This window comes from Dunckerocampus dactyliophorus, chromosome 5 (genome assembly GCF_027744805.1).
Source record: "Dunckerocampus dactyliophorus isolate RoL2022-P2 chromosome 5, RoL_Ddac_1.1, whole genome shotgun sequence".
Lineage (NCBI taxonomy): Eukaryota > Metazoa > Chordata > Actinopteri > Syngnathiformes > Syngnathidae > Dunckerocampus > Dunckerocampus dactyliophorus.
Genome location: NC_072823.1, coordinates 8,936,135 through 9,080,313, shown reverse-complemented (window position 1 = coordinate 9,080,313; position 144,179 = coordinate 8,936,135). Strand labels below are relative to the sequence as shown.

The following is a 144,179-nucleotide window of genomic DNA, read 5'->3' as shown; positions in this document are numbered from 1 at the left end:
GAATTATTTACCTGCTAGATGACACATCATGAGCCCTGGTTGAGAATCTACAGCCCTCAATTCACCATTAACTTACTGTACTTAAAAAAGGCAGGCGGATGGATCTTTGGAATGCCAAACATCAGAAACAGATACTATCAAAAGCGACGAGGTGTCTCGCAGACTTGAGGCTCGTTACCATGTGTAGCTTATTTGACATGCTGCACATTTTTTTCAAGGTCATCTAAAGTGATTTCAGCAACACATTTTTATTAAAGCATATCATCTCAAGAGAGTACCATAGAAATGAAACTTGAATATGCTTTATAATAGTTGGATTACAGCTTGTACAGCGGTACAATCTATGGAAAATGAGTTAACACACAGCCATTATAACATGATAACATTATAACGTGATAACAATCTCCTTCTCAATACAGATAAGACTAAAGAGATGATCATCGACCCAAGAACAAGGGAAAAGGAGCCGCATAGACCCCTGTTTATTGATGAGACTGAGGTGGAGAGGGTGAAAACCTTCAAGTTCCTTGGCACACACATCAGTGAGGACCTCACCTGGTCTCACAACACCCAACAAATTCTGAAGAAGTCCCAAAGGAGACTGTACTTCCTGAGAAGACTGAGGAAATTTGGCATGTCCACCACAATCCTGAGTTGCTTCTACAGATGCACCATCGAAAGTGTCCTTACCGCCTCCATCACTGTTTGGTACGGTAACTGTACAACACGTGATAGGAAGGCACTCCAGCGGGTGATCAAGACCTCACAGAACATTGTTGGGGCAGCCCTCCCCTCACTGCAAGACATTTATACATCTAGAGTCCTACGCAGAACACACAACCTCATCAAGGACAGCACACATCCACAACACTCATTATTCACACTCCTACCGTCAGGCAGACGCTACAGGAGTTTGAAGTCCAGGACCACAAGGCTGGCAAACAGCTTTTACCCACAGGCCATCAGGCTTCTCAATGAAGCACTCAGACACGCCACACGCAACACACACTCATAGCACTTTATTTATTTATTTATTTATTTGTATTATTTACTTGTATTAATGTCTCTTCTGTTGTTGTTGCTTAATTTCTTGGTATTTATGTATATGTGTTTATGTTTCTTATGTTCTTATTCTTTCTTGTGTTTTTCTTTCTTTTCTTGGGAGAATGAACAGAATAAGATTTTCATTGCATGGTATAACTGCTGTTTTACCATGCACATGACAATAAAACTCTCTTGAATCTCTTGAATCTTGAATTATTGTCTAAATACAGTAGCTGGCGACACAACAGTGTCGTGCTGACAGTCAAGTGGCAGAATCATGGTCTGGGACATCATGACACCCTCCCTGTGGAAACTGGACCTCATGGCAGTTTTTACAGTACGATAACCTCAAACACACCTTCACAATGACAACTTCCTGCAGCAGAAGGTGAAGGTGATGGAGCGGCAAAGTATGTGTCCTCCAAACCTGAACCCAGTTGGGCACCTGTGCTGAAGGTGGAGGGGCGCAAGTTGTCTGTGGAACAGGATTTCAGCAACAAGCGATTCAGCTTTGCTGAATTCCATGCCTAAGAGAATTAAGGCAGTGTTCGACAGTGGCAGAGCCAGACATTTTTCATTGGGGTGGCCAAGGTGAGACCATTACTCACATAGGGGTGGCAATAAGTTGAAATGTCTCCATGTAGCTACTGGTGGGGTGGCCGGAGAGTGACCAATGGCGGCCACGGCCACCACTGCCCACCACGTAGCTCCTCCACTGGTGCTCGATAATAATAATAATGCTCACACAAAGTGTTGACACTTTGGCCACGTTTTTTTTTTTTTTACTGTGTACGGTTCTCACTTACATTGCCAGCTATTTAGCCAATGATGGCTGTGTGTTGAGTTGTTTTCAGAGGACAGTCAATGTATACCACTTTCCAAGCTGTACACTGACTGCTAAGTTATAACAAAGTTTCGATAGTATTGCCCCTTGAGAAGATACAATAAAATCTGAGGGGTGTACTCACTTTTGTGAGATGCTGTTTGGTCTGAGAAAAATAATATGAAATGCAAATAACAGAATGTATATGTTGATGGAGGGACTTCACTTTCTTTGACAGCTTTTTATATTTTTGTAACTAAGACACTACAAGAAATATGTTGCGTGTAAGCATGAGAAAACACATTAAAACTGCTTCCACTTAAGCCTCTGTTGAAATCTTGCCTGGCTACAGTCCTATTGCCAAAGAAATATGCGGAAACAGACGTTTTTTTGGAGAAGTAAATTGTTGTTAGGGTTTCAATTGAAATACCTCTTTTAGATTGAATCTCTGAAGCAAAGGAGTCTTGGATGGGCACCAGTTGGCTGAACCTTTACTCACACAATCTAACAAACTGACCTCTTGACTTTGTGTCTTGACAAGACATGAAATATTTCTGGTCTACAGAAAACTTTTGGGATCCACTTGGGATGGTTATGATTCCAAGTGAATAGTCAAACATCACCTGGTAAATTGTCATCCCAATGCATCTGGCGTGACAATGAAACCTTTTAAAGGCTTTTTCATTATGCTCTACATTCATTTGTTGAAAGGCCATTTGGGAGGATCGTTGTTGCCGGACGTGATATTTAAAATGTCTTACTCTGCATAAAACCTCCTTCATTTAACTGTGCACTTTTAAAGTACTCATGACACCAAAGCACATGTTCATCTTGTTATTTCTGCCGTGAAAAATAACATTGAAAAAAAAAAAACATTGGAGGAGCAAGTGACGTCTAAACCGGATTGTCCCACCCTGAAGCTCTGCTTCACTAATACACATTCTCTGTTATTACGCACCCGTTCTCGGGGAATTCCTGTTGTTCGTTCTATATTTTTTATATTATGCCCACTCGTTGGGTTGAAGGCTTTTGCTGTAACACTCGAGGAGACGGAGTAAGCTTGTTCACATTTCTAAAAGACACCATTCTCTACTTGTCTGTTGATCAGCAAATGTTTCAATACTGCCCCGCAGATGGAAATAAAATGTCAGCAATCCACAAGACGTTTCACCATGGAAAAGCCTGCCAAGGTGGCTGTAAGTCAATTCACATTTCTACAATAAATGATCAGCATTCATTTATAACTTATCAGCTAGGAGTTTAAAGTGCTATCTGTTGAGCGTGCAACAATAAATCCAAAGGGTCATCTTTAATTGCAGCATCACTATGAATCTTAGAATAATAATTGCTAGCAAAACATGAATTGTTGTCACTCATCATTCTTGCCATCTGTCAGTTTCTGTAAGTGAATACATTTTTTTTTACTAGATCTATTTTCTGAATCTTAGAATAATAGTATGGAGTTTCATTCCAGGGCTACATAAGCAGTAGTCACTGGTCTTTTATTTTGCAGTGTGCATAGAACTGTCAGTCAAAAAAACTTACCTGGCCATTTTTTGTTGTGTGTTGTATCATAGTCATCCCAACACAGTATCAGTTCATGTTATTATTTTCTTATTGTTGAGAATATGTCACTTTCTTGGCTTTGCTGTGAGTTCATGGTTGCACGTGTTTGAATCTGGTTCCCGGAATGTATTCTGGTAGTGCTGTCATGGCCAAGATGTCGTCGGTTCGGAAAACACACCACTTCATTTCACTCCTATTTCATAGTTGTGTATTTACCAATGACAGCAGTATGGGAAAAATGTTTTTTTTTAAGTGCGTACTTTCACTTTGTTACTGTTTTTTTCAAACTTTTTTGGTGTCATGAGCACTTTAAGTGTGGCATTAGCTGTTGCTGTAAGATGCACACGCATACACACAAGACATACCTGAGCTCTCCTGGAATGTAGCAAAGAAGCCATCAAAATTCTTGTAACCATCAGACTCAAAAAGAATGTGTAGACTGTTGCCAGAACTCTGAATGGGAGCAGCTCTGTTGTTTCCACACAACCGTGCTATAACACGAGAGTTGATGCTGTTGCCGTCTCTGACCTCCACATAGTCATAGCGACAAGAAGGATGCGACTCCAAACTCAGCATCATAAACCTGTTGGCATGAAAAAGCAGGAAAACAAACAACCCAACAACTTAGCAACTGCAATGATCCTGTTCTCTTGTCTTTTGAAAGCACCTGCGTTATCTGGCAGCACTCCACCAACTGCCATCATGGTTCTGACACTTCAGACCACTCAGAAAGAAAACAGGCCATGAAGAGTAATGAATGACAGTGATTACTATAACAGCTGCTGAGGGTGACTGGCACTGCTAATTTATGGTTTGCTGCTGTGAGTCAGATGTGCGCTGCACTCTTTACATGACACAAAACAATGACAACGGTATTGTAATTGTATTCTATTCTTGTAAGATCATTCATGTGCTTTCTTGTTGGCTTATGATATACAGGATCCTATAGAAAACTGTGGCACTGTGTCTTTAGAAAGTTACAAGAATATGAATCACTAACACATCTTGTGTGCCAATTAAATGAGAATAATGCACTCATAAATACTACTGCAGTTTTGTGATTGACGATAATTACTGCTAATAAACAGCATCTCGGCTCCAGTCTGGATAAACTTCTTAATTACATCTGATCAGTGGCTGTTAAATGTCTATAAAACTTGGACAGTAAATTCCAAATACTATACATTTGCAGACAGTTTGTAAACCAAGCAGTACTTTAATGTGAGTTAAAGCTAACACTCTAGCCAAAACATGTCTGTGATGTGAGCAGGGGTGCTGAACTGGAGAAAACATTTAACCTTGGTTAGCGTCATTAATCAATTCCAGAAGGTCTGACTCTAACCGAAACAGACATGAACCGAATCAATTTTTCCCATAAGAAATATAAGAAATAATGCCAATTCAATGAATCCCTTCCAGAAAGCCAAAAATGATAATACAAAACACAGTTTGTATTAGTTTTACATGCAGAAAACAATTCTAAATGCATATATATATATATATATATATATATATATATACTGTATATATATATATATATATGCATATAAATGATGAATGAAAGGGATAAATGAACATATAAAGAGATAGTTAGAATTTTTTGACATGAAATTGTATGACATCCCCATGAGCAGTGTAGTGCATCACCTGTGACTTACACCCCAATTCGACCCATGAGCCAAGTTCTGGTAGGATTTCGGTGATGATGATTTTTGTGATTTCGCATCACAAAAATACCTCGTCAAAAAAAATCTGACCTCACAATCGCTTGGCATTACTTCCTCTCCCGTCGTATCACTGTCCATTGTTGTCTACGTGTTCCACAGCAGATGCGAGTGTCCCGCAGTGCGCCGGTGCAGTCATAACGTCTTCATCCGCGCATGTAAACACTGTGGAATGCATATCGCAGCGATACGATGGGAGAGAAAGTAACGCCGAGCGATTGTGAGGTCTGATTTTTTCGAGGAGGCATTTTTGTGATGCAAATGTTTTACTCTTTTGAACACATATTGTTTTGAGAAGCCAAACTCTTTACTTAAGTGGCCCCACCAACTACTCGGAATTACGTTTCTCATCACCGAAATCCGACCAGAACTCGGCTTACTGGACGAAGTGAAGGGTAGGTCACCGCTGAGGCACCACACTTCATGTCAAAAAATCCAAACTATCCCATTAAGGTTACTTTTACCTGCCACATCGTGTCTTTGGGAACAGTCACGTCTTAGGTATAAGTAACCTTAAATGTTCATTTATCCTTTTCATTCATCATTTATATGCATTTATGAATGTTTTATGCATGTCAAACTATAATTGCAAAGTTATAAAAATGTGTTTTGTGCTAACATATTTGAGTGAACTGCTGAAGACATCATAGACGGCCGTTAACTGAAAAACACGCTAACCAAGGTTGCGTATTCAAATACGTGTTATAAAAACCGACGTCTTGAATGTTAAGATGAAATACATTTTGCTGTGAAAAGTCATTCGTAAGGTACCATCGAATTAAGACGCAAGAATTAAGCCTGAGATTACCAACACCCACCTTGCAAAAATGCAAAATGGTTCATTCCACCTGGAAAGTTGCTTTGAGGGTTGTGATTTCAGCCTATAGTCATCCCCCGCCACAGTGTGCTTCGAATTTTGTGGCTTCGCGCAGCTTCAAAGCATCTTTGTGGAAACCTGCACTGCAATAAGGATTTGCTGTACCCTGCTTGTAAGTGTTGCTGGGGGTGAACGAGCATTCATCAAGATCAAATGAGTTAAAAGTTATTTGAGGTCAACAGTGAGCCAGGAGAGACCAAACAGTCCTGCACTCCTATCTATCGAAAGCTAACTGGCCAGAAAATTGGACTGTGCAGACCTCACCCATTATTTTGGTGAAAAAAGACCCATCAGGGGGTATTCAAATAGCTTGTTAATGTAAGAACCTGCACTCAGGAAAATCTGTTCTTCTTCTTCACGTTTCATAATCACTATTGAGTAGAATTTTTTTTAGATGTTTATTGTTTATAGATGCATCATACAGTAGATGCAGAGTTGTAACAATGAAACATGTGTACATGTGTTTTGGAAGTAACATCTGACTGACCGGTGAGCAGTGACGTGCGGCGAGGTTTATGCCTGGTGAGGCACTGACTCTTTTGGTAGCCTCGTTTTAGGTTTCTCGCCTCTATTTGATCATGAAATGTGCAAGTTCAGTGATTTTTACTTAAGAAAATGTTAAAAGCGTTTGGAGTCATACAGAAAAGAACATAGCAGGCTTATGTATGGGGACCCAGAATTTGGTGTTAAGCCCCTTTATGCTAATACGCTACACGTCATTCATAACTCAGGGAAATATAAAATAAGCTTATTAATTTGTAGGCAGTGTCTTTTCAAAAGTAGCTTCATTTCATTTTGGTTTAGTACGTGTTGTGCCACAAAAGCCAGAAAAAAACATACTTAAACTGTTTATTAATGATCTCAGACGGCCTTTGAAAATCCCTGCATGCCTCATTTAACATAGTAAAGGTCAACATAGAGGCTTGAGCACATTGTTAAAAGTGCTCTGAATGATGTACCGTATTAACTTTCATCATTCATCAAACCATTCCTCAATTTACATGTAACTGTGTTTAATCCGCCAAAGCCTGCACAAATACTTGACTATGAAAAAACTGGATGTGTAATGGAGAAAATGACAGACTCGGAAGGTTATCGCTGAGCCGGAAAGTCATTACTGAAAAAAAAAGTTTCCAAACTTTGCTGTAGGCTTGCCATCATTAATGACACGCATACTGTTGAACAGACATTTGATCCATCATCAGCCATGAATCACTATTGCAGATGGGCAATGACTATTTCAAGGAAGGGCGTAATACCGCATGAGAAGCACCGTATCAATAGTACCAGGTGGTCGTCGGGTTACGAACGAGTTCCGTTGCTACGGCACTTTGTATGTCGAAATGAAGTGTAACTCAGAACTCAATTAACACCTAAGTCACATATGATTTTACAATAAAGAGATTGTTGACAGACCACCTCCTCGTCCACCTTGCAACGTCCAGCTAGACGTAATACGATCTTTATCCTTAATGATGGTCGTGACAGTCAAGTGTAGAGAGTAGTGGCTCATGGTTTTTGTTTATTTGTCACTGGTGCTCATTGAATGCTCACCGCTAGTTATGTCAGTTGCATCAGTTGCAGCAAACGGAACGTTAGTTTTTCATTGGTGTGTTAGAATGGCTCAAATGTTAATGTCTAGTGATCAAAAGGTCTCTGTGCAAAAACTTGCAGTGCAATCTTACCTGAGTTCTATCGTAAAAGGCTGGTCCACCTGTATTGTCCACTCACAGCGAGCATTGTTGGGGTAGCTCTCCAGCACCAAGTGGCCCTGACGTTTGTGGATCACCCCACCACACTCTGTAGAGCGGAACAGAAAGAAATTATTTGGAAACTTGGGCATCAAGTGATTTGCCTTTTAATTACAGCTTAAGTACTACAGTATGATGGTCTATAGTCTTCTGCTTTGGCTCTCCATGCAACAAACAGTTGTTATACTTAAAAATTCAATTTGTTTTTGTTTCCAATTGTTTAATGGGTATCCAGATTATTGACTGTCTCTCTCTGTCAGCCCTTGATAGAAAGCCCCCTAGGCATGGCATTGGTCCAAGTCGGCATAGTTATCCATGTAGATTGATCCACAGGCAAGGAAAGAGCATTGACTTCATCATACAAAAACGTGTGTGTACAGTAGAAACATACAGTAAAACTTTACTCACTCATGCAATCGCCACCGGACCATCCAGGACGACACTCAGCACAGTATTGGCCCCTGACGAAGAAGTCATCTTTGGGACCCCATGTTCCATTGTTGCACCGCTTACAGTTCTCAAATATGCTGCAACCTGCAATAAAACAACCACAGCATGTATGAAGCGTCGTTTTTACCTGGTGATGACATCAGAAAGTGAGAAAAAACGCTTAGATAGTATGTCAGAGATATTGGCCATTACTTGTCAATGATTTTCTTTCAAGGGACCACTCTCTCCAAATTATTTGTTTTAAACCAAAAAGGTTGCTCATAATAACACGATTAAAGTGTAATTCAAAGGTTCTGTTTCTATTAAGGAGACTAGTGTTATAAAATAAATATATAAGTAGATTTTCAGACACGTGTGGTATCTTTTAACTTGATTTGAACATTCATTTGGACCTAATTTATATAATTGTGTCCTGTCATTTATCATAAAATAAAGTAAAAATGTTCATATTTTAGACATAGTTGTAAATGGTGATTAATCATGATTAATTTATTTGAAAGCTGTGATTCATCTGATTTTTTTTTTAAGTATTTATTATAAGTATTTATATACACAGTACTTAAACAAAAACAGCCTACCTCTCAGATTTCTGTTGCGGGTGACAAATCAAATTATCAGTATCAGTTTCAACATTTTAACTTTTTAAAGTTTTGCTGTTTTTTTCTTTTTAATTGTATTTTCAGATTGTGTCACAAATAAAAAACAATAAGCGGGCCACAAATGGCCCCGGGCTGCACTTTGAACATCCCTCTCGACACCATTCCTTTGAATAAACTCTGCTAAACTCATTACACTCACCTTCCACTGCAACATAATGCTGAAACATTTTGCAACTCCTTTAAATAGAAATGTGGTGAAAGCCCCCTGAAACGGTTTCCTGAGAGGATGGATTTTCACTCAAGTGGCTGTTTGGTCAATTGAGTTGTTTGAGGTTAAAATATCACAAGTATGAATTTAAACAGCAAATGTGGACACCCATGGGGATTTATGGCTGTACACAGCCCTCATGAGCATGTTTGGGAGCTTGACAGTTAAACGCAAAGTACTTGTATCCATCTTAACTCTAAACATCTGTTTTCCCCTATAAAAGCGAGTGCATTCATGCTATGTACAAAAAAAAACAACAAAAAAAAGCATTACATTCTTCTGTAGGAAAACGGTATTTCAGAAAACAACATGAAGAAAAAAACAGGTTTAGCTGCAAGGTGAAACATGTGTGCTGACATGACTGGTATCGTCAGTATTGTTATGCCTGTACTAAAGAACGTGTTTTTCTGTAAGGAAAAACATAAACACCATGGCGACCATTAAACACTCTAAAGATTCACAGGTTAAGCAATGTTATGATGTGAGTTTGGCCTGAAAACAAATTAGATCAGACATAATGAAGTTGTTTTTCAGGTTTTCCATCACACTTATTTGTCTCTCTACGGTGCAGAGGGCAGACAAGGAGGCAGACAGCTCTTGGTGATGTGCCAAGAACATGGCAGGCAGTACTGAAAGACTCACCTCGAGGATGAAACTGACTCAAATCAACATAGCCTCACAGTCTCCTATTTTTGTATATAAAAACATGCCACTCACTCGTCAAACAGCTGGTCATGATACGTTGACTTTTAAGGTTTAGTTGTTTTCAGTATACTGTATGTATCGTCCAGTTGAAGTGTTTCCACTGATGAATAGTTAAAGGAAAACTGCACTTTTTTTGGAATTCCCATCATCCACAATCCTTATGTGAGACATGAACACAGCTGTCTTTCTCTTTTCAGCGCGTTCTAAAGATATAAAATCACACAAAAAGCGACAGCTCAGTAGCGCACGTAATGCGATACACCTATGCCGTCCACCACAGCAATTAAAACACCTCCAACAATGTTTTATGGTTTGATAAAAATAGATTATCCTTGGACTTAAGTAAACCTAATATAATGCTAGTCGGTAATAGCAGAAAGGACACGCACGCGCAAATCACGGTGTGGACATTGAAAGGGTGAATGAAAATACATTTTTGGGCATCGTAATCGATGAAAAAATGAGCCGGAAATCTCACATTAAAAATATACAACATAGGTGGCGAGGAATACTTCAATATTGAATAAAGCAATATGAAAATCACCCCTTACTCTTTACTGATCTCTGGTATTACCATATCTCATTTTTTGTGTGGAGATATTGGGTAATAACTATCAAAGTAATCTTAATTCGCTAAAGGTACTGCAAAATAGATTAGTTATAGGATAATCCATAATTCTGCATACAGAGAACACACAAATCCTTTATTTCTAAAATCACGAATATTAAAATTTGCTGAAATATGATCTGAGGGAAAAACTCAACTGCAGGAGTTGTGCCGTAGTCGTTTCTTTCCACACAGACGTAGGCCTGAGTCACAAATTAGTTGCAACAACAGCACCTCTGCTTGTTGCAGCTAAGCAGTGCACTCAATTTCGCCTCGATTGCTTCAAGACACAAATACTGTACTAAACAAACACTTCTACACAAAACCATCACTTTGTCAATGAACCAATTATAGCCGAGTGCCACTTTTTAAAATGACGTACCAGGATGGATGATGCAGGGGTCGCACTCGTTGATGGCGTTGCGGCAGCAGGGCACGGAATAGCCCACTGAAGTCCCCTGCAGGGGGCATTTGCAGCGGATCACGTCGTACTCACAACAGCCCATACACATAGAGTTCCACTCTGGACCGGGACAATGGTTGTACAAATTCCTGTAATCTAAATGAGATAATACTTGTGATTTTTTTGGACAAAACATATTTACGTAAGAATTGTGTACAGAAATAGAGAGGAAGATAAGCATGGGTGACAGGAGGAAAGATGTGATGTGATATTTGCGTGAGCAGACTTCCTTTAATGTCCGCAGAGGGATACTGTGTTTACTCGTCCTGTGTTTATGTGAGCGGCTGCCTGCTGGTGCTCTGGTTATTTCTACAGCCATATGGCCTGTAGCGTCTCTCACAGCGGGTTACCATCTCTGTGTGTTTGCATTCTGCTGTACATCAAATCCAATTAATCAAGCAACAGGCAGCAATTGGAAAGTCAACACAACAGACACCTGAGTCAAGTGAATGACGCAGCGCTAATGTTTGATTTTCTTTCTGTTTTATTGGGTTGGGGGCGGGGGACACTTTCAAGGTACTTTGAGAATTTTTGTGTGATTATGTATTCGTGAATTTAGGCGCTGAAACTGACAAGTGGAAATTTCCGTGTGGCAAAAGAAGCATGAACAGATGCAGCACTTTAAACTTGGCAGAGGGGCCAGCATTTAGCTCATCATTTCAGCTCTGAAATTACAATCATTTATACAATAAAAACACAGACTTCAAATATTTTAGTCAAAAAAAGGAGACAATCACAAGGGGTTGATCTTTTTGGAATAACTAAATGCAACGCTTTTCAAACGGTGGGGTGCGCTCCCCTGGGATGGTGTCGGGGGTGCTTGCACTATCAGTGCTGTGTTCTGCTCCTGCTGGGTCAGCAGACGGATAAGTTCTCAATAAAGACTTCAGTTGAGTTCCATTTCAGACACTTTACGTTGAAGCATGAGGAAAATGAACATACAGAAATGAAACGTGTCAATTATGACTTACATAGGATACAAATAATGTCTCAGTAACATTCAACATAAATGAAATGTAGCAAAACAATTAGCTTGATGCTAATTCCCACATACGAGCTAGTGATTAGCATTAGCGACTTACATGGTGACTTTGAACACTTCCAAATATGACAAGTAATTACACAATAAATGTACGGCCCACTTAAACAGTGGACAACATACGTTCAGGCATACATTTTCTATGGCTCAACAAGAGACAGGCCTGGCACATTGCATATCCCAATGGCAGTAGCTAGTATATCCCCTAGGGATGGCATGACAGAAAATAACTGAGAACAGCTGACTTCATATATGAGGAGAACTAAAGACATTTCATACTATTTTATATTGTTGTTTTTTTTGCCATTTTCTTAATCATGTTATCACGTAACCTTGTTCAGCTCTTCCTCCTGAGTAATTGAAGGCACAGGTCATTAATCAAACAGAAATTGGGTGCTGTAGTACCAGTAGGTAAACTTCTGTGGAGGTTTTCAAATAGCAGAGTCTGTGCTTTATGCAGCTGCCTTATGCTGTTTTATGTTTTTTCGACATCTGGTGAAGTCATTTATTTGTTTGACAATGTGATGTGGGTTCGGTTGAATTTGTACTTTAACCTTGAAAGCTCCACCAGTCTTTGACACCGTCTGTCTGAGGTCTCAGGAATATATGATTAATGCCTGCCATCATCCACACCAAGCCCTTCGCACTTATTATCCAGGCTGTCACACTAACCAGTAGTTGCAGCTTCTTGTTGTGGCAACAAATATAAACTCACCACTGCATCATTTTTGTTTTTGTGTCCTGGTGTCCTTGTGTTGTCTTGTTATATTTAGGATCGTCTGTCTCCCTTTGACCAAAGAGGCAAACTCATGCATTCTGTCCAGATGGTGATTTTAGGAGGATCTCCACTTGAGAACCACAAACATGCATCGTCTGGGCGGGCAGGGCATGACAAAACTACTGTACAAGTATATGGCGTCCAACACAACGAAATCCTTTTTGACTATTTTAAACCAGAGCAATTCTTCTGATGAATGTTTTCAACCTGGCATGTGACCCTAAACCAGAATAAGTGAAGTATTGTATTGTCAATTCCTATTTTTTCCCCCTTCCTGATTTTTTTTTTTTTTGCATGTGTCACACTTGAATGTTCCAGATCCTAAACAAATTTAAATATTAGTCAATGACAGCACAACTGAACAAAAAATGCAATTATTAAATGAAACTTTTTATTATTAAGGGAGAAAAAAAGTGTTTTTTGTCTTGGAACTCTACCATGCAGGCTGTATGTTGCCAGGTGGAGTCATGAACACTGACCTTAACTGAGGCAAGTGAGGCCTGCAGTTTTTTGGATGTTATTGTGGGGTCTTTTGTGACCTCTTGGATGAGCCGTCGCTGTGCTCTCAGGGTCATTTTGGTTGGCCGGCTGCTCCTGGGAAGGTGCACCACTGTTCCATGTTTTTGACATTTGTAGATAATTCCTCTAACTGTGGTTCGTTGGAGTCCCAAAGCTTTATAAATGGCTTTATAACCATTTCCGGACTGATAGATCTCAATTAATCTCAGTTAAGTTATGCGTCTGTGTAGGCTGTCAGTCGTACAGGAGTTGTCCAACGAGGGAAAGGCTTCTTGAGCTTCGTCAGCAACCTGACGAAGCTCTTCGGATGAGGAGCGAAACGTCCGACACCTTCTTCACAGAAGTACAGATGACGTCTCAAGAAGCCTTTCCCTCGTCAGTTAAGTTATGTTTTAACGGAGGGGCAATCATTTTTTCACACAGGGCCATATAGGTTTGGATTTTTTTTCAAAGATCGGACTTTAACAAATAAAAATCTGATTTGGGCATCACACCGTGCAGTGTAAATGTAGCCTAAAACACTGATCTGCTTTCACAACAATTGCAAAAGAGCTGCTACCAGCTGCACTTCAAACTGATGTCATGTTTGTAATAAGATCCAAATTGTGGATTGAAAGTATCCTCAAGTGTGCAACTGGCCAGTGTCACCATTCACTGTCGACTGTGACCATGAACCAGCAGTAATGAGCAGCAGAATAGCGACAGTTTAAAAGGTGTGATTACCGCCAAGTGAAGACAGCACCTTTTCTCATGGGATTTGCGTCCTCCCTGCTTGCTAAAAGACACTGGTCCAGAAGAATCTAAAAGCTGAATTATGGGACATAAACATGAAGGAAAAAAGACGATTTTTAAGAGCTAGCTTGGTAATGTCATTAGAGGTATGCTGCTGGGTCCTTACGGAGAGATGACCCGAGGCTGCTTTCTGAACCCACATTCAGATGCCCACTAATAAACTCTTGCATTTTCACTTGGTTGTAATACTGACAAAAGATTGGGGTTTGTTTATTAGTAGGACTACACAAAAATGAATTCCCACAAAACAAAACAAAATAAAAATGCAGTGCATCTGTGAGACATCCGGGTCAACACCTGCAGTTAACGACATCCCACAGAGTGACAACGTCATAAGGTATTTTACAGGTGTGGAAGTGCAAATGTGCAAGATTATATCTTTAAGCGAGGGGCCGTTTTTAAATAGTTGTTCATACATGCTAGGGTTTGTCCACATAACTTGAGCTGTGCCCTGTTTTCGAAGACAATGGAAACAAAATGTGGCATTAATGCATGAAGAAAGTTGCCTCGAGAGTAAAATTTCACTTTCTGTTATTGCACTGTGCTCCTTCACATACTGTATGTCATGTAATAGAAAGCAGTGATTATGTGGCATGCCCTAGGCCAGGGGTCGGCAACCCGCAACTCCGGAGCCACACGTGGCTCTTCGGCCTTGTTGTTGTGGCTCCCTTCGAAATCCTGGAATATTTTTTAACACCCGAGCGAGGAAAATGTGCATTTTTGAAAGGAGTTAAAAATATCGGACTTTCTGCCTGCGTTCGTTGAGAACTTCAGACATGACAGAAGCAACATTTTCCCCCACGCTAAGCTAACCATTAATTTATCCCCCCCATCTCAGAAGAAAACAAGAGTTTTTAATTCTGCACGGACAGATTCCTTTGACTTCTCTGTCGACGATGCTGGCTTAGCAGTATGCTTGATATGTGGTGAGAAACAACAAAAAACATATGTTTGTTGTATTCTATTGTAACAGGTAAAATTAAGAAAGATTAAAACTTTTAAAAGTTTATAAGCTATGTTTTGCGGGTCCAGACAATTTTTCTTCAGCGGGTGAGTCAAGGTTGCCGACCCCTGCCCTAGGCCGTTGTGTTGTGCATTCATGTCAAATACGCTGTGGCATTATTATTATATTATTACATTAGTTAGTGCCAGTCAGGAGACATCCTTCAGCAGACATTCACACTGTTTGATATCTACATGTTGTGCTATGTTTTCATGGGTTTTCATTTACGTGATACATGCACGCCTCTCGACACGAGGGCCAGCTTGTGAAGCAGGCCTCCAGCTTGTATGTCACATATTGTAGCTGGTTCACTTCTCAGTTCAACCCACTTCAGGGTATTCCAGATCAAAGGTTGCATAAAAGTACAGTCAGTTCTATGGAAGAGCAGAAAAGTGGTCAGGAAGTTCAGAGTGCAGGATCTCATTGTCACAAGTTAGGGCAAATAGTCGAGATAGAAGTAACGCCTCACTGGTAGTATGCTTGTCTGGGGTATATTTGTTTAATGGTTTGCAGTAAAGCCTTATCCGACTATTTTTGTGTTCTGATTCATTTACTTTGTGACCTGATGGTAGTTGTTCACCTGATGTTTTGTTGGCCTCCTTCCTTTGGATGTTGTGTAGCCATTGTCAACTTCTCATTTTGTGTGTTCATTTTAAAAGATACTGTCAATGCTTTTTTTTAATGCTTATAAATAATACATTGTCTCACCTTTCTTGTGCTCCCTAGCCCCAGTCAGATGGTCCAGTCGTTACTAAAATCAGATATTTCTTATGGTTGTTTCCACTTTGGCTTGGCTGCAGAGTATATGTGTGTTGCTGCGGCTTTTGTAAGTGGTGTTTGCTTTTCCTCTTCCAGATGTTGGAAACACCTAACAAGAATGTGAAAAAGTCATAGAAATAGCACTCATTGTCACTCTCTCCATCGATCCGTGTGCCACACAGCACATGGGTCCAATAAAAAGCAGTCAGTAGCTCAGCTGCACACCTTTGATGTAAATACAGGCAATGACATCATAGCTAAACGTGCCAGGAAGTGGTCATGGAAATTGGCTGCTTTGCTCCATGGCTCATTGCAGATTGACCCACAAGGCATTAAGCGTGGACATGGGGTCGAACAACCTATGAACCCTGACCTTTTTGTGTGGTCAGAAATGTTGTTTCAGTGTTGTTTTTTTCAAGTCTTAAATCTGGTCCAGCTATTAACCAAATTATGCATGCATTGCAGTCAAATGTCTTTTTCTTCACATTTCCTTGATAAGAAATATTCAATAATAGCTATTGTGTATCCAAAAGGTTTTGAATATGTCCTCACAAGCTTGCACCCACTTTAAATCTGTCACTATTTACAAGCTTCCCTCTACTAAGCTAGAAAATTGGCTTTTGCATCAGATGACATTTATAAACAACGACAAAAAAAACAGCCACCGCTAGAGTTACAGACAATTTGCATAAGTGAAGTATGTGCTCCCTGCTGTCTGTGGCATTTGCAGCAGTTATCAAGTTTTTTTCTTTTTTTCTCAATGCTCGGAACATTCTCTGTCTCACTTTGCATGGCGACTGTGTTATTTCACTTATAGTGGACGACAACGACAGCTGCCTGCTACATATTGATATTCAGTGGCATTAATATTATTGGTTTCCAGTAATAGGTAATAAATGAATTAATATCTCAAACGTTACAACGCTGTTACCCTTATAGACAGTCAAATTTGGTGCTTTATTATTGTTGGATCCCAACAGAGTCACATAGTCTGATGCTGTTTTTGAACTTTATTCTGACCTTAACACGTCAACAGCTGTGCTTAGTTCCAACACCGTATATCTCTCGTACACCGTGTCTGCATTCTCTTCTACCAACCACACGAGAGGCGCTTTCACGGAACATCAAAACATTCCAAACATCAAAACAAAACACAAGCAGGTCGTTCAATTGTGCACTGTTATGGTGAGGTCTCATTGGCGCAGACCAGATATTTGGAGGTTTTCAAAAAAGTAATAATTACTTTCCCTGGTAACTAATTACATTTATGAAGGAATAATGCAATAACGTTTTTGGAAAAGTAACTAGTAACTATAGGTATATAGCTATATATCACATTTTCTCTCTCATGGTACTGTATCGGGATACCAACAATCAGATATCAATACTCTATTGTTACTATCTAATGTCCAAGAATGCAGGTATGCACTTGGTGTCAAGAAGTCAGGGAGCCTATCCCTGACTTCGAGCGAGAGGTGGGGTCCACCCTGGACTGGTCACCCGCCAATCATAGGGCACATATAGACAGACAACCATTCATACTCACATGAACAGCTATGGATAATTTAGAGTCTCTAATTAACCTAACATGCATGTCTTTAGAATGTGGGAGGAAGACGTGCAAACGCCACACAGCAATGTTCCAACGGAGATACGAACCAGGATCGCCATTGTGCAGCCAATGACAAAAAAGGGGCAGATATCATGCATCAAAAGCTGGGACTGGTTGTATTGTAGATACTGGCTCGCTTCCTGAACCTCGCCAAGGTGCACTTGGGCAAGGCACCAAATCCAGCCACTTGTGGGTGCGACACCATTTGGCATAGCCCCTCACCCTGAGATCTTTCGTCGTGTGCATTCATTTGGTGACTGATTGATAATTGCTGTAATAGGAGGTAAAGGGAATTTCTCTTTCTTAAAAGACTGCTCTTTTTCTTGTTCTTCGCAAAACTGTGCCTTGCCAAGCAAGTGACATTACACAGTTACATTACACAGTACATATACATAATGAAATGATTTCCGCAAGACAAAAAGGTGCTTATTTTACCCATGACGAATTGTGGAAAAACAGTTTTAATAGGAGCTGGGAGTGTGTAGTGTACCGGGTGTCTTTGCACAGTCTCCACAGCAGCGGCCTGGTATTTTGAGGTCAGAGTGATTTAGCCATCATGGAAAAGGCGAAACTCCCTGGGGACCTCTGTGGGCAGCGCACATCAGAGTGGAGGCTTATCCCACCGTTCATCCTGCAGACTGCCCTCAGTAAACTTCTCCCTTCTAGGAAACCACTAATGAAGTGTAATATCACTCACTCAGTTATGCACGTCGATAAATGACATCTACAGTATGCAAGACATACTGTAAAGAAGTGGAATATTCTGCATGGATCTACTGGAAAACACAATATTTATTCTAAAAGAAGAATTCTCAGTTTGGCCCAATCAGGTAAGGACCCAACATGCAGAGACATGAACAAAAACATTAAAGGACAAAGTAAGAATTTACGCGAAAAGCAAAATAAATAAAAAACATCTATTTGCAGCAACTCCATAGAAAGTATCCATCGCCAGATAATCACACAAGATTATGCAACAAGCCGTCTCCAGAGTGACTCAGCTGACAGCAATGTATGAAAGGGGAACTCTGCTAATCACAGCCAGTCAACTAAGATGCGTTCACTGGCCAGCATGACTTCAGTGTTTATTGGCTGCTTGAGAGTTTCGCAAACAGGAGTAAGAGGGCAGAAAAGTCTTTGGCGCAAACATCATCGCAGTCAGCACGATCGATTCAAACGTCACTCTCCGCTTCCTGTTGACAAGCACGCGGTCGTTTAGAGTAAACGCTATTCCAAGAACTCCTCCACAACACACTTTGACATCCAAAGAGAAATTGCTGAACAAATGAGGATCAGTGCCAAGTCTGAACAGCGCTATTAGGACTCACACTACCTGAAGGAATGTGTGGTCACAGCACTTTTTTTTTTTTTTTTAATCCAAGAGTGGATAAACAGTCTCACCTTTTCATTTTCGCAACATCATGAATGCATCGTTTTATGTAAAGACAATAAAACAGCATCATACCTCACTTCTTCTCTCAGCAAGACACAATATGGAAAGATAACAAAAACATGTCAGTTTCTTTCTTTTACATGTCTTGCAGACTGCTTTTGTACCCTTTGGGGATTAAAAGATTGGATTAAGAGAGAGGGAGAGATGTTGGCCTCTTGAGAACAAAAGAAGCACAACCAGGAGAAAGGGGAGAACTAAACTTCTCTTACTGTAGGGCCAGGATGTCCCTTGAGGTACGAAGATGAAGATGAGAAGGGAAATGAAGAGGAACCAGCCTTCCCTCCCACTGATAATTGCGCTGGTCCAGGGGGTTGCGTGGGAGCCCCCATAGGTTTGCCCCAGCTGTAGTCCTGGATCCGCAAACAGCATGCTGCAGTCTGGAACTCTGTTTACTTTCTGAACTTAGCTGACATCACCATCTCAAACTCCTTCAATGTTTCCCGCCCCCTCCTTCCAATTTTCTCTCTCTCTCTTCCTCACTTCTCCCCTCAGTCTCTCTCCCTTGCTCACTATCTTGGGCTTCAGGTTACAATCCAATCTTCCTAAAAACTCTGCTCACTCCAGCTCCAGTACCACAAGCATTACTCTTGAATGAATGCAGCCTGCAGCCTTTTATGCTAAACTCATTGTGGCTGTCATTCACACACACACTTACACACACAATAACTGTACGTTGCACACTGTGCACCAAATGATGTGATGGAATTCACGTCTGGTGGACTACTTGAGTGTTCTGAAAAATCTTAGTCAGTGTAATTCAATTTCACAGTATTCTGACACTGATAGCAGGTGTTAGAGTACACACTGTTTCAGGACGTTTCTTTATTTTCTCCGAACATAGACAAAAGCCTCTCATTGCCGCTGAGGCTGTACAATTCAGAAATCGACAGAAGTAATGATGAAACAGTATGCGGATTATCAAACGGTCGTGTTTAGAGAGCAACGGAGTTGGCAGTTTGACAGTCCTGACTGCGCAATAAAGGTATGAAAAACAATTCAGATGTGCATGTGTGCTTTGTCATTGATTGCACTCTCTGTACTCTAAAGTCCCACCCAACCTCAGACCACATCCATCATCAAAACATTTGGACTGTTTTCAAGCTCGTCTCCTCCAAGGTTGGTCATGCATGCTTACTTCATGGACTGTCAACTGCTGAGCAACCTGCATTAACATTTTAAAACCCTCCAAAAGAATCAGTGCCACAGCAGCCATGAGCCTCACGGCACGTCACTGCAATGCACATGCACAGTATGTTTTGTGTGCATATGTTGGAGGATGAAAAAAATCAAGGAGTAGTGGGGGGTCCAAGCAAATATTGTAGTTTCACCATGACATCCACCTTTCACCACCTCTCTACTGTTTGTCCAGATGCATAACAGTTTATTATGTAAAACCCAAATCTTTCAGCACTGCAGCTTGTGTAATCTGTCATAAGCGTACATGTTTTCTTAGAAAATGTATATCATGATTGATTTTTCGATTGAGCATAACTACTGTGCCTAATTGTAACCTGGATGTACAGGTAATCATTTGGTGCAATATGTGTTGAAACAAATACAACTTGCATCAAGCCAGCACATTGCTTATTTATATGAGCTGATTGTTCTCCTACTTGCAGTGGATAGAACCTTGAGGAGGCAAACGACGACCACCAAAATACTTCAGCTCATTCCCTGATTGTGTCACAAATGCCTGCTGTTCCAACCTGACCACACTGTTAGTTTGGTCACCTTGCCAGGCAAATACAGATCTGCTAATTCATCCATCATGTTACTGTAGCCGTGGAAGGGAAACAATTTCCCATGACCCACGGATCAGTTTCATCCTGAGCAGCTTGACTGAGTTTGCTGAGCTCTATTGTAGAAACATGTCAGCTGGCACCAAGGTGGCTATGGTTGGTCAAAGAGGACAGGGCCTCTGGCCAAGGCATACAGTAAAATTTCATTACCTCGTAAAAAAAAAAAGTGAATGAGTTATCCAAGCTAAATTACACTACAATGCAGGCAAGTTTAAAGAATTCCACTATACAGTGAAACCTTGGTTATTGTCATGAATTTGTTCCAGAATGACTGACTAACTGAAATGGACGCTAACCGAAAAAATCTTTCCCATAAAAAAATCATGTAAATCCAATTAATCTGTTTCAGAAAGCCATAAATGTTAAAAAAATATATATGTTTTTAGAGTTTTAAATGCAGAAAATCATTTGAAATGCATGTAAATACATATAAATGATGGACGAAAGGGATAAATGAAGGTTTCTTTGACCTTTACTGAAGACGTGATTCTTAACTGTTCCTGTTCCTTCCTGTTTTAGTGTTTCTCGCCTTAATGCTGTAATTCGAAATAGAGCCAAAGAATGTTGCAAGCGCCAGCATTTTGATAAACACTATTGAATTCAAGCAGGAACTCATGACAATACAGGAAGATGGTGTCCGTGTGGCGTCTCGCTGCCATATCGTGTCTTTGGGAACAGTCACATCTTCAGTGAAGGGAAAAGCAACCTTAAATGTACATTTATTTGCATTTCAAATAGTTTAATACATCTAAAACTATAAAAAAAACTGTTTTGTGTTAACATTTTGACAGTCAACTACTGATGACATCATAGACGGGCAGCATAGCTGACTTCTGGTTCCGGTTGCCATTTTGTTAGCAAGCTTTGATGACTAGGACATTGTGAGAAAAAATACATTCAAACCACAGTTTGAATGGACTCATGCAGTGTATTAATAAAACAAGAAGAAGTGTGCTATATTGTACTGTATTGAAAATTTATGCAAACCAAGGCAAAATTTTCTATGTTAAGCAAAAAATATGCTAACCGAGGCGGATGCTAACCGAGGTGCCACTGTATACACTATCCAGAAAAAATAATGATAGATAAGAATTACAGCCTTGGCAATTCAGTCAAACTCTGGCATGAATATCCTACCTAACTAAGGTGAAAACAATCAGGTATTTAGGCAATAAAATAGGCATTCAAACCAATCATGATAGGCCACTGACAAATTTAAGGGTGATGACACATCCACTTATCCTCAGACATGTCCACTTTTTGCCACAAATGTCCGCATTACCTTATGCATTTTAGCTCACGTTTCTCTGTAGACCCTGCCTTATGGCATTGTCTCACTCTACGGTCCTTGGCTAGCATCTCACTCACTGTTCATGCGACCAAGCGAATGTCTTGAAAAATAATCACAGCAACATGTCCTCATTTCTATGGATACACATTGAACAAAGAACAAACAAAGACCTTTTCCCTTGTGTTCTCTCAGCTCAACCTGCTGTCTCCATCAGCTGTAGAGGTGGAAACTGGGCAGTCAGGTGACAGGAAAGACGAAAGCCTGCAGTGAGTTGTTTTTAGCCAGACCGGTGATATCGTTTTCGAGCAGTGGGTCATGACTGGTGGCGCAAAAATGGGGAACAGTGTTTAACCGGATGTTATGAGAAAATGTGCCGTATGAGCTGCACTAAATAGGAGTGCTTCTTAGTTTCGACAACTCACTGACTCACAAACTATTCATAATTTATTTGGTGTATGTTTTTTAGTATGAATATTTGTTAATAGCTTCTTTTCGCTGTAACTGATTGTACTTTTCCTTGCTGTGAAGACAAGGAAGAAAATCAAAATGGCAAAACAGATGTTGGTTTAGTCATCACTAAAGTGAGTATTGTATGACGACAAAACGAAACAAAAATGACTTACAAAAAAATAAGTCCGCTTTTTTCTTCATAGTCATTAATTGTACTTTTATATCTAAAATATGTTTTGTTATTTTTAGCAAGACTGTAGAGAAAAAGACTGTTTTCATTTTGCGCATCACAGTCAATCTAAATCTTCAAAGCATTCTTCTCACTTAAAATGCATATTATGTAAAGGTTACGTCACGTTAAGCCAGAAACATAATATGCAGTTCTGTCTTGTGTATTTAGGAATTCAGAGTGACCCTTTCTGGCTTTGATTTGTTTCGACTGATAAACCAGGTCAAATATGTGGCACACACATAATCAAAGCCCTGGAAACCTTATCATGCTGGAAACATTTTAATGACACGTAACTGTTCGTTTAATGAAACTGCAAGGAAAGTGTCAACACAAAAGATTTGTTTTCAAAATACAGGGTTAAAATGTGTAAAAGTGAGTAAATGAAAACCTACGCCGAAGCCTATTGGTAGGACATAACCAGGGATAAGGTGGGATGCTGTAGTACGCCCGTGAGTACACACACACAAAAGGAGAAAGAGGGGGCAGCGCCACAACCTCAGACACTACGCTCTTGGAGAACAGCAAATTAAATCATTTTTAATACTGTTTATTTAGGTCACAATTCACAAAACCAAAGGAGAAAGACAAGGAAGTAAGTTAACAGACATCATGGGATATAAGGAATTAAAATAATCAAAACGCTTGCTAGGCATGCTACAAAACAAAGGTGGTAAGAAGCCATGCTAATAGGCATCATACACGCAAAGCAGTTAGTGGGACAATAAGCAGACACAGAGGCAAACCAATGTCATTACATAAGACACCCTGCACTCTGCATAATTCTTTATCCCACTCATGCAGCTATAGACCTGTGACATGCGGTCGGGTGAGAAAATATTCCATTTATTGAATCCTACTTCGCGGAAATTCGCTTATCGCGGTCGGGTCTGGAACCAATTAACTGTGATAAACAAGGGATGACTGTACACTTAACATGGAAGTGGCAATGTGCCAGGGAGGATTGGAACCACACATTAAGTGCTTTACACACACAATAATCCTTGCAATCCAACCTGCACTCGGGATTCGCAGCGCCATTCGCTTGCAATGTGTGGCTTTTTTTCCAGTGGAGTTCAACAGCTCCCGCTGTGTTAATGTCCAAGTAGAAGCTGCGGTAATTCTACATTTGATCAAAGTTACCTCATATTTGTCAGATCAAAACATGATCACTGCATATGACTTCACTATCAAAACATGCGATAGTAGTCTAATTCAGATCTAATTCTTGGTACAACACTCTAAGCATCATGGGAACTGCGGTTTGTTCAGCATAAAGCTAATCTACATATCAACATAAATAATTAACAGAAGCAACGACAACTTCCGTCATTATTTTAACTTTTAGAATTTTTTGTTTTTGTTTCAATTTCTGGAAAAAAGTTCAAGAATTAAAAGCATCATGCTTAGTTCATTCATAGTTTTGTGACTCTTGTTTTGTCACAATTTTGCCATTGTGGTTTTCTTAAATGTAATGTTAAAACATTAATTAGCAATAATGTTGTCTAGTCTCGTCCTCGTGAATCCAATATCTTGCATTCTCTCGCCTCATGAGCTGAGTGTATCGTGACACCCATAGCGGTTAGGGATGTGTGCCGAGACTCAATATCATCATGGCACCGGTGCGGATCTAAACGTTTGTAACCAAAAAACTATGTAATGGCTAACTATGAGTCCCTCATTTCGGTGCAAAACGAATGCGGACTCAGCCACCTGCAATTGCTTGAAGGTGATATTGTGCAAGTAATGTATTGTGTAAGTAATACAGTGTCAGTCATGCCACAGACCACAGAGTCTGACATTCTTTTAAAATTGATTGCCGTCATTAAAACACCAACAGCAGTGCTCAATTCCAACACTTCTACAACAACACACAACACGTCTTCATTATCCATCAATCACACTTAGGGCGAGCGAGGTGCATTCACGAATACCGGAATTCTAAACATCAACATGACAACGCAAGCAGACAACTTGTGATCGATTATCAATTTTTGTTTGAACTGTGCGGAATGTATGCATTTAAAGTAATGTAAAACCTTGCACTTGTTTTTTTGCATGTGATATGTGTATATTAATAATGATGATTATATATTTTTTTACATTTCATATTGGGGAACTTATTACTTTGTTGTGATTTTGTTTATATTATTGAAATACTGAAATTGCCATTCTGTTCAACTTGCATGAGGCACAGTTTTTAGACAAAAAATGTACGTTTTCCATTTTTTAAGTACTGGTTTGGCCACTGTTTAAGCACAGGCACCAATTTGGCACCAGATAATATGTAAACGATACCCAACCCTACATGCGGTCCCACTGCCATGACTGCCACTGACTTTAACATATTCTACACCAAATCCATTTCATAGTTCCAATGGAAATCTACAAGTAGAGGAGAAACAAGCTTGCATTGCTTGCCTTTTTAGTACGGGAAGGTTCAGTAAATTGCTCCATGATGTCATTCAGAAATGACCGGCCTTCACAGACATAATCAAGATCTCAGTGGAAAAAAATCTAATAAATTTGTAACAGAGCAGCTGTTTAAGCACACAGGAAGTGTGTATCTTTTTGGCAAAATTGAGTTCATCCCCTGCGGTAAGGTTCCTCCCTTAAAAACAAAATGCATAATGTTTCATCAAGGTCACATTCTCATCTTCTCCACCAAATGAATGATTGTAAATCTTGCGTAAGGCATGTTTATAAGATGACTTTTGGTCCTCTGTGCATCAGCGTTTTATAAGCATAACTACAAATCCTTGGATTGCTGACTAAGCTCCGTGCTAGAAAGACATCAGCACGCTGGAAGAATAAAAAAAAGATGTCACTCTTATAATGGATTTTTCAGACTGAAGGAGAAGTGAATGTCACCAGAGGGAAAATTTCCAACAGATCCGCCCACAGGTTGCAACACAGAGCCAGGAGGTCTCTGATATGAGACACGGGGTTATCCAGACGGCTGCCTGTTGTTTATCACACATTTCCGTCACTGTATCCCTGTTTAGAGTGACTGTTGCTGGGTGATTATGGCAAAGAATAGCTACATGGGTGAGGAACACGGCAACAATCCCACACTGTTGTTTGTGAACCATGACAACCAGCAGTCTGTCATGAGTATCTATTTTTTATCCTCTTCCTCCCTCCACCACCGGGGCATCATTCCCACATTATTATGTTGGAAAGACGTCACTAAGAGTGTTCCTGCAGGGAAAGACAAATGTGCTGCAAGAGAAATGAGCCAATTGATATGACTTTGGACCTAAAGGGGACCTATTAAGCAATTGTAAAGTTGAACCCCCTCCCCACTAAATATCCATTAACAAAATTCAATATTTTACAGCACATAAACCACCCCGTTCCAGTATTCTTCTCCCGTCCAATGAGGGCACCAGAGGGCCGTTTCCTCTCCCAGAGCTCCCTTTGTCATCCACATCAGTGGGTTGTAATTCCTGAGGATTGTCCAGACAGGAGTCGCGATCTCAACAAGCTCTCTGTAATTTAAGAGTTGTGTGAGCAAGACTCGAAAGAAAATAAAAAGCCCTCTTAAATTGAACACAAGACACTTAATGAGGCCTTACATGGAAAACAAACAGGAGAGTGATCGTGCTCTATAAAAGGCATGTCAGCACGCAGGGTGTGGCCCAAGAGCTCTTGTGTGTATTTATAATGCCGTTCATTTTTGTTTTATGGGCGGGTTTTGTTGTTCCCTAGCCACCACAACACTGGAGGTGTCCTTCTGCATGTCTCGATGTAATCAAGTACAGGGCAAACATCAGCCTATTCATGTGTGAACTAAATATACTCACATCGCAAGTACTGTATGTAAAAAACAAAATAAGACAGAAACATGTAGTCGCATCCAAAATGTCATTATGAGACACTAAAATGCACCAGTCTGCCGACATAGGCAGTAAATGTTTCACTTCAATTGCAATTCAGTGTGTGACATTAGATTTCAGCCTATAAGTCTCTTTAAAAACTTATTTAGTATCTGACAAAATACTTTACAATTCAATGTGCATCCTCAATCAATATGGGTTTGTACAACACCTACACTTAGACCATGTGACATATTTTCACTGTGAGCATGACTGTTATCAAGATTTTATTTACTCTGTCAGGTCCTACTGGTGAACAATAATATACACTAATTGGCCACCACAGTAAGTACACCTGCACAATATACATATTCGAATTTCGCGGTTTCATTCTCACGGTTTTTCAAACATATTAGTTAATAAATCATCCTGTTTTAGTAAAAATTAGTAAAAATAATATGCATATTTAAGCAAATATTACTTATTATTACTTATTTTTTGCCAAATGTATGCATTTTAGTATGCAAAGTATGCAAAATACAAATACGAGGCAACAAAAAGATGCATTCAAATTTGAATGTAATATTGTACACTGGCCACTAGGTGTCAGTAATTGTTCGGTGAGAGAAGCACCAGACTTGATTGCCAGAACAACAGGCTTTTATTGCAGGTTTAAATGATCTCACAACAGGCACAATAATAATAACATAACAATTCTAATAAGAAGAAGAATCATCATAATAACACGGGTTACTTTTGCAGCCATAACCCCCACGACAAGCTAAAACTCAACTCTGAACCCCCGACGTCACTTCCTAATCTCTACATATCTGAAACACATTTAATGTTATTCCATAGATGGCTTATTTTCTCTGATTATATCTGCTATATTAGGTGATACCAATATAAAGGCAACTATAGGGGTGTCATTTCATGTTTACAGGGCTCTAATAATGTTAAAAACTGTATTTAGAAGACAGTAGATGGGTTTCTAAAGCCATAACTACAAAAATATTCCATTTAAAAAGAAGGAATCCCACTTTGTGGAAATTCACTGGTCACGGTCGGGTCTGGAGCCAATTCACCGCGATAAACAAGGGATTACTGTCATTTGAGTCAGTACAGAGTTGGTATTATAGACATATAAAAATGCTCAGTTTGTTATTTATTCAACAATATGTTTATTATTGTGATTGCAGTTTGTTGTAAACTGATCTGCATCATACTGAGAGGCATTGCTAACAGCCCGTCTCCCTCATGCTAAGGCTGCCAATACAAAAAGGTCTTGTTCTACACTGCTGCAAACTACAGTAGTGCAGATTTTGTTAAATTAATACCTGTTCGAAAATGTCAAAATGTTGTTTTTGATGGAGTTATAGTTGTAGAGCTGATTATATTGTGCAAGTGCACCAAACATTCAAACACATAATCAGAGTTATTCTGCTCTATGGGCTACGTATTGCACATGTTCTTTGTTATCGTCCTTATCCAACCAGGTCTACATACACATACAGGACTGTACACATAAAAAGAATGAGTATCCGTGCTTCCTACAAGACTCATATGACCATCTGAAGTGTGTCCAGAGCAGACTCTTGTGGCAAAGCATGGAAATGCACACATCTTTGGAAAAGGAAGGACAAAGCCTTGACCTTAGAAAATAAATGTACACAGCAGTGTTGTTTAGAATGAATAATTCAGTATAAGAATATCCAAAATTGGTTGTGTAGATCTACTTGATACATATTTAAGTGTAATGCTTCGGAGAAAAAAAAGCTGCATAACAAATCTTTCAAATAAATGCCATGACATGGAATTGACAGGTCCATGCTACACAATCTTGAATAAATCCTTGACTAACACAACCACATGCTTGACAAAATCATCTACAACCTGATCAAACTGAGATATTTCAAGATGCTGACGATATTTTCCGGAAATAGCACAACGCCCTCGAGAAACTGATAAATACCCCTGATAGCTGATGAAGTGTATTTCTGTCTCTAGTAAATTTGCACTTACAGAACTGTTACATCATGCTTGGCTCACATATAACACGTCGGCATGGGTGATATAGCAGAGAAGTAGTACTTTGACGCTTCCACCTTTAAATGAATATAACGTATAATGCTGCACACCATCACCCTCCCCTCAGAAATAAGTGGCTATTTGTCACAAATGCTGTCTAGGCACAACTATAAAAAGTAGCAGACCGCATGAACGAACAAGTCTTCGTATTCACAGGTAATTAAGCAAATTTAGAAGTATCGATTTTTTGGAATGAATCGACATTCTCACAAAAAGTGGAGAAAGCACAAAAACGCAATTTGGCAACTGAGAGTCGAGCTACTCTTAATTAAAGGTCACGTTTAATCTGCATCATGCAGCTGTAAGTTTATACTGTATGCGCAGTCAGATTTTTATGTGGTTTCTCTCTCTCTCCCCCTCTAGAGGGAGTCAGAGCATATAAATCCATAAACTTCAATGGCGCATGAGCTGAATCCTAAATAGATTTGGACAGTAAGGAATATGGAACAGATGCCTTGACTTCTTCCCTCCCACTCATAAAAATTAGCAGGGATCAAAATGAAAAGGATTTAAACCATCAACAATGTCACGACACTAAGACTAAGAAAACAAGGATGTAAATGTGTGAAATTAACGTAGTGGTCACCGGGCATTAGCATATCTAATCACTTTGAGTTCATTATTTCTATCATATTCCCACATCCTGATCAGTTCTCTCCTCCTCCCTTTTATCAGCAACGAGCCATGCAATGCCGCTACCCACAACATTAAATTATTCAACTGGGTCTGCTTTGGTCTTAATAGGAGTGATCATTCTTGCTTAAACAGCATAATCTATGTTCTGACAGCCAACAGTGAAACAAACCTGTCCCCAGGGGCACAAATCTATCACAAGAGAGATTCTAGGCACCAGTGAAGCATGGCAAAGTAAAATACACGCAACGCCTATGGAAAAGGCAGGTTCCACAAGACCAGCGCCATAAACGATCAAGTACCGCCTACTAACCCCCCCATAGACAACCTTGAGTGAAATAAAGCGGATTCCGAATGACTGCAGTGTCTGAGTGTTCGCATGATTTTAAAATAAGTCTTATGTGGTGGGTTAAGAGTGTGTCGGATTTACTGATATCACAAAGAACGTAGAATGTTAATCATGCAGCTTGGTTCAGAGGAATAAAGCTGAAAAGATAACATATGGGTTTCTGCAAGAGAATGATTTTTTTTTTAATTAAAGTAGCCAGTTGCTTAAATCATGTTATACGACAAGACTGAAAAGATTTATTTGGGTGCTGAAAGGATTTTTCCATATGGCTTGTTTGTTTATGTACCCATCACCCTACCAGGGTTGTGTCAACACAGACCACCTTTTGGGTCAAAACTGCCAAAGGTGGTCACACTTGTGTTCCTTAAATGTGTCCCCTTTCTTTCCTTAACACCTTTGTCACTACAGCAACAAAATGGAAGAAAAAGAAGAACAGAAAAGTTGGGATGCATCCACGACATCTCACAGAAGCGAGGGACGTCCATCCTGGAGCCTATCCCAGCTGACTTTGGTTGAGAGGTATGGTACACCCTGGACTGGTCGCCAGTCAGTTGCAGGGCAAATGCAGACAAACAACCATCCACACTTTTCCAAGGGACAATATAATAATAATATCTAGTACAATATAATAATATCACAATTCAACTTGTATATAACTTAAATTAGTTAGTGTTCAGGTCCATCCATCCATCCATTTTCTATGCCGCTAATCCTCACTAGGGTCGCGGGTATGCTGGAGCCTATCTCAGCTGACTTCGGGCAAGGAGCAGGGTACACCCTGGACTGGTCGCCAGCCAATCGCAGGGCACATATAGACAAACAAACATTCACACTCACATTCATACTTAGGGACAAATTAGAGTGGCCGATTAACCTAACATGCATGTTTTGGAGTGCGGTCGATCAACAATCTCTTTATTGCAAAAACAAAAGAGGCTACCGTCGGCCGAACCACAGCAAAATAAGCAGCCTGTTTTGATCTTGTTGTGTATTTTCATTTTGTAACGGGGCTTTTAGTTGTTTTTGGGTTTTTTTTAGCTAAACCTTAGTATCTTTTCTACAGTTTGTACAGTTTGCACTTTTGTGCTTATTGACACTGGTGCTTTACCTGAGCACGTATAGAAGACTGTTATTGGAATACGCGCTCTCTATCACTGTAACTGAAGTCCAAACCAAAAACAAATCGTTAAAATTGCATCGCTATCGCTCACAGTACAGAATCTATACCCCAGCATCAGATGTTGATGTTTCTGTCCAAAAATGACGGACCTTGGTTTTTAAACAGATTGTCGACAAATGTTTATTTTCACTGCCTCTTATTGATGCTCACAAGTCAAAGTTCAGAGTCGTACGGGCAACTACGAGCGTGATGACATCAGCGCCAGAGTCTGGTGCAACATATAAAATACTTGTGGGACAGTCACATTGCTTTTAACACAGCAGGGTGGCAGAAGGGACTGGTGAGGGTAAAACCTCCTTGTGCTGACATCCTGCTATGCAAAATTTCTCAGACACTACCTCCGAAGGTACAGTAGAATATTGGGGGAACAACTTGACCCTCCCATTATCATAAACAGATCACATTAACAACAGGAATGCAAACATTCATGAAAGTAAACAGATCATTTCCCAATAAAACATGTACATGATGCACACAAACATAAATAATTACTTCATCTTGTTCCATATACAGTATGTATGTAACACTTGGTGTTGTGTCTTCACCAGTGGTGTGCAGTCACGGCCAGCAAAGCCTTCTCTGCTCGCCCAACCATTACCAGAAGCACCGACCTACATTTCAAACTTAAATTGTAGTGTTTGTTCCATTAAATTATATTAATTTAGTCCCAACAGTCTATTAACTTCATTTTGTAGTGTGTTTCTTGGCTGCAGTGCTTCCAGTAGTGTATGTTAAAGATGTTTTTGTCCATTTAGATTTCAGCTTCTGTGTGTTGCCATATCAGTGTAATCCGCCCCACGGCCTTCAGAATCACGCAGATCGTTTTTTACGGTCCGTCAGACTTCTGATTTGCCTCAAAACTCTCTGTGTCTTAATGCCAGGATGGCGCATCCATAGCAAGGCTACCGGGCGACTGTGGTTCGCAACCCTGCCGTGGTACATATTTACGGTCAGTATTGTCGTATTTTTTGATGCGTTAGAAAGATCAAAGTGAACCTCTCCACATCTAAGAAAGATTTAAGGCTTTACTTCCAAAGGCTCCGCACATCAAGCTTTCTGCTTGCACAAATAAATCAATACTTACAACTTACAAACAAATCAATACTTATTCATAACTCAATACGTATGATTCTCCCCGCTTTCCAACGTCATTTTGACATTTTTAAGGGCTGGACGGAAGCACGCAAAGAATCTTGGGATGTGATGTAATGAATGCAGACGTCCATTCAATGGTTTGTTGTCAGTTTTGGACGCCAGATGCAGATCCGGAGGCAAGCATAAAAAAAAAGAGTGCCTATTAATTTAATCTCACAAAAAGCAGGCATGTACAAGTACATATCAAGAACACTGACATAAAAAGGCTAACAATACAAGGTGAGGGACAAAGGCCACAGTGTAGGGAGAAACAATTAGCACTGTGAAGGTAGATAGCTACAAGAAAAAAAACAAGAAAATCTAAGGTAAGTAAGTAACAGCACGAAAGTAAGCATTCCAGTAATAAACTATGACTGAGCAGGTGTCGTCCACATACAGTAAGAGTCTGACAAGTAAATTATGCATTATTTATTTTCAAATTTTAAAAAGTAACTTGTTAATTTTGTCACACTTCTCTGTGAAATCCTGCACATGTGATGATCGAGCGACGGAAGTATGTGACACGTTCTCCGAACCAGCTGGCTAAATGGCCGGACAAACCTGATACAGGAAGTGTTACTCTGAGGTTGTGTTGCCGAAGGGACTGTCTGCACTACGCAATACGTACCCGGAACGCAATCGGCTCAACTGGGTTCTACGCATGTGCAGAATGCGTCCTCACATAAAAGCATTTGCTAGGAAGATATGTTTGGACGGATGGTATTTCTTTGTTTAGAAAAAAACCCTCTGTGACGAGTGGAGAGGGGGTTGGGACCCGAGAAGCAGAGGCAGTGAGCTTTAGATGTAGTTCAACACTTTAATGCAAGTGTGCAGGCAAAATTCCAACAGAATAACAGAAAGCGATGGTGCAGAAAAAGGCAGAACGAGGAATCACCATGAAAATAGTCCAAAAACACAATAGAAGGAGCTGGCTGGGTAGCTGGGTAACAGCTGGGCTAGCCTGGTTAAAAGTAGAAGCTAGGCGAAGACTGGTAGCGTGGTAGGAGTCCACGTTGGGGCAGGCAGCGGTTGTCAGAACCAAAGAACCAGCAACGTCCAGCTGTAAGCAGTCAACTTAAATGGATGGCGAGTAATCAGTTACAGGTGTGCCCAGCGTCCCCGCCTCCAGCCCGCTCAAGGTGTGACTGCAAGGGAAAAACACAGGCCAGGAGAAGGCAGGAACTAGAGCGACAGAGAACGAAGACAGACCACTGACGAACGTGACAACCTCCTCTAGATGAATCCATCATTGCACTCTGCTTATGATTGTTTACATTGAAATACTGTATAACTGCATTTTGTGTGTTTTTACTCTATTTATTTATGTATGTTGAGGAAAAGGCTTCTTGAGACGTCATCTGTACTTCTGTGTAGAAGGTGTCGGACGTTTCGCTCCTCATCCGAAGAGCTTCGTCAGCAAACTAATAAGTGCTGGTAGCGTAGGCCTTAAATACAGTAAGAGTGGGCGGAATTGGTGTGCCAACACCCTCCTCCTATTGGTTCGTTACCCTAAGCCTGGGCGGAGCAGTGGTATAATCCTATCCTGTTATTCACACCTACGATAAAAGGGAAGTGTCGCTCCCTGAATTGGGTATGAACGACTCTGATACTGGCTTGTTAGCATCTATTGTTCTGGCTCGGCCCTGCCTTCACCTCATTTGCAAGACTAAGAGCTGTGGGTTTTGGTCTCAGTAACCTGCTGAACACAGGGTCCAAATTGAACCTCAAACCACCATTCCGATTCAATGATGGGTTCTGTTGTTCTGTTGTATGTTATACATGAGAGTCACTCCCAATATATTACATATATGAAATATGTTATTGACCATTTATGTTCATACGTTTGAAAAATAATACCTACCACAGCACGGGATGTCGCAGAAGCTGTCATAAAAATTTGCTAAAGGAGGGAATTATGTTGTTATTATGTTATGCGGCACCATTTGCGTTCTGGGTATGTACTGCGTAGTGACGGGGACCGTAAGGTCGGTTGTGATTTTTATTTTTTTTTAATATAGACAGAAGTAAACATATACAACAAATATGGCATCAATTTCAAGTACGTCTTCAGGATAATATAGTGTCACAACAGGCTGCTGCAAAACAGAAAGTGAAAGTCAAATACGGTAAAGTATACGTCATTAACAAAATAAATGGAAAACCAGAAAAGAAATTAAAAAATGAAATTATAAATTAGGGGTTTTCCACAAGATTCAGATGGTTATTGTATGAGACCCTGGCTTGTTTGGTCTGAGGTTGAGAATAAAGAAAGCTACTGTACATTGTGAAATACGCTTTGCCGTCTGTTTGAACACACACATATACAAAATACTGACAGGATGGAATTTGGACTACCTCAGTTCTCAGGTTTTGAACAGGTGCGATACACATGTGCACATCTGTTGGCGCTCACAGAGGTCCAAGGAATGTTCGAACTCTTGAAAACGTGCAACGCTGATGATGGTGCCGGACAAGACAGGTACGGTAACTAATTTTATTGCATATCCAAAGTTCCTGCACTTCGTCCATACTATCTGTGCAGCAGAAACTGTGTGCATAGTTTGCAAAGAGCACATCAATAATAACTTCCACTGCTAATCATTTTACAGGATGCAATTACAGTTAATATAAGAGCCACTCGCTAAAACCAGGTTAGGTGTTTGTGCCCTTTTTTTCCCCAATAGGATTTGAAAAGACAAGAAAGGAAAAAAAGACCAAACGTTATCCAAGATTCATTTTATTGTGCATATATTATCTATACATTATCTACTATACCTCAATAATGTAGGAATTGCACTCATGAGATTTTCATTTCACCTACGACAAACAATTTCGAAATGGGCATAGAACAGAAGACCCTTGGTAACAACCTCTGCAGGTTTGGAAAATGTATGATATTGCAAGAAGAATCAGCTTTCCCATTGAATAGTCTGCGTGTGTTCATCAGACTTTTAAAAAGTGGTTTTAATGCAATAATTCTTTTTTTTTTTTTTTTTTTTTTTAGAAGTCCACATAAACCTACTTAGCGTAATCTGTGAATGTGGCTGCTTGGTTTCAATTATGCAGAAGAAGGAGTAATAAAAGGACAAGCATAGCACCTTCACTGACACATACCAAAGATTCATTCCAGTGTGATACGATGAGAGAAAAATCCTTCACGCTGCTCGCCCATTAGGCTTCAAGCTGCGAAATTATCGCTGAAATGTTAGGGCGACATGAAACTACCACCTCTAATCCTTACTGACCGGCTGACCCTCGGGGAGCAGTTACATATCGTAGCAATAAGTATGACATGTGAAGTGGTATGAAGTATGTACAATAAATACAAGTCCAATTAAATGTCCTTGAACTCTCCCTGTAGTTATTTAAAGGAAAACATTGTCATTACACACTGAGCACACTTGAGTCAACAAGTCAGTTACCACAAAGGAAAAGTAAAAACAATTCACTGATTTATTTAACAGGGGCTTTGGCATGCAGGTCGGGAGGTGAAATCCACGAGATTGGACACTGATGCTTTAATCAAGTAGCTAGACTACATCCCCTTCCTCTTCTCCTGATGTGTCACGCATAACAGGACCCCCCCTGTGCATCAGAATGTCAATGGACCACTCTTCAACTGGTTAACCCGCCAGCCCTTTTACCGCCACCGCAAGAATACCAAATGGAATGAGTACAGTAGATCGATGGCCAGGCCTTCTGTGCTTCCTCCATGACTGGAGGAGTAATGCGGCATTCAGTGACATCTCCGTTTTCATTAGCCACCATTAATTGATTGGTCATTGAGTATGGGAAAATTGACAATGACAAAGCATTAAAAATGCAGTGAATAGTGGGGGGAAAAAAGGTTGCTTGATGGCTGCATGCCAAGCACAAGTCCCTGCAGAGCAACAGCTCGCTCATCCAGCACCATAGTTTGATTCTTCATGTAGGCTGACTGCCTGACTCTTCTCAGTGCCTCAGAGACTTCAGTTTCTATCTTGACATCATCAGACAGAAGACTGCTCATAAAATGCCAACGTCCTGGAAATACTGGAACGTAAAACTGACTGGCCGGGAGAATTGTGCAGTTACTGCATTTCTATTATGTCTATTTAGAGCAATGTACTAATGAATTAACTAATTAGGATATAGGCTGTACACACCTCTTATTTAAGACGGAAGACCCATTGTTGGATGAGTTTGGTGTAGAACTAGACTGGTCCACGCAGAGTGCTAATTTAAACCCCATCAACACCTTTACGATGAACTAGAACAGAAATTGTGAGCTAGGCCGTCCTGGGAAAGATGCCTGGACTTTGAACTCTTACAGTATATGCTCATCAAAATCACTCTAAAATGTTGGAGGAAGTCTGCCCGGGAGAGTGTAAGCTGTTACAGCTGCAAAAGAGAGGCCAATTCTATTGTTTCTTCAATTTCAATTTCTGTAGGCATGGTAATTGTCCACAGTGCTCCCAGATGAGTGGAAGCTGTTATAGTTGCTGAGAGGAGACTCTTCTTGCTTTCTTCCATCTTTTGATTTATAATGAGCACTTTTGTGGAAATAGTGTCAATGAGTCCACATTACAAGTGGTCCTCGGGTTACGGGCGGGTTTTGTTCCTAGATTGTGATGTAAGTAGAGTTTTGGTGTAAATCCGAACTTATACCTAAAGTATACCTAAATTAACTCGTAAGTCACTCTGGACAAAAAACACGAACACCATTAAAATACATAAAAAAATACAATGACAGAGTGAAACAGTAATTAAAAGAGAACAAGTCCTTACTTTTATCCCTGTGGTTGTCTTGCAGGCCTACCTTCTTACTAGGGATGAGCCGCATACTCGGAGTACGAGCATGAAACGAGTACAGCTCGTCATTATCCGTAATCGTGATGACGGAAAATCCTCATTGTGTATTCACTCTCCACGCTCTGTGATTGACCAGTCACACACAGCAACCGCCCCTTCCTAGACATAAACACAACTGTACAGAAACATAGCATCTCAGCTATCAGCAGTACACTAAACACATTGAAATAGCATGCTAACAATGTAATACATTGGTGGCAATGCTGACCAGGCTAACTTACTTAACTCAGCAGTTACTGCTTAAGGCACACAACACAATACAATATCACGGTGCAAACAGCGTCTAGCACTGAATGAGTGACAAATAACCAGGTTACCCACGTTTGTAGACGCACACTGTTAGTTGAACATCAGAAACAAGGTCCGTGTTACGACAACAACTCTCAAAGCTTCGCTGCTTCCCTGGTGCAGCATTCATGTACCCATCTTGCATCGTAATTGGGAGCTACGTTTAATCACATGGTAACTTAAAGGAACAAAAGAGAATGGGCACTATTAAAAGAGTCTTTTGTACAATTTTTACATGCGTTTTTTTATATAATTGTCATTTCCACTTTACATGTAAGTGTGATTTAAACAAGAATAGCAGCCAAAAATAAAATAGATGCAGCCCGCAGGTAAGTGGTACTATTTGAGCTATCTTTAGAACAGGCTGGCGCGCGACTCATGTGGTCCTGAGTGGCCGCCTGGTGCCCACGGGCGCCGTGTTGGTGACCTGATTTAGACCGAACATACTCGTATAATAAAGACGTTGATGTGATGTTCGGAGTGTTCATGAATGCATCTTGCGGTCTGTATAGTGAGAAGGAGGAAGTGGCGTTAGAGATGTTTATTTAGTTAGTTTAGAGTTGGAAATACATATATGGTGTTTGAATTACACTCCTGCTGATGTGTTCAGGTCAGAATAAAGTTATAAAGGAGCGACAGACTTTGTGGGGAGCTACACTGTGCCGCCGTCTGTCATCATAAACAGAGAGCAGTGGCTTGCCTTTATGCATATGCGTTAAATAGCGAAAGCATTTAACGTAATTAATGAAATAAATTAGTTACCGCTATTTTTGACAGGCCTACGAAAAAGTAAGTCTCACAGATCACTTGCACACATAGACGGTACACATACAGCTGAATAATAAACAATAAATATAGCAATTGCTGATCAATCCTTGCCAATTTCATACTTAAAAATAAGGTACCAATTTTAGCCCCATCCATTTCCGGTTAAACCACACGCACTTTCAGCTTATGCCCCGCCCATTCTGACGACAGATCATTTAGATGGATGAAGAGATACAGATAAAGATACAGATAGTGGTGTACTCGCTCATCCCTATGTCTTACATATTATTGCCCCTATGCTAGTCTGGAGGGATAACCTCCTCTTCTCTTCCCAGATCTCCTTGTAACAGCGCACAGAATCCATAACCCGTCTAGCATTCATTAGCATTCAGTAATCTTTATGCCGCGTGGTGCATATTTTTCTGCAGTGCGCTGTAACTACTTCTTGAGTGAGTGCCATGTTTACAGACCAAAACTGAGCTTTTAGTGAATTCATGGAAGCGCGTGACACGGAATGTCGGAAACTGAGGAACACCTGTAAGTCTGTATATCTATAATGGACTCTTACTGGTATAAGTATGATCACTACTGAATCGTAGCCTGATCTGCTGCCCTGGCTTTTTGATTTTACAATCTCAAGATTTTGAGCATACAGCCAAGCCTAAAAAAGATACAAAACCTGACCCTACTTAAAGTTTTTTTAGAAGTTTTTCTGTTTTTCAACAGATTCAAGACAATGACTTCCTCCCAATAGAGGTCCCCCACCCTGTCCTGAATCCCAACGCATGAGTAATTGTCAGTCCCTGTGAAATAATTGTAGCTTTCAACGCTAATGGAAAACGTGCACATTCATTATTCAGTCCAGAAGACAGAGTGCTGCAAAGTGTCAGGGGAACTATGAGTTATTGCTCAGTGTGAACTAACCTTAGACTATGAAGGAGGCAACAGAGGCCCAGTGCACTTTCTCTTCCTCTGTCCTGATCCCCGATATGTCTCCTTGTTCCCTCGTCTGGCCATCTGCACAGGCAGAGCGGCACCACGGAGAGAACCAGAGACTGTGTCGCAGCTGTGGCGAGCTCAAACGGCGGCTGATGGGTGCATTGCGTCTTTATGGACAGAATGACAGACGGTCTGGGCTCTCTTGTGTCGCTGCTGCACATGACCACAGGCAGCCATGACGGGTGAAGAAAAGCCAGCTCGCCGTTACGGCCCTCTGGGGAGCTCTGTGGGTTTTTATGAGGAAGGAAGGGAGGAGGAATGTGGTTTTGCCGACCTGTAAGATAACACATGGCAAGAAACAGATAGGTTTGATATGTGAACATGCCCACACTTGTGCTGAGGGAAAGCGTCACTAGAGAGTGTTGTTGCTGCTGCACACTGCACCAGTCCATCCATTTATACTCCACTTCAGCCAACACACACCCGACAGAATTCCAGCAATGCACTTAAGCCTTATTTGTTTCCCGTGTCTAGACCCCAGGAGACTGTTGCTGTTATTTAGTCCCACAGTGGAAGTGAAGCAACTCAACCAATGCAAAGCTGGATTCAATAAGCAGACACAATAGAAAACATGCCATTCTCAGGTACAATACACATGAATTCAACTACTACAGTGACCTTGTCCTTGTCGCTTATTCAGAATGTCTTTTTAAAAGCCTCGCTCCCTACTTATCTGGGACATTGACACTTTGCAGAGGCTAATTTGATTTTAACAGCTCTTAACATTAGATTGTAAAAAAAAAAATCTACTTGATGGCTTACGTTTTATGTGAGTTGTGTTAGAAAAGCACAGTCAGGCAAAATAAATAAACATTTTTGGTGGAGATTAGAGGTATTTCTTTTCCCTCTTTAGTGCCAATGTTGCTGCTCTGTGGCATCTCAAACTGAATAGAGTAAAAATACATGATTTATTTGTACAATTAATGTAACTGCTAATGTGGTTTAGGCCAATAAATTAAAAGGGTAAGAAAAATAAACTGTTTCAGGAGAGTGTGACCGAAGAAGTCTAACCAAGGAACAGGAAGTCAGGAAGAGATAAAAGGAGACACACACACACAAAAAAATGTAACAGAGGGAAACCAGGACCGTGACGTGCCACATGCTGAAAAATACAAAAAAATAATGATAACAATATTAATATATGTCCATTGAAGTGTATTTTAAATGTGTTTTCTGTACGCTTCCAACTGTTTTTTTTACATTTTCTTAGGTAAAAGTCACTGAATTTGCACATTTCCTCATGCAATAAAGGGCAGAAACCTAAAATGAGATTGCCGTGAGCGTCTCTTCTCAATTTAGTCCGCAACTACCGTCTGAGTGCACTCTGTGAGTGCACTGAGTTGTCAGCATGTTGCTAGTAACATCATGTTTCAGAAACACTTATTATACACCATGGCTTTCCTCAGTCCATGTGTTGTCTTTACTGTAAGACGTCATTATTCTTGCTAATCAGACAATAAAATACAGGGAAATGTCATACATCCTGGAAGGGTGGGGGCGTGCATGAGCTGGAAGGTGCTTGTCACTGCCGTCTAAGACAGGTAAACGGAAAAGTCCACCAAAACATAGCAAATGAAGGCGTGTATAAAAGTGACTGTTGTTTCAGAAAGATTAGTTCCAGCTCCAACAACAACCTGGATGTCGCTTCAGCTGCCATTGTTCTCTACGCAGGAAGTTAAATAGTTAAGTCAACAAGAGTTGTGGTTGCTCACTCTCAGGACAACAGCTCCCCTAGCGTTTTGGCAGAAAATTGCAATTCATGGACTCATGCCCTGGAAAAGCTGGAAAAGCTATAAGGAACAATACGCCATCAGAATGGCCGGCGTAGTGACTACGCTGTAGCATACAGTCGTTTGTGCTTTGGATTTTACGGCTTTTAATACAGTCAATTATTAGTCAAAACATCCATACTTAAGTAGATTTTAGATATATTTTACCTAAATTAAGCATTCCCAAGCATAAAAATGGATAAATGAACTAGAATACAAAATTAAGGCATTCAGAAGACACAATCAAAGTCGCTGTGAATGATATGTAATCATGTTATGTACTAATGTCACTGTAATGTTCGGTGAGAGACACAAGCACCAGACTTGATCGTGGGAACAACAGCTTTTATTGTAGGTTTGAATTATCTCACAATAGGCACAGTAAAAACATGTGCTACTGTTGCTGCAGTAACCCACGCCAAGCTAAAACTCAACTCAAAACACATGCGTACGAGTCTTATTTATGTCTTAAATGGCTTAATTTCCATTATGTCTACTATATTGGGTAATGTGAGTGTAAAGATGACTATAGGGGTGTTGTTTTATGGCTAGAGGGCTCTAATAATTTAAAAAAACGTATTTAGAAGGTCGTAAACAGGTTGTCTATACTCAAACTTGCATTTATAAATAAGGAATCCTACTTTGCGGAAATTGACTTATTACGGTTGGGCCTGGAGCCAATTAACCGATAAACAAGGGATTGTTGTACTTCAGTCTTGACTGACTGACACACTCAAACTCACACGTTTTTTGTGCAGGTTTTTTTGTATAGGTGTGTAGAAATGTATCATACCAATGGGTCTTTCCTATAATCCTTTGAATAAAAATATACTGAAGATCAGAAGGTCATATATTTTAAGTAGGGATATTTTTTAACCAAAATTTTCTTTTCTTATTATAAGAACAACTTCCAACTGCCTATTCCTCACTGCCCTCTTTCAGAACACACACACACAAACACACACAAGTATGGTGCACTTGCTCCGCTCCTCCCGACGACCCGCCCACCAACCCGGGACAGGAGTCACGTGTCTCACCGCCGAGCTTCACAAATCAAACTCACCCAACACCACCAAGCAGTTGTGTGGAAAGAGAGAGAGCGAGCGAGGAGGATGAGAAGCAGAGATGTGTTCAGGGACAGAGAGCCACTCCATCACCACAGAGTGACGATGAAGAGGGTTCAGTAGAGGACGAATCCAAAATGTCTCCCCAAAGAGGAGGCTGGTGATAAGCATCTGAACAGGAGCCATGAGGGTTCTGACATCCAACTTGTTCGCTCTGCTCTTCCTGGGCGCCTTCGCGGGGGTTTTCTACGTCTGGAGCGCACTGGAGGACCGCTTGGAGCGACACAAACGGGGCTTCGGGGCTTTTTACCCCAAATTGCTAGTGGACCTCACAGCTAAAACTTCCCGGGCTCTGCTTACGGTCCCGGTGGCACAAAGAACCGGATCCGAACTCAAGGCTTACAACCTGAGTGCGGCCTCAGGGGGAAGTCGAGATGACAATGTGAGTGGGAATACGACGACTCGGCGGGGGGTATCGGTCAAGTTGGACTCTCCTTTGGAGGATGGGATATTTTGGAGCGGCTGGCTGGAGGGTCTACTCCCGGTTGGCTTCACGGAGGAATACGCCCGGACTTGGCGAGGCAGGGCGAGGACAGCGCCGGTAGTGAAGCTGGAGCCAGGATGCGGTAGGGTGTCCAATCAGCTCGCTACGTTCGCAGATGGCTCCAAAGCGTGCGTGCGTTACGGCATCAACGCGGACCAGGTGCAAGGTGAAACTTTGACGTATTACCTGGCGTGTTTGCTGGGCATCACAAACCTGCCGCCTTTGGTGCTGTCCCAACTCAACACTTACAATGAACAATGGGCGGCTGTGAGGACGCACGTAGAGGGATTACAATGGAACGAGCGCGCCGTGGTTTCCCTCACCGAGTGGGTCTCCGACCTGAGCGGGGTCGTCACACCTGCTCCGCTCAGGCAGGAGAGCAGCGGGCTGCACCCGCAGCTCCGGAACAAAACGACAGCGGAGCTCTTGGATCTCATGCAGTGGAGCGACCTGATCATATTTGACTATCTGACAGCCAACTTTGACCGGCTGGTGAGCAATCTGTTCAGCCTCCAGTGGGACCCCCGCATCATGGAGAGGGACACCAACAATCTCCTAAAAACACCCCGCGGGGACCTCGTCTTCATCGACAACGAGGCCGGGCTAGTGCACGGCTTCCGGGTGTTGAACATGTGGGAGAAATATCACCAGACGGTGCTGAACTCCGTGTGCGTGTTCAGGAAGAGGACGGCGCAGCGTGTGGCTGAGCTGCACCGGCGCAGGGACGCCAGGAGAAGGCTGCTGGAGCTCTACAGAGACAGCGAGCCTTTGTCCACCAAGTTGGGGTTCCTTTCTGACGAGCACGCCTCCGTGCTTCAGGACAGGATAGGGATAGTGTACACACATATTTCACACTGCAAAGAGAAGTATGGCCAGCTGTGAGCATGTCATGGATTGTGCCGTCTCCAAACATGAGCAACTCCACCGGGACACATTTTGTCTTGATTATCCAACTGAACTACCTCTTAGGGATAAAATGCAATGCGTATTTGATATTACTATTTGTATATGCCTAATTCCCAGCAGATTTGTCTCACATTATGAAGTCCTCTTTGTACAGTGTTGTACATTCACTTTAATGAGGAACACTTGTAAAGAATAGACTACACTAGTGACTGGGGTAACGTCATGTAGCCCCTCATGTTGTATATGCGTTTAAATTGTTGCCTTGTGGTATATAATCTTCAAGATGGACTCCCAAGCCTTAATATTTACAGTCCATTATGAAATAATACTGTCTTTCTGTTAGAATCCGGTCGCTTTTATAGAAAATCCTTTTGCACAATAAGTTGTCATAGGCAGTACGTGCACTCTTGTAATATTCCTTTTTTTATTCAGCCTTAAAAAGGTAGCATATTCATTGTGAATACTGTAATGTTGTAATTATTGTACAGCAACTTGTGTTTAATTGTAACATTCCATAAGATCCCTTTTTCTCTAAAATATACACTAATTTATGTTAACGCTGTGTGCTGTTTTCCTGTCATTACGGTACATCAAACATTTATCCGCGCAAGCCGCTGTGCTTGATGATGACAGTGCTCTCATTGTGTTGTATAAACGCATGGTACTGGCATGAATGTTCCCTCTGAGCCGTTCTGTCAGCCAAAGGCACGCTACAATGGCAAAACGCTAATCCTTTCTAATCTTACCAGGAATTATGAAGGAGGAGACAAGTGACACAATTTGATACATTTTCAAAAGGATTTGCTGCTTCCTAACTAACTTTCCGTCTTCTACCTGCGTCAGGGTCTTTTTGGATAGTTTCAGTTGAGGAAAAAAAATAAACGTATTGGAGACTAAGATGGCGAGAGGCCAATTAATGTCGCTTTCCTCGCAGAGGAGGGCTTTGTTTACAGTTTTTTCAAAGGTTACATTTGCACAGTAAAATGCATTCGCATGAGTGCCTGAAGGTCAGTATTATTTCCTCAGGCTTTCGCTACAACACCACATGAGTTTTTAATTTAGCCCTTTCAGAAAGGCCCGTTTCCTATTAGTTCCATCACAGATTGGACTTCTCTGATCTTCACAGGGGGAAAATATGATTTTGGGAAAGTCAGTATCTTGCAAATGGTTTCTTTTCCTACTTTTTATGTTCAGCCAAGTTTAGGAAACATCACTGCATGCACAGCTCTGTATTCGGATGTAAGGATTAGAGCGTCCTGTTCGAATACCGCCTTATCCTTTATTTCACTGCTTGGGGCATGTGCCAGTGATTTGTGGTTTTGCCTGGTGGGTCACGACAGAGATGCAGTATGCAGGGTTAAGCAGGTATAACCAGACTTTCCCCCCCCAGGCCAACCACCTGCTTCAGCTGCTGGGAGATCAATATGTGCACTGGCTGTGGGGAAAAGGAGGTCATGGTAATGGGCTGGGTGCTGGTTCTACAGTGAGTATGCTGACTTGAATTTCAGTGAGGGGGTTTATGTGGATTCTGTGTGCAGCTGGGCACCGTCTAAGCATGCCTGTTCATGCTGAACCCTGCAGGAGATTTACGACAGGCTGCAGACACCAGGGATTAAACACAATGTTTAACTGAGGTCTGCATGTGTAAACCAGACTCACAGGCTTCCTTCTCTGCCTTTTAAGAATTCCCTCAAATCTTGTCCTTTGTGCTGGTTATACAAGTACTTAAATCAACATTTCTTTGTCCTAAATCTATTTTTTTTTATATCCATGACCACACCAGCTGGAATCTAGTTAATGGTCACTTTATAAATCACACCATTAACTTTTTACCGGGTTACTCACACTTCCTTCTTGGTTTGTTCAAAGCTTTTCAAGTCTGCACTCGATTTATTCTCAAACTTGGCCAACGGAATCGGGTGTAACGCAGTCAAATGAATTAAACTTTTCCTATAGCACATGGCACTGGAGTAGTATGCGGTACTTAATTGCACCCTTCTACATGCCAGCAAGCTGTGGTTCTCTTCACATGTGGTACTTTTGTGTGTACGTACAAAGAACCGCCAGCTCAGATGGTGATGCAGCCTGGGGCCCGCAGCAGGCCCGAGCACAGATCTGCAGGTACTTCAACGGATCTTCCTCTTATGTGTGCACATTGCACACATTCCAGAGGAGCAGAGGGAGGATCATCACCATGGACACACACATGCATGCTGGGATTTCTCTAACAGGAAAATGAAACAGGAACCAGCTGTGTACACAGGCTGTCTTTAATGTTGAAAATTTAACCCGTGATCCCTTTTTCCCCTTGTGTGTTACAGATGCAACTCCCATCAGAATACGCTGACAGCTTTGACAATACAATCATTGTTAATATTGACATATAAACATTGAAATTAATTAGGCATTAACCAGATTGTGGGCATAATACAATTAAAAAGGGATATGTAATTTTATACTGGAGTGTTTAGTCCCACAGCAAATGTGCGTCTCCCACAGCGTGTCTCCTCGTCGCCAGGCTCAACGTATGAGTGGACAGACATAACTGGCATTCTTTCAAGGCTACATAGTGCAGGGGACTTCCTGTGCATGGCTGAATGATTTCATTATAAAACACAGCACATAGGGGGAGAGTCACTTAGTCACAGCTGAGTGAATACCGACCATAAAGGGTCAATCGGGGTGGGGGAGGCTGGGGCAACAACTAGAGGGGCTTTCACGTTGTGGGCTGGACATCCAGGCGCTGGTGTGCTGGGAGAGCTGGCACAAAGCCTGACTGTGTTCAAACCAGGGGCGCGGGCGTAAGGTCAGGGCCTTTGGGTTTTGTTCCTGAAGAAGGAAAAAGTTGTAATCAGGAGAGTGAGCACATTCCTTTGCTGAAACATAAGGAAGAACATTTTCTTTGTGATTGACAAAAGATTTCACTGAATCATTCTTTGGCGTAAGTGTACACATAATGTGTCAAAAGCAAGTGTAGTTAGCGTGAACACTTCATATGAGGAGGATGGAAATGATGAAAGAATGCTGGGTGTCAAGTCAAGCAGGTATACTGTAGTGTAATATGCACACGCGGCCCTGCTTGCAAAATTTCAACCTTTTATTCTTTACCACGGGCATATGTTCCTACATTTTTTTAATCGGTTCGTTTCATTATGAAGGCAAAATTGCCAAATATAAGCAAAAGTAATGGATGTTATGATTGTATATTGACAAATGCCATGTAGCTTGCATTATGTATACACGGATACAATAATCCATTTCACCGTAATCAAAATACGAAGTGTTATAACCTCATTTGAGCTTCCCTCTATTTTCCCTTAATACGATTAGCTTCATGGTAGTCTATGCACACATAAAATAAATCCAGATTAATTTAAACACTTAATTCCATCCTATTTGTTATGCTGCGCCCTTCAAAGTCTGTCTCAACGTGTCATATCCTGCAGAAAGTTGTGAGATTAATATAATTGAGTGTAAACATTTGCATTTCATTACATAAGAAGAATAAGGGCAGAGTGGCATTTGTTGCCGGTAAAATAATTTTGTGTAAATTACATGCTCTGATGTTAAGTCCCTCATACTATACACTCCTGATCAAAATCTGAAGACCAGTTGAAAAATTGCTAGAATTTGCATTTTGCACATTTGGATCTCAATGAGGTTTTAATGTAGAGCTACAATGTGCAAAAAGAAGAAGAGGGAGTGACACAAAAAGCATTTTGAAAAAGTAATTTATTGAAAACAACAATTAAACTGAAATAGGTTGTTTATCAGCTGATCAAAGGTTTAAGAGCGCAGGCTATAAAAGCCAAAATCTGCTCAAAATGTTCATTTTCTGTCAGGCATTCACACTGTCATGCCCTCCTGATGGCTAAAGCTAAGAAACTTTCTGCTTTATGCAAGCTTTATGCATAAGCAAGGCCTCTCGCAGCGTGCCATTGCTGCTGAGATTGGTCGCAGTAAATCAGTCATTCTACATTTTTTGAAAGATCCTGAGCTCGCGGGTTGCTGCCTGGATAGCGACCAGGCGAGGCGTACGGTCGTGTTCAGTGGACAAATTGCGTGCCTGTCGGTCGCTCTCCGGGAGGTGAGGGCACTGATATGATAATACTTTTTTTTCAAAATGTTCTCGCGATCGACCGGCAAAGATCGACTAGTAGCTCACGATCGACGGGTTGGCGAAGCCTGGTCTATAGTGTCCCAACTCTAAAAGAACCACTATCCATTCTTCACAACGACTGAGTCACCAGTGCATGGATGCTTTATTTGGGCACTCGAGTAGTTGAGACAATGACTAGTTTGTTAGGTGCAATGTTTCACCATGCCATAACCGTGACTGCACAAAAACCGAGACATATTTTTGGCAATACTCTTTGTCAATAACTGAATGTTACGCAAAACAGAGTTTTTACTGTTGTGGAAAAAAAATCATTCACACTGACACATGGTGGCTATGCAATGGACATGCAGCACTGATAATGCCAAGATTTTGCTACAAAAACACTGTGGTTTTAATATAATTTAGTTAGGTTATTTCATTACAATGAATTGCTTTTGCAAAAATCTCTTCTATATATATTTTTGGGTCTGTTTGTTTAAGTAGTGTGAGACAGTTACAGAAAAGTACTTGTTTTGACTTGCCAAGGTTTCTATTTTCTTATTTGGGCTGATATGTCACATGGCATTTGATTGGCACGCCTATCAGGGATTGATATTTCTCTTTTGATGCCTTGCTGCAGCTTGGGTGCTACTTTCTTGAGCATGCTCATTTGCATCAGACTCATCTCTATGTAAATGAGAATTAGTGTGCTTATGGAAATGACTCGAGTTTTCTTTTTTACTCAAGTTTAAAAGAATAGTTGGCCACATACACATTTTACAGCAGAATGTGTCTAAAGACAATGATTCAAAAGTAATAGTGGCATAATAGAATGGTGAAATGTATGGATTAGTTGGCTGGAAACACGATATATAATACGTTTTATATTCCTGAAAAGCGGTTCTACTAGTGTACCATTTTTAGTAACTTAACATACGTTAAAATGGATGCCACAAGCCACACTATAAGAGTCGACATGTATTTATTTCTACCAATCGGCAAAAAAGGATCCTGACAATACTGATACCGTTGCAATTCTGGATAATGACAGAAACGTTTTATACTTTGAGATCATATACTGCATGGATATATGTACTGACATTATTGGAAACGATAAGCATCAAAGTGAGAGTGGATAATAAACACAAAAATGAATGATATGACCACACACACACACACACACACACACACACAAACTCACTAGCCAACTGCTGATAGTGCTTGTTTGACAAAGGAGTATGAAGTTTTGTGATTTGCTTTGTTTGCTGTGACAAAGTCGTAGCGGCTTTGTGCCAGACATGCCTGAAGTGCAGAGAGAATCAATACGCAGAAGGGCAAGAGGACGTGTGATGACAAAATTCTTCGACTCCGCTGAAAAAGCACATTCCCCCAGGCGAGCTTGATCCCTTGCTCTCTCCTTTGCTCTGCTGGCTTCAGAGTCTACCCCATCCAAGGTGGTCATTCATAGTCGTCTTTCTGAATTATAGCATCCACTGACGGTCCCAGAGCTCTTTAATTTGGTCATTTATATGTAAATTGTGCTTTGTGCCACTATGGTAGTGTGTTGTACCACACAAATACTGTCTTACCTTGCTCCATAATACTGTACTTTCACACCGGAATGATTGCGGCAGTGGGAAGATGTCACAAGAGTCAATCAGTTAAGTAGATAGGTGACAAAGAGTAGCGAGAGAAGCAGACGGAACCTCATGAGTGCAGGGCTGAGGAGAGACATAAAAGGTAGTAGTTATTTTGGGTTAGATCCAGGTGCTATCGTCTCTTTCCTGCAGTGTCAGTTGGATGAGGCAACAGCTCGCCAGAGGCAAACATCGGGGGGCTTATGGCTGACTCTGTAGTTTCATTGTCATTCCAACAAGATTTGACATGCCTTGCTCATGGTGAGATGAGACCACGGAGTACAGGGGATAGAAGACTGCGGGCAATCTGGCCTAATTGTCACATGAGGCTTAATGAAACTGATGTGAGTGGATGAATAGTCTGCTTTGGCATGGGTGTAAAAACAGACCATAAACCAATGTGGATGTCGCCTTCTAGTCTGGAGGCGAAAACAACAGAGACGCTTTGTTTCTAAAGGTCAACGCACTGGCGAGAAAAATCACCCTAGTTCTGATGTGATTCATTACCTTAGTAAATATCAAGGTTAAAATGTCCCTCCTAAAAAGGATGGTCCCATTTTGAGTCACAGACAAAATAAAACACTGGGTGTTGTCTGTCGCTATCCTAGAAGTTTGAACAACTACTTTTTTTAACTTGTCCTTGGGTTCTCCAGCAGATCACTCCTCTCCACCACTTCTGGCACAAAATAAAACAAAGCGGTGACAGCCAAAATACCAAAGTCAAGACTTCAAAGCGAGTCCACAGACCAATGAATAACATCACAGTTGCCGAATCCAATTCTTTCATGCAGTCTCGGGCGACATATTTTGACAAATCACTTCCAATATCATTTGGTGGAATGTCTGGAATTGTCCTAAACAGGTCAGCTTAGTGGATACACGATGACGACAATGAAGTGAAAAAGGTCATAACAACAATAAATAATAGAAGCTATGCACTTAAAAGGATTACACAAAAAGCACAAAGCCAATATTCACTGAACTTTGCGGCAAGGACAAACAAACAAACCTTTCCTAATTAGGTAAGGAATAAAAGTGCACATACAGGATGATAGATAATGGACTGTTTGCAACTGGCTAGCATATGTTACTAATAGTGGTTTCAAAGAACAGACTGAGTAAACAAAATGTCTATATTTTTCACAATTACAAATTAAACTGCATTAAAATGATCGGACACTTCAAATACGATGACCGGGGTTCATTCCTGTCACTCTCTTAGACGAGACGTCCACACGTGCACATGTACAAAAGCAGTCTTAAAAAAGCGACCAACAATTTGTAGTCATGTTGCTGTCACGGAGTCCAACAGCATGAAAACAGTTTTATTGTACTGTAGCGGCCGTAGTGTTGTAGTCATGTGATCTGGGACACAATTGTCCCTCTGTGGGGCCTGTTTCCAAACACAAGGCAGTCTTGTGATTTCTTCCACTCTTCAGTAAAGACAGGGAGACTAAGAATCATCTTGTGAGCTCAGACTCAGTGAGAGAAAGAGGAAATTACATTAATAACATATTCTATATGAAATATCTTCTCAAACATGCTGTCCAACACGTTAGCGAACTTATGTCAAACAGGAATAATTGTTATTCAGACCTCTCACGCCAGCAGTCCGAAGGCAAGGCTTTGAGCCCAGCATTTTCCCATAACCTCGAATTACCTGAAAGCAGTGCTTCTCAATTATTTTCTGTTTAATTTTCTGTCATGCCCCCCTAGTGGACAGAAATATTTTTTCATTCAATTATTCATTTTATTATACAGTGGAACCTTGGTTAGCATGTTTTTTGGTTAATGTAAAAAATTGACGCCAAAATTTTGCCCTGGTTTTGCATACATTCTCGGGTTAGCATACATTATGGCGCACATCTGGTGGTGTTATTAATGCACTCTGTGACTCCAACGTTCCTCAATAGTTCTTCATGAGCTCCTCAGTAACTACTCTAAATCTATGTGCCTTAGTCATTAGTTCCTCATTAGTTCTTCATTAGTTCCTCAGTAACTACTGTACACAGTAGCTCATCATTAATTCTTCATTAGTTCCTTAGTAACTACTGTAAATTTATGTGTCTTAGTCATTAGTTCCTCATTAGTTCTTCAGTAAGTACTGTACACAGTAGCTCATCATTAATTCTTCATTAGTTCCTCAGTAACTACTCTAAATTTGTGTCTTAGTCATTAGTTCCTCATTAGTTCTTCAGTAAGTACTGTACACAGTAGCTCATCATTAATTCTTCATTAGTTCCTCAGTAACTACTCTAAATTTGTGTCTTAGTCATTAGTTCCTCATTAGTTCTTCAGTAAGTACTGTACACAGTAGCTCATCATTAATTCTTCATTAGTTCCTCAGTAACTACTCTAAATTTGTGTCTTAGTCATTAGTTCCTCATTAGTTCCTCATGAGTTCCTCAGTAACTACTGTATTTTTGTGTACCTTATTGTAAAGTGAAAGCATGTATTTTTTTTTTTTTTAAATCAGAAAACGTCCTTGCTCTGGGCCCACTGGTGTACGGCACCTACTGCCTGTCTGCCCTTGGGCAGGTGTGGTCTCTTGCCGGTCTCGGGGGCTGGTTGTCCTCCGGCCTGCTGATGCCCTGTTTCTGGTCGGGGTTGCCTCTCTGCGGCCCCTTGGTGGTATCCACGTGGCGGGGGCTTTTTGAGCTGGGTCTTGGGGGGCCGGTCTTGGTTCTGCCCGCCCCTGTGGGGCCGGAGGCTGCCTGTTGATGGGGGCCCGCCCTGGCTGTGTGGGGGGGAGCATACTGCGTGGTAGTAGGCATCTTTCATACATTTGCACTGACAATTTCACGTACACACATGCCAGCAATCCCCCATTTGTCTTCCTTTCCCTTCTTCTCTATCCCCTCCTGCTCCGGTCCAGCCGCTCCAAATTTGGATAACAATAAACATTAAATTAAGAATAAAATAATTCTAAATCCATATAAATACATAGAATGTTGAGTGAAAAGGATAAATGAACATTTAACAGTTACAGTATGTTTACCCTCATTGAAGACAGACAGACTGTTCCCAGGGACACAACACCTGCGTGTTTTGTTTAGAGTTTCTCACCTTCTCTATTAAATGCTGGCACTTGCAGCTTTCTTTAGCTCCATTTTGGGTTATTGAGGTAAGAAGGACTACTGAATTCAAGAAACAACTCATGGCAACTGGAAGGCGGTGTCCGTGTTGATCTCGTTGCCACATTGTGTCTTTGGGAACAGTCACGTCAAGCATCACATCTTCAATGAAGGCAAAAGTAACCTTAAATGTTCATTTATCCCTTTCATTCATTCATATGTATTTATATGGAACGGATTAATGACGCTGACCAAGGTTCCATTTGGTCACATTCGTTACCCCTGAATCAATATTTACATACTTTAAGCATGTGTTGGCCTTATTTGAGGCTTATCATTTTAGTTCCAAGTTCCTAATCCGATTCCTAAAGTTTTGTTGGAAGGCAAATTTGATTTTACAAGTCCCCAGTGTGCTTTTATAATTCAGCGCTTTCTTCCACAGAGGCACTCATTTTGTCTGCCGTCAGTTGTTTCATTCTTTCAGTTTGAAACACCTCACACGGTCGTACCATTTATCTTTTAAAATGGATAAGAGAGAGTTTTATTGAACACCCAGGATTTGAAATATATGTTAAGCTTAATAGCAAAATTCATGGCTACCTGGTGGGAAATGAAAAACCACACATACTGGCGGAGATTTTTGAAGGGAAAAAAAAAAAAAAACAATGCTTCCAAAGTGCAGTGTTGACTTGGAGGATTCTGATGAACACTTCACTTTTCATTTAATTACCAGGAGCTTGTCATCTGCATGGCTTCCTTCCAGACATTTTAAATAAATGTTGTTAGCATTGAATGCCTTTTAGCATATGAATGGTTGGATGCAGCTCTCAGCTAGTCTATTAATTACACAATCAGTGGTTGGCATAGAGCTGACCAGTCCAGAGTGTACCCCGCCTCTCGCCCAAAGATAGCTGGGATAGGCTCAGGCATACCCACGACCATCGTGAGGTCATGTGTTTTAGAAAACGGATAACCTTGAGTATTAATTCTGAATTGTTAATTCAATGCTTGGGGAGCTTGAGGGAGACCCTGCTTTGTTCCAGCATGACTGTACTACTTCAACACAAGCTTGGATGAGTTAGGTATGGAAAAACTCGAAATCATCCAAGAGCAATTCAATATTGTTTTTAATTTTGAGTTTCTGTTTGGACCTTGTGTCCTTATACGTTCACGTATATACAATAACTTATACAGAGCACAGTGGATCCCCTTATATTCACGATTCAGCATTTGCGACCATGCAAATTTGCTGATTTTTGGTCAAAAAATTATTTTATAAGAAGTATTTTTCTCCAAAAATAGTCCGTCCCCCCCCCCCCCGCAGAAAGCATCTCATTCTCCCCAAGTATAAAATGCACAGGATACATACAGCATAAGCTACTAGGGGTGTGACGTCACTGAAAGATGGCGGCGCCCTGCATGTTGCTACAGCAGCACCTAGCTTTGACAGTCAACTTTTTAAAAATCCTTAAAACTTGCAGCAAGGAGAACACAAGTTAATACATGATGGAAGTTGTTACTGGAATTACAACAGGCAAGCAGTGTGGATTATGTAGACGCGGCTTGGAAAAACGCCTTCTACGACAGCTAGCCGGGACGACCGAGTGGCCTGCGAAGCAGTGGAGCCGCATAGCTGTTCTGTCCAGCCACTAGTACGGATAGTATTGTTGATCTAGACGCCCTTACATGCTAAACAGATTTGCTCTGCTTGGGAAAAGCGTAAGATACTCGTCTCCTCTTCTGTGGCATAGTTTGTATTAAACTTTATTTGATGTTATGTTCAGATGTGTATTTGGAAGAGGAGAAAAAGGGAGTGTGGGGGGGTGAACAGAAGCCATGATAGAGAAAGAGACGACAACAACAAAACTACGGGGGTATACTTTAGTGTGTTAGCGTTTAGTGGAGAGTCGGACTTGCTTGTTCCGCTTTTAACGTCGCTGTATCAGCATGGTAACTTAGGCTAAACTTTTCCAGACTGTGCCGCTGTTTCACTGTGTACCTCATTCGGAGAAGTCGTCACCATTTATTGAGAACTCGGTGGACGTGGGAACAAGAATAAACCAGGCAGCACTACTACGGGAGTGGCTATGGCCAGGGAATAGAATTCCCTAAACCCCTGAATTCTCTATAAGAGATAAAGATTTCCAGCCGAGAGAGTTCACTAAATTTGCCCACTTTTTGAACAGAGCACCAGGAATAAAATGCAATATGAAACATTACTAATTAGGCCAATGTTAGCAGACGTATATGTCACACCAGTCCCTGTTGAGTACTCAGCCTGCAACAAAACCGAAAAAGTTGTCACAAAGAAAAGTTGCTGCAATGTCAACACTGCCACCTAGTGGTCATCACCAGGTACAGCGTGTCTCAAGCAGCTAGCACGATGCTAACGATAGCGAGAGCTAATGCTATGTACATTGTCACTGACATAAGCCCCAAATAGCTGTTCTCGGCTATGCCTGCCCGCAACTAGTAGCTCCCTGCCGAAATTTTTGCTAGCAGTTCAATGCAAAAATCCGCCAAGAGGCGGCTCGCATCTAAAAAAAAAAAAAAAAAACACATAAGTTGGGACACTCGGATGCCATATTACCACTGTATAAAATGAAAATTTTAAAAAATACCCGCAGTGCACCAGTAACTTCTCTCTTCTTCCCAGCGACGTACTTCGCGACAACTCCACTCACAGCGACACAAATAACTTTGGTCTTGTCGAGAGAAGCATCTGCCAGGACTGTGAAGCTAAACTTACCATTCAAAATACCCTTTTCTTTGCCCATTTCTGCTCAATATTTTGTTCCCGCTTCTGGCTTCTGGGCCGAGGCTCAATCGCGCGTCAAAAAAAATTTGTACCGTTAAAGAAAACTTCCATTAACACGTTAACCTTGACAGCCCTTGTAAAAATATACAGTACATCTATTATATGTTATTTTACTTTGTGCAGCTAGCACAATCCATTAAGTATATATCCAAAATAATTTACATGATGCTTTTTGTCCTAAATTCTAGCTCAGATAATCAGCTCAGCTATGCAAATTGTCCTAACGTTATTTTCATTTTTTTGAAAAAAAGAGGTGTCCCTTTTGCAGTTAAACTAAGGAAGGGGACAAATGATCAGCTGACCTCCCCACACTGAGTCGTGCTTCTTTTCGAGGGTTTTTCCTGTTAGCGGATACTTTTTCCTCGCCACTTTTGCCACAGTGCCTTCTCATGAGAAATGGTTGGATCCCTTTTAATGTAAAAGGGTGTGGTCCTTAATCTGCTCCATATGAAAAGATACATGTTGCTGGGAGTTGGTGTCACATACAGTACAGTGCAAAAGTGTTAGGCACCGTTATACAATATACGTTTTGCAATGCTGCGATGACTGTAAATAAACGAGAATGTCACTCAGTTGACCGAAAAGTTGAACTGTTAACATTTGACTTTTTCAGTGTGTGTTTGACACACTGTGTTAGTTAGCAGGCTGCTTCCTGGTTCATGGACGATAATGAACTCATGGATGGGGCAATTAGGGTGGTGGATAATTCCATTGATGCCACAATGAGTTGAACATTGAAAATACTCTGCTGTACCTGCACTTTTATTCAGCTCTTCAACAAAACTTAATATGTTCTCCCCTGGATTTTTGTGTATGTTTGTTTCTCAGAACCAATCTTAATCAATATGACATAAAACTGCCTGGTAAAAAAAAAAAGATCACATGCCGATATTTGGTTTGACAGCCTTTATCTTTGATTACGGCAAGCATTCCCACTTCTGCAATGTTACAACATTTATTTCTGTCCAGGGTTACTTTCATTTTTCACCAGGCTCTTGTATTAATAGAAATAGATTCACACCACTGCACAAAGTTTCCACTGTCCTTCCACTTTCGTATAATGTGTTGGACAATTCTTAACCTGATTTTAGTAGTTTCAGCAACCTCCTTAGATGTTTTCTTATGCTTGATGCATGCCAATAATTTGACCCCTCTGAAACAGATTAACCTTCTTTCCACAACCAGAGGATGTGTCTTTCAACAGGGTTGTTTAACAAATGAGAAGCTCCTCACTGCATCAGTTGGGGTTAAATAACTTGTTGCCAGCTGAACCTAATTACCAGTCATTATCCAATGGGAGGCCATTACCTGTTTGCTTAGTTAAATCCACCAGTGACCTTTTTTTTTTTTTTGGTCAGGCAGTGTATTCGCAGCAACAGCCTCGACTTGACAAACTATAGACGATGTTAATTGCTTGCTTAAATTTGTAGCCAGTGTTTCTTAAATCAATTCCACATTGCATCAGAGAATACAAAAACAACAGCGGGGTCATTGTCTTAGTTTTGTGACTATACTTTAGTTTTGTTTAGCTACATACAAACTAGTTGGGCACTCCGCGTGCAATAGATACATCTTCAACACTCTTACCTGTCAGTGTAATGTTCAAAACCAAGTGTACAACACACAAGAGGAATAACCTCGGGCATGTGGTGCACAGACTTCTGCCCTTGGTGCAATGTAATGCAACAGTTCTACAGGGACGGGTGGTTGGGTGACTTTAGGCATGCAGGCTTGATCTTGCTGTGCAGCATTGAAAGAGTCAGGTCAGTCACTGACCCCAGTCATGTTGTGTTTTTATAACCCGCAGGCTTTAAAAACAAACTCCCTCTCCACCGGCCTCAAATTCTCTGCTCTTTTTTTTTTTACCCATATGATGCTCCTGCTTGGCAAGCAGCCGTGCATCACAGGATCAGGCTTGTAATCTATGGTTTTTCCATAATTAAAATTTTAATTAGGAGTCCTAAGATAGTTAACCACTCTAATCCATCATGCTACCAACCAGCCAGCATGTTGCTTTTCATTGGTTTAAGGATGCCCCTCCTTTTTCTCCAACCCTGCCCCCCTACATGCATTCCAGGTGTTCCCATAATTCACTTGGCCCCAAATACCACAAGGGCATTCCTGAACTTCAGAGGCGCACCAGCAGATGAGAGCATGGATTTATGGCGAACAGTGTAGGGAGGGAGTGTTGTATGCAGGGGCCACTTCAAAGAGCAGGAAGCATTTGTTGTTGTTCTCTCCAATACTCGCATAGAAATATCCACAATTCTCTCCCGCTCTGTGCCTTTGACAGCTGCAACGTTCAATCACTGCTTTGCACACATTCAATATAGCTTTAGTTTCACTTTTATCCACCATGACAAGATCAGCTGGCAGCGTGCATGGTGCCACGTTCAAGGCTCGCCTGGCTTATTCTAATGCACGTAATTATTTAAGACAAGATTTAGCCTTTCATTTTCCATGATTTCAAAGGTGACCCTTTGTGGATTGCCTCCTATCCTTCTTTTATTGCACCTGCATAAAATATCACCTTCTTATGCTGCCTTGTGACTTTGGATATAAAATCCAAGGTTACAGGCAAACGTCTATCAAGCCGTATTTGTGCATATGTTCATCGATATGCATTTGCATATCTGTGGAGCATGTTACTTGCTCATGTTATTCTGCAGTGGCCCATCGTCTAGGGGGGTCACAGATGTGTAGGGGGGTGTCTTTTTTCCACAGGCTTACTTTGGAACATTTAGGGAAGCGTTTTCTGAACTAAGGGTCGGTAATAGGTCGAGATTCAGTTTTTATTGGGTGGCCAACTGTTGTAAGCTGTGTTATGGATCATCAAGCAGGAACACAGGTTCTTGACAAAGGGCTATTTGATAAATATATTGTGTTATTTATCATTATTTATATACAATATATGTCAGTCTTATGTCATTGTGTCATGTATTTTAGTAAGATTGTGTCTCAGAGGTGGAACCAAATTTTTAATTGAATCTGAGCTGGAAAAATCGTCAGTCTAGGCTGGTTGGTTTGTAACTAAGTTTGTCATGCCAGTGTGCTGACTGAATGGTAATTACTGAAGGGAAGTGTTTATACCAGTTTTAGGTGCAATTTCCAGGAACTGGGCTCATTCAAAAGGCACTGTTTGATATCATTTTCACTTCTCTCAAGACAATGTGGCCTGCCAACTTAGCCTCATGGAACACTCATGGAAGCAAAAACTACATTTTGTGTCCCCTGCAATGTTGATTTTAAAGGCCGTTTATATTACAATATGTGTATAGTAAATGGGCTTTTACTTGTATCGTGCTTTTCTAACTTCAAGGAACACAGATCTTTGTTACTGTTACTTCATTCGCCGACTGATGACGCAATATCAGGAGCCAGTGGGGCATTATCTTGCACAAGAATACTTCGAGATGGTTGAGGGTGAGATGGTTGAATGAGGATAGAACCAGCAACATAAACCATGCTACCCCACTCATCACTTATAAATATAATTTGGAATTTTTACATTGTATCTGGTCTGAAGCCTTCGTAGAAATATTTTTCTTGATTTTCCTGTTAATTTTTCACATTTCTGTATCGAGACAGACATTGTTGAAGGGCTGCAAAAGCCTGTGCTTTCCCTGAAGTGACACCGTGAGGGTATAAATAGAGCCGTCCCACATATCACTGTACCAGACAGAATGCTGGCATCTGCTGTGCAAAGTATTTGAGAACCTCTAAACTACTCTCCGTTTCGCTTCTCTTCTCATTTCCCTCCCGGTGATCGTCCATTATACTCTGTGATCCCACTCCTCTATCCCATCTCCTCTTCCATTTGTTGCAGTTGTTTTCCGAATATTTCCTTTTCTCTCACCATCTTTTTCCCTTCCGTCGGCCTCTCGCTCTGGCTAATTTCCCCTTTGCCCCCTACCTCCACACTCACACTCACACATCTGTTGCCATGTGTTGAGTGCTGAGTGGAAGGAACCCAATATCTGTCTAGGCAAAGGATCCTATTGCTAAACATACAGCGGGAAGCAAGATAAATAGGAAGGGGAGATGGGAACTAAAATGATGATATCGGGTCTTCCAGTGATTGAAATCCTGATTTCATATTTACATTTGTGAACAAACGTCTCCTCAGGGAGCAACACATGCATGCAAATACAAGTTAATCCCATGGGATTACGTGATGTATTTGCGAGGCAATTTTGAAAAGGATTACAATTCCATAAGAGATAAAAGCAAAGTCATTGTGATTCTCTGCAGGTTATTCCCCAACCAAAGCCAATGCTAATTATTTAGCGATCCAATTCTCTGCTCTCACTCAACCTGTACAAAGGCAGTTTAACCTCTGTGTTTCTACAGTATTTTGTCTCGTAATACTGTCGACATATGCATAACCTATTGCATGTATACATTGCAGCAATACATGCACATGCCATAGAATTGTTCTGGTTTATGGCTTCCTTCGACTTGCTGCATTCATTCAACTACAGTAACAGCTTTTGTTTTTCCCAGAAGCACACCACTTAATCTCATAATCTGCTTTCACTGTGACTAGTGTTGAATTCATTCAGAGGCAGGGACAAACAGTGGCCGACCGCAAAGGCATCTGCACGCGCAGACTGAGTCACGTTGCCAGCCAAACTAATAAGCGGCTTAACAGTCATTAAATTTCATTTTTTAATGATTCTTCCTTCCTTTCTTCTTCATCCCCCTTTCATTTTCATCCGATATGCCTTTCATAGCTTGCACTACCCTCTTTGACAGGTAGTCTTCCATTACTGTTTGCTGACACAGCACTGTGTTTGCCCTCTGGCAGACCAGTCACTGCTTTAAGAGTTGACAGCGGAGAGTCGCAGTAGGATGGTGAGCTAGAGGGAGGGGGGGCACCTTCAGGAAGATGGCATCGTGTCCAACTGTCAATCGAAGAAAAGCTGCAGGTCATCGTTTCATCCTTTGTTTGCTCACAGCAACATTCCCGTCTGTGAAGACAAAATTCAATCTCCATCCTTTAACTCAGTGTTTTCCTATCCCCTCCACCCAACCCTTTTGATAAATCTATTCTCTCCTTCTTCCCCCTGAAACCTGCTCTGCCATTTTTTCCCCTTCTTTTTTGCTCCCACCTCCACCGGTGACTACTGCAGCACATTGCACCGAAGATTCAAATTCTTTTTGTTATCCTTGGGAAAGGTTGTTCGAGCGGAGATTGAATAAATGTCTCTCACCTTTAAATCTGTAATTACCTCAGTGATTGTGCCAAATGCATTTGCAGTCACTCATCTTCCTCCAGCTCCTATTTCCCTCTGCGCCAAGGAGAGAAATAAGGCATGTGTTGCCAACTTTTGACTGGCAGGTACGGCGCTACCTTTAGATCAATGCTAGACTTGAGGCCATGGAAGCAGTTACTTTATCTTCAATGCTAAAATAAAGCGGCTTGTGATTCTAAAGCTTTTGGCATTAAGACAGGTGTGGTTTCTTTGGGGAATGTGTTTCCTATTTCTTTTCCAAGCAAGGAGTGTGTGAAAGCCCTCAAGGAGATCATTTTTAAAGCTTTGATGGGTTAGGTAAGTAGGAACAGGCAAATATACACATACATTCTTAATTGCTCTTTCATGCCTTGCCTATTTCATACCAGTGTTTAAATAGAGTTTTCTTTTATATAGCATTAGTCACAATTAAAATCCCGGTATTGATCCATCCAAAATTTTAACTATTTGGCATCAGCTTGACTCAGCTTGTTTGGAGGCAGAGAAATGCTGAATATGACCCCAAGAACACAATTCCTGCTGTTAACCATGGAAGGGGAAACACCCTGCTTTGGGGCTGTTTCTCTGCTAAGGGTACAGCAATGAGGGGCTAATGAACAGGGCCGTGCTGTAGAATCTTGAATGAGAAGCTCCTGCCTTTTCACTGTACACACACACTCCCAACTTTGTTCTTCCAGATCTTTCTCAAAAGCGTTAATACTTTTCTCTGTGCGTAGTCTTTGGAATGTCCTTTAGAAGAAACACATTAAGATCCCGGAGTCACCTTACTCATCATCAAACCTTAATCCCATTCAAAATCTGTGCAGGGAGTTGATACTTTGGGGTGGCAAGCGACAGCCTCAAATCCTTTAGGATTTGGAGAGTATTGTAAAGAGGAGTGGACCAAAATCCCTCCTGAAATGTGTGCAAACTAAGTGACCTATTACACGGATCATCTGATGTTGGTGTTTGCCAGCAAGGTTTGCTTGACGTTCAAATACTTACCGATGGTCATTTGCTTTGGGTAGTGACCGAAAAGACAAGATCATGGGTACTAGCGGCAGAACTTAGTTTCTTCCATAGGGTGGCTTGGTTTTCCCATCATCCGTGAGGATCTCAGAGTACAGCCACTACTCCTCCACATTGAAAGGAGCCAAATGAGGTGGCTGTGGCGCTGGTCAGGATGCCTTCCAGACGCCTCCCCGGGAAGGTGTTCAAGGCACATCCGACTGGCAGGGGGCTTCAGGGAAGACCCAGGACATGTTGGGGAGTCTGGTCTCTCCAGAAGCTGGACGAAGTAGCCGGAAGTCTTCTTCTCTGCTTTGGCTGCTGCCCCAGTGACCCGACCCTGGATACCCTGGATCCACCCAATCAAATACAAATGATTTAACAAACTTTATTTAAGGTTGTGTGATTTTTTTAATCAATATTATGTTTCTCTCTGTTAAAATACACCTGCATGGAGCGATGTTAAACAAGTAGTTTAGCAATGGTCTGTGGAACACAACTCCCACTTGAAAGTGTTGGTCTTATAACCCGGCCTCCAACTTACCCAGATTTCTGCAAACTGGGCAGTCCAGCTCGCGCCTGCTGCATGTCAACCCCATCAATTTACTTACTTGTCTTGGTGCCAAAAAGCACAACACCCCATCTGGAGGCAATGCCTCAATGGTCTAGAACTATTTCGGCACCATAAGGTTGACCTACACAAATGAACAGGTGGGTATGATGGTGTGTCTTATCTGGACACATTGCGTATCTCGCAAAGTCGACTTGAATTAGACTTGATTTTATTGGAAAATCAGTGCAACACAGACAACCCTCCAACTCCCATCTTTAATCACTTCCACTAATCATGTACAGTCATCCCTCGACACTCCATTTCTGCCTCTCTTTCTCCCTTTCTCAACCATGGATGGTGCAGAAAAACTGCTGGTTGTATAAGGCCGCCCTACAATTAGTGGTGGAAGGGAGCTACCCTGATCACAGAGTGTGTGGAAGAGGCTGATAGCAAGTTAGGATCAAACAAGATAGACAAGGATGGTGTAATCAACGCCAAGACACAGAGGCATACAAAAAATAAAAAGGTTTCAGGCTACAAATCCAACAAATTAATCCAAAATATTTCACTTCATTTAAATCTAAGCATCCAACATTGCCGAGATGTTGGTCTACTCTGGCTCAATACTCACTAAGGTAGGAATGTGTATTTAATGAGGCAACTTTCAGAGTGTTATATGTATAAGTAACGAGAGTTGGGAGGGCTTGAGAGATTAGTCTAGAGATCTCTTTGGCAGCAGACAGTAATGAGTGTGTGATTTGCATGATACATATAAAAACACCCTTGGTTGTGTTGACTCAGTGTGACAGATTGCGAAATAGAGCAAATAGGATAACAAATTTGAAATGGATAGTTTTCCACACAGACAAGCTTTTACATAAGTTAGAAAATAATTTGAACTTTTCAACTCTTTTAATCTGCTCGAAAAAAATGAATAATGTACAATATCTGAGAACACCATAAGCAAAATGTTTCATGAACTGACAGAAAATATGTTTCATTATTTTTTTTGGAAACCCTCACAGGCATATGAATGGATCTTCATCATCATACTTGGCATCCTTGTAAAACATTGGAGCTAAGTATTTTTTTCAACTGAATTATACATTTCATACCGCTATACAGTATATGGATGAATGGAAAATGAGGAGGGTGAGAAGGAGAAATCTACATGTGACCCTGAGTGACAAGGTAACATTCTTTAATACATCACTTTCCCTCAAGATTCTAGAATTGAGCGTTGTGTCAGTCGTAGGGGTGTTTTAGAACAGTCGACAATTCAATGATTCTATTTGAAGGAGTCTGACTCAACTATCAATTTTGCTGTCAAATCATATAAAAATGTTGTGATCAGGAGTGTACCATTCTGACTACATGGGGGGTGCTGCTGAGCACATATTTTTACAAATAATGTGTTTGTTTTTGTTATGAATAGACTATTTTGATACAACAACAGCCTAATCTGTGTTAATAAAGATTTAAAAATGGCATGTGTGTTAAACGGAAGACCTATCCTACCACATATTAATAAGAATCACCCTCTTCAATGGCACGATCCAGAGGCTCTGAGGTGAGAGCAAGCTTTGAATGCTAGGAAGATGTCAACATTGATGGACTTATTGGCTCATAAAGGCTGCTAAAAAATCATCCAAAGTGTGGAAGTATTTTGAAAAGGTTAAAGATGACTCCAGAAAGCGAAATGCAACTTGTGTCAGCAGCTTCTTACACATGACACAACAACAACCGACAGGATATCATTTAAAACAGGTAAGGCTGTTAGGCCAACTTCATTTTATAACCTGACAGTGAATTTAATGCAAGAAATCAGGTTTCTAACTGAGAGTTTTGGCAAGTTTGTTTTTCAAGCATGTTGTTTGTTGTGTGCGCTTTTCTGACTGTGTTTCGGTTTTGTTTGTCTTGCTTTCTGTGTCACTTAAATAAATTAATGTAATGTTGTTGCACACCTACCATGCTTATTTGTTTATCTGAGTTTTTAGCCTGTTTCTTTGAGGTGGAAAAAGTCACAAATGAGATCTGTTTATTTGTCGGGATCGCCATTAGCTCTGCTCTTTAAAAAAACAAAAAAAACAGTCGTCCATTAATCAATTATGGACAAAATGTAATGTCTCAGATATTTTAGGAACTAGTGTTTTCCTTGTCCTGTCTCACCTGTATCTCATTGTTGATTTCTCATGATAACTATTTTTTTCCTATGCTATCACACCCATGCATGAACATATAGAAAACAAACATTTGTTGGTTTACAGGGGAAATGCTCCACCATATCTCACCAAACCTGGATCACTAATTTATTCAGCTAACTGCACTTGAGAGAACCAAATAAATCTTCCCGTATTCAGATCAGGCAGCAGATTTGACATGTCCGCTTTAAATAGCTTATGCAGCTTGTGGTGAAGAAGTACAGCAATATGAATGTAGATTCATAAATTATCATAATAACTGCAATACATTGACAACTATGGCAAACTCTGAAAAACAATAGAGCTAAAATGTAATGAAAAGGGAAAATGATGATATGATAGATGATTAAGACCGAGGTCTAAAATGATCTAACTCACTCCTGGGTACCAGGAAGGACAAGTAAATTCATCCAAATTCATATTTTTTGTCCACAAATGTTGACAAGTTTATATTTGTCTGTGAAGAACATTGCTAGCGTTTCATCAACATTTAATGTGAAATAAGAAGTCCACAGCCAGTCAGCAACCTTCTGCATTGCAATACCATTGCAAACCTTTTTGAGACCAAGATCCATGGTGTCGGCTGTGAACCTGCACGTGATCTACCAGTACTAGTTTACTTCCGGCCGGGTTTTAGGGACTGGGCACCTTGCTGGGGCTTGCGGGTTGCTGCCTGTATAGCAGCAAGGCACACGGGCGTGGTCAGTGGACAAAATGTGTGCTGTTGGTCGCTCTCCAGGATGTGAGGGCACTGATATGATAATACATTTTTTTCAAAATGTTCTCGCGATCGACCGGCAATGTCCTAAAGATAGACTAGTAGCTCACGATCGACGGGTTGGCGACCCCTGCTGTAGATACTGAAGAGCAGTGACCCCGAAATAGAGCCCTGTAGCCCTCCCGTGGTGTATGCTTTCAGAGGAGATTGTAGCTTTTTCACTCTTCCACGCTGTTATCTCCCACTCAGGGTAATGTGTAATTTGCCAGTTTGTTAAATAGCACATCATGACTAACAATATCAAAAGCCTTGCACATGTCAAGAAAAAGAGCTCCAAGTACCCCCTCCATCGAGGCTTGATTTCATTTCTTCAAGGAAGTAGTAGCATACTGTTTCAGCGGAATATCTCCTCCTGGATCCAAATTGGAAAGGGTTTAGTTGTTAATTTGTGTCGAGATGTTCAGTCAGTTGTTCTCTACACCTTATCAAAGATTGTAGAGATTGCAGGGAGGATACTTATTTATCCAAAGTTACTTTTTAATTATAAGATTATTTGCTGAAGAAAAAATATTTAATAAGGTCTGTGCTGACCTCCGCCAAGCGCCATAGTTCCCCCCATATTGTGATACACACCAAAAATCCTACATGTTTTGAATCAGTCTTTGATATTCTGCAGAAGCTGTTGGAAACTTGTGCTATATTTTTTTTTCCAAGTGCTCTGACCATTTTTTGTGGCTTTATATGCACAAATGCCGAAAACGGTCCTATTTAGCAATGTTAAAGAATCCTTAAAAAAATTCCTTGATCCAGACGGTGATCTGGATCACCGCCAACATTTTAATCAGTTCTTCCATATCCCATTTCTGAAAATCCCTGAAAATGTAATCCAAATCCATTCACAACTTTTCAAGTTAGTCTCAACACCAAACAAACAAACAAACAACGCCAGCAAAAACATAACCTCCGCGCTGTGCTTGGCGCAGGTAATACAAATTGTCGCCGCGAACTGGTGTAAACATGGAGGCTGACTAGAAACACTACAAGTGTGTTCAACCAATCAGCATTCGTCAATACAGCCCAACCCTCAATAGTTCCAGGTACTTCCGAGAAAGTACCTTGTGGCTAAGAGGAACTTTTTCAGCCCTCAAAGGAACTTTTTTACTCAGGTAGTTTTTGATGGAAACACAGGGGGGTATTTCAAACTATCAGGTCAAATAGGAAAGTTCCTGCGGTGGAAAAGGGGCTAATAAGACCACTGTGCTGCTTGGTTATTACTTTCACTTTGTTAGGAGTCAATCCTTTAACATTCTCAAGGATCCTTAATGATGGTCTGAGCCAATATTGGTGGGTGTTTCTCCTCTCTCAGGAGCGTTTAATGATGTTGATTTTCACTTCTGTGCTGATGGCTTTTCTTTTCCTTGGTCTAATTCCACCAGAAGAGCTTGCCTTACACTTGGGGGACATAATGAAGTGCAAAAAGTTAATAAGCGATGTTATCCACTCCTTGTAGTTGCGGAGGAGGCACACACTTTATTCATTACGTTGCATCCTTGCAGTGTGCAGCGGATGAACACGTGCTGTAACTAGTTCTCGAGCGAGTCAAGTGTTAATGGACCAAAATTACGTTTTTAATTAATTTATGGGAGCACGTTCTTAACCATGAAATGCTGTAACCCAAGGGAAGAGTGTTTACATGCAGTGGCCCAGCTTGTAATCATTTTGCGTGCCAGTGATAGTCAATATGTACTGAGCCATGGCCAACACACATAGTAAAACCTTGGTGTTTGTGTTTTTTTTTAGCATCAATGGCCATAAATTGACTCCTATTTGTTGTTGTCTTATCGTGAAAATGCTATGGAAATCTATCTTAGCTTGTTTCAGACTGATCCAGTGCTTTTGACAGGGGATACAGGTGCATGTTTTGAGAATCAGCTTGAGCAGTCTTTTTTAAATGTTGCACGTTGAGTTAAACTTAACTCACTGACTGCCAGCCATGTTCAGAGCCGAGAGCTCCATACTGTCGAAGTTTTTGGACATTTTTGCTGAACTTTCAAGACCCACAGAATATTGAGTTCACATAAACATTGAAACTATCTAAAGAAACTTTAGACTCTCTTCTTTCATCAGAAAAAAAAAAGTTTGTTTCTAGCCTTTTTGGGTCTTTAGATATTGCCAGTAGAACATAGGGTAGTTTCAGCAAAAACACCTGATTTTGACCCAAAAAATTTGAAAATGAGCTTTTTCGGCAGAGAAGCAAATTCAATCAGAGTGACAGTGGGGTCTGCCGGATGTGGGGATGAATCCCTGCTGCTGACCGATCCCGACGGCAGCCACTCGTCAGAAGAATCAGGGTCGGGTTCTGATTCACCCGACTCTGAACTGCTTCCGGTGTCAGGCTCCGGTGTCGCGCCACATGGCTCAGCAACGCTAACCACCAGCTTGTTCGGCTGCCATTGTCAACTGCATTTGTGTCTACACCTACATCACCCATGGCACCTCTATCTTTCGAAATCACGTCTCTACTAAAGACCGATGCACCACCAGACAAGCTCTGTGACAGTGTCAGCTGCCTGTATTTTTTGTTTTATCTCTGCTCGATTTCTGCATGTTTTTCACCATTTTCCTCTCTCAACACACAATCCCGTCTTTTTCATAGACATTCTGCCGCTGCCGGTTGGAGGAAAAGAGAACTGTTGCCCCCTCCTGGGACAGAAATACATTGGCTAGAAGTCAGAAATTGACACACAAGATGAATAAGACTTTGATCTGTAGCTCCCGCGGAAAAAAGCAAAAGACGTCAGTAGACGTTTTTGGCAGTCAACGTTACTTTTTGAAAAGACGTCAATGGACGTCTTTGGCAGTGAAAGAGTTAATTTGGACATTGTTTTAAGTTGTCGCAGATGTTAACTCCGCTTTTCTTAATCTATTTTGATCATGATGTGATTGGATACAGAATGTTGGTGCCAGCAACTCATATAGTGGTTTGTACAAACAAATAAGTAAGTACTATGAAGTTCTCAATAGTATGTCAATTTAGGGGGGTGTGTTGACAAATTTCTGTCCCCTGAGGAGGCATGACAGAAAATAATTGAGAACCACTGACCTAAGTTAAACTTAGTTAACGATCCCACACATTGTAGTTCTAATTGTTTTATAGTGGGTTTACAGGGATTACTGTTAATTACCTTTGCATTCAATGTATTGTGGAATTTTAAAATTAAATCAAGCTCAAGTAGACATTAACCATGTGCTTTGGTGTATTAAGATAAGATCTTGCCCTTATTGAGTTGCAGAAAAAATGTGTGCTCCCAAGGCAAACTGCCACTCTGATAGCTCTGATATCTTATCCGAGCACTGATTAAATGTCCTCTGGAGTATTTCAGTTCATACATTTGTGTGATGCTAGTCCGTGTCTCATGGCCCTGAAGACCTGTTTTTGCAGCACAATATGCAGTGTTTTTGTTGAATCACCATAACACGGCATCAACATATTATGGGGAGCAATCCTCCGAAAACAGCATCAATCCTTGGTAATAACAACACTATTCTCATTTTCAAGTAGTTGGAACATTATCGAGGGATGTTTATGGCAAGGTTTGTAAATGAAAGCAACAAACAACAGTTATTTGCCAAATACCACTCGCGTGAACACCGACTCTGCAGCCTCTTTGGAGCACAACTCAGCACAGCTAGATTGTCTCTTCTCTATGTCAATCCAAACCTCTAATCCTTTTCCATTGTCTCTCTCAGTGCTGGTTTATGATGAGAAGGGAGCAGAAGGCTGAAGCAGATATCATAATGACAAACTTCCAAGAATACCATCATTATCATTCACATTGTGTTTACACATCCAACCAAATATTCCCTGCCTCCCTCGTAGGCTAACTCCTTTCTCGTTGCTATCATTATATACAGTGGTGTGAAAAATTGTTTGCCTCATTCCTGATTTCTTAGGAAGGGGGCAAACACAGTTTCACACCACTGTACATAAATAAAACTGTATATATGGGAAAAAATGATTAGACCACCCTTGTTTCTTCAGTTTATTGATCCATTGTAATGCCTGGTACAACTAAAGGTACATTTGTTTGGACAAATATAAAGATGATAACAAATATAGCTCGTAAGAGTTGAATTTAAGAGCTGATATCTAGCAACGTCCATGGTTTTCTTGATAATAACCAAAATCACTAGAGTTCTTATATGAATAGCTATAGCATTGTACTGCTAAAAAAAATTGAACCCTTATGAGCTATTTTTGTTGTCATTGTTATATTTGTCCAAAAGAGGTACATTTAGTTGTATCAGGCATTAAAATGAAGAGGAAACTGAAGAAACAAGGGTGGTCTAATAATTTTTTCCATGACTGCATAAATATATACAGTGGTGTGAAAAAGTGTTTGCCGCCTTCCCGATTCCTTATTTTTCTGCATGTTTGTCACACTTGAATGTTTCACATCATCAAACAAATTTAACTATTCATCAACTCCTCTCAATTTTGCCAGAAAATGTCTTGATGATCCCCAAGACCTTTGGGAAAATACTCTGTGGTCTGACGAGACAAAAGTTGAGCTTTTTGGAAAGCGTGTGTCCCATTACATCTGGCTTAAAAGTATTGCCGCATTTCAGAATAAGAGTATCAAACCAACAGTGAAATGTGGAGGTGGTAGTGTGATGGTTTGGGGCTGCTTCAGGACCTGGAAGACTTGCTGTGATAAATTGAAGCATGAATTCTGCTGTGTACCAAATCTTGTACAAAAGTCTGAAGGAGAATGTCCGGCCATCTGTTGGTGACCTCAAGCTGAAACCAACTTGGGTTCTGCAGCAGGACAATGATCCAAAACACACCAGCAAGTCCACCTCTGAATGGCTGAAGAAAAACAAAATGAAGACTTTGGAGTGGCCTAGTCAAAGTCCTGACCTGAATCCTATTGAGATGCTGTGGCATGACCTTAAAAAGGGGGTTAATGCTGGAAAAGCCTCCAATGTGGCTGACTTACAGCAATTCTGCAAAGATGAGTGGTCCAAAATTCCTCCACAGCGCTTTAAATGACTCATTGCAAGTTATGGCAAACACTTGATTGCAGTCCATGTAGGTTTGGATTTTTTGTCTCCATTAATAATAAAAAGTTTCATTTAAAAACTGCATTTGTGCTCAGTTGTGTTGTCATTGACTAATATTAAAATTTGTTTGATGATCCAAAAAACTCTCACAAACATGCAAAAAAAAAAGAAATCAGGAAGGGGCAAACACTTTTTCATTCCACGGTGTGACGTGCAGTGACGTCATATTTGGTTAGGATAAATCACAGGTAGTTTGTCTAATCCACCTTTGAGTTTCTTACTTCCTGGTGTGCACACAAATCTTGTCACGTTTTAATCTCTAATAAATATCCTAATGTAGTGGCCGAAAGGACAAGATCGAGTATACAAGCGGCCGAAATGAGTTTTCGTCCATAGGGTGGCTGGGCTCTCCCTGAGCGATACGGTGAGAAGCACTGTCATTCGGGAGAAACTCGGAGTAGAGCCGCTGCTCCTTCGCATTGAGAGGAGCCAGGTGAGGTGGCTCAGGCATCTGGTCAGGATGCCTCCCGGACGACTCCATGGGGAGATGTTCAGGGCACGTCCGACCGGCAGGAGGCCTCGGGGAAGACTATGTCTCTCAAATGGCCTGAGAACGCCTCAGGAGCTTGACGAAGTAGCTAGGGAGAGGGAAGTCTGGGCTTCCCTGCTTAGGCTGCTGCCCCCGCGACCTAACCTTGGATAAGCAGAAGGAGATGGATGGATGGATGGATGGATGGCGAAATATCCAGAAAACAGGCCCTCATCCTCCTGAAACACAGGATTAGATGAGATAATGGTCTTGATGAAAATAATATACCATAATAGTATTTCATCAGAAAATTACTATATGTATTTTTTAATCATTTGCAGTGGACAACGATATCTAGTGCCAAATGAACAATCCTTTCATCCATCATCTTTTCTACATTTTGACTTTTTAAAAATAAAACAAACATGTACCAGCAGCAGGTTTTCAACCTACACTCTGGTATGGGGACAAGTCCTTACAAAGCGAGTTATTGAAAAAACAATAAAAACAATGATAAATAAATTAATTTCAGTTAATATAGGCTTGAGTATTTAAAAAAAAATAACTTACGGCAGGCAGAAGATTCTGTACTAATTGCACAGGCGTTCATGCACCATGTTTAGGCTGGTGTACGATTACAAACCTGTTTATTTCACTGTTACAAGCTTCATTAAGATCATTTGAATAATGGAGCAAATGAAGAGAAGCTATGAGAAACAGTATTCAGCAGCACTTTGAGCCGGCGACTCGAAACAATCAAGTCTGTGGAAGAATAGTCGACAAGCTGGTGAATCGAAATGTAGGGTACACACTGAAACAAGCTGGTGAGAAGTTGAAGAAACCTTTTCAAGATTATAAGCTGCTGAAGGACTGTTGCAGCGGATCAATATCAATAATATCAATAAGTGGTATAATGAGCTCGGCGTACAGCAACAAGGAACTTGTCAAGTTTGTTGCTTGAGGATATGTGCAATGAGTGCAACTGAGGTAAGACTCTTAAAGGAAAACTGCACCTTTTTTGGAAGTCTGTCCATCATCCACAATGCTTATGTGAGACATGAACACACGTCTTTCTCTTTTCTGTGTGTTCTAAAGATATCAAAACAGCTAAAAAGAGGCAGCTATGAATGCATTTAATGGGACGCCTTGGGAAAAAAGCCTTCTGAAAAAACCTCCCAAAACCACTCTGTTGACATAATCCATCCATCCATTTTCTATACCGCTTCTCCTCATTAGGGTCGCGGGTGTTGACATAATGTGACCTGCAAATTAACCAAGCTACAGCGACATTATTGTTATTAACATTGTTATGCTGAAGAACTATGCTACTTGCGTAGTGACACCTTGCCACCCCACATCGGCTAGCTACTTGCCGGGTGGCAACTAGCTTCACCACACACTGGCCCGCAGCACATCAGCGCCACGCTAACAATGCCTCAGGCCACTACCGAAAGGTAAATCTACATATTGGAGCTGCCACTACTGCCGCTGGGTTTTTGAGTTTGGAAAAGTTAATGCTAGGTGTAGCGTTCATTTCTATGTTGCTGTGTGAAATCAACGCGCCCAGGAAGGAAGTTGCGGTAATGCTTAAAATGACCAAAGTATGGCAAAATACTGTAATTATTACATGTTATAATGAATGTGCCTGTTACTACATGATCACTGCATGTATATAGAAGGAATAGGTGGAATAGGTGTGTCCCATTACGTGCATTAATTACCTGCCTCTTTTTAGTTGTTTTTGTATCTTTACAATGCACAGAAAGGAGAAAGACATGTGTTCATGGATTGTGGATGATGGGCAAAATAAATTAAAAAAAGTTCAGTTTTCCATTCAAATATTTACTATTTATATTGTTACATTAGGTAACAGTAGTACAATAACTGGCACGCTATTTCACTAGTTGTTTAGCCAAGTTAACCCAATGCTAATGCTAACGTTCAACAGGCTGATTCTGACGTATTTGTAATGTACTGTACTGTGATTTCCTGCTGAAATGAACCATAAGTCTCGGAGTCTTTTTCTTTTTCAATCTCAGGGCAGCTTTTGAGTTGCCTTGTTTTATCTTACTTGGTTTGTATTTTACTCACGGTACTTCCACTTTATGTACAGAGTCTGACCTAATATCTTCTGTTCAGTTCTATGGCCCGATGTAAAAATGTACCACTACACCATACATCATCACCCTCATGTTAATAAATAACCCTAAATCGTTGGTTGGAAATGCAAGTCACACAGATGAGCAAGAATTCTCTTACCAGTTATTGCTAATAAAAGCTCCTGGAAATGTTGGTGAGAAAGGGACTATTATTCATGCACAAATTTAAACATCTTGTCTATTCATGAATTCACACTTTTATGGCTATTTTATTTATCAAAGATTCGTGAAAAAATTAAATAATGTTGTAAAGCAGTAAAGTAGTCACAAAAAATAAAAGACTTACGGCTTTATATGCAGCTGCGCGTGTGACGTCATACCGGAAGTTACAACAACAAGGAAGTAAACGCCACTTTGCGCTCGGTGTCTCCAAATCTAAAATGAAAATTGATAACTACACAAATCAGTCATAGAATATTAAGGAAGACGAAGTCAGCAACTACCTCAGCTGATTTATTTTACACAAGCCCTTGTTAGAAAAAGCTGAGTTTGGGGCGCGAAGACACCGACTAGTAAGTAACATTAGGTCACCCGCTTTTGGGAATAACTAACTTTTATCATCCAGGTTGCAGAATAAATATGCGTATGCGTAAGAAAGCCGTCATGGGAAAAAATATTAGACCACCCTTGTTTCTTCACTTTATTGATCCATTTTAATACCTGGTACAACTAAAGGTACATTTGTTTGGACAAATATAATGATGATAACAAATATAGCTCATAAGAGTTTAATTTAAGAGCTGATATCGAGCAACCTCCATGGTTTTCTTGATAATAACCAAAATGGCATAAGTTCTTGAATATGAATGAATATGCTAATTAATAGCTATGTATTGTACTGCCAAAAAATGTAATTCTTATGAACTATTTTTGTTGTCATTGTTATATTAGTCCAAACAAAGGTACCTTTAGTTGTATCGATATAAATGAACAAGAAACTGAAGAAATAAGGGTGGTCTAATCATTTTTTCCATTACTATATACAAGTATATGTATATACAGTATATATCAGCCACACAGATAGTTTTGCCCAAGTGTGATTTTATAATTACAGTTAATCATCTGAACTATTATTCAACAACAATAAATGCTAAATGTGGGGCTTTGTTGTGACAGGTGAGGTATAGTCCAAACACTTTCACAGTTTTAAAATTGTGGACTTCTCTACTAAAATGCCAGATTATAAATAAGCAATAATGATGTAGCTGTGATGTCATGGCATTGCTTGCAGATTCAGTGACATTTTTTCTACCATTTGTAATTTCTTGCTCAACAGTTTATTAATGTGGTGTTAGTACCCACATAACTACATTATTTCATATTATATATTGAACTATATTGCGATGGGTGGGTGTTTTGAACAGTTTGCTTACGTTTTATATAACTAAATAAAAAGACAACATATTAGAAGGGAGTAGAAGCTGTTACAAGTTTGTTGCATAGCGGTTCCACACCAGAATACATTCATACCTTAATCAACATTCGCATTATAATCTGTTTCTAATGTTTTAACCAGCAACCAATGTGATGCCTCACTCCTGCTGCTGAGTAGAGGACATGCAGGGTGGTAAAGGAGGTGAGTGAGGGTACAGGCATCAGCCTACAAAGCCAGCACTTATTTTGAGTCAGTAAACAAAGTGAGTGTGTTTGCACACAAATAGTTCCGTGACTGCAGATTAGGTCTTCCTGTTTTTCCTGCCCTTGTAAAGTGATGTGCTCTTGTAAAGCTTGTTTCTGTGTCTGTGGGCTCCTTCCATAAAGTTCATTTTCTGTTTTGGGGATATTATATCTGAGGGAATTAGTTTTGGGTGTGTTGAACTTTCAATTGTGCAAATATGAGAACCACTCCCGAAGGTCACTGTTATTATTACTCTGTCCTCTGTATCATCTCTAAGACGTTCTCTTTTGCCACCCAGATATATTATAAGCCTTCATGGACCACAAAGGAAAACCTTGGGAAGGAGCCATGAGTTTGGAGGAGCTGCCACAAATGGACGGAACATGCGATGCATGCGAGCCTGATGAGGCTCAACTGGCCACGCAAGTATGCAACACCTGCAGCTTTGCCTTCTGCAGTGTGCATGCTGAAATACACGCCTCCAGCAGACATCACCCGCTAACACCGTATAACCATGAGGGGACGCAAGCCACTGGACTTGGCCCCAACAGAGACTCTGGAATTGTAAGTGGAGACAAGGCGGAGATTTTGATGGAGCTGCCGGATGTACAGGATTTGAGTCAAGCAGAACTTGTAGATGAGAGCGGTGATGCTGAGAATAGCCATGGATCCAAGAATGGCCTGCTGCTGGAGACTGAGTTTAGAGCTGAGGGTTCAAAAGAAGGGCAGGAGACCGTCGTTGCTGGAGAGGCAGTGAAGAAGGACACTGTGACAGTAGAAAGGCTACGCTGCATGGAGCATGGACAGGAAGGCTCCCTCTACTGTAAAGCAGATGAAAAGATTATCTGTGTTGTGTGTGCTGTGCAGGGTGAGCACCAGGACCATGAGATTATCACTCTGCATGAGGCTTACATCTGGCAGAAGGTGAGTCATGCAGACTATTTTTCATGCATAGTACATGTATTGTGATGGATGACTTGTACTTAATATCTGCAACATTATGATATGTTGCACACTAGTCATGATGTTTCCTAGTTTAAATTGTTAAATCACATATTGCAGTCTTGAAGTCAACTGCCATGTAAGGGCTATTTAATAAAATTAAGCCCTCTGGGGTTTGAACATTAGTTGCTGATCAACTTCTGATTTGTTGCCATTTTTAAACAATTTTCCCCTTGAGGAGGTAAAAGAAATGGAAATAATACATTTCAGACTGAAACTGTCACCACCATAACGTAACACCTTTATTTGGTATACATTAGTATCAAAATAAGAAAACCACTGCACATACAATAGAACACTCAAGTCTTACTTTTAATGACATGAATGGTCTCCGAACTCTGAAGGTTCTTGCGGCTTTAGAGGCATATTTTCCCGAAATGTTGGTTTATTTTGAATGGTATGACGTCAGGGGCATTCAATGTATATGGATATTATAAAAATATCTTGTGCTCACACCATAGCATTAGTAGATTGGCTTGAAATATACAGCTACAAAATAGCTTTTTTATGAAAGCTGTAAAATGTGAATTTTAATGTCATGAGTCCTGTTTCCATTTGGCTTGGTCCCAATTATCTCTTCACCCTTTGTCCTGTCTCCAGATGGCTTTCAGCACAGCATTACTGCTGGTACTGTACGGCAAGCCAATGTGGTGCCATATTTTGGTATCAATTGCATTATTTCAAGCTCAAAGGGCGTGCACACACTAATTGTTTTTATTCATCTTTCATTCACATAAATGAGCACTGGTGGGGGAAAAAAACATTACATTTTTAACGGCGTTCTTCATTGTGATTTGCATAAAGGGATATTATGAATCAATAATGTATGGCACTAGAAGAGTGATGGTGTTTTTAGGCCCTTCTGTGTTTCAAGGATGCATCGTCATCAAATTATAGGGCAGGACAGTTCAGTATCCAAAATCCTGCAAATCTTGACACAGATTTATTTTTGCTCTTATCAAAGAAACTCAAGCATGTAGTGAATTTTTTATGGTTTATTGTGCCAGAGGGAGACAGAATGTAAAAAAAAACAAACAGGAAAAATTACATTAAAAAAAGAATATAAATAAGAATAGAAAAGAATAATATTAATTAATGAATACAATTTTACAAAAGTCAGAAACTGGACGTTTTAGCTGTAAACAACAGAAAAATAGATTCACTCATAAAATATGCAACAGAGAAGCAGTGACCATTATGGTGTGTTGGCTGTAGAAACACAGTGCCGTCCATCCTCTGCCCTGCAGCTAAGCCTCTGAAAAAGAGAAGTAGAGCACATTGGCTGCAGTGCTTTCTCTTCCATCAGGGCCACATATGGATTGGCGTGAGACAAAGGAGGTCACTCTTAGCCCCAGGCAGTATTGTTAATGTTAAAACTGCTCAAACTTTTGTCCAGCTTCATGTTTCTTTGTGTTCCTATGAAAGAATCACGTGGTATTCTCAGTTGTGAAAGGAAGGATCTTTCCCATCTCTTAAATTTTCAGTCTTTGACCCTTAAACATGTCCACTGTTTACCTTCCCTATCTCATTATGCTGCCAAAACTGTTCTAAAACCCACTGAATAAAGTCATTGTAAGTGAGTTTCACAGGAATAATCCTGGTCCACATGCATTAAGATGTTGTATCTGCTGTTTGTGTGTATGTTGTAGAATAGACAGGGTTACGACCTGTTGGGCTGTACTCGACAAATGGGAGAGAAGATCACAAGCAAGTGGACAAACCCTAAGGTGAGTCCAAAATTCTACATAAACAGAGTGAGTTCAACAAACTCAAATGAAGGTTTTCTCTGCAACACTGGTGTTGCAGTTATCCAAATGCACAATTATTAACTCTTTCAATACCAAAGACGTATTTCTACGTTTTCATAATCCCGACTGCCCGATCCCAACAACGTATTTATACGTCTTTTGCCTTTTTTGCGCGAGAGGCAAAAAGAGGTGACGATGCAACGCCGCACTAATGCATTAGCACTTTTGTTCATGTATCTGACCCGTTTGTCATCGAAAGGCGTGGTTTACCGTGCGAGACTTGGGTAAAGGTACTCATCGAAGCAAAAGCAAAAGTTCCTCTTGTCATTCGAAAATTATTTTTAAAAACTGTCAGTGAAGCGGCTCACGGCAATGTCCCAACCGCTCTTGCCACCCACACGCTCGTCTGAACAGATGTTGCAGCAAGTTCTCCATGAGCTGCCACAGCCACAATTCTTGCCCTTTTTCTTCTTCCTCTCCTATGCAGAATCCTTTGGTTAAGAAAATATTGACTCCCATTGCACAAAATCCTTGAAATTGACACAGTTGCATTAAGGGGCAATCTTCACTTGCGTAAACACACAGAAATGCATGTGACGTTGTGCTTTTGTGCATGCACGTCACTTCCCGGACACTTTATGTTGACATTAACAAGTCACATTTTTTGGGTAACAGCCACATGAAAAATCTGATTTTAACAAAACATTCATCTTGGTCATCATACCTTGCAGTGTGAACGTAGCCATTGTTGGCCATGGCCTTTTGGTGTACAAAAATGATGGTTGAGGTATACCAAACATGGCATTGGTTGGCTATGTTATGGCAATATGAACAATAGAAACATCCATCAATCCATTTTCTATGCCGCTTATCCTCACTAGGGTCGCGGGGGTATGCTGGAGGCTATCCCAGCTAACTTCCGGCAAAAGGCGTGTGGTACACCCTGGACAGGTCGCCAGCCAATCGCAGAACACATGTAGACAAACAACCATTCACACTCACATTCATACCTATGGACAATTTAGAGTCTCCAATTAACCTAACATGCTTGTTTTTGGAATGTGGGAGGAAAGCGGAGTACCTGGAGAACATGCAAACTCCACACAGAGATGTCCAAGATTTGAACCCAAGTCTTCCCGACCTCCTGACTGTGTGGCCAGCATGCTAACCACTCGGCCACTGTGTGAAACAGTTTTGTAGAAGTTATTATTAATGATGGGATATACTGCTTTTAGACGAAAGCTAAACAAAATGCTTAAATAAATCGGCTTTCCCAGCCATCAGGTGTGCAGGTTCTTTCTTTTTTTTTAAATATTAAAGAAAACTTGTATTTGCTATGTTTTTCTTTAAATCAAAGCTATGGTTACGTTTATAGTATTTTTGTTTGGCCTAAATGGAGAATCATTAGAGAGCCATTTTTCATTGTTGATATATTGGTCACAAAGTTGGGCATTGCAGCAGTGGAGATTAGACACTGCAACAGTGGAGACAACAGTAGGAGGAAGTAATCAGGAAGCGATTATGTCATGAAGCTGCTGAGTGCCATCTTTTACCTCAGATTTATATGTTTATCATGCTACGCCCGAACTGGGCTCCTGCAGATGTAATAACAGTAATTGTATTTGAAACTCTGGAGTGATGATATTATCGTGTGATAACTGACTTCGGTCATAGTCAGCCTTCACTTTATGTCATTCTTTTAACTTTCCAGCATGTCTGTGATAAGAGTCATTTTGACATTGTCTTATATAAAAGAAAAAAAAGGGGAGGGAATACTCCAACCAGATTTTCTCTAGCTGTGGCTTAATCCCTTGTGGACCAAAATCAGTTAATTGAATCAAGGATTTAGAGGGTGTGTTAAATGTATTTTATATTGTGTTTAATATGGACAACACATTCTAATGAATAATTCATGGAACCAAACTTTTGATAGAATGTAGTTCCATGCAACACAAGTAACATTCTGAGTAATTGCCACAGGGATGATATCGCCTCTTACTTGTCAGAAGGCAGGTGTATGTTATCTTCCTTTCTTTTGTGTATTCTGTTAGTCTTATCAGACTCACAGACACTTCATATTGATGATGCTTAAACTGTAAGTGTCCCATTTTTACAAATGTAAATATAATGGCAACTGTGAGCGGAGAGATGGCTGCAGGACAGCAACTCATTGCTGCTTTTCAAGATTATTATTATTATTTTTTTTTAACCGTTCATCTGGGTTTCTAAATATGGTGATGAAATCAATATAATACAATAAACTAAGAGTAGAAATTGACAGACACAGAGAGCAATGTTGTTTGATAATGCAGTGTGGTTGGGGTTATCGATTTGTATTCCTTTGCAATTAATCATGCCATAACTGACGCCTATCATTGTTGTTCTGCAGTAAATGTAGGTAAACCAAGAATAGGTTACTCGGATAGTATAAAGGCTTTGTATCAAAAGAAGTTGGCTGTAATGTGCAGCTATCCAAATGTGATTCTCAGCAGTCAGGTATGGCGTGTTGAAAAGGATCAGTGTAACATGCTACTCATAGCTTTATGTTGGATTAACCAAACAATACTGTAGCTGAATGTAGCTGCAGTCCATCAAGTAGTTTCCACAGTGGGTTTTGTCACTGACCGCAAAGCGAGCGTCAAGGACAGGGATGTACAGCTAATGTAGATTCAGGTCGATGTCCATCATTGAAAACAGCCGTCTGCTCTCTCACCCACCTACAGTCATGGAAAAAATGATTAAACCACCCTTGTTTCTTGAGCTTCTTGTTCATTTTAATGCCTGATACAACTAAAGGTACCTTTGTTTGGACAAATATAACGATGACAACAAAAATAGCTCATAAGAGTTACATTTTTTGCCAGTACAGTGCTATAGTTATTCATATAAGGTAAGTGATTTTGGTTATTATCAAGAAAACCATGGAAGTTGCTAGATATCAGCTCTTAAATTCAACTCTTATGAATGTTATCATTATATTTGTCCAAACAAATGTACCTTTAGTTGTACCAGGCATTACAATGGCTCAATAAACTGAAGAAACAATGGTGGTCTAATCATTTTTTCCATCACTGAATATAGTAACTGGGTCTGAACCCAGTGGGGAGAGGACAAAAACACAGCAGCATTGTGAAATACCTGCAGGGATGAGACCTAATTGAGGTGGCATGTTGTAGAAGGTTAATTTGAGTAACTAGCAGCTGACACTGCATTTGACTTTGTGTCTTATCATACTGAGATATCAGTGCTACCCCAAGGACTGCTTGGACATAATCAGTCATCTGCCATTCCACTGTAGGGTTCCAGGGCGCTGGCTAAAACCCACTTACCTGCTTTCCACAGGGCACTGGTAGAGATATTATGTGGATTTGTCAGTGTGTCCTCTCTGCACTCCCAAATGTCAGCTCTTGAATTATTATGCATGGCAGGCGAGCATCAGAGTGATGGCTCTTGGTGAGGAAAGGTCTGTGTGCACTAGAGATAGTGAAAGAGTGAGACAGAAGTTGCATAAGTTAGAACTGTGTTGTATTGATGGCATAAACGGATTGAGACTAGGAGAGAGGTGTGTGAATGGGGTTAAAATCATCATTGACTCTATTAAACATTAACCTTGCTGAAAAGTTTGTCTGAGTAAATAACTTGGCGTATGTCTGTACTGGCTAGAAAAATGAGCCTTGCCAGAAACGTTTGCATGTATGTTTGCATTGGCTGCATCCATTTTCTCCACCCATAAAACCTTCAAGATCAGCAGACTGTCCTCGGGAAGAGAGGCTGAGGAACAAACAGGAAAGGTATAAAATACATTTGACCGGTGTTTTTTGTTTTTTTATATATACGTACATCCGTTGATACTATTTCTTCTCCTCCTCTGCTTCGTCCTGTCCCTGATACTCCCCCTACTTTTCCTCTCTCTAACCCCTTTCTCCCTTTGCGATGTAGGCCTGTAGCCCTGCCTCTGCTCACAGAATTTTAATTGAGTATCATTCCCACAGAAGGTGGCTTGGCTTGTTACTTGGTTTCTCTCTAAACCAGTGAAAAGGTGTTATACAACAAGAACGATTTTGTCCTGTTTCGTCTCCCTGTTTGAATGTGTCCCCTTTGTATCACCGTAAGACTTTTAAAGAACTGGGTGTCCTTGGCCTATTTTCACATATATTTAGAACTACTGCAACTAAATCTTGACTTATCTTGGATTTCTTTCTAAAAAGAAAACAGGAAGAGTCCAGTTGCTTCAATTCAATCTGACCTGGATGACTGAGAGTCTACATAGGTCTCCCTGACCACCTTAGGGCCCCACAGACTGTAGAGGTGTTTAAAAGAGACCTAAAACCCAATAAAAAAACACATATTATGTATAGGTTTAGTTTTACTTTTGATTTTATACTATACTCCTGCTTTGTTTATAAACCTCATTTTTTTACTGTGTAGTACTTTGAAATAACCAAAATGTAATGTGCAATACAAATAAAATGTATTATTATTATTATTAGCCATAAATGAGAGCAAAAAGAATCCCTAAACGCAAGCTGGCTTTTGATAGATGTAAAATTAGCAAAATATGGCATTGATGATCGTTACACCGTCCTTTTCTTTTGGTTGTTGTTTTTTTTACTTTCATAATTCTCTGGAGACATATAGAGCAGGACCTCTTGTGCCTCTAAAAAGAGCAATTAAATTTATTCACTCTGTTCAGTTCATGCTATTACTGAAAGAACTCCTAATAATTGTTTCATTTTACATTTTTTTAATTAGATTTATTCATTTATGTGTGATGGCGAAGAGAGCCAAAGGCAACATGACGTTTTTGCGCTTTTCCCCCTCCGCATTCCCATAGGATTGCATTTTTCATTAGCACTAATGAGTGGCACAACCTTTTATACAGTCATTCACAAAGCACGCTAGTGTGTGAAGTTAAATTCTGTTTGAGTCTATTGCTTTATCTCGATCATGTCTATCGTGTGAATTGTTAACAGGACGTCTGAGACACTTTCCATTTATAGTTGGCTACAGAGTGCAGCTTCCTTTTTCATTTTTTCAGAAATAATCTAAGTATAAATTGTTTTTCTTTTTGGATTGCAACTTTCAATCTTTCACATGGTTAGCATCTTCGACAGTTTGTGCTAATCAGCATTGTAACCGGCAAAGGCCGATAGTTGTCTTTGATTTTCATTCATTACCATCTCTCCAGTGTTTGTCGTGTTACAATAACAGTCCCCCCCGCGCGCACACACACACACACACACACAGTACAGTAACTTGACTGTAGTGTTATTTCTTTTTACCTCTGTGGGTAATTTCTTGCTCATTCCACATTTCTTATTTCCCATCTAACTCTTGTTTCATGAGCAGACTCTCCTGAGGCCTCATTTCATGGCCTCAGCTCACAGCCATGCAAATGAAGATTTGCAAGCTTGACTGCATCTTTCTTGCTAGCTTTACACGTTCTCAGGGAAACTCTGTCCCTAAATAAAACAAAAAAACAAAGAGCAACTGATCTGGCATCAAGGCTCCCATCTGAGCTTCGGGCCAAAGGGACTCGATGAGGGGTCAGAGAGATCAATGTGTGTGCAGGAGGTCTTGGAGATTGGTAGTGGTAGTGAAAGAAGGTGTCAGATCATGACAGATAAGATAATAAACGCTATCAGATTTATGTTACTATTCCTTTTGTGGCTTAGCTAATGGGTAGAGCGGTGTTGTAAGATTTATGCTCGCTGCTTTCTCTCCACTTACATTGAAAGAAAGTGGGAAGGGAGAATGCAAGCGGTTGCAATTGATAGTTGAAAATTTTGTAATTTAGTAATTACAATACTCGAGAGACGGCATTTGTCAGGTATTTTATAAATTTGGCAGTTTACCAGATACACATTTAGGTATTGAATATTTGTTTTGCTTAGTTTACGAATAGTCTAAGTCCTTAGGAAAGGAGATTGAGGACGAAAAGTTAGACAAGCATGTTTGGAAATGCAAATGAACCTTCTTCTGTCGGTCCTTTTTGTGTTTTTTGTCATAAGCAAAACTGTTTGAGTGCTTTTAGCTGCTCACAGCGTCCCCGGCTGCTCGTTGGGAAGAGTGATACGTGCTTTCATGTTTGTGTTCAAGAACGTCGGAAAGAGTCGCTATATTTGTCACAACTCGCTTATTTGAAAACTAGAATCTGAAGGGGTCTGAATACTATCGGATCTCTGATATTGGCATTCCAATACAAGCTGTCGATTCCAGACGCCAGATAAGGAGTAGGAGCGAAGTCGGCCATGTGGCAGTATTTATTTATTTATTTATTTTCAGAAAAGACGCTGCAGCTGAGTGCAAAACTTGTCATGTAAAAGTTTCCCGTGGTGGCACAGAACGGGGAAGTTTAATACAATTAACCTCATGTCGTATTTGGAGCTGCATCACACAGGAAAGTCGTTCGCTGTAACAGAAAAGAACCAGCCCCTGTCGGTGGTGAGAATGTCGGATTGAAACGGTTAATTGAGGACCTCGAACCTCACTATATCAGGGTTTCCGCTACATGTAATTGATCGTGGCGGTGCACCACTACAAAATAAAAGTCGCCACACCTTTAAAATGAGTGTTTTTTTTTAACTTGACAACAATTTTAAGTACTATATTGCATTAATGTATATATATGCTATATAGATCCACATAGATCTTATTATTTACACACATATTGATCACAATTAGTTTGAAAATGATTTAAAATATCACCAAAATGTTTCACTGCGCTTTATTTTGACAAACATGCACCAGAATTGCCGGTCCACCTTGCTGGCACTTGACCAGTGACCAGATAAGCGACACGTCTTGTGTTGACTTTCAGTTTGTTTCCTATTATCAGGGGAATCAGCAATAGCCCGTTAGATATGTAGTCAATTGAGAACTTGTCACATGCTAAGCCTATCTATGCCAGAGAGTGTGATCGCTCACGTTTCAATCTCATTCCACTTTGTGGCATTTTTGTTTACATGCCTGGCTGGCGGCATCTAGCTCGCTCGGCGCTACAAGTGGCTATTACGTTCGTGGGATACATCAGTCATTGATTATCATCACAACTTACTTTTTTGGTGTCACTTAACAATCTTGCCCTCTTGTTATCATTCTAATACTTTTGGCTTGTCTTCAAAGCACTGGTTGTGCGTCCAAGTTGTGCAACAGAAACATGTAGTGTGTACAGCTATGACAGTGACAGCCAGTGACGCTATCACAGGGGTCTCCAACAGGTAGCTCACCAGCTGATGTTGAGGAGTTCACCAAAGAATATTTGCTTCACCTCTTAGTATTTTTATAATGGCTCTTTTCAAACATGACCTGTATTTAATGACAAATGTGCACATTGAGTGGAGATGTGCTTTGTAAATAAAGTGCACTTTAAATGTTGGCAGTTCTCTCAGCAACTTTGCCATTAAATTAACATTTTCTCAGTTCATGTTCTGCTAGTTGTTGAAAAACGTTTTATTTAAAAAATTGCTATTTGTCATTTTTTTTTAACTATTGCTATTTGTCATTAAAAAAAAATTGCAGACACAGCAGCGGCAGGACAAAGCGGCAGCAGTCCGTCCTCCCATATAGCCCACCACAGCTTCAAAAAATCCTAGGGACTATATTATGTCAAGCTGCCACTACGTTGTCGATAAAACTATACCCCAGATGCATAAAGAAGTAAATGAGTAAATTTTTCTCATACCTACTGTGATAGACTATTGTTCTTTGTTTGAGTAATATCACTTGATCAAGCCTTTTCTAACATTCCACACTGCAAAAGAAAAAGTATGTACGATACATGCTGATATTGGTATCGGCCGATATTTAAGGCTGCAATATTGGTATCGTATCGGAAGTGAAAATTTGCATCGGGACACCCCTAAAATTTATGAGGTGTGGTGAGAAGCAGAGTTACTATGCAGAGTTGGAACAACAAGCTCCATTCACAGACAGTCCCATTATAATGTGTTTATGAGGGCGAACAGGTAGGCAAAAATTATTTGTGGCTGTCCAAATTTATTTGTGGTGGACCACCACGAGGCACACCACAAATAAGTGAAAGTATGGTAAACACCAGGGGTGGACTAGGACAAAAATTTGGCCCTGGACTTTTTGGTCCAGGGCTTTTTGGTTGTGTTCAAAGACACCACGTAACTTGAATTCACATCTTTTGAGTGTAAATACATTTTTGGGGATTTTCGAGCATACTGTACTTAAATGTAACAAATGTCCTTCCACAGAAGTGCAAGAGTTACATTAGTAATAAGAATATCCACTTTCTGCTTTTTTTTGTCTTACTTTTTATTTAGACCTGCGATTGGCTGGCGACCAGTCCAGGGTGTACCCCGCCTCTCCCCCATAGGCTCCAGCATACCCCTGCGACCCTAGTGAGGACAAGCGGCATAGAAAATGAATGAATGAATGAATGCTTATTCAGACCACACATACACGCATAATAAAGACCGTGGTGTTCGGAGTTTCCATCAATGCATCTCACGGTGGTCTGGTGACAATGAGGACGTGTCGTTCCGATGACGAAGGGACTAGGGAGAGTTCATGAGTAGGAGATACGTACGTGGTGTTGGCATTGCACCGCCGTTGATGTGTTAAGGTCAGAATAAAGTTATATAAGAGCGGCAGCCTCTGTGTTTGGACACTATTGTGTCTCTGTCTGCTGCCATAACAGGGAGGTGTGGCTTGACATGATGCGCATGTTTTGATTATAAAAAATGTGATATATTAATTAATTAAATTAATTAATATATCAAGTTGTTGTAGTCACTATGTCACTATGTATTCTTTACACTGGATTCTTTACTTGCGTATCTTGCTTGCTGCTGTAACAAGTGAATTTCCCCGCAGTGGGATAAATAAAGTACAAATACAAATAATTTTGGACAGCCCTAGCATTAAAATAAAAAAAACTCCAAAGGAGCCTCACCAGCCATGAACCTCACTTCACATCACTGTAATGATGTCCTTTACGTGCAACATTAGTAATAATATGTATTATTATTAGCAGTAATAGTATTTATAATAATAATAATAACAATAAAATATTCCTCTTGCACTCGGGAGAAAACCCCTGAAGGCAACTAGAATCGAAAGAATGACAGATATGTTTGATATGTTTATATGGAAGAGAATCCGCTGGCTATGAATTATACTGCAAATCATCAGTGTTTCATGTCACTGCATTTGTCTAGGAGGCATCTGGTTATTGAGGGTTTTTTTTTAAGTCGTGAGTCATAGCTAAAGAGATCCAAAATGGGAAACAGAGAGATAGATTAAACAGGTATGGCAGTGAGCAGTTCAATTGCTTTGGAAGCCAAACAGATGGCCTGCTGTGGTAGAAAGAGCCTCTGAGGTCTCCATCTACAGATGGGATGCATGAAGTTTACCTCAAGGGAAGCTGCTTCATGCCATCAATTAGCTCCTGCATTATAAAGACCTTTTGGTGTTCTAAGACAATATTCACTTGTTCTAGTGCTGGCCAGAAGTTGATATTTCACCGAATACACATTCACATTTCAGTTTATTTCTACTCTGTTTACTAAAACGCTGTTGTGCTCGAAAATATTTACTTTTTACTCACCAGCACAGAGTTTTACAACAGCAACACCACGTATTTCAAAGCTTTGTGTACTTACTCCCGTAAATGTCTGCATTATACATACAAATCCATATTTGCAAGATATTTGTAATAAAAGTATTTAATAAGCCATATACGTTTGGTTGTCATAGAGAGGTATACATACTTTATTTATTGTTGCAATTACCAGTACTCCCAGATCAAGAACTCATGATTTAGAGCTGGTGTTTTGATTGTGTATATTGAGATGCTTGTGGATTAATTGGTAAGTAAAAAAGGTAAAGCCAAATTAGACAATTATTACCCTTTCCTTGCTCTGGGAAGTGATTACCTTGCTTCACTGCACTTGTTTGACTTATGGCAAGACGTGGTTATATTATATTATCACATTTGCTTTTCACTTTACTCACTGAAGTCTATGAACTGGTCTGCATGAGGGAGATGCTTGCCTGAGTGCTATTACTGTGTTTGTGTGTATCTGCACAGACTAATTGCAGAGCGGGGAACAAAAGTTCTATTTAGTCCCTTTTAACTCGATTGAAATATGCAGGTGATGTGCACATTTTTCATGCCACTAGGAATTATGTATCACCTCCATCAAGTGCTAAGAATAACATTTGGTGACAAGTTCATGTGTACTATTTTTACTCAAAAACTCCTGAAAAGATTTTCCTCAAAACCTTGAGGATGATTGCTGCATGGGCCAAGAAAGAAGTAGGAGTTTACTGTGTGTCATGAACCATTGTGAAAAATTAAAACAGATTAGTGTCTCCTACAAGACACAGGCTTCGAGCCCTGGTGGTGGTCGGCAGTCTATCTCATACTGAATGTGTGTAGGTTTATTTGTTGTATTATAGCAAAGATCAAAGATTGGGCCACATCAACATTATGGCTGTAACAGTAAGACTACAACAATGTACAGTATTGTACATTCCGGACTACAGAGCGCACCTGAATATAAGCCACACCCACCAAATTTGAAGATTTTTATTATTTTTTTTTACATATGTAGGCCGCACTTGTCTTTGAGCAGCAAGTGTGTAACATAAATTATATGTTGTAACGTGGCATATTTACACATAAAGACACACTATTCACACTATAAACCTTGCAATCTTACCTACACTTGGTGTTCCCAGCGCCACTCGTTAGCTACGATGGGTGAGACGTGCAACACTTTTTTTCCATCGGAGTCCAACAGCTGCCGCAATCCCAGCAGAAGCTGTAGTAATTCTACATTTGATCAATCTTACTTAAAATTTGTGAGATCTGTGAGAATATGCACTCAAAGCGTCATGGGAAGTGTAGTTCTTTTAGCCATAAATTAGCCACACCATTGTTTAAACTGCAAGGTTCAAAGGGTGTGAAAAAATGTACAGTCAAACTTGTCTATAGCGGCCACTATAAGGAGTCTGCAAAAGTGGCCGCTATAGACAGGTGGCCTCTGTAGACAGGTTGGCGTCCAGTTTGAATGTTGACCAGTAGAGGGAAAAAAAGAGAAAAAAGGGGAAAAAATAATAATAATGTTGACCAGTAGAGGGCACTGCGGACTGCGGATAAAAGTTGTACAGCACTACTAGGCTTGTTATTATCATGGTTCATGGTTCATGGTTTTAATCCTGAACATGCATGAGTCAAACAGTAGCACATCACATAGTACAATTCACAATTTTGCATGTCCAAAAAGGAGTAGGAAGAAGCAAAGCTTATTTAATCCTACCCCTCATCAGTTTCACATCAGTTGCAATACATTTATTCACCTCTTGTTCTTCCAAGTGTACTTTGTAGGTCTACATGACAATGTAGTGCAATCATAGCCAAGGTTTTTACTTACTAAAAGGAAGCTAGAGGCTTAACAATAACTGATAGAATATATCCACGACCCACAGAACAAAGCTGTGCTAGTAATGTCTTACGCTTGTTTTTAATATTTTACTTTTTATACGACAGCTTTAGTTCATCAGGAAGTGACGGGAAGTGACGGTGGGCGTCCCGAGCAGGAGAGCTAGGCTCAGTGCTAGCTGTGAGTTTCGAGAGAGTTGGGAAGTGTGTTTATGTTGGCGTGGATGTAAAGTCCTGCAGTGTTCTCCGCTGTTAATAAAGCCATTAAAGTGCATCGGCGATGTGAGTCTCTCCTTCCCCACAACAAGCGGCATTACAGTATTGACCAGTGCACACCAGGAAATAAACGGTGTCATTTCTTACAGGCATTGGCTGGACAGCTATGTAGTGGGGCTTGTTTAACCTTTGCCTTGTGGGCAAGCAGGAAGGAGAGACGATGCTGAGAGATGTGTGTGTGTTCTGAGCTGCTGTCTGGTGGCCGCGTTCAATAAATAAAGTTGGCAGAAGCAACAGGAGAAGTTTCCTTCTTTGCTTCGGAGCTGAATAACACTGACAAGTTAACAGACTAGTAGCGAACGGAAAAGAAGACGGCTTTGTTTGTGTCGAATACAGAAGATGAGGACTTTGATGGATTTGTGGATGAGGATTGATGAAAAATAACGTGAGTACATTCTAAAATACTTCAATTAAGTACAACCGAACTCAGTTTTGCTCCCGCTGCCGCATGCATGCTAGCGTATGTTTTTTTTTTTATTGTAGCGTCGCTGGGAGCACGTCCTGTTCCCAGCCTACTTTGTAATTTGGTAATGTTTTGGTGCAAATGCTCTTAAAGTTACATGTTTGACCAGGAAATAGCAAGCTCAAAAGAAGACGGCTTTTTTATGTGGAACAACTGACAGTTTGTGTGGATCTTGTGAATGATTGTGACTGAGCTAGGACTCAGTAATTAAAGTCTACACGTGACGGCTTCATTGATTGAAAAACGAAACTTTTTCGTGCATGAAGCTTCTACTTGAGTTGGTGAGTTGGTATTTTGGCCGCTATATGCAGTCAGATATTGACCAAGGGAGACAAAATGGGTGGCCGCTGGCCGCGTTGGACAGGTGACTGCTATACACAGAGTCTATAACATGTAAATTTGCTGCGGGGGATTTTTCAGTGGCCGCTAAGACAGGTTTGACTGTATTTTCAAATATTGCCTCTGCACATCCTTTTTTCAACAAATTATGGAATTACTACCTTTTGAAGGCGTAAGTTTGCCACTTTATTATTAATTCACTATACTTGTATGTGCTTCCTACTGTGACGCAGATGTCTGCAGACCAGATGGAGGTGTATGTGAACACCCAGTTTGATGAGCTTCGCAGATTGGTACATCTGGAAGAAAAGAGGACCTTGCACCTTGTAGATCTCAAAGAGGCGGTTTTGACCGCATCTGCTGCAGAAAAGATTGCCGAGATCACTGTCCAAACCAAGCGACTCCAAGAGGAGATGGCCAGCATTACACAGCAGCTTTGTATGCTGGAACAGGCTCAGGTGCCAACAGTAGGTCCTGCCCTGGCAACAGAGGACTTCGCAGAAGCACCAGGACCTGTCCATAGAATAATGGTAATCTTTCCTCCATTCACATTATGCTTCTTATCCTGCTCACACAATCAATGTTGGGGTCTGTCACTGTGGAAAAGGTTAGCAGTATGACACAGATGTTCACTGTGTGCCTCATTGAGCATACCCATAATAATTATCATTACTCGGCTTGTGTGGCCATGGCTGGGAACATTATGCCTGTTGTGGGTAATGTGATTTCTTACAAACCACCGAAAGGAATGTATCAAATGTCCACATGAATCCACGTGGATACATGTTGCTCTGAAAAGGTTGTAGCGACTAAATGCCAGAATTCAACACCAGCACAAAGATGTGCAAATGCATGTGTGCAGCACATGTGAACGCTGCCTGTCCAGTTATGCATGGTAACTACGGGTGTATGATTCAAACGTTACTTTTGTTACTTGCAACAATAAACAAAATAATTAATCACACGATAAATGAAAATGAACTCAATAATTTTGCCGGCCTCCATATATTGCCAGGTGCATGCGTGTGTTTTCCTCTTCTCTCGCCTCCAAACAGGCAGGAAGAAGGTTCACTCTGTGCTTGTTTTCAGCACCTGGGTGCGTTTGCACCGTGTTGCAAAGGCTTCAACGAAGTGAGCCCTCTTGACAGTCATGCAGTCTCTTTGTCTCTGTGAGGGGGCGTTGGGCCGCTGGCATAGCAAAGAAGAGTGATGTGAGCCCATCAACACGTCCAAGCCAGTATGCCAAAAAAGGCAACGCAACAAACTTCCTCACTGAAAACGGAACCACAGACCCATTTTTCCCACGGGGGAAAAACTACACATGTAGATGCAGAGCTGTCTTCACGACAGTCAACACTCACTGAGATGTTATGTAGACAAAGTACTGTAAATACAAACAGAACAGCACAAAGACCTGTTCTATTGGAAATTGATCCTTATATATCTTCTGTTGTGCCCTGGTGCTATATACAGCATATAATTAACTTGACCTTTTAGTGGGCGGCAGGGTGCCCTCCCCAATATAATGTTAGGGGAAACACTGATAAAGTTGTCTGCCTCGTGATGAACCCATGATAACTGGTGTTTTTTGCAGTTTATGTGCCGTTCACAACAATGTCTTGCTTTAGGCTTGGTACTCTTGGTTATTTTTAGTGTTGTTCCTTACATAAATAAAGTCAAACACTGCACAGACAGTAAAGAAACTCATTAAGAACTTGTCTAAGTACTGCAGGCTGAACACACAGTGACTTTTAAAAACAACTACTCTCTACTTTCTTGCACACATGCTGATTTTAGGAAGATGGGATCTTGGTAATCATGGATTGTTTGTCTGAATGAACACGGCATAGCCCTTCGGGACGGTGCCAGCGGCATCACTCTAACAAATCACCAATTTTATGTGCTTAAGTTGGATGACTTCAATTAATCACCAAACTCTTGCTTACCACCATAGTTGTTGACCCAAAATCAATGAGTAACAAGAATGTTATATTACAGTTGAACGTAAATGCCCACAGGTAATGTTAACATATAATAATTACTTTGTTAAAACTAAAAGGTAAACTTGAATTCCACATATTCTTGGCTGTCTTTGGACGAGTCATACAATCAACTGCAAGGTACTGTAATTCTAGTTTTAGGAGTGATTTTCACACATTGGCCTCTCTGTCAAGACTTTAAGCGTTCAGTTAAGTCTTACCTGTATAGACAGGACTTTGATGTAGTTTAGTTGTTATATTTTTGCACAGATATGGTCCTCTGGATTTAAAGGGATTTCTGCAAGTAAGACGTTAATGGAAGTTTTAATCCTTGTCGTCCTTTGTGACATTCATCTTACCCCTGACAATCACTGGATTCAGAGGGTGACTTTGGTATAAAACTGAGCAGCAATGTTGTTTTTTTACAAAATGAACAATAACACAATTGACATCTCCCTGATTGTGCTGAGAAGAAGCAATCATTGCCAGTGACTTCATTTTAATTGCAGATTGCATTTAATGTTTAAACATAGATTTGCTCTATAAATACAAGCATGTCAATAAGCAATCACCAGCTCTGAGGTCGAATCAAAGTAAAGACACGATCGTAGTGAAAAAATCTAATATGGTTCGAACCAAATTCATGTAAAAACAAAACAAACAAATATACCATAATTTGTACAGTGATGCGGCTAATTTATGGATAAAACTATGCTTCCCATAATGCTTAGAGTGCAGCTTCAGGAAATAGTGACGTGGACGAGTGAAGTGGAAGATAATACCATGTTTTGAAGTCTTATGCAGCGATCTCGGACACACATTAAGTAAATTTGATCTGTAGAATAGATTTGTAGAATTACTACAGCGGACTGATTGATCGCCTATGGTCCACTATCACAAACGAAAGGCTGGACAACTGCATGATGCTAACTGCCTCGAGACAAAAGTGACAACGAAAGAGAGAGACAGAGATTGACAAAGTGTGTGACGAAGGAATTATGAGGCTGCTCAATTGTGATGCTGAAGAACACGGCTCTAGTGGTTTTAGTTCCCAGGAGGAGGAGGAGGACGGTGATGAATGACTTTTCTGGTCGGCTAATGTTTAACTAGTCATATTACACGCACTGTTTGGAAAAAAAAACATTTATTTAATCAAAAGGTAAAAAAAATATTTCTGTGGAACACCTTTCTGTTTACTAAATATCCCATGTTACGACGTGGACACCTGCGGCTTATTACACAGGTGTGGCCTACATATGTACAAATCTTTTTTTGCCTTTAATTTCTGTGGGTGCGGCCTACATACCGGTAAATTACGGTAATATAGTATTACTAATACTATATTTACTCTATCACTGGAATGGCCTTTCTACTTGCTAAATTCTCAAGATAAATGACTTCTCCCTTAAACCATACGTGTGTTTGCAATTAAAGATCAATACTTGTGCACTTAAGTTAATTGTCTCAGAGGTCCATAGCATATCTGCATGCTGCCACTCAGTAACAGTTAATACTCTCCCTCATCTCTCATTTGGAAACTGACGAAGAGGCATTCACTGCTCAGTGGCCACAAATTAAAATGTAGGCGTACCAAAGGCTACAATCAGCAAGGGTGTCTGTAGCGTGCTCTTGATGCTGCAAAACGGTTTCGGGTAGGCTGTAGTAATGGTTGTATGTGAATAAAAGTGGGCCAAGTTCATAAAATTAATGCAGACTTTGGCAGCATAAGACAGTTTTATTTTTACATCACCACTCAAATATTGTTGATATGTATGAAAAGATATTCTGAAGCAAACATCCATAACATGGTGATGATATTGTGAAATCACATTGTCAAGCCATACATATCTTAAAAACAAAAGCAGTGGGAATTTTTGTAGAGCTGGTTTATCAATTTTTTTCCCAACCATTGATGGAATAATCCAGCGCTCTGTCTGCCCCCAAAGACAGCACTACCCACCCAATCAGAAGAGGAGCAGGAATGACACACAATTTGAAATTCATTTACCTCTCCACAGTGAATTTAGACATTAAACTACTTGTAGTAACCAGTGTTCTAATGGTTGGCACAAGTGGCTGAAAAATAATGTTGAAATCAGAAGAAAGTGGTTTAGGCAGAAAGCAACTGGTTTATCAATACGATGTGCTCTAAAGAGCTAGCCTGTTTTAGTATGTCGTCATGAATTGGTCCCCGGTCACAACACTGGGCTCCAACACAAAACAGCGTTCATGGTGTTCCAGTTAAACAGCCCCTGTGGTAAATGGGTACTAGTACTAATTGTGTTGGCTGTACACATGCTCTTTTTAATTTGTCTGTTTATTTTGTTTGTTTTTACATCACACACTCTTAGTTGCCACTTATCTTCAAGAAACAAACATTGTTTCACATTACATGACAATATTGAATTCAATTGCACTGACAGTATCCCATTATTCAATTTTACGGCAGAATCACAGAATAACATGTCACTGTGACAGTCACACACGCTGATATACTGTACTGGTGGACGAGTGCTGAAAAGTGGAAAGATAGACAATGAAATCTCAATGACCTCGTTTTAAGTCAACGTTGCAATCAATTTGTCCAACACTTGGACAAACACTCTTAAGGTCAGACGCCTTTCATTAATACAATAGCACAGGAGATATTTACACATTAGTATGATCTTTACTTAACCAATTGGTTACGTATTGTACATATACTGTATTTTATGTAGAGATTTGTTTTCACACAAATTTCTATTAGCAGTGAGTTAAACTGAAACAGCAGAAGTGACAGATCTTGTTTGTAATGAGAAATATGTATGCAGCCAGTAAATGACGACACCTGCTCGTTCCCTTGGATCTTTTCAGAACTACACGATTCTCTGGCTTATAGGAACCCTTAAAATTTGAGGAAGATGAATAATGCATCTTGTCTTATAAAATTATTATTACCATGACAAAAGCAAACACACCAACAGCCCTGTGGTACGTCATTGCTGTTGCTATTGTGAAGTACTACATTTAACATTTAATTTGCAGGGTCTTCATTGCCAGTGTTTACATGAAAATAATCTTAATCAAAATCTCCACTTTGAAATCCATTCACAAGCGGTGGATGGATGGCTCCAAAAAGCTATTATTGTGGCCAAAATGACCCTTTTATTCTTTTTTTTTTTGTTTTGTTTACAGTTTGTTTTCAGATGTCGCCTAAGCAACCCCTCATGGATGTGCATTGGTCTGACCTTTGCCTTGTTTCCTCTATGGAAAGACGATTCTGCTCTTGCTTGCAAATGCTCATGACACCAAAACGCATGTTAATCTTGTTAGTTCTGCTGTGAAAAATAACATTGAAAGACAGATTTCCGGGGTTAGATGTGTGCTCGAATGTGGAATATGTATTATTTTTTAACATTTTTGTCACTTCTTCCGGATCTGGAGGAGGCAGAGCAAGTGAAGTGCAGATGGAAATAAAAAGTAAAAACCCACAAGACTTTCGACCATGGAAAAAGCGTGCTTTTCAAGTCAATCTAAATCTGGTTTGTTCTGATGCGCTAACTAGGGTAATCGTGGTATTTTGCTTATTATAATTTGTTTATTTCCAACATTTTTAAACATACTGTTTGTTACTGTTCAAAGAAGTGAAATGCTGTAATTTTTATGTGTGTATACATGTTGACCAGAAGTATATTGCAAATGACGCTGTGCCCAGTGCACGTGGAAGACACTTGAGTCTTGACTTGCATTGAAGTCACATGAGAGTTGACCTGAATCTGCAGAAAATGACTACTGCACATCTCTGGGGTGGCACATACTGACCTGCACTTTAAGGGTCTTAAGTATATATTTATTGCTAAGAGACACACATGCATTTCTAATTTTCAAGTGCAGCAACACAATTACCACCCATTACTCAGAAATATCTTCCATCCTTGCAAACCTTTGTGAGATCTGTTGTGTGGGAATAATGATTACAACTAAAAGGCAGATTGTAAAGGCAAATTACCCAGTAAGATTATTATGTAAGAGTATACCTGTATATTATTTCAGACAAAATTGCATTTTCACACATTGCAGGGAAAATATATATTGGAAGGGGTCATGTAATTCTACAATATATTTTATTTAGCCTAGATTTATGCCACTGGCACTAGAAATTAATTTGCTAATGGACACACAGTAACACACTGTAGGTGTTGGAAATCATATGTCTGATACCTCCAACCTTAACCGACAATGTATTAGAAGTATTGGATGTTTGCTGTATATCCTACTAGATGATCAAGAAAATGAGTTGGAGCTCAATTAATGGCTTGGAGAACTCAAAGAAACTGGGGAATCAAGCTGAATAAACACACTCCGTAAGTTATTCTCCAATTAAAATTCTTACTCACACACTTTAAAAAGAAAACGTTGCATACATTAAGCAACTAAAAAAGCAGAAGTCTCTTGCAAATGCATTGTCTATTTTAGCCAATAGAGGGCTTCTTTTCGCACATCACCAGTGGACTTTTGAGTGTAATTAATGATTTAACAAGCTCAAGCAAGCAAAACTTCTCTCTATTCAAATGTTTGGAACTAACTATTTGTCAAGATCTGCAGCTCATTAAATTTGAAGCTTGATGAGGCAGACAGCAAGTTGCTGTTTGCTGCCCTCTCGTCATCAGCTCTCTTCCCTCTCGAGTGCCGTGCTGCCAAGAAGTCAGTGCCTGCCAAAGGCTGTGACACTTTTTCATTCTGAGTTTCAAGGTCCAAGGTCCAGCTCTTGATGATGGTGAAAGACACCATCTTATACTCTTAAGTTCATTTTGAAGGTTGCTACAGTGTATCATTTAGCTTTGCAGTGGATATCAATTTTGCTTGCTGGCATCAGGTGTGTTCGGATGGCAAGAAAACAAAACAAATAAAAGTAACATCAAAACAAATATCCAAAATATCCGTTGGAAGGTACATACATCTTTTGCTACCTGTAGTGCTATTTACCTTGTCTGGAATCTATATGGACATAAATCACCAATTTGCAATGCTAGAGATTAGGGATGGGTACATTTGGCATTTGAACCGATACAGTATTGATACCTGATCCCTGCGAATCAATGCAGTTATGCAATGGTACCAATTTTCAGTACTTTTGTGTGTGTTTATGTGGTAATAAACGTTAATTTACTCATTTTATTTGTTTTTTTTATTATTATTATCTCTTGATATTGAAACTTTAATTTTAAAACAAATGAGCAAAAGAGGATGGAGTAAAAATAAACAAAGGTATCATTTTACAAATAGAATTGTATTGTGACACAAACGGCAAATGAAAGCGTAGCAAACTTTTTTTCTTCTTTGCGAACTACATTACTACGAACGCTAGGAGGCGATTGTGGTCATTGAATTGCTTTGCTTTGTGTGTAGAAGAAGACAAAACGACAAGCTATGGCTTTCCTTGCCAAAGCCATCAATCTAACGGATAATATACTGTAGCTTTCTACAGTTCTTTGGTGTTGTTGGTAATGTTTTAATGTGTTGTTCTGCTTTGGTTCGTACGGTTGTGATGGTAACAGATGTCATTAGGGTAGATTAAGTTCACAATACAAGATCTCTGCTGCATAGTGAATTATTTGAAATTGCTGGATTATTAGTCAATGACATCTAAATTGTTGTATATGGACATTCCAGGCTGACTAGGTATACAAAATAAGATATTACTAAAGCTGTTGGCTGTGAATGTTCTTTCTCACATACAGTACTTTTAATACTATGTACCGACCTGTTGTAGTTGTTGCTTACTTATCACTGACGAACGAAACACACACGTATGATTTTCAGTCTCTTTTAATTCATTTGTGAATACAAAAATGAAGTTTTGGTGGTTTGGTTTGGTGAAAATGTGGCTGTTTGGTTGTTTGTACACACCAAGATGCATCCACGTGTTATGTGTTGCATTAAAATTGTCTACTTCCCGAAAATGTATATTTATTAAACAAGTAGGTTTAATTGCATCCGTATACTTAAAAATATGACTCGTTTCATGCTTCTGTAGCTTTAATTTGTCTCCATGTTGGTGTAAACATTTCCCCCTCCCTGTGGCTTTGTCTTCTTCCGTTGTGAATTGAATGGTGTTAGGTGTGGCGCCATGACACTTTGTGGAGACTGCAGAATCGGTGAATCGGTGCTTGGTAGTACCGACGAAAAGCTAGCATGTTAACGTTTTTGCTCTTTTTGGTCTTTTCAAAGGTTTAAACTTATATAGAAAGTGTTTTTATTTTAGGTGTTAGCGTGATAACTGCTAGCATGTTAGCATTGCCATTTTCAAAGGCATAAACTTACATAGAGACTTAATGTTTTCATGTTAGGAGTTAGCATGCTAACAATTAGCATGTTTGCATTGTCCATCCATCCATTTTCTATGCCGATTATCCTCACTAGGGTCACGGGTATGCTGGAGCCTATCCCAGCTGACTTTGGGCAAGAGGCGGGGTACACCTTGGATTGGTCGCCTGTCAATGGCAGGGCACAAATAGACAAACAACCATTCAATCTCACATTCATACCTATGGACAATCTAGAGTTGCCAATTAATCTAATTGTGCAAAAAAAAAAAACTAAACAGGGAGAACATGCAAACTCCACACAGAGATGCCCAACAGAGATTCAAACCCAGATGTTCCCAATCTCCTGACTATGTGGCCAACATGCTAACCACTAGGCCACCGTGCGGCCTGTTGGCATTGTTACTATGCTAATGTTAGCGTGTCAGTATTTAAGCCATTTTCATATGTATGAACTTGCATTAAGACTAAGCGGTGCTTGGTGTTAGCGTGGTGCTTTTCTGTTTTTTACATTCTGTCTGTCTGTGTTACAACAAACTTTCTAAAAGTGATGGAGTGATCATATCTTTTGTAAGGTGGTAGCTGCACAATGCTTACAGAATCAGGGGATCACATACTTATTTTCCCCACTGTATATCTGAATCATCTGGGCTCGAATTTTGGAAATAAGACTTGGAATTGAATAAAAGAGAGGAACATCCCCTCTGATTCCAAAATGAGAGTAAGGATTAATCGGTCAGATTTAGGGCCACACCAGCTGTGGCCCTAGTTAATGTGAATTATGTTGTTTACATTTTTCCTTATTACCCGCGACACCTGCACAATGATTTAAAATGTTTTATCCCCTCTCCTTCTCTCCCTCTCTCTCTCGCTGTGCCCCCCACTTTCTCTCTCACTCTTTTTGCAGCATGACTTTGAAGCCAGACCCAGGTAAGAACAAGTTTGATCTGCGTTTATCTTCTTTACAATGTGACACTTAACGGTAAACTGAGGGCACTTCAAAACTACTTCTCTCTGTTCCCACAACCATCATAAGACTTCTAACTCCCCATCCTGCATCCTAGCATACACACAGTCCAAGTATATCTCAGCGCACAGTTTCACCTTATTTTCAGTACACAACCAAGCTCACCCCCACACATCAAGCACTTCCTATCCTCCAAAGCCATTGTTCACATGTGAGTCACGTTGATTTCCCAGCAAGGCAATTAGTCGCTCTCATCTACGTGTGCCTGCTGGAATCACCACAAGTGACAATCTCTCCGGTCTCGGGCTCAGTATGAGAGACACGCTACAGAGCTGTGTAAATTTGTGTACATTTTTTACGTAGACCGTATACAAGTTTTTCTGTCATAAGTCTGTCATAAGTCAGGCTTTGCTTCATGCACAATCCTGAAACTGATTATTCGGGAGGTGCTGACAGATATTTTATAAAGAGTTGTATCATTTCTGCTCCTGTTGCAGCTGGCTTGTCTTGATTTACGGGTAAAGGACATATTTCAACTCGGTCTGTGTCAGACCATCTCGAAAGGATTTTGAGACCGGACTTATCTCAGACGTATTGATCTGAAGTATTCTTGCCTCAAAGAAGGAGGGCTCTTAGCGCCTCCTGGTTGTCTGCCTGTGCGCTCTCCTCTTCTCAAATTATACCTTCCCTCCTGCCAAAAAAAAAAACAAAACACACGTGTACAGACATTCTCAAAGTTGCACATTTGGCTCAGAGGAAGTTATTGTAAAGTAAAATTCATGCTACATGCTACAAAATATGCACTCCTGATTCATATTTTAAGACCAGTTGAAAAATTCCCCAAATTTACATTTTGCACTGTTGCATCTTAAGGAGATTCTAAGTAGAGCATTAAAATGCAAAAAGATGAAATGGGAGTGAGACAAAACATTTTTTGAGTAAGCAGCTTATTGCAAACAACCAATCAACTGAAATATCCTGTTCATCAGCTATTCAAAAGTTTAAGACCGTAGCTCAAATAAACCCCAAACCCTCCTAAAATAGAAATAAAGTTTTCCAAAAAGCACTTCAGAAATTGGCATGCTCCACAGCAGTGTTTCCAGGAGGCAAGAGGGAAAGTTGCTCCAGCTGGTGAGGATGGCTTCATGGAGGGTATCCACTGTCTGGAAACTGATTTTTGTAAACATCCCTTGCCATCTATCCCCAAATGTTTTCAATTGGATTTCGATCAGGGAAACACGTAGTATTAAAGAGTGCCGTTATTCCTCTGGAAGAAGACTTTTTTTTCAGGCAGGCATTGTGAACTGCAGTATTGTCCTGTTGAAAAACCCAGTCATTACCAAACAGACAAGGGTCTTCAGTCATGAGGGATGCCCCCTGCAATGTCTCCACATTGCCAGTTGACATTTGACACCCCTGCACAACCTGAAGCTCCATTGTTCCATTGAAGGAAAAAACACCCCAGATCATAATGGCGCCCCCTCCACTGTGGAAAACATCTCAGGTGAGATGTCCTTGTCAGCCAGCAACGTCAGAAGCCATCAGGACCATCAAGGTTAAATTTTTTGTCCTCGGAGAATAAAACTTTCTTCCACCTCCCATGTTGGGTGCTCTTGTGCAAATTCCAAATGGGAAATTTTGTGGTGTTAAACAAGACGAGGCCTTTGAAGATGTCTTTTTGTTTTTAAAACTATTCTTTTGCTGATGCTGCCTGATGGACTGCACTTGGCGCCAGTAACAACCTTCATTTGGGCCGAGAATCGTCCCGTGCCTTGACAGACAAATTAAATCCAGATTTTTGCCAATATTTTCTCTTTTATAGTGGTTTTCAACTTTTGATCAGCTGATGAACAGCCTATTAAATAGTTGTTTGCAATAAATTACTCACTCAAAAAATGTTTTGGTTCACTCCCATTTTCTTCTTTTGAAGCTCTACTTAGAACCTCCGTAAGATCCAACAATGCAAAATGTAAATTATTGCCATTTTTCATCTGGTCTTAAAATTTTGATCAGGAGTGTGTTTAGTGGAAAACAAATTTAATTGTAATTTTTTTTTTTGACTTCATGATACAAAAGTGCACCGGGGAAATTTCTCTCTGGTGTGCAATGTGCCTTACTTTTAATGAGCAAGAAAAGCCCATAACCCAAGCTGCCACGCTGTGCCAACATGTAATATGTTATTGATTGTTCAGCCTGTATTATGAGCTCCCAGCTCTGGAGCAGATGGCAACAAGGTTGGACCGAAGGGCGTGATGCAACTGCCCTTGGCAAGGTTAACCACTACATCTTACACACTTCGCGATATAATTACTCTCAAGTTCCCCATATTACACTAAAATGCTGTTGGTGCAGAATCCAATATAGCTGTTATGGAAAATAACTTTGGGAACAAACAATGAGATGAACATAATGAGGGGGATGTTTGGGAAGAACTGTACTGGGCAGCTTGATTAATGTATTCAGGTACCTTGAGGACATTTAGGGAGAACTATCAAGAAAACGTCACATGATCAGGATTTTGTGCAGTGTAATCTAGTCAGCAGATTATAGCGCAGAAACAGAAATCCGCTGTTGGAGCCCTATATCACTGCCATAGAAAGAACATACCCCTGGACCACAGTACGGTCCCCACCCACATCTTTCCTGGAGTTTCTCATCAATACAATGCTTGCCGAGATCCTCTGAGTATAAATCTTGGTTTACTCCCCTCGGCTCATCCACCAGACTGTAACGATAATGAGATGCATTTAAATTTCCTTTCCATTTCTGTACTTTAACCCCCGTGCCTCCCGTGCGTTTCCCTTTGTGTTTTACATATGTTGCATATAAATGTGAATTAATTGCATTTGTGTGACCATGCACCATACAGCCCTTGGACAGATGGGAAAAAAAGTGTTTATAATGATAATTTTACTCATCTACTTTGTTAAACTACATTTATAGCATACATTTACAAAATATAAACTCAACCATACCAGATACTGTCTAAAGGAAATTGCTTTTTTTCTTCAGTTAGTTGCTAAATTTAGCATTGGACCTATTCATACACCTAATTGTCTGCTACTTTGAAGAACTTTAAAGCTTTCATGGTGGGTTTAAATGGTAAATGGTCTTTCACTTGCACTCAAAGCGCTTTGACACTGTTCGCACATTTACCTACTGATGACGCAGCATCAGGAGCAACCGGGGGCCCAAAGATACTTGGACATGATCACAGGAGTACGGAGGATCGACCCTGCAACCTTCAGGTTGGGAGACGATCACTCTACCACCTATTTGATGTCTGAAATAGCTCATACATATTTTTAGCCAGGCAGTTCATGCAGTACATCATGGCTTTAAAGTGCTCATAGGCCCAAAACACAAATTTTTGCTGTGAAAAATAACATTGACAGGCATATTTCCTGTATTAGATGTGTGCTTTTTAAATTTTTTTTACCATTTTTGTCATTTCTTGTTGAGACTGGAGGAGGAGCAAGTGACATTTAAAACAGTTCCTACCCTGAAGTTATCGTTCACTCCAATGCTTTTTCAGTTGTTATGGTCCAGTTCTGGATGAATTTCTGTAGCCCGCTCATTGTGTTGAAAGTTTTGCTGGAACACTCAAGGAGACAGAGTAAGCTTGTTCACATTTTTAAAAGACGGCATTCGTCATGTCAGATGCTTCGGCATTTTGGCAGACAGCAATTGTTTTGATATGCCCCCGTAAAAAGTGCACCGAGGTGGCAGTAAGTCAATGCACATTTTTTTACTAATGTTCTTTATAGTAGCCAACCTGATGTAGTGCTAATGAAGTGTTGATTTATAACTGGCTTGGTTATGACGCATTAGGCAGCTAATGTGGTATCTGTTGTAAGGGTTGTCTTTGAATGCAGCGTCACTACCGACACCCATAGGATGATAATATGGCTTTTGATGTCAAATTGCTCAAACAACAATCGCTGCCACTCAGTTTGTTTCAGTATGTAAATCCATATTTCTTTTCCTAGATCTATTTTTTGAATCTTAGAATAATAGTATGGGGTTTCATGCCAGGGCTAGATGATCAGTGATCTGCCGCTCACTGGACTTGTATTTTGCAGCTGTCAGTGTCACTTACTGACGGTCAAAAATATATAATTGTGGCCAATTTTTTGTGTGTGTTATGTCATAGTCATCACTACACAATGTAAGTGAATGTTAATATTGTGTTATTGTTGTGAATATGTCACTTTCTCGGCTTTGCTGGGAGTTCACGGTTGCACGTGTTTGAATCTGGTTCCCGAGATGGCGTCAATTCAAATCACTTGCTGAGGGGGCGTGTCACAATCACCACTTCATTTCAGTCCTAGTTCATAGTTGTTTAATAATGTATGACAGCAGGATGACAAAAATGTTTTATTAAGTGAGTACTTTCATTTTGTTATTGTTTTTTTCACACTTTTTTGGTGTCACGAACACTATATAGCAAACTTATAACTTTTATAGCAAACTATTTATGCTTCAAATAACATCTGCAGTTGAGGAAAGTTAAAAGAAATACCAAACCCTCTGCGTGATTTAACTGAGTTACATTCACTACACAAAGGAGTGCATCTCATGCAAATTGTAAGTGTCAGCAAAAACATTTCAATGTTAGTTACAAAATTCTCTTTGATACTATTTTCTTCCAGTTGATATTCATGAACTTTATATTTTTTAAACATGAGTGAAACCACAGGGGGAAAATTAAGGGGCTGGAAGGATTAACATATTTGACAGGAGCTACGTTATATCTGATGATGTGAAATACATTTCACACCATAATGGGCCTCATGTTTCAGCTCAGATTCGATCAAAACTGCCTCATGATTGGTAAAAAAAAAACTAAATAAAAAAAACATTTGATATTGTTGTGGAGCCTTTGGCAACTGTTGCATCACACACACACACACAAATCACACTTGTGCTGTCAATCATTTGGATCCTCATTGAGCTGTACAGCTGTCTTAAAAAGATAGTGTATACTGAAGTCTGTCCAGGTTTGCTGAGGTCGTGCGAGAGATTCAGTCTCACATCACAAGACGTCACAAATGGCTGCAGTCCGATTTCTCCAAAGTTTTTTGTGAAAGTCAAAGTTACTTATTTAACTCAAGGATATTTGACTTTAGAGGTCTCAGTGAAACATTGATTTTTATATTTTTAATATTACCCCAAGCCAACAACTACTTAAATGGGACTGTACATGTATCCCTAATTCAAGAGGTGAATATATTATTAACACATGACATTCTGAGTTCTTATTATAATCTCTTGGTTGCAATATTTTACACTCTCAGACTTGCTGACATGAGGCCAAATCATCCACAGTGGTGCAGTAAGTGAAGACTTTTGACTTCCCTCATTCATAGCTCACATGCACGTGGAGACACAGACCACCTCTGACAGAGCATGGAATTGGAGACGTTGAAGAATATCTTATCAGCCTATCTGTCTGGGTAGTTTGCCCTTCACATGGTCAAACAGATGAGCTAAGCGAAGCAGGGATTTGTCAGGGGACTATGGTTAGATGGTTAGAGGACATAGGATAGAGCTACGAAATGAAGGCAGGCGAGGAGCTGCATTTCCTCATGAACAGTTCTCATTGCTTGCTATTAAAAGAGACTACACGTCATGTTCTTATGCCAGTTTTTTGTGTTCACGTCTGTTTGTGTAGATGCATTGTGGAGACCAAATCAATTTTGGTTGTACAGTCCAGTCGTTCCTCGTCACATCGCAGTTTGAATTTCGCGGCTTCACTCTATCACGGTTTTTCAAAAATATATTAATTAATAAAGCATGCTGATTTGTGGTTGTTCTATTAGTCAACAAAAATATGCATAGTCAAGCAAATTTAACTTTTTGCCTAAATGAAGAATTTTCAGGCATAAAAACGGCTAATATAAATGAACTAATAGACAAATATAAGTGATGAAGAAGACCATTCAAATTATGAATGTAGTATTCTTTATTGGTCACAAGATGTCAATAATTGGTTAGTGAGACAAGCGCCAGACAGAACAACAGGCTTTTATTGCAGGTTTAAAGCGCTCATGACACCAAAAGACATGTTAGTCTTGTTATTTCCGCCGTGAAAAATAACATTAAAAGGCATCTTTCCTGTGTTAAATGTGTGCTCGAATGTTGAAATATTTATTATTTTTTGCAATTCTAGTCACTTTTTCTGGGTCTGGAGGAGGTGGAGCAAGTGACGTCAAAACCGAACAGTCCCACCCGGAACTTCTCCTTCATTTTCTGATATTATGCTCCAATTCTTTGTGATTGTCTGTTGATTGGTATATATTTTTTTATATTATGCCCGCTCGTGTTGAAGGCTTTTGCTGGAACACTCGAGGAGACGGAGTAAACTTGTTCACATTTTTGAAAGAATTTTTTAAAAATTTGCCTCGACAAACTTCATGGGACAAATGTTACTGCCCCACAGATCAAAAGTCGAGACCCGCAAGACGCTCGACCGCGGAAAAGCGTGCAAAGGTGTCAGGAAGTCAATTTACATTTCTTCTGCTAATATGCTCCATAGTAGCCTGGTGCTGGCAGCTAATGCAGTGCTAATTCCCATCTGACTTGTTCTGATGCACGAGCCACGCAGCTAATCTGCTGTAGCGTGCAACGATAAATTGAAAGCGTTGTCTGTGATTGCAACGTCACTACGAATCTTAGAATAATAATATGGGTTTTCATGGCAAATTATCTCTCGTCTTCAGCTCTGTGCAGTGTGCAAATAGCAAACTGATAGCTGTGGAAATCGATGCCAGTAAAACATATCATACTCCTCATAACACAATATTAGTGAATGCTATTGTTGAATATGTCACCTTTCCGTGCGTTCATTGCTGTGTTTGCACCTGGTTGTCAGGGTCACCTGCCAGTGTTCTCGACATGAATTGCCGTCACTCGTCTTTCTAGCCTATCTTGCAGTTGATCTGTCAGTTTCAGTAAGTAAATCCATATTTTATGACTAGATCTATTTTAGTAATCTTACAATAATAGTATGGTGGTTCAATACAGGGCTAAATAAGCAGCGACTGCTGTTCACTGGTCTTATTTAGCAGCTGTCTGTGTCACTTACTCACTTAATTGTGGACATTTTGTGTGTCTTATATCATAGTTATCACAACACAATATCAGTGAATATTATTATTGTATTGTTGTGAATAGGTCATTTTTGTAGCTTTGCTGTGAGTTCATGGCTGCATGTGCTTGAATCCTGTTCCCGGAACGTGTTCTGGTCATGACGTCACAGCTAAGATGGTGTCAGAAAACTCTGAACCAACTGTCTTATGACAGTGACTGTTATTGTGTTTTGTTATTTTGTAGAGACAAGGTGTAATAATAGTTTTAAAGTGGTGTTGTTTCTAGTCATGTGCAGTTAAACTATTATTACTTTCAGTCTGAATCTGGTACCCTTAGTAACAACGGCTGCACAATTAGTACTAAATATAATACTGTGACCACTTGAAGTCCAGAATAGTTGAAAAAAAAAAACGTAATTGTGCAGATCATCGTAAGCACTTTGCTTGTTGAGGTTCCATACTATCTTCAAAATAGTTCCTGGCCCGCGGGCTGGAGTTTGACACACATGATGGTATAAAAGGTAGATAGGAAACAGTTTTTGTCCATGTATGTGAATGAGCTTTGTATTAATTAAAAATGAATGCATTTTTATCTCATTTTTATGATGTTTGTGTGCATGCCTGTCAGTAAGTATACTTTCAAGACCTCTCAAATTTTCTTCTTTCCCCATCCGTTCATGTACGGTATGTATTTATTTTCGCTCTCAACCATAACCATTGCACATGAGTGCGTCTAAGATCCCAAATTGATGCAAAGAACACGCACACAAAAACTGCCAAACAGGAAGACTTAAATTCTGTTAAAAAGAGGCAATGCATAATTCATGGCCAGTCAGCAGACTTGTGGAAGGGACAGACTAGATGGAATGGAGGCAGAACGGATTATGTGGCTCGGTCGAGATGTTTTGTTTTCTCTGTCACATTTTGACCATTTAAATTGAACAATGTAAATTGGTGGGATTACTCCCGGCACACATTCATTTAATCGAAATGCACCCCTTCGTGCAAGAACATTTTTGTCATTTTTGTTACTTTCTACTCAGGGAGGAAACCAATTCACCAGACTTTGTAAGTCTGTGATGAACTTCCCTAAATTTCCTGTGTCACACACTAGAATTAGTCAACATCATGCTTTTTGAAGGCTCCATTGCTTATCTATACAGTGTATTTGCAAAAAAAGCGTTGGTTATTTGACATTTGAGGTGATTTGTTTGCTTTTTGCACATCTCTAGCAAGTGAAGCAAGTGAGGGTCAATATACATTCCATGCAATAGTAGAAATAATGTTGAGCCGTTACAGTCACAAAAGCGCACACGTCGCAATGTACATTTGTCCCAACAATTTAATGGAATAGAGAGTGTTTATAGTTTATAGTCCAAATGTAGAATCCTATCAAAGTCTGCCTTTTGTAGAATCCTATCAAAGTCTGCCTTTTGATTTGGCCACGTATGAGGCATAAGTCGATTGCATCCAGTTGGTCTGATGTATATTTCTTTTTAAGTATTTTCTAAGCTTATGCTGGGGTCTGTTGGTTGACTGCGTATTGCTTTGAAAGTACTTCTAGTATTGACCTGCTCTCTCCAGATGAATAGAGAGCTGTGATCTCAGAGAGCAAAGATAAGGCGTTAAGTGTCTGCAATGCATCCAAGGATATAGCGTGGCAGAATCGGGTTACTACTGTGTTTGAGTTGATGCACTCAAGTCTGTGGCGCCAATGAATAATGGATTGTTAATCCATGTGTGCAAGATACAGTACATCTCTCTCCGGCATATCCTTCTCTGCCCTTTCTCCCTGCTGTTGGTGTTGCATTTGTATATTTATTTTATATTCAGTTTGTCCTCACAATCGTAGTGTAGGGTACCGGTTTGTCTTTTCAAATTCCTTCTTATATTTTCTGAAAGAGAATTCTTTTCTGGCAAATAGTATTTCAAGAATGGTTGCGGAATCATAAAGGCGCATGAGCATTGACTGCCTGAAATCTGGAGTCCATGTATATCACCATATTCTTAGTTTCTCCCCTGGAGATGAACGACTATTTTGATAGTCGACTAGACATCAACTATTGAAACGATTCATTGACAAGACATTACGTATCGCCAAAAAGCAATTGCTTTCTTTTCATGCTCAGTGATTACCCATCCATCCATCCATTTTCTTCCGCTTATCAGGGTCCACGTCACAAGGGCAGCAGTCTCAGAAGGGAAGTTCAGACTCCCCGGTCTCCCTGCCTCTTCCAGTTCTACCACGAGGACACAAGACGTTCCCAGGCCAAACAAATAATCTGTCCAGCATGTCCCAGGTCTGCCCGGGCTGAGAGTAAGTGTGAGTCCAGCCACCCTACGGAGGAAACTCATTTCAGCCACTTGTATCCTCGGTGTCATTCCTTCGGTCATGACCCAAAGCTCATGACCATAAGTGAAAGTGGGAACATACAGTAGATCGACTGGTAAAATGTGAGCTTTGCCTTCCGGTTCAGCTGTCTCTCCACCACGACGGTCCAGTACAGCGACCGCATTACTGCGGACGCTGCGCCGATCCGCCTGTCGACCTCATGCTCGAACTTCCTTTCACTCGTGAACAAAGTCCTTCACCTGGGGCAAGAACTCACTCCCAACCCGGAGGGTTCAATCCACCCATTTCTGGCGGAGAACCATGGCCTCGGATTTGGAGATGCTGAGTCTCATCCCAGAAGCTTCTCACTCAGTTGCAAACTTCCCCAGTAAACGCCGAAGGTCACAGCCTGATGAGGCCATCAGAACCACATTGTCTGCGAGTAGCAGAGACAAGATCCTAAGGCCCCTAAACTGGACTCCCTTGACGCCTTGGCTGTGCCTAGAAATTCTGTCCATGAAAATTATTAACAGAATTGGTGACAAAGGACAGCCTCAGTAATTCCATTTAATAATTTTTTTGGCATGTGCAAATAATGAGGACATATTCCTTCATTCAAAAATAGACATTTTATTTAACTTTGCTGCTTTTTCTGTGACTTCCAATACAAAATACAGATACAAATTCAAGTGAAAACTAAGGACAGTCAATGTATACAGTTTTTTTTTTTTCTTGCCTTTGGTTTTTGGTCATATACAGTAGTTTGCACATATTGTGTCTCAATGTATATTAATGCTGCCATGACATGATATTTTTCCTCACAGGATTTATCTATTTATCTAGCTCTAAAAAAATAACTACAGCACAATTATCTGTAAAGTAAAGTTATGATATACAAATATAACATACACCAATCCAAAGAGAAATAGTAGCAGTAATAAACACCTTTTCCTCGTGGTAAGAATGTGAATTGATGCATTGTCTGGTCAATTTGCAACTACATGAGACGACATGACAGCCATTCATATTCCTGTTTTCTTCGGACTGCAATGTTAGATTAACAAGGGGAAAATTGTAGCATTAATATTTTAAACCTTTGAGACCTTTCAACAAATACACTCAACAAAAATATAAATGCAGCACTTTTGTTTTTGCTCCCATTTTTCATAAGCTGAATTCAAAGATCTAATGCTTTTTCTGTGTACACAAAAGGCTTATCTCTTTCAAATATTGTTCACAAATCTGTCTGAATCTGTTAGTGAGCGTTCATCATTCATGATTCATAATCTATCCACCTCACAGGTGTGACATATCAAGATGCTGATGTGCACTTTAACTGTATTGCGGCTGGTCCGAAGGAGACCAAAAACCAGTCAGTATCTGCTGTGATCAGCATGTGCCTCAAACACCGATCCAGAGCATCCCAAACATGCTCAGTTGGTGACATGTCAGGTGAGTATGCTGGCCATGCAAGTAATGGGATTTTTTCAGCTTCCATCAACAAGAGATGATGCTTGTGGATGAATGAGAAAACAATGGGCCTCAGGCTCTCGCCATCGTATCTCTGTGCATTTAAAATGCCATCAATATTGTAAAATGCACCTGTGTCGTGGATGGAGTGGCTCATGGTGGCAGTGGGGTTATGGTATGGGCAGGCGCGTATGTTATGGACAACAAACACAGGGTCATTTTTTTTGGCATTTTGACGATGGTTTTCGAACCCCCCCAGACCACCCCCATTACAGTTAAACTGCAAGTTTCGGAGTGCCCTTTTATTGTGGCTAACCTAAGGCACACCTGTGCAATAATCATCAGCATCTTGATATGAAACATGTGAGGTGGCTGAATAATGAATGCTAACTAACACAGATTTAGACAGATCTGTGATACTTGAGAGATCCGCCTTTTGTGTACATAGAAACTTTGAGATACTGTATTTGAGTTCAGCTCATGAAAATGTGGGCAAAAACAAAAGTGTTGCGTTTAAGCTTTTGTTGCGTGTAGGAGCTGTCTTACATTTTGCTCAATATTAATAAGATAACTATAATAGAATGTATCTTAACAAGTGTGTCATGTAAGCAGTCAACAGCATTCTTGCTGAATAATGAATCAAAAGTAAAAAAAAAAAAAAGTCATGCTCTCAACTTCAAACACCTGTGTGTGTCCACTGACGATGCATCTGAGTGTGCTTCATTCACCAATTATGCTGGCTAAAAGCGACAAGGTTTTAAGGTTTTTAACACTTTTAATATGCAGATATCATATGGTACACTTCTTGTCACATATTGGTTGGTTTATTATAAGCCCACTGTGGTGGTGTATGATGGCAAAAAGCATCATAAAACATTATCCAAATACTTCTGGACCAAACTGTGGATGTGAATACAAGGCAGCAATACGGCTCTTTTTCCTAGCTCATCTTGTTAATTGCTTCTTACTCAACCTGATCATTGAATTACCCATCCAGATTCTTACTGTCCCATCCAATCATTATTTTTTGTAGAAGCCTCTGCAAATTATTCTTTCTGTGAAATACGTCTGACAAATTGTCTGATAAAGTATTCACTGCAGTTCTTTTTCCCTGCCACAAAAAAAAAAAAAACTTTTTATGGGGAAGGCTTCTGTGTGTTTGTGTTTACAAGGATGTAGAGTTGTTCACTCAGGCAGTTATTTGAAAAGATAAAGTGTAGTAGAAAGTGTGGTAATTTATAGAGTGCATCTGAGGAGCAGTTGGTATATTTGGAAGGAAAGGGATCCGAGATGGCATATGCAGTGTATTGGACAGGTAAACCGTCAATCATACAGTCATAGGCCACATACTATGTTCTGTGTCTGTCATGCTCAGATTAAGATCTTCATAATTCTTCAACATGATATCATTTTAATGGTAGTAACATTTTTCAAAACTGAGATATTGATCAGTAATAACATTCATGGTCTATGGCCACGCTTGCAGGGCTGTTTAAGGTGCTAATACTGTCTGCTCATTATGTGCTCATCACTGGATTTGAGTGAAATCTCGTCCCATTTTGCACATTTTACCATGATGTCAAAACACTATTCTTACAGGATCTCTGTTTTGGTACCAGAAATTACTGATAGGAATTCACACATTTAGAATTTGTCAAACTGACACACAATGCTACTGAAATGTTTTATTTGAAAAAAATGAAAGTGATAACCCAGTTATTGTAGTGCAGTGATTCTCAACTGGTGGGTCGGGAGCTGTTTTCAGTGGGTTGCCGGTCTTGCCCCCCCCCCCCCCCCCCCCCCCCCAAAAAAAAAAAAAAAAAAAAACGGTGTAATGACCCGAAGTCCCTGAGTGCACCTCGTGTCTCTTGCTACACCACCACAAGGTGCGTGCCATGTTTATGGGTGACTTGGCTAAGCAGTAGGGGAAGGACATTGGGTGTGACCTTAAAGGGATAGTTGGGATTTTTTGACATGCAATTCTATGACATCCCCATCAGAAGTGTAGTGCATCGACAGTCACCCCCCCCCCCCCCCCCCCCCCCCCAGGAAAAGTTGCTTCTCAAAACAATATGCCTTGAAAAGAGTAATATATTATCACAAAACAGTTTTCCACAAAAAAGTCAGACCTCAAAATCACGCTGCGTTATTTTCTCTCCCGTCGCATCGCTGCGCGCTGCCGCCTGCGTATGTGTTTCGAAGTGTTTACATGCGTGGAGAACAACTGCTGTGACGTGAGAGAGTTAAAGGGAGAGTAAGAGTGGTGTTGTCACAAAAAAAGAAAATATCTAAAAAATGATGCAGACTTGTAATTATCTGGGCTGGTACAACAAAAATGTGGCTGAATCGCCCTGTATATTGCATTGTTTTCCTGTCACAGACACTGGCATTAGACAACTTTGGCTTCTTGCCATATTGGCTTAAAAGTGAGAACGAAAGTGGCCAGGATGAAACAGCTTTGTGTGTTTAGTGCACACTTGAGCGAGGACGGTTATGTTCCTACACACCCAAGACAGGAAGAAACATGTTTAGAAGAGTTCTGCTGTTCCCGCATCCCAAGTAAGAACTAGCTATACTAGTCTATTAGCATCTTGTTCACAAGCTAGCGGTATTAAACTCAGAACAGGCTATCAATAATCAGCTAGTAATGTATGATCCCCAAATGTCATTTTACCCGTGAAGCTGCTACATAACAAAACATTATATTATGACTGTTATTATTATTATTATTGTCAGCTATATGGAAGTGTGGATCGTCTCATCTCCACGTTTCTATGAGTATGTTTCCAGCCACAATACATGTTAGCCGTGTCCATCCATCCATTTTCTATGCCGCTTTTGAGTAAAAAAAAAAAAAAAACTGACTAAGTCACTGTATTCGTGTTCATATACATTGGTGTCAAAAAGTGTTTGCCGCCTTCCTGATTTCATATTTTTTTGCATGTTTGTCACACTTAAATATTTCAGATCATCAAACAAATTTAAATATGAGTCAATAACAACACAGCTGAACACAATATGCAGTTTTTCAATGAACCTATTTATTATTAAGGGAGAAAAAAAAATCCAAACCTACATGGCCTTGTGTGAAAAAGTGATTGGAAAAGTGAACTTGGGTTCTGCAGCAGGACAAAGATCCAAAACACACCAGTAAGTCCACCTCTGAATGGCTGAAGAAAAACTTGGGAGTGCCCTGCCAAAGACCTGACCTGAATCCCTTTAATTTAAAAACTGCATTTTGAGTTCAGTTGTGTTGATGCAATAATATTACATTATTATTCAGATGGCGGACAGCCCACCTCCGAAATTGATTAGTTCCAACAGCAGTAACACTCCCTTTCTCTTTTTAATTATCGTTGTTGTGACGAGGAAACTGACAAGCTCAAGCTAAGTCCACATGAACATGGTTATGCATATTTTGACCAATCGGAAGCCTGAAAAGCAACCACAATTAACCCAATTGTGCATTATAATGCCTACGTTTATTGATATAGTGAGATATTAGATGTACAATAATATGTAATATGGAGCCCAGTGAGTGTAACAAGCGCAGATGTGCGTCTACCGCTAAACAAGATGAAACCAACACCCATAAGAAAATAACCTCATGTTCTGTTGTTAATTAAGGTTTAAATAAATGAGATGATGTTGCACATTCCTCATAACACAAATCAAAAAGCTCCTTTGCTATAAAAGCAGGGGTGTCCAAAGTGTGGCCTAGGGGCTATTTGCGGCCCATGGCTCATTTTTTCTTGGTCCGCTGCACATAAAATAAACAAAACTGAGAAAAGGTGTAATCTAACAAGAAAAATACTCGTTTTAATACTCAGGCAATTCATTCAAGGTTGGCAGGGTTATTTATCTAATATTTCCAATACTTGACAAGTGGAAGGACAGTTTTTTTTGTAACCTTGGTGCCAATTTGTAATTAATAGATGGAGAGAAAATGCTGACTTATTGCAACAACCTTAACTGAACTGATATAGAATGACCCTATACTGTAGTATAAAAACACCTCAATGTCTCTACCCTACACAGATGTACACACACACACACACACACACACACACGGACATTGCATTGTGTTGGCATTAGGATGGAATTATAGGTCTGATCTCAGTTTGGTTAAGATGCGGGAAGATAGTGGTAGACTGAACCAAGGGGCAATGAATCAGTGCCTTATCAAGTCCCTTGCCCCAGGTAGGAACTGTCAAGACAGAAATAGTGAGTAACACACGCACACACAGTTGGTGGACATCTCCTTTCCCACAGCTCCTACAGTTGGACTCAGCAGCATCACAGCAAATGTTTGTTGACTCAGTGGGTCGGGCCGTCTCCCTCTCTCAATGTGTCCCCATGCTCAGTTGTCATTCAAGTGAAGAGAGGAAAGCGTATGCGAAGGTCGCAATGTTTAATTCAGCAGCCCTACCACAAGCCCTGACACCATGTACTGTTGATATATAGTATTAGCTAAAGAAAAAAAAAGAGATGGTTGGGATTTAATTATCCAAGGATTCTAATGGGAAATTTAGTGGACCCAATGCAAAATCACCTTAACACAACATTATTCTACAAGGCAAAATGCATGAATAAAAAATGCAATTATCATTCCTCACAAGGATCCCTCTGGACATTGTTTTGCTTTCAGCAGTGACCATTCCTCAATGTTTTGATATTAGCAGATAACACCATGGATTGTTTTCATTGAAGTATAATGCTTAGAAGTGTGGGTGTTTGCTGGAGAAGGCATTATGGTTTGGGTTTTCTGACCGGTACAGCTAAAATAAAATGTTATCTGACAGGCAGACACTTTGAAGCTGCCCAATGATCGTATTTCATACAAAGTTGTTTGTCTTGAACCATTGTTTTGATGATTCTGCTGAAATTTGAAACAGCACTGTCACGGGATGTCCTGCACATACAGTATACCCTACCCTGCAAAAGACATCGTCTACTATAATTTGCATATCTGGCACGAAACTTTGGCCAAAACTCAGACTTGTATTTGTGTGTGGACGGGTAGAACTGAGCTTTTTGCATTGTGCCATAAGAGATGTGCGTCATTATTTGTTGTTTTTAAACCTTAATTTAACATCAGAACATGAAATTATTGACTTACGGATTTTACGGGTTTTAGTTTTTGCGTATGCCTTTTAACACTCATGAGCGTTTAAAAAAAACAAAGTTTGATTATGTTTCATGGGCTCCATGTAAGTGTGCACTGATTTCAAAGATATATATACAGTATCTCACGATGTGACCAAGTCACTTGTTATAACTGCATAAGATGTGTTATGGAAGCAATCTACTGTATGGTGTCAACAAGTTACAAGGGCAGTCCTGTTATGTTTGCGAAGGCAAACAGGAGGCGCTAAATGGAGAAAAAAAACAAAGAAAAAGTTCATGCCAAATCTATTTGTGGTGGTTCAGATTTATTTGTGGTGGGCCACCACAAGGAAATGAATGTATATGAACCACTGGAAGCTCATGTTAGTGTATACTTCAGTTGTGTTATTCTGTATGCTACCCAATTCAATAGTTTGTCTACACTTTTAACACATTAGTACAGCACGGTAAGGTGCAGTTTTCCCACGTTGAACGAGCTGTGTACATCGTGCTCCTGTATTGCGCTGATGCATCAATATCAATCAATATATGTCGCTGATCCTACTCTACAGTGCAAATCCCAATTTATAACTTGGCTGTTTGCATTGATTTTGTTGTTGAGTGGCTGTTAATAATTCAGCTTGTTGGAGTAGAAAGATAATTATGCTGTAACATAGGGCAATTTCTTTATTCCTCAGTGTTTTTTAACACTCAAAGAGGCAAATAAGAGGGCAGGGATGGATGTGCCAAATGAGTCCTTTATCAGCAAGTTGAGAGTTGTTCAAATCTGGAGCTTGTGTTTTGTTCGGCTCGTCTGTCTGAGTGCCCTTCTCACTGATGGCTTGGATGACAGGATTTGGACGCAAAGGGCTATTTTCAGTATGACAGAAGGCTTTGCCTAATAGGCAGTCTGTTTTCAAGCTCTGTTTCACAGCACTTTTTCTTCCCTTTCTCCTCCTCGGCATATGTGCCTCTAATGTCTTTCCGCTACAGAGGAGTTTCAGAAAGAGGAGGAGTCAGTATCATTTCTCAAATCACGGCGTAAACAATATTTTAATTTCAAAGCCTTTCCAGTGCAATGCAGTTTCTGTGGTAACGTGTCAGGCACCTGGTCATTTCGCTGATGAAGATGGCGCCGGCAGTCTTCTGTCTGAGAGAGGGCTGTGAGAAAGAGGCAACAGGGGGCAAGGTTGCCAGGCTGCCAAGTGTGTAGGCACCGCTGTGACCAGTTGGTCCTCATAATGGTTGTTTGGCCCTGTGACAAAAGCAGCTCAGTGGTCACGTCAGCCTAAAAAGGTCTCCCTACAGGAACCCTGAAAAAATAGTGCCTTGATGGTGGGATAATGAAAAGATTGAGAGGATAGACGGAGGTGACTTATTAGAAGAGACCTGCGTGATTGGAAAGAGACAGTATTCATACGATACGATCGACCAACTGTACTATCTGTAATATAACAGAAGGGAAGGTGCGAACGTTGCGATATAAGAAGTCAAAAGTAAAGTGAAGAATGGAGACCATTTAGATGCTCTCTATTCATGACTTCTGAACTGAAGCGATGTACTCTCAGAAGAACAGATAAAACTTTATCTCCCTAATGTATTTTCTCTGACTTTTCTCTGAGTTGGGCATGAAATTCAAACTTCAAAAATGTATCAGATACTACATATTTTCAAGCACACTGCTGGATTTAAATGCATGAAGCCCATTGGAAAAGCAGGTTTTTCCACAATTTGCATGTATCATTGATTTCCTGACCTCAGAGCTGCATAATGAAGCATAATAAACACAACGGGTGCCTCAAGGTTGTGTGCCGCATAGCTGCTAGGTGATTGGAAACCATCTTGATTACCGCCGCTGGCCACTAATTTCAAGCTAACAAGGACAGGCTCCGATTAAAATTAATTTGGTGAGAAACATAGCTTCACTTTGAATGGTCTTTGCTCCATAAAATGTTGTAATAAAATACTTAAGTTGTACAATGGGGTGTCAATTCACTTTTTTGTTTTTTTTCAAATAAATATAATGCCTTATTTACAAAAGCCTTCTTAACTACACACATGAGAGGATGCACAATGCAACAGTCCAACTTGAGTCACACTTGAAGTCATGTCCATAGTTATACACATATTTTGTATGCCTTTTGGCCTTTTGTCCACACACAAACGTAGTTTTTTCTCCTTCAAAACTGAGCTTTTGGAAAACTCTGGCCAGGGTGAAGATTTTCAAAAACTCCGGCTTCAGCATGTGTGTGTGGACAGTTTTTGGCTTGTTGCCGACAAATGACGGAACAATTACAGCATGTGCCATCATTTCCACACTAGATAAGTATCATTTAATGTGTTCAATGGCAAACCTTACAATGCTGGTTTTAAGCAAAATGAGATGACTTTTCGTGTGTTTAAGAGTAAACATACGCCGACCTCCGCTTTACATTGACGAGGGCCAAAGAATATGGGCTTCGAAGGATGCTGCTGTGGCCGCATTGCTCTCTAGTGCTGCTACAAACTTCCTGACAACGACGACGGTTTGGGACAAGACCCGATCGGACCTCTAGCTGGCGGGACAACTTTGACAAGAAGGTCGTTATTTTTGGAAGAATGGTGTGAGAATATTCACATGTCAAGGACATCGTGGTTGTGTTTAACTGAGCTGCTTCGCCCCCGCATTGAAAGCTTCCCTGTTATATATGCCTGTTATTTGCTACATAACTACTCTCATGGAGGCAATTCAACAAGGACAATTAGCCATACACACAGGATTATTTCAGCAATGACAGCGTCACAGCAGATGGAAAGCGTTAGAGTTGTGGCGTGGTCGATTAAAATGAACTACACTTCACAGCATGATCGTGCATGTCTTATAGACGGACGTTTTAAATTGCCACTCTGCGGATGAAGATTTTTTCAACACCGGGGAGAGGCGTTTTTCAAAATATCTCTGTTCGTGTGGACATAGCCTGACATGAATTAATGCTAACAGCTTAGCTCATCAGCATTGTTGTACAGTAAATCAAATTTACAATTTACAATTCTAGTTTTACTTGCAGAAAACTATTTGAAATGCATATGATGATGAACAAAAGCGATAGATCAACATTTAAGGTTACTTTCACTTTCATTGAAGATGTGATTGTTGACGTGACTGTCTCCAAAGACACAATGTGTAAGCAAAATCGACCACCGCCACCTTGGTTTGCCATGAGCTGTGTCTTGAATTCAGTAGTGTTTCTCACCTCAATACAGTAACCCAAAATGGAGCCAAAGACCAGCATTTTGATAAAGAAGTTGAGAAACACTGTTAAATTCAAGAAATAACTCACACAAAACAGGAAGATGGTGTCAATGTGGTGTCTCGCTGCCATATCGTGTCTTTGGCAACAGCAGTCGTCAATGAAGATAAAAGTAACCTTTCTGTATGTTAATTAAACCCTTTCATTCATCATTTATATGCATTTAGAGTTGTTTTATGATTATAAAACCATAATTGTAAAACTACAAAAAGTGTTTTGTTTGACATTTTTTAGAGTCAACCGCTGATGACATCAAAGACTTAGACATAGACTTCCAGTTCTGGTTGCCATTTTGTTAGCTGGTTAACAGGATGCTAACAAGAAAGAATGTTTTTTTGATAGAAAATACATTCAGAATACATTTAAACTCACACAGTGTATTATAGCACGACAAGACGTGCACCATATTGTACGCTACCCAGAGAATGCACGCAAAGTAAGGCAAAATTGTGGCGTATATGTTGTACGTTAACCAAAAAACTTGGACACTAACTGAGGTTCTACTGTAATTTACGTGATCGTGCTCATAACCATGAAACGTAACACGGAAGGGCTACTGTAGATGTGTGAAGCGTATAGCTGCAACTTTTGCATTACAGGATGTCTTTGTTATACTGTTATTAAAGTGAAGCATGAGTGTTTCATTGTTTTTGGTTGGGTCTAGAACAGATTTCAGAATTCCCAAGGCATGTGGACTGACTTTCCGTTAGACTTTACTGTACTGAATGGACTGCTTAAGAGAGAGAAGCCTACCAATTTGAAGAGAAACTTAAGAAGTGTTCAAATGTGCAGCAACATTATGCCAGGAGCATCGGGTCAAAATAAAATTTGTTCAGAGACATTTCACAAAATTCTAAGTGTGCAAAATACATATTTTGGCCAAGATGTATTTTGTGGGCTACATGTTAGAAGTTGCTGCACTTCCTCTCCATTAATCTTCCTAGTGTCTCCTGTGGCGACAAAAAATGTCGAATCACAAGCCAGTGTAGGATTGAGGTCACATTCCTCCCCTCTATCATTAACAGCAGTTATTTGTTAGTTATTTGTTTACATGGGTTGGAAATTAGCTTTTTTTGCACTAACATAATTATTCCTCACACCTGCTGCATCACAGAAACCTGTTTGATCCTTCATATTGGCAGAACATCAGCAATGCTGACCTTTCCGCCATGCTGCTCAGACTGATTGCAGGTATCATCGGATAACACATGCATCATGAAGCAGCACGCAATTCTTTGTCGGGGTGTTGTTCACTGCACTTCTACACCACATAATGTCATTGTATGAGCATTAGGTTGAATGCTCGAGGTCTACTTGAGGGAATACATTTGGAGGATGATGAGATTTATTTTTTCTTGCTAGTTGCATGTTTCTGTGATGAGAAAGCTGCAGTACACACAAAGGGTCAGTCATATTAAACAGCCGCTAGGGCTTTGTCCCTTGTACCATGATGCATTGCCTTTTTGTTGTGCCTTGTCTCTTCACTTCCGCCATGAGCTGATTAAGTCTCTACAACAGCACGGAAACACCACAGGGTGTTGTATTGTTTTTCAGGGGAAGAACGTCCCAGTAAACAGTAGGACTAGAGCAGTGAGTCTGAGAGAAGCAGGCTGTCATTGTTTATTATTCAGTCAGCTAAAAATATGTATCATCTGAATCTTTTCTTGGCGGACAGTTTTGTTATTTTTCTTTTCGGTGATGTGCAGCCTTTCAGGATAATCTGTGTGTTCATTTTGATATTTGTGCTCTATCCACAAATTGCATGCAACTTTTTAAAAGGTGGAGGAACAGTCTACGAGTTTGTTTTTGTTTTTTTTAACTATATAATTCATCATTTTCCATCCTAACCTTAACCTTAAACTGCACTTTTTTGAACTTCTAGTCTAAACATCACTTGCTCCTCCTTTTGTCCCAGAAGAAGTGGCGAAAATAGTAAAAAATGGTAAATATTTCAACACTGGACCACACATGTAACAGGAAATATGCTTTTCAATGTTAGCGGCGAAAGGAACGAGATTAACATGTGTTTTGGTGTCACGAGCACTTTAATTAACACTGTTACAATATTCTTTTCTGACAGCAATTTTAATAATAATTTCAAAAATAATAGTGTTATGTTAAAGTTGAACCAATTAAGTATGCTTTATCCTGGTTTTAAAACAAAGTGAGTTCATTTGGACTGTTCCAGTCTTGTTACTGTTCATTTTCTGTAAGCTTTACTTTGACTTAATTTCTATTAATGAAGGTATTGAGGGCCGCACGGTGGTCTAGCGGTATAGAAAATGGATGGATGGATGGATGAAGGTATTAAGGTTTCTATTAAGTAAATACAAATACAGATGCAAAGTTGTGGATTTTTATTTATTTTTAACTTTCACTTTATTTTAATTCCCCTGAAAATAGGCTGTTTTATTCACAGAAATCACACCTCATTAACCCTAAGGAAGTAATCATTTATAAATACATGATAACACAGATTACATGTAGAGCATACGTGTACCGCTGTTAAAAAAGAACGCAATTGTTACATGTTTATGTTTTTATGCTTCACTGATAATGTTTTTTCGTCAAATGTTGAAATTCCGCACTTTGTTTGGTGGCCCTTGAACGCACCATAGTTGCTGTGAGATGCAAAAGTGAAACCATTCGGTAACTTTTACAGCGTGACTACCTATATATTTTATCATTTAAAATGTGTAAAGTGTGTGAGGCGTATTGAAGGAAGAGAAACAGGGAGGGTTCTGGAGCTGACTCTAGTCTAATAAATAAAAATGGGAGAACGTCAGTACCAACCTAGCAGGAGGAACAAAACCGTCATGAAAAGCGGGGATCTACTATAATTCCTATGCCATCTAGTACAAATGGCAGATACAAAAATAATAATAATAATAATTGGCATGAGGGCCATAAGGGGGTCCTTCGAAAAGGTTTTTTTCTATAAGGGGTTTGTGGCCCTGTAAACTTTGACAACCCCTGGTCTAGATGATGCTTTGCACTCTTAAATGATTATTCTCTTTTGAGCAGAGGCAACTGTGCAAAAGTCTCTGTTGTGGCCAAGGAAGAACACATTCCATTTTTGTGACGATCTTAATAAACGTGTAGGTACAGGAATTTATTTCCAATGTTGCGTCACTAAGGCATCAATGGACCCATCTATCCCTCAGAATACTTAAGAGTCTGCATTTCTATTCATCATCCTTCATGGACCGGGAAGGAACCTGTCAACTAATAAACAGATTATTTTGACGCACCACAAATTGTGTTTTCAATAAAGTAATAACAGTAAAATCTGAAGTAGCAGTAACCAGATTAAGTACTAGTTCCTTTGTGCTACCCGTGTAATAACTTTAATCTGCGTAATGCTTGTTGTGGACGTGTCCCTAGTAAAAACAGTAGCGTCTTATATCCAGAGTACACTGGTCCATTGTCAAAACTACCTGACGTATTGATCCACGTGACCATTTCAGTTGCTTCACAGTCCTTCCCCAATTTGCTAAAGCCAAGGAAATCCAGTTTTCTTTTGGCAGAGAAGTTTTAGCTGGTATTATAGGATATTAGAGTTCTTGTCAAAGGTTTTTCAAAGTAATCCTAAACCCATGTGGTTATATCAGCTATAAATGAATGATGGCATCTGAGGGATTAGTAATCACAAATGGCCGTATTATACACTCCCCCATTCTATGAATCTTTTAATCATGTTAACTCTGTACAAGACAAAATAGTCCATAACGCTCCCTATTTGATGTTTGAGCTTGTTTTTAATATGCTTCCAGGACTTATGCATATCGTTTTTATACAACTCATGATTACAATGACCTGTTGACTTTCATGCTTTAGATCACCTGCATCACGGGCACAATTGAAATGAAGAAGCAAGCCATGACATTACAATGGGTAAGACGTGTCAGACATAATGACCATAATGATGTAATGCAGTATAGGAATAGAGGGATGAATGGGGCCAAGAACAATCCCCTGTGATTGCACTCAATTAAGGATTATTAGCATGGAAACGGTTCATCTGAGGTCTGACTCTCTTGCATCATATTATATTTATGTTTTTCACACATGATTAACGCAGGTAAATGATACTTAAAATAATAGATCCCTATATTACTTTATCAGGAATTGTACACATTAGGAGTTTAACGGTGCATGTTTTCATAATTGGGTATATCTGTATGGAAACTTCAATTTTTCACAGATGCGTACCGATTTTCTACACGGCACACATTAAAAGTGAGGGACACTAATTGTGCCTTATAATTGGCCGTCTAGTCTGTAAACAAATACAGTGCAGCCCAGCCCTCGGCTCGTGGGAGTCATGGCCAGCGAAGGAGAATCCGTCGTTATAGCTTGCAATTCCTGAAATCTCTGAATTATACGTTTTGAACAAAGGCTCCAGCTCCCTGTGACCTTGAACAGGTTGAGTGCTATAAAATGGATGGATGGTTTTGAACAGTTGCTTTTGTGTAATAGAACTACGGTACTAAAAGAATCCCGATGCTGATTCCACATTGGATCTTCAACCATCTCTTTCATGTTTCCAATTCAGCGTCAACACAGTTGTTTCTTTCCAGTAGTGATTAGAGCTGCAACGATTAATCGATCGTTAATCGATTACCCAATTAATCAACAACTATTTTAGTGATCGATTCATCGTTTTTTGATTTTAAGTATGTAAAAATCCTCTGATTTCAGCCTCTCAAACGTGAATATGTTTTCATTTCTTTAGTCATCCATGAAAGCAGACCTATTATTTTTAGTGTTTTAGCCAAAACAAGATATTCACACACATGCTTTGACTTTTGAAAACAGTGATGGCCATTTTTATTTCTTTTCTGATATATTGCGGGCCCAACCACTAACTGTAGGTGTTTGCTTCATATTAATGTGCTCCATCTATGGCCTAACTGAACTCAATTAATTGAAAACAACAAGCTTCAGATTAAATCGACTCAAGAAAAATGATCATGATTGTGTTTTTGTGTACATTTATTGTTTTACTGAAGCTATTTGTCAAACATTTCCATTTTTTATTATTTAAAATTATTTTTACAGAATATTCAAGCAGCAACTTATGTGCACTTATTTTCTCTTGTCAGTTCAAATCTTCCATTTCTGAATAAAGAGGCGGAAATTAAGAATGTGTTTGTTTTTTTTTAATCCGATTCATCGATTAATCAAAAAAATAATCGACTAATTAATCGGTTATTTAAATTTTTTTAGCTGCAATTGTTAGTTGCAGCCTTATGCTTTCCTCAATCTGATAATTTATCCCATTTCCATCCCCCATTCTCTCATGCTTTAAATCTCCCTCCACTTCAGTGCATCACTTTGGCTCTCTCGTTTCCACTCCTTCACATTCCTTGTCATTGGGATAGATCTATATCTCAAAATCTAGCTGGCAGGTTCATTGCAGCGAGGTGTTGGGAAGATCAGAGAGGTGCTCGGATGAAAGGTGTGTGCGGGGCCTCTCTCAAAATGATGCATCCTCAGTCACACTTGTCAGATGAAAGAAAAGACCATAAATCCATAGAGACCAGAGGAAGTTGGCTAACAAGATGGAGCAAAGCAGAGGAATGTAGGCTTTTACAATTACAACCAATAGTCTACAGAAGCAAATAATACCTAATTGTATAAGCTACCTTTTTTATTCTTTTATCAATAGATCGGTTCAACAACATCTCTTCCCCACAAAATCCGAGGTTCATTTTCTGTAGCTTTTTTAATTTGATGAAAATTGTTGCTGCAAAGCAGCAGTGGGTTTTACTTCATTATATGGTGGCCCTGTTTCACACAAGAAAATTGGTACAACTCCGTCCTTATGGACTCTTGTCAATAACCATTAAGGATCTTCTGTCATTAGATCAAACCTCATGGGCTTGAGAAATATGCCCTGCCATTTTATGCGATGGAATATATATAGACGGTATCACTACTCTTTGGATATGCAGATTGCAGTATTTATTTGTTTTCCCAGTGGGTGATTTCCACCAGTGCTAGAGTATATTGACAACTTTCTCATTCAACTCATTTGCTTAATCATCCTCAGAGGACCATTTTTCCAGTCTGGCTCTTGGGCTCCTCCCTGTGATACACACGCACATGCGCACACCCCATCAATCATATCCAAGCTATTGCCGTATGATTCATTGGCAGTGAGGCTGGATCGAGCTTGCAAGACTGCCACAGAGATGTGAGTGTTTCTAGATGATGACTTAGGATCCTAGCGGTGTCCATGCCAGGAGCAGGAAATTTAAACTTAATCAGAGGGAGGACTCCTCCCGCTTCTATCTCCCAGATGCCCCAAGGGGATTGAGGCCAATTTAGGAACAGAATAGTAGAGACAGAAAACAGGGCACAAAACAGGACGACAAATTAGTAAAAACTGGAATAGTTTTTCTTTGTTTTACATTGTCCATGACTGTGAATACTGCCATTCATTCAGGTCATTGTACTGTCAGGCAATTGAATCGATCGCCTCTCATCTGAGCAGGCTTCTTCAGTTCATGTTACATTGTCAAAACAATTCGCCTTCATACAGAACTGCAAAAAGTACTACAACAAAGACATAAAATGCATGGGTGGGGTGGAGTAGTACGAGTATTGGCTCTCCTAAAAGTCGGTAGAAGTCGCGAAATGACCTCATCGTCTAATATGCACAATAGGCCATGAGCTTGTGCATGTGCATGTGTCATTTTTTTCATGTCACATATGAGACTGAGCTGCTGTGAGTGCTTTGAAAAGAGCAGTCGTCCCTCTCTACATTGCACTTTGAACATCGCCCCCTCACTCTATCACGGTTGTTAAAAAAATATTGAATTAATTATTGCTGTTTTGTGGTTGACTATGGCTTATTATTAGTAAAAATATATTGAAAGACAAGGTATATGTAGTATTCTGGTCACTGGGTGTCAGTAATGTTACAGTAATGAGACCTGACATTATATTACATGACCTTAACACTGCATGGAGTCAGCCTTGGCATATCCGACAAGATAGAGTGAAATAAAGTTCTTTTCCCGTTCCATGTGGAAGTGGTAAGTTTTTGGCTTTTTACTTTGTCTTTCTTCCCCACTCCGTTTGAATCCATTTCTTAATTTTAGAATAAGTAAATTGGAGAGGCTAACCAGTTAGCTTGTTAACTTGCTATGCTAGTGGTAGCCTTCTCATACATATGTCTCTGCAGTGATCCTGTAGCCTGTGCAATTTGGTGTAAGCAAAGAATAATAGGAGTGTAAAGGTGACTATAGGGGTGTTATTTCATGTCTACAGGGCTCTAATATTGTTAAAAACATGATTTAGAAAGCCATAAACAGGTTTTCTATGCTGTAACTACCAAAATAGTTTTATTGATATTAAATCCTACTCCGCAGAAATTCACTTACCACAGTCAGGTCTGGAACCACTTAATGCGATAAACAAGCGACAAGTGATCTTGTGACAACAAACAGTCACAAGATTTGTCACTAGTTGCTTTTCTGAAAAAGAGCCTCTAGAGGTGTCTGAATACTCGCTAAATATAGCAACCAAATACAGTATAATGTGTTTGTGTTTGAAGTACAAATGGTCAGGTTTGAAGTGTCGGACACAATCACATACAGTCAACGTTGCGCTGGGGTTCTCACAGGTATTTACGAGCAGAACAGCACCAACACAGCCAGGACAGGCCAGCCCAGGGTGCATTGTCATGGTGACCTAGGCTAAATGGACATACAGTATCAAAGATCCCCCTTCCTTGATCTGAGGGGGGCAGTGATGGTACAAGGATGATTCTAACCTGAAAGTTGGCAGACATCTAAGGAAGGAGTCACGACAGATGCTGGGTGAGTTTTGTTTTGACAATGAAAAGATTCTGCGCTAACACGGCCTACCAAATGAATGTACGGGTAGCACTGATGTCGTTTTGGCTGTAAATAACACTTTTACAGTGGCCGAAAAGTGCAAAACAAAGCAAAACAAATTACAATTGCACCACCCAGAAAGGGAATATACCTCTGTTATACCCTCATTAAAATATTTGGTTGACGCCTGTAGTACATCTTTTCTTTCCGTCTGGTAAGTACCATTATACAACTCCAACAACCGGCTGCATGTGCAACAAAATGGAGTCAAGCAGCTCAAGTGTGTGCCACAAACGAGCAAAACATGATGCCAATGTCCTCCGTTAACATCCGCCACAACTCCAAATGTTACCGCTTCCTGTCTGATTCGTGAGGTTGTTAACGTGTTTTGCACTGCTGGGCCACCGTATCTTTTGGAGCCAAAAAACTAAATTAAAACTCGGCGGTGACAACAATATATGAGCTTGTGTGTTAAGTGTTCAATGTCAACATGCGCAAAGAAGTCAAAACCAAAACAATAATGGTGGGCCGCAGCCTTGTTGTAACATTTGCAATGCTCAATATACTGTAATAATAATTTAATATAATAGAGTAATTGGATAAAATTTGTCTCGCAAAGTGTACATTTACAGCACCACTTCTGATGCCAGTGGAATGATATCACTTTTATCAATCAACTTTTGGTTTCACATGCATACCAGCAAAGGATATTCAAAATATGGGTTTTGGATAAGACTTGGGAGGTCAGTCAGTGCATGCATGTAGTGCCAACTAATGGTCTGGCATACGTATTACACCATTTTCAGCTGTTTTAGCAATCTGTGTGAATGGACACTGTTTTGACAGCGTTTTCTGATGAACATACACACACGCGCACACACACACACACAGAGGAAGCAACTGTCCAGTTTTCACTAGGTCGTCTTGTTAACATGCACTTATATCCCCATCTTGTCCTGCCCTCCCACATGCATACACCTGGCATAATCCCATCTTTTAATTTGCTGTCCGTCCATCACCAAAAAGCACAGCCGTGTGTCAGATCTACCAGTCTAATCTCACCCTGTCCTCAGGCCGCGGTCATGCCAAGGGGAAGAGGCAATGATCAGCCCTGATCAATAATACATCGACTGCATTAATGCTTATGAATAAGTCATGCAAGCAGAGAACCCAGGTGACAGGAATGACACACCCATTTGCACGCACACACAGCCGCACAGCCAAATGATCTTTTATTATAGGGCATGGAAGATGAATGAACGCAGAGAGAAATAGAGCAAAGCAAGGGCTTTAACTTTGCAGCAGAGAATGTATCAAGCACCTCCTGACATTTTGTTGCATGTCAAGGCTTCTCTCTGTCCTTTTTCTGTCACCACGCCATTTTTCTCAAGGCCTTTTTTCCTGTGGGTGGAATGAATAAGTTATTACATCTATGTGTGCTCGGTCTTACCAAAGACAGGCTTGATATAAAAACTCTATTTGCTTCTCTAGAAGAGGCCATGCTTTTGCACCACCATATGTATATTTAAATGTAAAGTCTTTGGGTTCCTGCTGATTAAATTGCCTCAAACAAATACAAATGTACCTCAGATGCCATCAGGGAACTGTGTTGCACACTTCCGTGTGGTGCTGACAACACACAGTGGTGCTGGAGCCAATTGGAATACTGAGTAAAATTAGTGTGGTCGATGAAAGTATGCACGGTGCCGTTGCCAAGAATCTTGAATGGGAGCTGAGCTATTGAATAATTAATCCATTGAATGTACAGTAAAGAGAGCAGGGAGAAATTGTAGCAACTGTGGCGGTATGCGGGTGTACACACGATGTCATCATTTCTTTTCGACAGTTAATTGGCAGCACCAAAATGCATGCGTTTGTATGGTTACTCCATGCTGCAGTGTGTTTAAAATGTAAGAGATTGACAGCAAAGCATTTTGAAGAAATTTATTTAGGTCAGTTTATGTGATACCCTGGTGTGAGTTTTGAGCAGTGGCTCCTCAAGGAGGTGCGGTATTTGAAAGGAAGTAACTGTTTGTTTCCATAGACACTGCTATCCAGGGAGCAGTGCTCAAACTCATCGTTTGCTTATATTAGGGGTGTTTTTCTCCTGTCCTCAAAGCTCTTGCTGCTCACAGCATGGGTTGGAAAAAATGACTCCGTGGAGGTGGAACCGTGTAGAGCTGCTTCATGATGACAGAGGCTGTGAATGATGGAAATGTGCCCTTGGATGAGCGATAGGAGATAAGAACAAGGCCAGATAGCAATCATATGGAAGCACATAATACAAAACCACCAGGTTGGTGTAGATATTAATCACTTTGTTGCTTGAAAGGAAACCATTCCTCAAAAAACATATTAATTTTTTGCACAGTGGCTTACAAAATTAAAGACATGGTCATGCAGAAATTGTTGGCATTCATAGCATTCATCTCTGCCAGTTTTAAACATTTGCCTCCACACACACTGCAAAAATAAATCAATTTGTTCGCGGCGGGCCCTCATTTTAAGTGCATCCAAATATCAAGTGTGAGTCATTGCACAGGTCATAGTCAAACTATCTACTAAGTTCAGCAGTTCCAGGAAACTGAGGCAAATTGTTTATAACTGGTTTGGCTGCGGGCCCCACCATCACCCATGAATAAATGATTTCTGTTTTGTGATTGACTATGGCCTATTATTAGTGTAAAGATATTGAAAGACAAGTCATATGTAGTATTCTGGTCACTAGGCGTCAGTAATGATGCAGTGCTTCTCAAATAGTGGGGCGGGCAGAAACCCTTTAGAATAAATTAATCGGAGGCTAACCAGTTCGGTTGGTAGCATGTTATGCTTAAAGCGGTGGCCGTCGCTTGTGTCCTTGCAGTGATGCCGTAGCCTGCGCATGATCAATGTGGTGTAAACAAAGAATAATAGGAGTGTAAAGGTGACTATAGGGGTGTTATTTCATGCCTACAGGGCTCTAACAATGGTACACACTGTATTTAGAAAGTCATAAACAGGTTTGCTATGCTATTACTGAATTCTACTTGGCGGAAAGTCACTTATCGCGGTCGTGTGCGGAACATTTAACCGAGATAAACGAGGGACGAATGTATAGCCTGCCCTTTTCCAAGTTTGGACATGCCAAGTTGCAAACAGTTCCTGTAATGAAAAGACGTTAAAGTCCAGTTTGAATTTGAAGTAGTGCAAAATAACACTGTTTCATTTTCAGTCAGCAACAATACATTTTTATTCACAAACTCAAAAAAATATTTGTATAGGTAAGTTTAATAATAGTTTCATAATAATAGGAGGACCATTTCTTCTGTAGACCACCACTCCGCCTGGGTCAATAGATGGAACAGGGCATTAAATCAGCATTGTGGGCAGAATATGCCCACACAACACAACTTGAACTTTCGCTTTATACAGTGCTCTTTTCCGTAATATCTAGCTATCTAGCTGTGTTTCGGACGGACAGCGCCTTAAGTCCACACTCCATGTCCTTCCCCTCCTGCTCAAGCTTGACCAAGTCGCCCATAAACATGGTACACACCTCATGCAAAGAGCATTTGCGTTCATGGCCAATGGGTCATCACACTATTTTTTTTTTTGGCAAAGACACCACGACCCACAGAAAACGGCTCCGCAACCCACTTCTGGATTGTGACCCACCAGTTGAGAATCACTGGTTGAGAACAATGTCACATATTTGACTGGGGTAGCTTCGTTACAAAGAGTGAAACTTTCGCTTTATACTGTAGTATCATTTTGGGTCACACAGCTCAAAAGGCACTGAAGAGTGGCAGCTCAGTAAATGTTCCTATTTCCCTCTGTGGTTCCTTTGCACACAGAAAGACCTTAAATATGACAATGAGCTCCTAATTGCTTCCGATGAGCTTTCTCGTGTCATCAGCGTTCTTGTTCTTTGGCGTGTGCGCGTGTGTGTGCATGCGTGCATATGAATAGATGTGTGATGCAACTTGAGCACTGCTAAGGTGGAGAAGCTCTTTTGATCCCATTTACATTTGATGAATTATGATCACAATTTCATCCATTTTTTATCACTTCTGAAATGATGTCATGTTAACATGCTAGGCGGGGGTAGAACTTAGCTCAAACCAAGAATGTGGGCATGAGGGTGTTTCTGCTAGGTTTCATTATTATTAGTCAATGAAGTCTATTGTAGTCAGCACATTTCACAGGTATGTCGATGATAACAAATGCAATTTGCATGAGCTTTGTATTGTTGTTTTACATGATGCTAAGCCCCTTCATCCACTCTCCATCCCTACCAGGCATTTACGACTGTATGATAGCTACTGGTAGAATGACAAACATTTAAAATGGTATTCTTCCTTGCCACTGACCCCCCAAAAACATGTAAACAAGATAGCTAATGGCAAACTACCAGCATGACAAACAGTGATTTAGACGAGATTGCAGTTTTCTACATTTAGAACGTGATATGTGCTTCATTTCTATTACCAATGACGATTTACGCTATGCATTCTATTAAATGCGGTGGGGGAAGACCGATGGGATCCGTCCTATTTGCCATCGTCTTCCTGGTCTACTCCTTCTCATAGTTTACAATCAAATCCTGAGGGGAGGAACTACACAAAGCTGGGCATACACTGCAGTGTTTCCCACATGAGTGCAATCTATTTACGGTGGTGGGTTGCCTGAGGCTTGCAGTACGTAAAAACATTAAAAGCAAAACAAGTATGTTTAGAAATACAAATTAACTTGTCGCTTCATTTTGTCGTTTTTTTTCAATGTTACAAACAAGACTGAGCTGCCTGTGAGTGCTTTTAGAAAGGGCAGGGTCCTGCTGCTCGGTGAGAAGAGCGACATGCGCTCTCGTGTAGGGCTGCAACTATTATTCTCTTGGTCAATGCGTATTTTAAAACATCACCGTGTGAGTAACGTGGTTGTTAACAGATGTGAAGTATGTGTAAACTATGCGGGGCTGTATGCCAGTGCCCAAAGAACATTTTGAAATGTTCAAAATTTGTCGCACGCATCATTTTTGCCAACTAATCGTGCATGAATTCAACGTGAACGCACCGCAACCTATGTGCAAACAATGCGGGCCGTGCGTATGAAAGCGTGCCTGTGCATGACTCTTTCACACCACTTCTTGGAACAAAGGAATTTCTGTCGCGTCTTAGATCTTCCTTGTGATTTTCTGTTAATAACTGATCACAATGCCCGAAGCGAAGTCTTCTAGTCACCAATTCCCTCTCCCACACTGTCCGTGTCTCTTTTTGTTTTAGTGTATTAACTCCTTGCTCCTTTGCACATTCTCTACCTGCAGCTGTGAGAAAATATAGACTTAACTTTCTTTATTGCATGAGCTTCTTCTCTGGAATTCAAAATCTAGTAGGTTGTGTGCATCTAGTAGGTAATCTAGTAGATACAGCGGGACGAAATAACGCCACGACTGCTTCACGGATGCGGGAAGTGGTGGTGACAATGCACATCACGTGTACTATTGTCGTGCACTAGACGTAAACATAAATAAGTTGTGCCAATGTGCACCATTTTCTCATATTTTGGCTTTATTCTCGTAATTAATTCATTTCCAAACCTAAATTTGCAACTTCGTTTTGTGTTTTGTTTGGTCTCTTGTAATACGACTTGAGAAGAATTTTTTTTCTTTAATATTTCACCTTTATGCTTCTAAAAATTACATTTTTCCTTTTTTTTTTTCCCGCCATAAGATCACACCTTTTTTTCTTATGACTTTATTCTCTTAATATCATAAGTTTTTCCCAAACAAATCCAAATGTTGTCACCATTTTCTACTTCATTCTTTGTTGTTTTTTTCCCACAGTACAACTTTAGAAAATAACTTCATTTTCTTTAATATTTCAACTTTTTGTTTTTTTCCCTGTTTTTGCTGTTGTATTCTTGCTTAATTGTATTTTTGAATGTACTGCGGGCCAGTAAAAAAAAATTATGAAAAAAAAACATTTTGGACAGGCCTGTTTTCCACCAAGAGCAGGTATTGTGTGTCTGCATCGTTTTGGATGGAAAGAAAGATGCTCATTTCAAGATTGTGCAATTAGAGCTTATGATTGTGGGTGGGGACTGTGTGCATGGTGCATGAATATATCAGGCAGCGTCTGATTGCTACAGGTCTCAGCAATTTAGCTTTCACTTTGTCTCCATCACTGCAGAGCTGCTAATAGAAAAGCAATGGCTGATTTTCTGCTTCAAGTGTTGATTGATTGATGTTGATTACATCTCACAAAGCTTTATTATACTCCATTATATGTGTGTCATGTGTGATGGAGGGTACGTGTTTTTTGTGTGGGAAAAAAAATAAAAAATCTCTGTGTGCTGCTTTCTAGGTTGCCAGAGCCGAGGGCTCACCCGGTGGACCCACAGGACTTTGAAGACAGTGATTCTGGAGCTTCCGTGGACCATTCTCCCTGATAGTGGACTTGCTGGGCTTGTGTTGTGTGCTAGAAGCTACCTTCTCCGCCCCAGATGGCAGTGAAATGACCTTGAAGTAACTTGTGAGAGCTCAACGGTGGGGTCGAAACAGCTTTTCCACTCTCAAACATTGAAATTTCCCTCGCCTTATTAACTTTGCTTAATGGGAAACACTGAAATTCTCTGCCATCGATTATAATCTGGTCCAATTTCTGCTGCCAGTTGGATCCAGGTGAGCCTGGCGGACTCAGCGAGGAAGATGGGTAACGTTGCTTAGTCCATTAGGCTCAGCATTAGGACTCAGTTTTTTAGGACAGCAGAGTTCAAAGCTTCTTTTTTATTGTGAAAAAACACATCTAACTTTTTATACTCTTGTCTCTTCTGCTTCCCGTCATCCTGCTGCCTTAATGTTTATTTCCATACTCCCCATCTGTGTCTCCTTCCCTGATTCTTACTGCACTTGCATTTGTATGCAAATGCTTTTTAGGACCTACAGAGCAGTTTGACACGTATTGATTTAGAGAGGTTTATGAGTCTTTGTTGGGCGAAAATCAAACCGTAATTTAAGTTTTGTAAAAGACCTCTGCCGCACTATCAGCTCTGTGTGTACTACTCATATAACGACTCATCACTCTTGCCGTGACAAATTTACACACTTTCCACCTTGACCCGTTCAAGCACGGCTTTCATTCACCGTGCACCGCGACAAGTCTATCTGTATAAGCAGATGCTTTTTAATGTGATTGTTTCTCTTCTGTCATAAATTCTACAGTGCAAGTCTGTGCTTTGTGAGCCATGCATGACAACACTAAGGAGTGCTGCACTGGGGTGCACTTCGTGCAGCAGCATCATCATTTAAAAAAAAAAAGATAGGACCCTGATTCCCACGTTGATATTTGTCTATGTTTCTCTTGAACCTAGAAATAAATAGCGATTTAATGTCAAAGATGACGTTTATATTTACACTTGAACAACAATGTCTTTATTACTGGACCTGAAAAGGCACCCAGGACACTTTTACAAATAGGGTTGAGTATCATTTACATACACTCCTGATCAAACATTTCAGACCAGCTGAAATTGAAGTGAAAAAGTTTAACACCATAGCTAAAAAAACAAAAAAACAAAAACAGAACCCCCTTAAAATAGAAATGACATTTTCAAAAAGGACTCAGTAATGAGTAGCTGCGCCATTCTTGTTAATCACCTCAAGAATTGGTTTGGGAACGCTTGATGCCAGTGTTTCCAGGATGCTAGGGGGCATGTTGCTCCAGGTGGTGAAGATGGCTTCATGGGGGGCATGCACTGTCTGGAAATGATGTCCGTTTTTGTAATCTTCCCTTGCCATCTATCCCCAAATGTTTTCAAATGCATTTAGATCAGGGGAACTCACAGGATGGTCTAAAAGAGTGACATTATTCCTCTGGAGGAAGTCCTTTGTCAGGTGGGCATTGTCTGCAGCATTGTCCTGGTGACAAACCAGTCATTACCACACAGACGAGGGCCATAAGTCATGAGGGATGCCCCCTGCAACATCTCCACATAGTCACCGCCGTTTGACGCCCCTGCACAACCTGAAGCTCCATTGTTCATCATAATGGCCACTATGGAAAACATCTCAGGTGAGATGTCCTTGTCATGCCAGTAACGCTGGAAGCCATCAGGACCGTCAATAGAATAAAACTTCCTTCCACCTTTCATTGTCTCATGTTTGGTGCTCTTGTGCAAATTCCAAACAGGCAATGTTGTCGCGTTGAAGGAGACAAGCCTTTGAAGACGTTTCTTTGTTCTTAAAATCCTTCTCTTGCCGTCTGATGGTTATTGGACTGCACTTTGTACCATTAACAACCTTCATTTGGGCCGAGGATCGTCTCCTGTCTTCACGGACAGCCAGTCGGATCCTCAGATCCAGGTTCAGATCCAGTGCCATTTTTTGAGGTCTACCACGACTTTTTTGTTCCATAAACCTCAGGATCTTTGAAGACGTTTCAAAAGACTGTCTTACTGCATCCGACCTCAGCAGCAATGGCGCGCCACGAGAGGCCTTGCTTATGCAGCTCAACAATCTGGCCGCATGCGCACACACTCGCACATGCTCTCTGTGACTTGAACGAATCGAGCAGCCGATTCGCATCTGTGAGCGATTTACAAGAGCTCGAGTTAGTAAAAAGAATCGAGTTTTCCATCTCTAGTGACGACCTGCTTGTGTTATGTTTATGTTCAGTATTACGGTGTTTGCGAACGCACCTTGCCGTGAGTGTGACTGGTGGATAATCAGGTTCGTTACGCATCCATGATTATAAGAACAGTTTGCAAGCAGGTGAAGTTCCGGTAGTTGGGAACAGGAAAGCAAATATGTTGCGGCTGCTCGTTTTTCTTTGACTTCATCAAGATTCAAAGCAGCAAAGCCTCCAGACAGGAATGGGAATTGGAGGATAGGGAAGAAAGGATCGTGATGAAGTCAGGGAGCTCCTTAGATTAGCTGCCTCAATACAGAGGTGTCTTCTGGTGACACTCAAACGGGCCAAAACTCCCTTTTATCAACTCAAATTCACAACCAGTAGACCCCTGAACCACCTGTCGTTTACTGTCATACCCTCTCTGTACCTGAAATGGTCCACTGAGAAAAGAATGCTTTCTCAGCATGTCTGGCTCCGTCTGCATTGAGGTACTGACCCGGAAAAACTCATTAAATCCAGTGGTCACTCTCACCAACTGACTCTGGGTTTGAATTCTCGTTTTAGCTCTCTTTACACAAATAATGGGATTTAATAATCTGTCCCATACACTATTAAGTAAGTTACTTCCAAAATCTTACTCATTTATTACGAGTTACTGTCATTTGACAAGTTACAATGCATTTTAAATGAGAAGATGGTGTCGTCTATTTTGCATGATTGGTCTCGACGTATGTAGCATGAGTGCATGGATACGGATATGTTAAAAATACATATTTTTTTATGTGTTTGGTCTCTCTTCCACACGCAAACATAGGTTTTGCTTTTGGAAAACCCCTGCCAGAGGGGAGATTCTCCAAAACTCCAGCTCAGTGTTTGTTCGTGGTTGAGTAAAACGGAGCATTATGGTTGGCGTCATAAGAAATGTGCAACATCATCACCGTTTAAAAACAGAACATGAAGTTATTGATGGCTGCATCATAATGTTTCCATGGCTCCATGTAATTGTGCGCTGATTTTACAGGTTATGTACATGACATTCAACACCTAATATGTCACAGTGTTGTAGTATCGGGGGAGTTGCCGTGCAGGCACCTTGTAAATAGAGTTAGACTCTTATGTTGTGTTCTATTCATAGTTGTTGTAATACCCATATAGTAGGTGTTCATGTGTTAACGTACTGTTATGTGTTGCTTGCGATAAAAGAGCACTTTTCTTAAGCAAGCTGAAGTGCCTCTGACCACTTGCTGTGTGCCATCCCAAAGATTACGGCCCTGAGTCCATCAAAAAACCTGAGGAAGGGGCCAACATTCTGCCTCGGGAGAAAATGGGGGTGAGAGGATGTCTGATCATGTTTAACCTGGGAGACCACAAGGTTCCCTTTTTTCCACACCCAATTACACCTGCTCTTCCAGGTTCAATTCACTGAGCATGTTCTCACAGGAATGCACACACACACACACACACACACACACACACACACACACACAAATAAATACGAGCGGAGAACCCTCGCTTCCCGTTGGGCATTTTTTTCTATTGACACAAATTAATTGGTTGATAGGTTGTGGGATTGAATTAGCTACGTGACGAGCTTACTAGTAATGACACCGCGGTGATGGCTGTCTTTTAAAAACACATTTGGACTTTATGAGTTTGCATTGATGGAGCAGCCACCCACCGGCCCAATGTGACATGCATTAATGATGGTGTTTGTTACTGGCTGGCAGAAATGGAGGATTTTTGTCAACTAACACAACGCCCCAGGACTCCGATGTGTGTTTGCGCTTTTTCGGCATTTGTGTGGATGTGCATTAGCCTGTGAAAAATGACATATAGTTGCAGAGACCCACACCTCCGTCCTTGCTCAGATTGCATGTTCTTGTTCCATTCAAGAGATTGAATTGCTTGTCTCACAGTAAATGCACTTTCTTATTCATCCAACCCCCTCCCTTGGGCTCCGACACATACAAACAAGGAAAAATAGCCATCACTCAAGGGAGGCTAGCATGGATTTTCACATTTCCCACTGTTTACTTTGGATTTAACGACCAACTGGACCCAAACATGTCCCTGATGTCATATTGTGAGGACAAGCTTACCTTAAGAGCAAATCACCCTTTGTGGCCAGACATTGCCTCAAAGGCCTCTCAAGTTGTATGATTTGAAGGCCGACAAACGGCTCTGGAAAAGTCACATTTATGAGGGTCACTGTGTGTCACGTGAGACGTTAGCATGTCCCGCGAGACTTCGGCTTATCAACGGAATAACTCCACAAGCACACCTGCAAACATGGACGTTTTTTTTGATACGCATTTTGGCCCTTGAATGTGCTGCTTCGCACATTTTGTTGGATTTCCTGTTTCAGTTTCACGTTCAGTCGAGACGTGCACCTCCAAGAAAAATCCTCGAGCTGTGACAATATGGACAGTTGAGGCTGTGATTGGTCTATTTGTAGTACAGTGTTCCCTCACTCTATCGTGTTTCACCTTTTGCAGATTTTTTTTTGTGCTTTTTTTTTTTTTTATTACAGCGCATGAACGCTGTTACAGGCCTGGTCCCTTTAAGAAGAATGAGTGTCTATCTGCACCGCGTCCTGATTGGCTGTAGACCATTGTCAATCAATCTCCTTTGTGCCGTCCAGAGTCATTGCTAGCTTGCTTGCTAGCTTGTAAATGAATCTTCGGTTCGTCTGCAGAAATATGTTCTAACAAAAATGCTACAGGCGCCAGGACGAAAAGGCACGGTCGCAGGAGTGAAATATGCCAGAGTGACTAAGGAATTTCCTGTGTTGATCATTAAAATTCAAACGAAGGTTACAACTTTTTTTGTGTTTAAACAGGAGAGAAATGTGAGAAAATGCTGTTTCCTGTCCGAGAAAAGTGTATAAAGTGTATGGTGAGGGGTTTTACAGCCTTAAAACATATATAATCATTGTAAAAGAAATGAAGTTGGCTACTTCGCGGATTTCACTTATCGTGGGCTATTTGGGGAACCTACCCCCTCCGCCATAAAAAGAGAAACACTGTATATCATTTCTTGTGTGTTTGCAACTCGCTCTGAGGGTGGATTGCCCGATCTAGGACACTAACAAGCTAAAACGTTGACGAAAGTTGTGGTTGCTCACAGATTTCACGTCACATCACAGCCTCACCTCTGACCAAAAGCTATAAAAGCAGCGGCGTCCAAAGTGAGGCTCGGAGGCCGTTTGCGGCTCATTTTTTTATTGACACATTGTAGAAAAAATAGGCATATTTCGTAATTAGAGCATAGAAAACCTGTTTACAACCTATTAAATCAGGTTTTTAACATTACGCTACACATGAAATAACACTGAAATTGTTATTTTTACACTCGTATTACCCAGTACAGTTGGCATAATAAAAAATAATAACAAATAAATAAGACCCTTGCTCATGTGTGTTGTTGATGTGTTCCATTGCGAGGGGAGCTGAGTGGGGGAGGGCAGGAAGTGATGTCGGGGGTTTCAACTTGGCGTGGGTCACGGCCACAACAGTAGCTTGTTTATGGTGCCTGTTGTGAGATAACGCAAACCTGCAATAAAAGCCTGATCAAGTCTGGTGCTTGTGTGTCTCACTGAACATTTCACTTATATAGATATAAATATTGATTTATTTTATAAAAAGCTTTGTGTTATTAATTATGAATACAGTCATCCCTCACCGCTTTGTGCGTCGGATTCCGCGGCTTCACTCTCTCATGGTTTTTCACAAATATATTCATAATTAATGTTTTATACACACACACACACACTCCATCTGTATTTCATTCATTCATGCATTTTCAACCACATTCTGTTCAGCATCACGGCCCCGGGGGAGCTGGAGCCTATCCCAGCTGACTTCGGGCTAGAGGCAGGGCACATCCTGGACTGGCCGCCAGCCAATCACAGGGCACATGTATACAGACAACCATTCACACTCACATGCGCACCTACGGATCATATAACGATCCATAAGTGTTTGTTTACCCGTGCATGTGTTAGCAAGCCATGTCCTGGTTCACAGGATCACGCGAGACGAGGGGATCGTTTTCAACTGGATCGGACTGAGGTGATGGTTTCATCAGAAAGCTAAATACATTTGTCGAACAAAAGTGGGGAAATACGTGGATTACTGCTTTTGTGTTTGTTTGCATGTTTGCCAGCAGATGTCTTGACCGTGTAAGAAAACACATTTTATTCAAGAAGAGACTGAGGGCGGCAAGAAAACCAACCTCTGTAGCAAAGTGGCGGAGACTACGGAGTGTGGTACTGCAGCATCCAGAGGTAAGACACACGTGTAGTCTCCGCACAATCCTGCAAACAATCAAAACAATTCCTCTCGCCTTCCTGCTTGGCAGAGGTAACACAGTAACTGTAACCCATCAACACTATGGAAACGGACCTCTCCCCTCCTTTCTGTCTATATCCAGTGAGTGGAGGATGACGAGAAACTGTCACTCATCTGTCTCCCAATCACGCGGTCCTTGTGCATAGAGTGTTCGTGATGGAGACTGTGTGGAGCCTCCCACACTGACTGACAGCTGGCATCAGTCAGAGGTGGCAGGTACAGACAGCAGCCTGGCTCATGAACAATTACAGGGCGGGGCCCGCTCTGGCGGGGAATCCATTTATCCTCTCGACAGCCTCATCACTCTTGCATCCCAGGTTAGCAAAGACTCTTTGGGGCCGCAGTCGCTGACCTCTGTGCGGTATTTTCCTGCGCGAGTATCCTACTTGGACAAGTGGGTTTTGTATAACCAAACAAATGTCACGGCGGAGAAGATGCACATGAATGAATGGGGCTCACAGTGTATAATGACTGTTGTAAGCTGGTCCCATGCAAGGCGAGAGAGATGAGGATCATGATGGTGTGGCTGCAGTGAGAAGAAGCTGCAATAGTTTGTTTCCTCTAGCTGATAGCGGAACGTGTCTCTGAATCCTAATGAACATGCCGTCTAGATAACACCTTCTGCTGTTGCTTCTGGGAGCTGTTGCACATAATACTCTCTCTCTGTCACATCTGTGATGAATTGTCTTCACAACCAGGAGAAATGTTCAATATAGAGAGGTGGGTGGAAAAGTAAAGTATTCTCAGGCTCCCTTCCCAATATCTTTGCCCAAAGCGACATGTAAGCAAACACAGGCTTTGTGTGCGTACTGATATTAAAATGGAATCTTGGATGGCGCAAATGTGTCCACATGTCAGTGACTCACAAATCACTGACGTTCTCTTTGCCCTTCAGGGAAATAAGTGACAATCTTTACATCGGCCCACATTAGCTGTCCACTGAAACCTGGCAACCTAGCCGGATCCACTCAACGTCCCCCCCCCCCACTTTGCTCATGATCCCTGTTATCATTCACGCTGTGTACACAGTCTGTGCTGTGCTGTCTCCCCCTGAGCTTGCTAATTGTGTCTGCCACGCGGGCTTGTGTGAAGCAGTGCTTGTGTTCTCTGACCTGGCCTCAGGAGAAGAAAAGGTGCATCCAAGTCTGGGAGATAGCTTTGAGATAGAGCGGCTTCCGTGTGTGATAAAAGGGCTGATTGGTCCAGTTTTATCAGGGACAGGGTCTCGCATCAAGCTGGTATTGCCGGCGCTGTTAAACTGAACTCCATTAATATGATGGAGGTGCTCTGTGATGCATGCTCTGCAGAGTGAGCTGCTAGCGCTGCTCTGACCTTTACATGACAGCAGGGCCACTTGCTTAATTGTTCTATTCGCTCCCTATATTCTCAGACAAGGGAATAAAATGGCCTCACTTTGCATAATTTGTGAATCTAGGTGCATTAGAGTGGAAATCTAAAATGCTTGCAGCGTCACAAATAGCGCTCTATCAATGTGCAGCAGCCATTCATCATGCCGTCTTTCAAAAGTCGACAGTTGCTACTAAGGAAATGATCTTAAATAAATCAAAGAGTGCATTGTGAGGGTAAATCAATTGTTTATGTATTTAATGAAAAGCACAGCTGCTCTACTATTAAAGTAATACTTTGTCACTGTAAATCATGCATACTGTGCTGCCACCAGGCTGCGTATGGGATTTGGCAATATCTCTAACAGTCAAGCGAGAAATGAAGTATTACAAATTGTGAACTAAAGAGCAGTGAACCGATCATTGACGCCACACTTGCAGATTAGAAGGGTTGGATTTAATGAAGGTAATTGGCAAACCTGGCAGGAGATGCAGCAATTCAAAGAAAACTGCACTTTTAAAAATGTTGCCCATCATCCACAATCTCTATGTGAGACAAGAACACGCGTCTTTCCCTTTTCGGTGCTTTCTAGACAGCCACCTAATCACCTATTCCGCCTATAAAGCCCTGTAAAAACCTGCATATTAACCAAGTTATGACAACATAGTTATTATAGGAGCTAACACAGAGGAATTACTTTTATGGCATAGCGGCACGGCGAGCACCTTGTGCTCCGTACATGACAGTCAATATAACAGTGACTTAATCGATGGACAGTAGTCCGTCTGGACCAGCTGGTCAGCTGATTTTGGGTAGGTGGAAAAAATGTTCAGTAGTGTCTCTCAGCTTTTTTTTTTTATCAAAGTACTGGCACTTGCAGCTTTCTTTGGCTTCTGTGTGGGTTATTTCGCCAAACTAAAAGCAGAGATTTGTGTCGTAACTGTGTTAATTTGCACAGACAGAGTTAACCGCTAATGACGTCGTACACGGGCGACAGACCTTGGGGACAATGAGTTCCGGTTTCCATTTTGTTAGCATGCTGATAGGCTGCTAACAGCCGGTTTCATGATAAAAAAAAAATGCATTGCAAACACAGTTGGACTCACATAGTGTACTAATAAAACGACAAGAGGCGCACCATATTGTACGCTAACCAGAAAATGTACGCAAACTAAGACAAAACCCAAACTCAAAAACCAAGGTTCCATTGTATAAAATCATATTATCAAATAATTCAGAGTAAGATGTTTTATTGTGTGCTTACAGACGCTTATGCTTTTATGGGTGTAGTGTGCGGGAGTAACGGGTACACGGCTTCAAGCAGGAAAAATAAAATATCACTTTGGGCACCCAACTGTCTGCTCTACTAGTTTCTAGGGCAGGGGGTCTACAATTAAAATTGAGTAAAGTCCGTTAATGCAATTTTTTTTCACATCGACAGTGCGAACCTCATTCTGCCTTAAATTGCATCAAACAGACCAGCTCATATGACCAGGAAATGTAATGAAACCCTGCACATCTCCCTATTGTTTCAATACAACACAGTTCACTTTAAGTGTCTCGAAAAGAAAAGCTGCAACAGCGCATCCTTTGTTAAAGTTTCAGACTTTCTGGTTATTGTTGAAGCTGACATTGGGATTTGCTTGGTTTTGTCGCACAGTTCCTCTTTGAGTAAGGTCTCTGCAGCAGAAGCACTCCTTCACAACTCTCCCATCAGTGAAGGATGTATTGTTTTGCCCCGATATCCATACAATCTGTAGTGAAGCCTCATTTGCATGTTGCTGTGCTGTAAATGAATGTGTTATGACTCTGGATTTTTCTTAGGGCTCTGAGCTATGTTGTTATCCGCGTTCTCACATCAGACTTCCCCTTGAATGATACAGTATGTGGTTTGTCTCGTAATGGCGCATCACATTCCCGCTACAGTTTCAGAGCATATGAGACACACTGGATTCTGGAAGCATGGACATGTATCGGTCCGTCCATTCACCTTGAAATGTTGGGTTTTCTCTATCAATTTTTCTTACTTTTAACCAAGCCATGGTTCTCTCATTCCCTTTTCAGCAAGTAAACACACATTCTGGGTGACGTCTGCCACGTTTGCCATCCGTAACTGTGATAACTGACGTAATTACACTCCCAATCTGCCGCTGTGATCGGTTCGCAAACATGATTATATGTTAATGTAATAGTTCCCATTCACTTTAATTGATTATGGGTCTGTGTAACATGACGGAGTATTAGGGCCAAATTGAGGGCAAAAAAAATAATCTGAGATTTCGAGAATTAAGTGGTAAATTTACGAAAATAAAGTTGTAATATTACCAGAATAAAGTCCTAAATGTACAAGAAAAACTCATAATATGAGAATAAAGTTGTAAATTTACGAGAATAAAGTCGTAAACTTACGAGGAAAAGATCGTAATATTACGAGAATTGAGTTGTAAATTTAAGAGAATAATGTCGTAAATTTACAAGAAAACAAAATCGTAATATTACCAGAATAAAATCGTAATTTTAGGAGAATAAAGTCGGCAAGAGAAAAAAACTTGTAATATTACGAGAATACTGTAGAGTCATAAATTTACGAGAAAAAACTTGTAATACTACAAGAATAAAGTTGTAAATTTACGAGAATAAAGTCCTAAATTTATGAGAAAAAAATTGTAATATTACCAGAATAAAATCGTAATTTTAGGACAATAAAGTCGGCAAGAGAAAAAGGTGTAATATTACGAGAATAAAGTCAGAAATTTATGAGAAAAAAATGTTAATATTACGAGAATGAAGTTGTAAATTTACTAGAATAAAGTCCTAAATTTACGAGAAAAAAATCATAATATTACCAGAATAAAATCGTAATTTTAGGACAATAAAGTCGGCAAGAGAAAAAGGTGTAATATTACGAGAATCAAGTCAGAAATTTATGAGAAAAAAATGTTAATATTATGAGAATAAAGTTGTAACTTTACTAGAATAAAGTCCTAAATTTACGAGAAAAAAATCGTAATATTACCAGAATAACATCGTAATTTTAGGACAATAAAGTCGGCAAGAGAAAAAGGTGTAATATTACGAGAATAAAGTCAGAAATTTATGAGAAAAAAATGTTAATATTATGAGAATAAAGTTGTAACTTTACTAGAATAAAGTCCTAAATTTACGAGAAAAAAATCGTAATATTACCAGAATAACATCGTAATTTTAGGACAATAAAGTCGGCAAGAGAAAAAGGTGTAATATTACGAGAATAAAGTCAGAAATTTATGAGAAAAAAATGTTAATATTATGAGAATAAAGTTGTAACTTTACTAGAATAAAGTCCTAAATTTACGAGAAAAAAATCGTAATATTACCAGAATAACATCGTAATTTTAGGACAATAAAGTCGGCAAGAGAAAAAGGTGTAATATTACGAGAATAAAGTCAGAAATTTACGAGAAAAAAATGTTAATATTACGAGAATGAAGTTGTAAATTTACTAGAATAAAGTCCTAAATTTACGAGAAAAAAAATTGTAATATTACTTGAATAAAGTCGTAACCCTATGTTGCATGCATTGCCTGAGACAGCTATGAAAAAGGGTGCTCAGCTGCCATGTTGTAAATCAAAGCTTGACTGAAGCAAGAGGAAATTGTCATTCCTTCCTGAAGTTAGCCACCGGACAAAGAGAGTTGTTACCGCCAAATCTGAAAGTCTGTTCGCCCCTACTACAGTTCAGAGATGAATAGCACTGACGAAGGTAATATTTACGAGAAAACGTTGTAATAAAGAGGCTATTTCCTCGAGGTCGGTGTGGTTCTTTCTTCGGCGTAAACGCAGTTTCTTGCTGTTTTTTCAAGGTCCTGATACTGATGATGTATTTTAACACAGGCGGCATGCTGCTCTATTTTCCCTGTAATATTACGACTTTATTCTCGTAATATTACCACGTTTTTTCTTGTAAATTCACGACTTTTTTCTCGTACAATTACGACTGTATTCTCAAAATCTCAAATTATTCTTTTTTCGATGTCTGTCTTCGTAAGGGACCATCATCGTCCGGATCCAGGTCCACCAATTGGTGATGGCTGTTCCAGGGTTTCTGTCAGTCATGGGTCTCCGCAATCGTCAACACTTTTGCCCCCCTTCTGACGCCCCTGAATGCAGTACACATCATGCAAGACAGTCTTCTGAGACTGATTGAGCATGCCTAATGAGACCACCACAGATGGGTAGCAGGGATGGCAAGGAGGAAAACGCGTCAAACACACAACTCTGCCATGGCTGCTCAATACAAGCAGGGTACACCCATAAATTTGATCTGGGCAATTGTTGGTTCCACCCCCTCTGACCCAAGTCAACAAAGGCTTGATTGATTGTCCTCAGTGATTGTCTTTGTCACATCTGCGTGAGGAGATAAGAGGGTGGATCCCAGGATGCAGAAAATTACAAATGCTAATAGGTGTCACAGCAGTAACCAATATTTGTCTTGGAGAAATATACAAAATTACAGGTCAACCAACATATTGTACTCAACTTTAATGGTTCACCTGTAATTTTTGG

At 40.4% G+C, this 144,179-nt stretch overlaps 3 protein-coding genes across 10 annotated transcripts in view; 2 read left to right on the top strand and 1 right to left on the bottom strand.

Moving 5' to 3' along the window:
* The window catches only part of pamr1b (peptidase domain containing associated with muscle regeneration 1b), a 54,252-nt gene extending 15,324 nt beyond the window's left edge, over positions 1-38,928 (bottom strand). The window contains exons 1-6 of one of the 6 annotated variants that reach the window (XM_054776863.1): positions 38,635-38,928; positions 36,571-36,769; positions 10,797-10,973; positions 8,194-8,319; positions 7,720-7,834; positions 3,799-4,016 (exon numbers count right to left, since the gene is read on the bottom strand). In XM_054776863.1, coding sequence (XP_054632838.1) covers positions 3,799-4,016; positions 7,720-7,834; positions 8,194-8,319; positions 10,797-10,973; positions 36,571-36,625 — 691 coding nt within the window. In that variant the 5' untranslated portion in view covers positions 36,626-36,769; positions 38,635-38,928. The other 5 variants (XM_054776865.1, XM_054776864.1, XM_054776866.1 and 2 more) reach the window with 5 other exon arrangements.
* Positions 38,929-41,527: 2,599 nt separating this feature from the next.
* On the top strand, positions 41,528-43,549 carry fjx1 (four-jointed box kinase 1). Its single transcript, XM_054776725.1, has one exon. It carries the CDS (start codon positions 41,727-41,729, stop codon positions 42,966-42,968), a length of 1,242 nt encoding a protein of 413 aa, XP_054632700.1. The 5' UTR covers positions 41,528-41,726; the 3' UTR covers positions 42,969-43,549.
* Positions 43,550-72,421: 28,872 nt separating this feature from the next.
* On the top strand, positions 72,422-135,419 carry trim44 (tripartite motif containing 44). Of its 3 annotated transcripts, XM_054777871.1 has the most exons (7): positions 72,422-72,598; positions 73,603-73,662; positions 74,003-74,628; positions 76,356-76,433; positions 89,182-89,478; positions 98,140-98,162; positions 131,674-135,419. In XM_054777871.1, exons 3-7 carry the CDS (start codon positions 74,020-74,022, stop codon positions 131,756-131,758), a joined length of 1,092 nt encoding a protein of 363 aa, XP_054633846.1. In that variant the 5' UTR covers positions 72,422-72,598; positions 73,603-73,662; positions 74,003-74,019; the 3' UTR covers positions 131,759-135,419. The 3 variants fall into 3 exon arrangements, with proteins under 3 accessions (XP_054633846.1, XP_054633847.1, XP_054633848.1); XM_054777872.1 differs by lacking the exon at positions 73,603-73,662; XM_054777873.1 differs by lacking the exon at positions 98,140-98,162.
* The last annotated feature ends 8,760 nt before the right edge of the window (positions 135,420-144,179 follow it).

Bases quoted from the DNA above. Each gene is read 5' to 3' on its own strand.
- trim44 (XM_054777872.1), top strand. From the start codon at position 74,020: ATGGACCACAAAGGAAAACCTTGGGAAGGAGCCATGAGTTTGGAGGAG. The intron at 76,434-89,181 runs GTGAGTCCAAAA...ACTGTGACGCAG, and splicing joins GCAAGTGGACAAACCCTAAG to ATGTCTGCAGACCAGATGGA. The intron at 89,479-98,139 runs GTAATCTTTCCT...CTCTTTTTGCAG, and splicing joins GACCTGTCCATAGAATAATG to CATGACTTTGAAGCCAGACC.
- fjx1 (XM_054776725.1), top strand. From the start codon at position 41,727: ATGAGGGTTCTGACATCCAACTTGTTCGCTCTGCTCTTCCTGGGCGCC.